Here is a 135,500-nt window from a genome sequence, read left to right as displayed (position 1 = left end):
TGGAGTTCAACAATCCGAGTACTGGTGAAAATGCTTTTATTTATCAAGATTATACAACTTAAATATGTAAAGGATAATGTGCAGTCAGTCAGTAATGCTAACAAAATAAAGTGATCAGGACCCAATTAATGTTCAAATGAGCATATTAAAATGAATTAATTTTTTTTTTTTTTTTTTTTTATCCTTTATTTAACCAGGAGAAGCCCATTGAGATTAAAAATCTCTTTTGCAAGGGAGACCTGGCCAAGATAGGCAGCTGAATTACATCACATCATTACATATGTACAAAGACACACAAAAAACATGAAAATAAAGACAAATAAATTAATAGAAACAGTTTGAAAGCCAATTATGCACTTACAATGAAATCTCAATTAAAACATTGACATGTGAGGGAGTACAACTCAAAGGATCTCATTCTTAACTTAAAAACACTCAAAGGAATCAATTTACTAAGTTTTAAGTTGTTCTGCAGCAAATTCCATGCAAAGGGAGCAGAATAAACAAAGGCCTTTTTACCCAGCTCAGTACTGACATGTGGGACAGAAAGCAAGACAACAGCCTGAGAACGGAGAGAGTAATGACCAGCACTTTTTTTCATAAGAAGTGAACATAAATAGGATGGAAGCACACCAAGAATAGCCTTATATATAAATGTGTACCAATGACAAAGCCTCCGTGTGGCCAGAGCAGACAACCCTACACGAGAGTACAGCTCACAGTGGTGGCTGCGAGCTTTACAATTAGTGATAAATCTCAGCGATGCATGATAGGCTGCGTCAATCATTTGAAGGCATTGAGCAGATGAATGCATATATAATATATCACCATAGTCCAGCACAGATAAAAAAAAGTGGATGCCACTAACCGTTTTTTAACATTAAAAGAAAAACACAGCTTATTTCGAAAGTAAAAACCCAATTTTAGCCTCAACTTTCTCACTAGACAGTGAACATGAGGCTTAAATGATAGGCAATCATCAATAACAATACCAAGATACTTATAAGTTGTAACAGTCTGTATTTCACGTCCGTCAAGAGTAATCACTGAGGGAACATTCAGTGGTCTATTCCGAGAGCCCGTGAAGAGCATACTTTTGGTTTTTTCTGCATTGAGCACAAGTTTCAGCTGTAGCAACGTGTTTTGAACCACAGTGAAGGCATTCTGTAAATGTGCAATGGCTTGTTTAAGAGAGGGTGCACAACAGTAAATAACTGTGTCATCTGCATAAAAATGAAAGTTTGCATCAGACACATGCTGACTAAGGTTATTTATATAAATAGTAAATAAAAGAGGGCCTAACACAGAGCCTTGTGGAACCCCTTTAAGGATTGGTAAGATACCAGATTGAACACCATCATACTTAATGCACTGGGTTCTGTCACTAAGATAGTTTGAGAACCAAGAGACAGTATTCTCTGAAAACCCCGAATTAAGAAGCCTAATCTTTAAAACATCATGATCAACCGTGTCAAAAGCTTTTGACAAATCAATAAAAAGTGATGCACAGTGTTGCTTCTTGTCACGAGCAACAGAGATGTCATTTATCACCTTCATTGCAGCTGTGATAGTACTATGTTTTTTTCTAAAACCTGACTGAACTGGGGATAAAATGTCCTGTACATGCAAGAAATTTCTGAAAGATCATGTGACACTGAAGACTGGAGGAATGATGCTGAAAAAACAGCTTTAATCACAGGAATCTATTACATTTTAATTTATATTCATGTAGAAAACAGTTATTTTATATTGTAATATATTTCACAATATTTACTGTAGCTTCCACTCAGAAATAATATTCCATTTCACTATACAAAACAATGGTCCTAGTAACAAGACGAACATAGCAACTATAATGCCTGACCACTGAATGCCAGGATTGACCAATCAGAATGAAGTATATTCATATTATGTCATTAAGTTTCTGTTGTATTTAATATCATTATTACTTTAAAGGTTAGACTTACATACATATCCCAGATCTTTAATGTTGTCTCTGATTTTTGAATCCAACTGCATAATAAAAGGATTTTTTCAGAAACATAGTTAAACATAGTCAAAATGTTTAAACCAATTCTACTAATGAGCTTCAGTTTTGAATGTGAATGCAACTGTGAGCTATTCTAATTGTGCTTAAAGACACGGTGGTCAGTTGCTGTGCAATATATTCATTTAAAGGTGGAAATGGATGTCCTGCAGTGTAAGAAAGAAGGCATGCACTAGCCAAGCCACCATTGCGTAATGGCGGAATGTAGGCATTTATGAAAGAATTCAGTCATTTCTGCTGTGGTTTGAGCTTTTTCCTTTTACAGGATTTTTAGGACACAAATAACCGAAAGTGGCTGACAATAAAATTTCCAGCGTCCCTTTTAAGGAGTTTCTTAGCGAGTACATTTGACCTCAGCCCACTCAGAGAAACAGTTCTGAGAATGCAGAATGAGAATAGATAAAGAAGAGTCATTCTCGTCAGCCATAGTGCTCTTCTTCCTGCACATCTGGATCTGAGCTGGATAAAACCAGGTACCAGAGAACCGGCCCTGCCAGGTAAGTGGGGCTTGTTAAAGAAAGGGGAGAGATTTACCATGAGCTGGGGAAATAAACCTGTATCAAAATGTAATAGGCCAGGTTGTAAAAGCATTCAGTTTTGCTCAACATAGCCAGAGGGTACCTTGGCCAACCCAGAAATGACTACATGCAGGTACTCTGAGTTAACAAACTCAATGAGCATTCATACACAACGTAATCACAACCGCGTGGGTTTCTTAGTCACCGCTCAAACACCGTGCCACATGTATCTCTCACTTTGACCATGTTCCAGTTTTACTCAATGGGCAACTGTTGGACACTCCACATATCCATGTGTCATTGTTTAGCTCATTAAAGCATTGCTTGCTTGTGCATTTGTGTGTGTCTCCATTTGTAGGTGTGATTGAAAACTCACTTAGAAAAGGCTTGCAGTCCGATTTTCCAGATTATGACATGTTGTCTCCCCCCTTGATGAATGTTGCCCATGTTTATCTACTGATTTTATAGTTTCAGCCTTAGACAGCATTGCACTTCATTCATTGGGCATTGTGATTTTGAGTCCGCTTCCTTGAGTTCGTTTTTTTGTCTGCTGTGTGTAAAAACTAAATGGGTAAAAAAAACTAATTCATTGTTGAGAAGCCATGGATAAAAAATATCTAAGGAAATAAGAAAATGTTAAAATAATTTGTTTTTGAGAAACAACACCCACTGTACACACTCTAACAAAGGTACACTAAGGTTTTTGAATAAAAAGAAAAACTGATTGATTCTTCATTTGTGATGCAGTCCAGGGTTCTCGCCACATGTTGATTAGAAGTTAATTTCAAATCAAATACTGCCATACTGTCCATAATACTTCTGAATATGATGTCTACTTCATAAATACTGAGAAAAGTATGGAAATAATCTGTTTCAGACCACTCAAACCATATGGAAATAGAGGTGACTTATATGGTCAATAATGGAGTTTGAAGCCATTTAGTGGGAAAGTTTGGTACTGCGCCCAAACAAAATCATACTGAAAGCATTTTTATTTTTTTTTATTTTTTTTTTATATCAACCTCAGATTTGGAACACTTTTTTTCTTCCTCCGATTTTTGGCTTTGATTTTCTAGCATTTTTTGAGACCAACATGTTTAGTAAAATAAATAAATATATTTTTATAAGATTTAAAAATTTAATTTTTATTTAAGTTGGAAATGTCATTTTTAAGTCTATGCTTACATGGTGGAACTGACAGGTTAACATACATATTAGTACTATTATTTTTATTAGAGCCTTAAGTGTACATAGTACCCTTTAAAACCAGTGACAGTGTATTTATGAAAATTTTAACAATTTTGAGAATCAAATCACTGTATTTACCAAAATTTTTTGAGGAGATTAGTGGCATCAGACTTGGAAACATATTTAGAGATGTGTTAATGATAGTAGCAAATAAACAGATAGAGAACTGTTTTTATTTAGTCTCTGAAATGTACTTATGTATTGCCAAAAAGCCTATTTATACTATATTCTATTTATAGAAATGTAATTGGTGCATTCTGCTTAGCTGCCTGCTGACTTGACACTGCTGTGCAATTATTTGAATGATTTTTTAAACCTTGTTGGCCTTCTGTATCGACTATTTTAGATACCACAAAAAGTAACTTTATATGTCAGTCTCGCAATTCTTGGCCAATACAAGTGGCAATGTGGAGCAGATTTTGTGCTACCATTCAAAACTCTGCTAATTTGAGACTACGGATTTTACATGAATGACATCATGTGTGTTACTTTATGTTTCCTACGAGAATAATACTCACAAACATGTATCATAGGCCATGAGATGCTTCATTAATTAGATTTGAAAGATTCCCTCTATTGATGTCTCCAAACAAAACCATTATGCCAGCTTACACCAAACGCTGAGGTCACTCAAACTGACCGGCCTGTTTTATGAATGCTGAAAGATACTCTAACGTCAAGGTTATGTCTTCATACTCTACACTTTCCCAGTTCAATCCTTCTTCACTAGGCCTGCCAGGATGTCAAAACATTACTGCCACCGCACTCGTAAAGATCATGTTTACCACAACACTCCACACAAGTGAGCGTACAGTTCATTAATTATACGCACACACATGCCCGCCGCTTAAGCATTTGCAGTAAAAACGGAAAATACAAAAATAACAAACCATTGAAATATTTCGAGTCGAACTGCAAAGGGTTGGCAGTGTTTTGTGAGCAGCGGTCGCAAGAGGTCGGATTGAAGATTTACAGCCGCTCTGTTCCTCAGTTACACCCATTAAACTGGCACAATGCATGCTGACGCATTTATGGAGGAAAAGAAAGCTTAACACAAACACTATTCCTGCTACAAGGTGACAAACACTGCAGCATTTCCAGAATTACTATAACTATTTGACATTTTTTTTCCAGCCTTATGGTTCCGTCTCAGAGGAGAGGAACTTAATTTAAAATCAGATAAAGAGAGAGAGAGAGAGAGAGAGAAACCGTGGCTTTTTGCTCCATTTTCGTTCCATGTTGCATTAGGTTTGCCTACCTGTAAATCATCTGTCATGATCCATACTTATCAACAGTGTTTTCCAGCAAGAAAAGTATTAGGTTTGCACACAGCAAAAGCATTCCACACCGATGTCGTTTCTATGAATTATAAAGCATACCAATTTAAAGTGTTTTATTTTCCGATATGCCCCTTCATGTGAGGTTACTTTTCTCCTGTTTTAATCTTTTATGGGCTCATTTCTGCAAAGAGCTCTCACCCTCAGTACCTAATATCCACTCTCTCACCTGGAATTACAAAAGATTAAACCTCTGGCCTGGTGGTTACCTCAGCCAGTGTTGTTAAACATAAACTTGGATGGAATGCGTGGTTTGTGTTTGTTTTCCCATATCTCCAACACCCTGGTTTTTCCAGATAGGAGACAAAAATGCTTTTTTAAGGGAGCACTAAAGACTTTTCCCTCCGTTGACAGTGTATGGGTGTGTGGACTGCAGTGAGGCATGTTTCCTCAATCACCAAAGATAATCGGGGAGGGAAGGTGACTATCATCACAAGCGTTCCGGCTCTTTCCTTTTCCTTTCCCAGTTCCCCCTGGCTGAACTACACAGGACTCGGCGTGACGGGGCCCGATGTCGATCCCGCCGCTGGATAACACGCTCGCTTGTGGTCAGATCTCCAGTGCTGACAGGAGTCAACAAAAGGGCATTTCTTTGCACAACACTTCTGACAATTATCGCTTTTCCTCAATGACGACTGTTGCTAAAGCACAAGCAGAGAAAACACACCTTTGAAGTGGTGGCAGGTGATGAGTATAATCTACTAGAGATTCAGGAGAGGGGAAGCTGATAACACACTCGACTGTATGTTCTCTGGTGTTGCCATGCGCCTCTGTCTTTGATCCGCTGTGGTGTGTCTCTCTGTCATTCATCTATTTCGTCACACAGTCTCTGTTGTTTACCCTGTTGCTGTCGCTGCCAATGTTGTTGTTGTGGACCTGCATTTTAAGAGCTCTGTAATGAGAAGGAGGGAGATTTTTCAAAGATTACTAGTCCTGGCATGAATCAATGCAGCATTTCACACTAACTCACAGAATCCAGGCCCTATTGTGAGGGGTGTGATGTCTTTGATTTCTAATATGGGGATGACAATAATAAGGGAGCACAATGCTAAGTCAAATGCCAGTGGTGTAATTAGTAAGTGTAGTTAGTGTAATCCAGTAGATTTGCTGGTAGATATCCTACACCATCTGGTCATTGTTTTTTCACTTTTTTGCAAGCAACATATCACAAATATTTCTTTACAATTCATCAGCTGAGAAACTGTTATTGAGATGAATGAAAATGCTAATGATAGCTTTGATGCTAACCAAGTTATGTGCAGTCTGAGTCTTACAAAAATAACAACATCTAAGACATCCTTCAAAACATCTTCTTTCCTGTTTTACAAAAGAAATAAAGTCATACAGGTTTGAAACAACATGAGGGTAAGCAAATGGTGAACAATTAAATAATATGCATATGTAACCACTGTTGCATCTGAAACAGCTCAAACCATTGATATTACCTGAGGAGTTCAAGTAAATACGATAGAAAACCACTGGCTTTCCAGGACGCACATTTAATACAAGAGTGGAGTAAGAACATATAAGGGAGCCGAAGTGTTTAAACATACGTGCACGGTTCAGTTTAATGATAAAGTTACCCTCTTTAATATTTCTTAAACTAAATGTTCAAAGCAAGTTGAAATAACATCAAAGTCAAAAACAACACTGAAATAAAACCGTGTGTGGTTTATCAATCAGATAAAGGTTGTGTTTGTTACTATAGCGACAGGGTCCTGGGCCAGTTTTCTGTCAGAATCATCATTCGTCCAAATCATTTTTAATAGTAAAAAGAAAATGATGTACAGAATGAATCATTTTGTGACACAGTTGTTTAACTGATTAGGAGTTTCGAAAAGCTCTGTTTCACCCATCACAACGTGCTTTTAATATCATTACAGGCGATAACTGATCTATTCTATTCTATTCTATTCTATTCTATTCTATTCACTTTAATTGATATACCATTTTTCGCCTAATACATAGGATAGCATGTAGACTTGAAACCAGCCTCTTTCTTTCCACTGTTGGTTCAATAAACAATGTTTTAATAACCGTTTTTGGGGAAATCAGTGTACAAATGGCTTATTTGCAGTTTTCTCAGCATATTATATTGCAAGGAAAAGTATCTTCATCTTTAATAAAAAGAGCCTAGTATCTTCATTAGCCTGTTCTTTCAGATGTGCTTCTGAGGATCATAATGTTCAGCAGATGTAGCCCATTATATGTTGCAGCCCTCTGTTTGGTCTTATTTCTTATCAGTCTGAACCACCATCAGTCCTCTCAAGAAAAACACAACTCCTTCTCTCCCTAATTTAGATGTTTTCCAGACAACCTTGTAATGCTGTAGCACTAAATGCCTCTACCTCGCCCAAGACCTCGATTTATTTAGACCAGCCGGTGACAGACCAGTGCAATCAAGCTGTTCAATATGATTTAAACCATGAGATAATGAAAAATAATGCGTTAACCAGACACCCCAATAAATGTATCGATCCCATTCACCAGTTTGTGAGTTTTTCATGTGTCTGTATACAGTGTTTATGGTAAAAAAGAGGACATTCACACAAATCGAATCTGTGCAAAATTAAAAAAAAAATACAAATAAAATAATGAGTGTAATACAGAATCTACTGTATATCTGCTTTTGATGTTACATACCATCACCTCTGCCAATTATAACATTCATTTAGGATATTTGCAGTTTTAATAGCACAAACATGATAAGTCACTATGTAAAGTTATTACTTCAAGAAGGTTATTCTTTTTGTTACCTGATTTGGCCCTTTAAAATGATTATCAGAATGATTTTTAATCTTATTTAGCCTATATAACCACTGGCAGAGTATAATCTTGTTCTAAGCTTCTTTAATCAACAGGCCATATGAAGTGTAATTTCTCAACCTGGTTTCCTTTGCAGTCGACTGAAATTTTTTTCGACACCGTTTGCAAATATTATGACAAGCGCGTAATGTTCCACTTTTAATTCCTAAAATATTCAGTAATCAGCTTTTGCAGAGAGATAAAAATTGGTTTGAGTTTCATGTTTGATGACGTGCCATATGGACATTTCACTTTGGCATCCGCAGAAATAATACACCAATTATTTTTCCCACTCAGGAATCTCGGTAGTTATTCCAGCCCTGGAATAGGAATCTCTGAGAAATGTAGCCACACAGGAAGAAATGTTTCACGTTATATAAACTTCAGAAACATGCTATATTTTAACTTGATCAATCTCAGGAACAGACTAAATGTTTAGAGAGGCCGCATTCCATAAAAGTTCTTTGAAAAACCATTGAGAAACAATTATAGCCATAACAGCTTTCCGGGTTTTCTAGCTGAGAAATGTTTCTGGTAATAAGCAATTCCTTAATAGCCAAGACTACTGCAGCCAGCAAAATAGCTTGCATTCTTTGAGCTAAGCCAATTAATTATGCTTTATGTTTCAAGTGGTTAATTATATTCAGTCTGTGTCCTCATTTAATTTGACAGACGTGATGATATCATAGAATGTAATTCTCTTTATAAAGATCCAACAAAAATCTCTCAAACCATGCTCTTACGGGAATTCCTGATGAGCTTTATTGCTTAATTAATTCTGATTGATTTATATATGTGTGTGACAAGCAATAACACATGCAATAAATCAAAACTGAAATTTATACAGGAGTGGTGGAATTACGCAAAACCAAAATAGCTTTGTCGAGCTCCTTAACAAACGGAGGCTCCACTCCAGAGTGGTGTGAGAGATTGATGACCAAGCTTCGCATGGGGGTGTGTATGGTGGGGGATCTTCTGAAATGTTCAGAATTATTGGGCTGCTGGGAAGGTGCTGAGGAAACAGATTGTGGCCTAATGGCAAACTCCAAGAGTCCGTGGCCTATAAAAGGGCTGACATGTCACTTTTTTTCCATGGTGTGAGGAAGAGTAGGGGGACGGGAGAGGTGACATCCTGGTCCTCATGTGTCCCTCCTGCAGTCTAGATTACTGTTTCCACGGTCTTTATCTTCATTTCACTTCTGCCCATTGTGATTTAAGGAAAGCACTTTCAGCAGAACTGAGCTGCCTTAAATAAACAACTATGTGGTAAACGGCAAGTGTCTGGGCATGACAGCGAAAGCGTTCTAGACTGTGGCGCCCCATGAGGTCGTGATTTATCCCTGAGCAAACAAAGTTAACGTCTGTCTGCATGCCTCAAAAAGATCTGCTTGGTTGCCAAATTTGATGCCATGACCTAGGAGGTGAAGATCATTATAAGAATCCACAAGGGGGCAGCATGCTCAAAAATAGGCACCACAGATGCCACATGGGGCATTTTTTTTTTCATGCTTTGGCTCAAATGGTGTAGCTAATGTAAAAAGCCTTAATAATTCCCTTTATAATTGCATTTAAAAAGGAGGATCACCCAACAGAGCACTGAAGAGTTTTGGTACTGTTTTGACCATTCATTTTAAATTCTAAATCAGTTCCTGAATTTGAATTAAGGTAGCAAACAGGATTTAAATTAAAATGTAATAATAATAAAAAATTGCTAGAAAAGGTGACCATATATTTGGATGGATGGACGGATGGACACATTAGATAGATAGTTCGATTTTTTTAAACTTTTACACAAAATTGGATTAGAGATGTAAAACAACAATTTTTAATTTCTGCTGATCACATGCAGCATTACATTAGCAACTTGATGAGGCCAAAAGACAATAGTGCGTACTACTGTTTAAAATGTTATAATGATGAGTACTGTTGAACATACTAGACAAGTATTCAGTGTATATTTTACATTGCAAACATTGCTTTTGAAATAAAGCTCCCAACAACATGACTTTTGTTTACAACAAAATCCATCTACATATTATGCCCACATTATGAGACTGGGATGAACAAAATTACAAGTAGTATAGGGGAGTTAAAGTATGCTTTAATCACAGAGTTAGATTGGATTTCTTCTTCTGAAATTCAAGCCTCGAATCACGAACATGGGCAAACAAATCACGGCCAGGGGATCACACACTAAGACAAATAAACACTGTTTACAAAATTGCAATTCGATCCAGAGATATTTGGAGGATCCAAAAATGACAAAATCATGTCAGCTACTCTTTAAGTGAATTTATAGCGATGGCTTTCATTGCAAGTCATTATGTGGTTTGTGGTTACATTTATGCCTCCAAGCAACTGCGCCGATCCCATTTTGTTTAAACAAAAGCCTAATTTTCTTAGAATCTGCAGCTCCAGACCTGCTGTTTCCCTGAGATGAGCAACAGGAGAGGCCGCAGTTCAGGGGAGAAAAGTCTGAACAATGAAATTGTGTCCTTAACATAAGCCACATTTCTTTATCCATTCAACTCCACTATGGCCAGTTCAGCACCTCCTGATTTTGGGATGAGGATCTTGGCAAAGCTGTACAAAACAACAGCCATAGGGTAAACCTGAATGACATGTTTTTCATATTATCTATTGAAACCTTTTTCTCTCTCTCTCTCTCTGGCTACTTTTATTCTCCTAATTTTTTTCCCCCAACACTAATAGCTCATATTTGACAAGGTCCAGATGTTGCTTTTAGAAGTGATAGAGTAAGATTCACTTTCTCTCTGCCTAATAAAATGTCTGATATCGGTTGACCAGGTCAGCAGGTCTCCATTGATCATTTATTTCTAAAGGTTTCCACACCACGTTGAAAGAAAACTAGCCATGCAGGAGCACTGTGTGTTCTATATTAGAGAATATATATATATATATATATATTCACAACTGTTTGAATAGAGAGAAAAAGGGGAAATCTTTCTTCTAATTTGCACTGCTGACCTGTATTTCTTCCCTCCAAAGTCAGTTTTGCGATCCATCACTCAGTTTTGTTATCTGAAAATGTTATTTTAAAGAGACAACAGCTGTCTCAGTCTGTACCAGAATGGGATAATTCTAAAAAACTTTCAGCTAGTAAGAGGAAATGATAAACCAAATACTATCGTCATTTAAGCTTTAATTTATTCCTATTATTTTTTAAATAATAATAATAAATAATGATTATAAAAATGAAAAAACTAATTTAGCGAGTTTAGTAATGTGCATATTTAAAGTTCTAAGATTATTGCTCTGGGACAGTTTTAGAGCACGCGCGTCCCTTAAGAGCCGCCGTCGTTTATGTTATGCGCGCTTTTCCAATCTTTTCTTCCTGAATCAAAGCGATGTGGTTTTGTTTCAACTTATATTAGGCTACTGTCTATGGTTACAACACTTTGCAAGCTTGAAGTGTAGAAACGGACAGTTTCATGTCAGGTACCCACGCAACACACTACAGTCAAACAAACAAATGTGATGTTTTCTGTGTTTTTGTTGCCAATTGTGCTGATTTGTTTCCATGGAAAAATACCTGGTTAATGTTGGTGAGGTTTTGCAGGCATTGCTTGTGATCATTTTCATGACGTGTTGGTAATGTTTTGCATTGCATGTTATAATTTTTTTTTTTTTTGGCAAAATTGTGTTTATGAATTTACAAAAAAGTGTTTTTTTTTTTTTTTTATTTCAAGACATTTTGTAATGTGTAAACCAAATGTAAAGTCAAAGAAGCAAAAAAAAAAAAAAAAAAAAAATCCTTAGTAGCCTATAGGTTTGTACTTTGTTGGAGTTTGCTAATTGTGTTGAATTATCTTGTTTCGTCTTATTTATGAAATCTATCAAATTGGAGAAAAACTCAGTGTAAAATTTTGCTTGACGCATGCATCTATTTGCTGACTAGAGGAACTCAGTGCATTAATTTAAAATCAACATTAGCCAAGAGAACCATGCCTTACAGGCCATAAGCATTGTGGCATCCTCTACTGTTTAATTGCGTGAGGAAGCAGCATGCGTTTTTTGTTTATTATACTACTTTTTCCCTAACTCAAACCAGTCCATATCTGTTGCCAAAAATCTTTATTGTGGGGCTGGTTATTGCCCTTTGGATACTAGAGGAAAGGAAGTCTAAAATGGTCCTCAGGAGCATCTTTAAAAAAAATTATTTTCATTTAAGAGTGTGTTTTTTGCCCTGCCAAATGTGTTTTGGCAAACTGTGTTGCTGCAGCACTGTTTGGCAGTATAATGTGTAAAAGAATCATCGTTGGGCTTTTGTGCTAGGCAGGAGTTGTAGAGAATAGAATATTGACAGATTGAAGTCCTGCTAAACAACAGTAAACAAATAAACCAGCACCCGAAGCAGCTTCTATTCTTAGCTCTTTTTAATTGTGAACAATTTCTTCAAAGAGTAAGGCAGATTAAAAGCCTGTTACTAAATGCATGCTTGTTAAATAAGAAGCCAAAAATGCATCCAATAGGAACACTTGGATTTATCAGAAGCTGAAATTGCATCCAGTCTCACTTGAAAATTTGTTGTTAGATGGATTTAATGCTGGCCCCATGCAGAGGGGCTTCTGGGAAAACTCAGCAGGTGTGGTGCTGATTATGATCTGACACCCCAGTTTTGGATAACAAGAATACCGTACACCACTATAGCTGTTTCAGCATGCTGTTAGTACTCCTTTACTTTCCATATTTTACATTTACTTTCTGCAGTTGTCCTCAACAGATGGTACTGTATGAAGGCATTTAACATGATTTTAATCACAGATGACTGGATCTTAGTTTACGTTTTTTGTTTTTGCCAGTATGTAGTGTTACCCATTTGTGAGTGTAATAATCTTGATCAAAATTGAAAAAAGAAAAGGGGGGACGGGGGGATTTAACTGTCTAACCGTGATTAACCTTCCCCGATGCACCAGCTGTTGATGATCTCCCTGTTGCCAATCTTTGGATAAGATTGTGCAGTAACACCCAACCTATGGCAACATGGTAGAAGCATTTTATCCACAATCAATGTAGTTTTCCTAACTTTGAAATCTGGAAGATGGATATCTCATCATGCCTCTAAGGGCATGCAGTGAGCTTGCTGTAGTTTGATGTCCTAGTGTTTCAGACTCCTATGCACGTCAGATGTATTTCCACTGAAAGGCTGTTTACAAGCATCAACAAACAAGATGTTATCCAGCTTCCCACCCCCATTGGATCCATCAATAATAAAGTGGGTAGAATTGCCCTAAAATTGGCTTTATCTTTAATGCAGACCAGATGAATGAGGTAAAGCACTGCGAGTGGTTCAGTCTGATGGCTTTGGGACTCGTGATAAAGCCTGCTCTTTGAAGAAAAGCTAAAATCAAATCCGTACGTCTTAGATACAGTTTTCATTGCCTCTTTGATCAGACTGAAGGAGCAGCGGGACATGGGGATGAATGCAAGGGTCTTTTCCACAGGACCATTATGTCCACTTTCTCTAGTCCCTGGCATTGCTCTTTAACCCAGATGCACCGAAAAGCACTAGCCCAGTCTTAAACCACTGGCACCCCTCCTTCCTGAACCTGATATTCACATCTGAAAGCAATTCTAGGTCTGTCTGTGTGTGGGGGCTGCCGGATTCCAGTAGGACCCCCTCACCGGCAGAAAGGAGGGAGGTAAAGTGTTGGGAAAAACAGCGATGGCAATTAAACAATCGCTGGCCTTTTGATGGAGTTCCCGGCGGAGTTAGTCAAAGCAGGATTAAACACGGGGCTGATATGGTTACCCCACCACATATCTTTTTTACAAGCTTGTGTAATTTCCTCATTATTATTATCCTGGGAAAGGAAATCTATGACAGGTCATGAAAACTAAAACATTAAGAAGGTATAAATGGGTTTTTAACATCCCCATGTGTTAAACCTGAAGGCATACCACTAGGATTATGATTCAATAAACTGACCTGAAATTACTGTGCAAAGCAACTTAATTAAAATCTTAAAATGAAATTCAGTAAAACATCTAGTATGAAGAACCACAACAGGAAAGCTTGAAGCTTATCCTTCCCAGTTATCAGTTCATGTCAAGCATTGTATTACAAGCAGCATTTTAGTTTACATTCTACCCAAGCAACTGGATAATTACATGGATATATATACAAAATGACTACTCTCTCTTTGTAAAATCAAGATAAATGCATTTTCTCTATCCATGTCACACAAATTCTGCTAACTGTAACAGTTTCCTAAGTAACAATTCCTTAATGTAACTTCAGTGTAATCTTATAAACTTGGTCAAAGTTTCCTGCTTTTCAAATGCAGCATACTTTATCAACCCTTTAAGATGGCATGTGTATAATTGTCGGATGTGTTTTCAGGTAACACATGGCTGTGATCGTGTGTGTGTTTCCTCCATGGCCTTATGCGGCTATTAGTCAGACATCATCATTGATGTTTTATGGTACAGCTCACCCAGCCTTGGCAGAAGTAGAGACAGAGCGATACGCAGGATGAATGTTTTACATCATGTCCTTTACGGCCTCATTTGGAGACAACAGCTTGTACTGTGACCTCAAGACAAACACCACTCCAGAGACACACCATCTTTAGAGAGAGGGAGGGAGAGAACATTTGAGAGAAAAGAAAAGGAGGAGGCCCCAATAAGAGAACGTCACACCTGGAGCTGAGACACCTGACACTAGCCTCTGTTTCCCCCGTCGGCAAGTTAGAAGTTCTCTCAGTCGCCAGACGTCTGCTGTAACTTGAAGCAGGTGGTGAGATGCAGAAGCCCAGTGCTGGGACTCTTAACTGTAACGTAAAGGGATGGTTTCATTTGATAAAAGGGGTTGGGGATTAAAACGACCTGAATGGAGGTCCTCTAAAGGCAGGCCTTGATTTATGATGCTAGCAGGCAGTGGTGGCAGCATGACAAATATCCTGCGGAAGAATTGGAATGTCATTTCTCTCCTCAAATTTGGATGCATTCGAAATAAGATGCTATGCTCTCAGATGTAGGACTGCAGTGACAAGGTCTGGCGGACACCATTGCTGTAAAGTTGACCTATATTCGACTCGTGTTCTGAGCTTCATTTACAAGGAACCTGTGTGCATGCATGTGTGGATTTGCAAGGGTGTTAAAGCCAAGCCTATTGCAGGTGCACTATACTCAATCCCACCCAACATCAAATGTTCAATATCAATCCAGTCAGTCAAGTGTTCATCTTAATGCCCACTTGACATGGTGCATTAGAGTTAGCTGAACAGTTCACATGTATTTCCAATTATTCTCTACAGCCCTAGAATTTAGTACAATGACACGTTTGATGGATTGATTTACTTGGGTTTCTGTATCACTCAAAAAGTTTGTCTCCAATGTTTGAATCAGCTCCTTGAATGTGTGTATTAGGGGCCCCTTACTCCGGGTAGTGGGACTACAGCGAGCCATCCTGCAGGTTGTGCCAGTTACATTTTCCAATCTGATAGAGGCTCTTATCGGTCTCAGATGGAGGTGCTGAGTATGAGATGCATGTGGTCTTTACAGTAACATCAACACATTCCTGCTCACATTCCTCATGGCCAGTGAAAACACTGCCGGTGCGATAACAGAAAGGGCAATCAAAACAGCGATAAATCGTGCCGGATATAAAGAGCAGCTAACCAAAACGTAAAAGCTTCAAACAAATACTTTCCCTGGCATCGCTAAATGCCTGTAATACCCTTGAATAGGGCCATTTCAGCTTCACTGACTCTGTTTTCTCGTGTCTTTGTCTCCCATCCCTGGATTGACCCTGTGCTGTTTCCAAACCCCGGATGTAAATGAGAAGACAAGGGAGTACCTTACAACTAAATGACTGATAAAGAAACTGTTAATGTTAGCATGCTTTACAGGACCAGACCAGGATCTAGAGCAGTTTTAGAGCACTATCTTTCACATAGTCTCCATGCCTGCTGCTTTATTCAGAATTGATAAGGATCCAATTTGTCATTATTCAACAAATTCGTTTTCATTCTGTGCAGACCATTTTTTTTTATTTTCCTGGAAACAAAGTTATATCCATCAGCATGGAGAGGTCTTAATGCTAAAAAGCAGGCACATGCTGGGCTCTTATCCCCCCACTCACCACTGGGCCACAGCAGTAATGGGGATCATTCAGAATTGGTCCATGGCAGGAGAACGGAGGCTTATCATTGATCCACCATCTCCCCTCCCGTGCCACTCCCACTTCAAAGCCACATAATGAGAATCACCTGTGCCAGCCAGCCAGGGAAGTCTTTAGTAAGAATTACAGATTTGGATAAAGGGGAGGAAATGCATAGAAGCAGGAGCTTTAAATTAGCTTTGGTGGTGATCAACAAGCTCAGGAGATGCACAGTGAAAGCAGGAAGACCGGGAAGATGCATTGGCTTGGCAGAGGCTCAGTGGAGGTCTGGAAAAGACCTTTCACATAGCTCTTTCCTTACATTAGATTAGCCTTGTTCAGACACCCACCAAGCCCTTCTTGTCTTGCTCAGCCCCCATAGAGAGTTGTTTGCTATTAGCCAATTACCTCCATCCATTCAGTCTTTAGATCTGCCATACTACAACCCGAATTCCGGAAAAGTTGGGACGTTTTTTAAATTTTAATAAAATGAAAACTAAAAGACTTTCAAATCACATGAGCCAATATTTTATTCACAATAGAACATAGATAACATAGCAAATGTTTAAACTGAGAAAGTTTACAATTTTATGCACAAAATGAGCTCATTTCAATTTTGATTTCTGCTACAGGTCTCAAAATAGTTGGGACGGGGCATGTTTACCAGGGTGTAGCATCTCCTTTTCTTTTCAAAACAGTTTGAAGACGTCTGGGCATTGAGGCTATGAGTTGCTGGAGTTTTGCTGTTGGAATTTGGTCCCATTCTTGCCTTATATAGATTTCCAGCTGCTGAAGAGTTTGTGGTCGTCTTTGACGTATTTTTAGTTTAATGATGCGCCAAATGTTCTCTATAGGTGAAAGATCTGGACTGCAGGCAGGCCAGGTTAGCACCCGGACTCTTCTACGACGAAGCCATGCTGTTGTTATAGCTGCAGTATGTGGTTTTGCATTGTCCTGCTGAAATAAACAAGGCCTTCCCTGAAATAGACGTTGTTTGGAGGGAAGCATATGTTGCTCTAAAACCTTTATATACCTTTCAGCATTCACAGAGCCTTCCAAAACATCCAAGCTGCCCATACCGTATGCACTTATGCACCCCCATACCATCAGAGATGGTACTGAACTGAACGCTGATAACATGCTGGAAGGTCTCCCTCCTCTTTAGCCCGGAGGACACGGCGTCCGTGATTTCCAACAAGAATGTCAAATTTGGACTCGTCTGACCATAAAACACTATTCCACTTTGAAATAGTCCATTTTAAATGAGCCTTGGCCCACAGGACACAACGGCGCTTCTGGACCATGTTCACATATGGCTTCCTTTTTGCATGATAGAGCTTTAGTTGGCATCTGCTGATGGCACGGCGGATTGTGTTTACCGACAGTGGTTTCTGAAAGTATTCCTGGTCCCATTTAGTAATGTCATTGACACAATCATGCCGATGAGTGATGCAGTGTCGTCTGAGAGCCCGAAGACCACGGGCATCCAATAAAGGTCTCCGGCCTTGTCCCTTACGCACAGAGATTTCTCCAGTTTCTCTGAATCGTTTGATGATGTTATGCACTGTAGATGATGAGATTTGCAAAGCCTTTGCAATTTGATGTTGAGGAACATTGTATTTAAAGTTTTCCACAATTTTTTTACGCAGTCTTTCACAGATTGGAGAGCCTCTGCCCATCTTTACTTCTGAGAGACTCTGCTTCTCTAAGACAAAGCTTTTATAGCTAATCATGTTACAGACCTGATATCAATTAACTTAATTAATCACTAGATGTTCTCCCAGCTGAATCTTTTCAAAACTGCTTGCTTTTTTAGCCATTTGTTGCACCCGTGCCAACTTTTTTGAGACCTGTAGCAGGCATTAAATTTTAAATGAGCTAATTAAGTGGATAAAAGTGTCAAATTTCTCAGTTTAAACATTTGCTACGTTATCTATGTTCTATTGTGAATAAAATATTGGCTCATGTGATTTGAAATTCCTTTAGTTTTCATTTTATTAAAATTTAAAAAACATCCCAACTTTTCCGGAATTCGGGTTGTAATCAAAACCAACTCAGCCTCTCAGTCCTGGCCTTCTAATATCTTTTCAGACAAGTATTAAGAGGTGGATAATAATTGAATATCATTAATGAGGATAAATGTCATAGACATTCCTGGCCTCAATTCAAAATGTCAATACACACCTAAAATGATGGGGTTGGGGATTTACATATGAAGACTAAATTGACTTCCAATTATTATTTGACATTCTAGAGGAATATAATGAGTACATGTGAAAAATAAAGAGAATGATTTAGTGCATGTCCTGTGTTGGAGCTAACTTTACAATCATTATTTGTCACTCTGATGCAATGGTTCCTGGTCCTGGAATACCTCCAATTCTGTACAATTTGTATTACAATTTGTATAAAACATTACTGATTCAACTCATCAGCTGTGATTAGTAGGGACTTCAAGAACTGAAATGGTTGTGTGAGAGAGACATCTAAAATGTGTACTCCAGGATCAGGTTTGGAAACAACTGCTCTGATGTACTAAGTTGTAAAATCATCTCTGCTTTTTTCATTTTCCTAATTATCATGGATGTTTTGAATTTTGATACTGCTAATAGTAGTATTTCTTATCATTTAAAAATTACATTTTAAAGCTTTTTGTTTGGGAGTAGGTTACCCCAGTGTAACACAGCACACATATATGATGCAACAAAACAACAATTTCAAAAAAATTAACAAAGGTTTCTGCATTGTAAGTGGTGTGATATCTATACAGGTGTTTTCATTTATTACTTGAGTCAAGCTTGCTACTGTTTTCGAAGACAGAACTCCAGCCTCTTGATGGGGTTCTTTCAAATTTGTAAGCACACTGTCATGCTGTGCAATTGTCTTCGGATTTATTCTTTACAGTATTTGGAGTGATGGTGGACCCCAGAAACCGTCATTGCCTCTGACTCTGTTTTATGATTTTATGGACAGTATCCCATTTATAGACCACACTCGCAGTGGTTGGGCCAAATGCAATTAACATGACTGTAACCTTGACCAGACTGCAACTCTTAATCACTGATGTCATCATGTGGGAGATCCAGTATCTATTAAAAATCTGAGCTGTGATGGCCAATAGCTCCTGAGCTGTTAAAGAGTCATATAATTTTGTAGTTCTCTACACTGTAAAAATCACTTAATTAAGTATATGTTTATAAGTTGTAAAATATGATTGCTTGATATACCAGTCTTGTAATTCCTGAAATATTTGTTTTTGTACAGTTTAGGTTTAGTCACATATCACTAACATTTGAATTGTGGATTTGGGTATTATTCAGTGGAATACAGTAGAAAGTGCAAATTCCACTTGAATATGTTTAACGATTCCCTGAGGTATATCAAGTTTGACTACATGTTACTGGAGGCTTTTGCATGAATTCAGTCAGACCACTGTTTTGAAATAATTATCTCTTTATTAACTGAAGCAATTATGGTAGTGTTAGTCTTAAAATTAAATCTTTCATGCAGAGTGCAGTGAATCAGAACTCTAAAGGTAACAGACTACGTCCAGTATACTTTAAGAATTTATTGTGTTGAAAAACAATGAACAAGGTGCAGTATGAAAAAAAATAGATTGAATCGATGTCCAGACTTGCGATCACTGGGTACAAGTTAACCACAGGGAACAGAGCTAGAGGCTAAGAGTTGTCAGAAAATAGGTGGAGCTGAGGATGGTGCAGGGTGCAGTCATGTGAAAGAAAGGCAGTTAACAGAATAGATTAATGGAAGACATTAAAAGACAGATTTCATATGTGTATGTTATACTGCTAGATATGATAAACAAATATGTGTCACATTATTCTATTGCTAGACATTCGACCACTAGACATCAGATTACTATTAACTTGATATAAAACATTTCATAATTGAATTCCATTTCCATGCTGGTTTGGGATTGTTATGCTAGGCTCGCTGGAGTACCAGTACAGCAGTAAAGTTCAGCAGATTTGATCAGCCAGTTTTTCTTTAGAAGCCTGGCAAGGTCATTAGTATTCAAACTCAAAATATGTTACCACTTATACTTGACTTTTCAGCATGGTTATCTCGCCAATTACTAATAAACCAACCAAATTTGACCTAGACAAGGAGCCAAGTTCTTTTAATCACCACTACTACCTCCTTCTTGTCACCTGACCAGTTGGTTTCCGTGACCTCCCTGGTAAGTGTAGGAGGCTAATTGCTGTGGTTTGTCACCAATTAGTTGATTTGAGAGTAGGTGGGCTAGTTTCACTCCTTGGTATGTGTTATAGCGATAGTCCTACACTTCATCATTGCCCCACTACACAGGCTAGCATTGCAGTTTTAGAGGAGAGTGCTTCATGACATAGAATGCAATAGAAAACTCCTGGAATTGTTTTCCACCATGCACTTAGGGTCAAGATACAGCTGTGAGTCTATAGAATTAAATGACCATGGACTTGATACACTGTACTCGTCCAGTCAACACTTTGATATTCTTATTTCAAGAACTAGTAAATGACAGCTGGGTTTTACACAAGGGGCTCTCATCTCTGGACGCTCCATATTCCTCTGTGGTTCTGCCATCAGTCTACAGAGAACCTGAGTGGAACTGGCAGTTCAAACAAGGAAAGAGAAATTTTGTGCTGGCCTCTCTTTTGACTTAGACAAAGTGACATGTGGAAATGTGTTTGTAAGGCCTCTGTTTTTACTGTGACTATTTTCCTCTCTACGTTGAAAATGGATCAAAGATCGTTAGGAGCTGGAAGTTAGTGTCCATGCTCTGACAAATTGAAGTGTGGTGCTTATTGTTCATGTTCAGAACTGGCCTGCAACTTTTGCTGATCCCATTTCTCCTCTTTCCCTAGCATTCCCTGTCATCACTTTACTCTATGCTAAATAGAAATGGCATAAAGCTAGATAGATGGACCCAGTGTAGGACATGCAGTTCATAGTTGTCATGTTTAAGATTAGCCCTTCAAACCAGAGTCTTTTTCCTAGCACCACTTGCCAATCCAAGTTAAACAAAACCAGTCCAAGAATTTTAAGATTACTTATTTTTATTATGACTCATCCTTTTGGTTGACAGCAGTTATTTATACTCTCTTTAGATTAGTTGAAGCCTGGGATGGGCATGGCAAGGCAGGGAGGGCGTCCCCTCTCAAAGTGATGATCCAAAGTGGTGATATAGTTTAAATCCAGCTATAACACATTCTGACAAGTTGAGTCGGCCATTAATAATCACTTCCTTCACCTTACCACCACATGCATATATTTAGTCAGGTGGAATAAATTAATGAAATCAGTCCTGTAGATCACACCAACAATAATCAAAAGCATATAGCTCATTCAGACCAATGGGGCTCCTTTTATAAGCCACACTTAAAGGACCCACCGTGAATTGGCACATTTAACCACCTATGGAATACTGTCAAATTCCTGTTTCCACATATGCCTTGTAACACTAGTACTATTGTTAAAGCGCTGCATTTGGTGGTAATCGCTGCCAAGATTCTAAAGAAAGTTGCAAAAGGACTGTGATCCATACACTGTGTCTCGAAGTAGGCCAACTGATCTGGTTCAATCAGCCTTAAGACTATTGCTTTAATGGGACACAATTGCGGTTTTATGGACTGGAGTCCTTCCCTAGTCATTTTAGTCACCACACAGTATTACGTTTGCTCAGCTCAGCCTTTTTCTCTCATGTCTTTTCTCCTCATTTGTGCAGTGGAGCCGCTTTAAACATAGCGGGCTGATATAGCCAGAGCCCCGGTGCCCATGTCAGACTACGCTAGCTGAGCAATTGAGTTCCCACTTCTAGTTCAGCACTGAACATTGTTTTCTTTGAACCCAGGTCTCTCAAGGCATTTCCAGCCCATTCAAAGTAAACAGCAACACTGCTGCTAAACTCTCGTCAGTGAAAAAGGGGTTAGCATTCAACCTCCACCTTCCAATGTTCTCCTAATAATATGTAGCATTTCTAATTTTCTCATGTTGACAAAAGTCTGAGTAAGAAAAGGTCATTGTTTATCTTTGTCGAGTCTTTGTGTGACTTCAGCCTCTTTGAACCATGAGGCTTTCTTAACCAACCTCTCACTGTTACCAACAGAGACCCCTGTTACAACTCTCTTATGGACAAAATTCACTTTTTCAAGTCAGGTTAATTAAAATTCCTTGCTGCTGATTTCAATCCTGTTTTTCAATAGCTTGTCCTACACACCCCCGTTCCGCTCCCTAAAACATTGTTTCTTTGATTTAAATCCGTGAAACCCTCAAAAGGTCTACTTGTGTTGCATTTGGCTTTATTTTGGTTCCCTGAAAAACAAAACAAAATCCAATGGGGGGAAACCATGTGGTCAGCCAAGCAGTAAAGTGATAGACTTTGCAAAGATTTTATAATTAATAACAATTTCTGGTCAGACAGAATTTCAGAAGAGAATAAAAAACAGACCGCCAGGCAATCACTGTGCTGTGAGAGATGGATGCTGGCCAGCATAAGGTCAACTCTGTCAACCGCAGTCCCATGAAGACCGAAGGCTGCAGTGTCTACAGGCCTGGCTGTGATGTCTACAAATAGCTCTCCAATGGCCAATCACTAACGGTTGCTCCTGGCTAAAAAGTACAAGTTCAGTCCAAAATTTCTTAAATCCTCCCTACAGAGAGTCTGATGAATGCTAGTAGAACGTCACTGTGTAAACAGCTCTTGAGCAGCAGACTGAAAGAGGCAGAGGTCAGTGCATGTGGCCTGCATATTCTGGACTCAATCAGGATGCTGATCTCAGAGGTTGGTGTTAATTACAGTTTATTACTGAACCACAAATGTAGTCCGGGCAGGACCATTTGGTCAGGGAGAATCTTAATAATGAGTGACGGCTTTGCTGTATGTTTGAGACTGCCTATGAGGTCACAGTTGGAGATGTCAATGCGAAAATGTTATTTGTGTTTTTGTGGGGTGTTGTTTTGGTTTCTCGTTTGATTAGATTAAAGGATGCTGAGATGAGTGAGTAGATTAGGCTCTTGCTAAGACCTCTATGCAAGTAACCTATAATCACCTCTTTTTACAAAACCCTTATTCCCTTGGATGGATATTGGTCTAGCCCCTGAATGAATCTCTGGGAACAGTCACGGGAGGAGTGTAAAGTTTATCATCTGCACTGAGAGACTTGCATCTGACCACACAAACATTACTTTTCCATCTCCCTGTATGCAGATGAAATTCCGGTCTAAGGAAAAATTGAGGCAGAAGAGCCAACAGCTGGCTGCTCTTCTTGGTTCTTTTTAGTATTTGGGTCCATGATAACTCCCTAGTAAATTGGATCATCAATCTTCCAGTCATACCGGTGGAAAAAGTCTTGCATTTTAGCGTCAGGGTTAGCCCCACATATGGAACTGTTTATAGGCTAATCCTGATAGAGGCATGAGGAGCGGAAGGGCACCAGATAGATCCACCTCCCACCCATCCAGTCCTCATCACATTCTCTAAAAAATGATCAACCATATTAACCACTTCCACATTACAAAACCTTTCTGATTGTAGCACTGAGAAAATCTAATTGTGCACTTCCTATAACTGGAAAGAAAAGGCTTGGATGTTTTTGTTTTTGTTGTAGTTTCTCCATTCAGTTTTATTCCCATTGTTCCTGTCCACACTGAGCAGCATTACGTAGGACGCACATCATTTTAAACATTATTTTGCCTGCCAGCTGTGAGTAATTGAAAAAGAGTGAGTGAGAAATTTTGTAGGAATGCTTGCGTCCCAGGGTTTAACATGAAATGTTGCAAATTCTGACATCAGGGCCAGGTCAAAGATCAACTCAGTAAAAAAAAAAAAAAAAAAAACGGATTTGGCATAAGCAATGATGTCTGTAGGGCTTTAGCAGTTCCCATGGAATGTGAGCTTGTAGAATTACAAACAAATCATTCTACAAGACTGTGGCAACATTTGGCCATAGTTTTACCCCATGTGTTTGTTTGCTAAAACTGAAGGACAAGAATCAAAAAGAGTGTATACACTGCTAAAGCTCTTTTACCGTTCAGTGGATTAGCACACAACTTGAGCTGAGCATTTCTGGCTGTCTGGAACTCACAGGGCCCAAGCCTAGGGTGACCATATGAGCCATTTTCTCAGGACGCATCCTTGCCAGGATTTTTATATTGCCTAAAATATCCAGATCTTGGCTGTTTGTGCTGATCGATCATTGTATGACATTCATAAGAGCTATAGAGAGCAGAACAGACGGCTCTTTATGCATTAAAATCACTCTGTTGGTACTTTGGTGTCATACAATGATCGGTGCACAGCGACGCTTCAAGTTGAATGAACGAACAAACACCTAACATGTACGTGTATTTGCATTGCTTTGATCGTTCTCTGTAGATCTCACCTTCTCACACACCAGGATTGGTTGATTATGTACAATATACCTGCATGTTATTGGTCAAACTACTTTGGATGTTTTAGGCGATATAGAAATCCATATCATATGGTCACCCTACCCAAGCCCTGACAGCGTGTGTGTCCGAGGGACCCCAGGCCCCTGTCACAACTCTCCACCTCCCGATACTCCCCCCTCTCCGCCTCCTGCCCGCCCCTGTTCGTACAAGCTAGGAAAATGTGCATGTAATTAGCAGATATAGTGGCAGTGGCAGCTGAGGTCTTGCTGACTCATGGGCACACGCAGAGTTGGCTCTGGAGACTCGCACACAGGAAGCCTTGGCCTCTGGTTGAAGTGGCCACTGTGCAGACAGCAGGATGTTACAGACGATGGCTGTCTTTCCAATTATCACCCAGCAGCAATTCACAGAGGTGCCAGACAACAATACAAACTGATGCCTGAGAGAAATAATCAACTTCCCATTTATGTTCCGTTTGCTTGTGGGAAAGAATGAAGATCCATAATGTGGGTTAACAGCGGTTGGCTGGGATACAAACAGGACAAAAGTGGAAATCTATGAGCCATAAAGTAAATTTTGCTGTGTAATTAAATGTTTGACTGTTTTTCTCAGTTCTGTGTTAGCTAAAGGAAGGAAATTTCCACCCAGGAAGATGAGAAATCCTTCCCTGCTCTTCTCGATTACAAAGCTACCGAGCAGAACAACAAGGGAATATATGGAGTGAGGGAAAATCTATATATGGCATACCTTCCCCCTAACGGCAAACGGATAGGCTGAGAGATTTACGTAATTGCTGAAAAGTTTGGATTTCTTTTTATGTTCAAGTGTTCCATTTAAAAGCAGTCTCATGTCTCATGGTATGCTAACGGCTTTTTTCCTTAGACAGGTCTTTGGCTAGCACTTTCCCTTCCCAGACAGAAGTGCTGGTCTACACCATCCATGCTGATATTTTCCATAATCTGGCCACTCACTTTTCCATTGGGTGCAATACATAAAATGTAAAGGTCAGTTTAATGTCAACTGTCCAGCCTTAACTCACAAAACTTGTATCATTTTACAAATAAGTTTCTTTGTTTTGACATTCATAGTGCAATTTGATGACTAACCTTTAAACTTATTTCAGCTTTTTTTCAGAACAGCCAAGTTATTATTAAAAGATAAGTCACAATTAATTTTCTAGTTCAATTTGTCTTATTTGTAATATCGTGTACTCTGCTTTTAAACAAATTAGGACTGTGTATGTTTTTTTGAAAACAAGGTCTGCTGTTATTTTTCTCAACCCTTTTAAAGCACACAAGCATCCTGCCTGCACTCCAGTTCCTTGCTAACGACCGCAGAGAATTAAAAAGAAAATGACACTCTTCCTTAATAAAGACATAACATTTGAGTGCTTAAGATAGAAACACTTCTGCTGCCGTATAGCCCGATCGTGCTTAAGTGTACAACATGGCTGTTTTAGGGTCACTCCATGTGTAAGAGTTTTTAACATAAAAGTCTGACCTTAGAGAAGCTGATAGACAGCTTAGACACATGTTGAGTATTGCGCCCCCATCACGCTCATTCTCCACAGTGCTCCACAGGTGGAAGCTCTCCGGACATTCCTCACTCCTGATGTGAACAAGTGAATAGAATAAAGCAGTCTGTAAATCTGGCACATCACCCTTATTGACACGAATCACAGATTTATGGCCTCATGGCCATGTGTGTGTGCACTGAAGGAAGTGTAAAGCACATGTTTTGAAGCTTAACTTCACACATGTACCTGCAGCCTTCAGCAGACGCGTAATGCATCTCGTTTTGCTTTCAGGAGTTATAATGTAAGTAAATGAATCTGGCATATGGGAGTTGATTCAGTTTATTCAGTGTGTTAAACAAGGATTCAATGCTGCTCTTTAAGGATCTGGACTCAGCATTTAAATGTTCTAATTATTGAGTGAAGCTTTAATCTAGACATCTGTTAAGTTTTACTGACTATAGTGCATATACTTTCTGTGTAGCACTACTCTTTAAGATGTTATTAAAAGTACATTAACTTGCTCTGTCAGACTATTTAATGCCTTTATCTTGACTTCCAGTGCTTTTATTATTATTATTATCTTGCATATAAGGACTACAAGCTGAATATTTCATGTGAATATGCAAAGAAACGTATCTGGAATTAATGACAAACCCATAGCATAAAATAATTAAACTTCCATAGCCATTCTAAACTTATTACTATAGGAAAACCAGTGGTTTCTCATAGTGAGGAAGGAATTTGGATTTAGTCAGATCAAGTTTCTCACCAGACGGGGGCACTAAGACAGCAAAATGTGGACACAAAAATCATGAAAAAAGAAAAACAATGTGAAACTATTTCAAGAAAGACATGACTCAAAGTATCTGCAAAAATAGATAAATTGCTTGAGATATTTCTGCAGTATCTGATTCACTGCTTGATACTCTTATTAAACAAATTGCATTCATGAATCACTATATTTTGCAATAGTTGCTGCCTTTGTTGATTTAACTATTAATAGTGGATAACATGACTAAACTTTAGTAAGAATTATGCTTTCTCAGTTAAAACAGCTATTTATTAATTATGTATTTATTTAAAAAATAGTTTATACCGTGCTCCCCACAAGCCTTCCTTGGTGGTGAATATAGGCTTTCACAATATAAAATCTTGTTTAATTACTCATTCTAATTTGGCGTTTCAAAAAACCTAGATGGCATGTGTCTTCTTTTCGCGCTGCGGTTTCTAATTCATAGCTTCGTGTTTGTCCCTCAACGTTAACGAGCATTTGGTGCGTGCTGAGTTATTTGAAGCTGTCCCAACAACTTCTCGAGTCGAGACCCCAAATGTCCCAGAATGACATCACGCATATTGGCCAGTAGGAGTGTGGAGCGCAGAGTTTGGGGGCTGGAAATCCAATAGGTACGAGCTCCGCTGAAGTTTCTCAAACACTATCAATGAGGATTTCCATTCTGGACCTTAAAAAAGCGGAATTGGTGAAGAATGAGAAGGAATCGTTTTGGACGTTTTGAATGATTTTGCAGAGTTTTTAAGGGCGTTTTTATCTAGTTAGTGATGTGCGTTTCTAACTTTTAATGCACATCGGTATGTTTCAGTGATGTGGAGAGACAGATGCAACTGCGCGTTTGAATGACCAAAGCTTTTTCCTGATGCATTTGGACAAGTTTTCAAAGTTGGAACTATTTTATGCTGGTATTGTAGCTCATCGTTTAGTTTCCCCCCTCGTTCTACCTGTAGTTTTTTGCTTTTGCGCGCGCGGGATTTAATTGGTTGGATGTAACGACGCGGATATATATATATATTTTTTTTAATATATAGCCTGCAAATTAGTTTTTGTTGTTTTTGAATATTCTTTTCTATTGTTATTGGGCTGCTGTCAGCCTCAGAGGATTTATGATGCGGTGGGTGAAGTATTGGGGGGCAGTGGCTGTGCTGTGCGGGCTGCTGTGCTGTGCTGTGAATGGATGCCCACATAAGTGCAGTTGTTCGGGCTCTCATGTGGATTGTCAGGGTCAAGGCTTCAGGACGGTGCCCAGGGGAATCCCGAGGAATGCCGAGAGACTGTGAGTACGCATAATATCGCGTTATTTGTACACCAATAATATAAGACAGCGGCGCGTTTACACACAGTGACAGTAGCGATTTAGCCTGTGTGAGCAGGAGAGGAAGAGAAGGTTTTTTTATTATTATTATTATTTTTTCTACAGCTGTTGTTGACTTGTAACATAGTGTCCATGTTACACGTATTATACACTGTAGTATTAATTTATTTAAAAAGAAAAAATAATATGCTAAGTACACCTATTTTACTCCTTGGATACCAGTCAAGCTGGATGCCTTTTACTAAAAATAATATAAATATAAAAGATGTACCTATATATATATATATAAACTGCTGTTGCAAGGATTATTTATTTGTCGAACAAGCAGCTGTGCTGAAAAGCAATGCATTTATTTTACTTGCAATTATACTTTGAAATCTAGAATTTTATAATTTTAAATTAAGACATCAAAATTATTTTCTGGGTGTCCCTCTTGTCAATGATATGTTTAAATATACTGAGAGAGAGAGAGAGAGAGAGAGAGAGAGAGAGCAGATTTAATAATGCATCAGTAATAAGCTTCATCTCTCAAATGGACAAACTGGAATTAATCAGCTCCGATCATGTGGCATTTTACACCAGCTATGTAAAAAATGTTCACATGAAATCAAGCCTGAATCCCATTTATAGTTGCACAACTCACTTCACATCAGTAACTCAACAGATCATTAAGAGAATGCAGGTCACAAATGTTACCAGTGGGATTGAATGGGTTTTAATTGAATAATAGTATTTTGTGTAATATGTGCACTATTGTAAACCATTACCATTAGTTTTTCTTAATAAGATTGATGGAACAAAATTGCATGATATCTTTTGTTACCTTTGCTCAGTTGATCAAGTTTCCTCTTATTGCTGGAATTGTTAAAGCAGGTCAGTTTAGTTCTTAAAGTGAAATATAGATTCAAAGCAGAGGTTCAATAAAAAATGAATAAATAAATAAATAAAATAAAAACGTTTATTTTAAAACCAGTATGGGATATGCTCAGTGTCATGTTATTCTGTAGTGCATATAAATCAATTTAAGTACTTCACATTTGAAGTTTTCTTTAAACTTACAGGAATTCCATGTGTGTTATAAACTGTCTAATGCATGAAGAGTTTTTGTTCAGAGTTTTGTATTGAAAGTTTGAAGAGTTTGGAGTCGAGAAACATCACATTTCATTGATTATATGCAGAATGTTCTAAATGAGGCTTGAGATATTGTGTCCACATCTGAATGTTGAACAGAATTGCATCTGATTCTTTCATGCAGTATAATGAGTTTACACAAACATTAACTTGATTAATGGACGTATGGTGCGAGTGTGTGTATGTACCTTGGCTGTATTAGCTGGGGAACCACAAGTCCGTTAAGGGGCGCACTGCAGCTGAAGACAGACTCTCTTATGTGTTTAGATGACTTCTAACCACTGGTGAATTTCACTGTAAAAATATCCTTAATTTCCTTGTTTCCACCTGCGGCGCTTCTGTCATGAAACGCCATGACAGTTCATTAAGTATCACAACCATCTGGTATAATATCATTTTCGGGACTGATAGGAAAGGCTTCCAGTCTGTTCAGTGGCCAGAGGTCTGGTTAAACCTTCCAACCTTTAACCCCTGAAGGGCTTTTCAGTGGAAATTTTCATGTGGAGAGAAAAATAAATACGTGTCAAGACCCTCGGCGTATTGGATTAGTTTTAAAATATACCATGTTAGGTTTAGTCTTGCTTAAACTAGAGACAGATGCAAGTCTTTCATGGTGTGCGAAGCATTTGGTCAACTTTGCATATTCTTATAACCGATTTTATTCATTGAAAATCAAGCAATTCATCCAATGTTTTGCATCAAGCTACAGCATCTGTAAATTAGCAGTTTTCAAGACTGCTCAAAGTCCAGAAGTCCCGTCTCCACGTCTCCTGGGTACGATTAACACGCCACAAGGTTTCCCAGAGCACCCTGGAGTGTTCATTTAACTGTAATGACTGCACCTCTGCCCTAAGCAAGGCCTAGTTACCCACAATTCAAGAGTTCAGGCACATTTCCCTCTAATAAATGTGCATTTATTTGAAAGGCTTTTCTTTCTTTGACAGCTCATATGATTTTGTGCTCATTAGTAGCTCCTGTTGCAACTGTAATATCCCCTTTCAGTCACTCACACATGCTCTTTCTCACTCTTTCATCTCTCTCGCTCTAATTTGCACCAGTTACGCACACATTTTGTAGCATTTAATAGCAAATTCTCTCCACCGGAGTCTTAGGCCCTCTCGCAGTTAACACTTCAGGAACAATGTGGCACTTTGTGGCTGGCGTAGTGTTTGGTCTGCTGGATCAGGAGAGATAACGGCAGCATTCCCTTCCTCTCATTACACTCTGGGTGTCTTAATGAAGTTTCGCTGTGAAACCGCCAACTCCTGCTTTCCCAACTGGAAGCTCCGCCCTCAGTTGCATATCCATTTGTCAGCATTTGCTTATGCTTCATGTGAGTTTTCTTATTATTGCAAAGAGTCAGTCAACGGGATAGTGTGTGTGTTTGTTGTGTTGGTGTTGGAGCGAATCAGGAGGTGGGTTTGTGGTCTCCGGTGCCCTGCTGACCTCAGTGGGCATATGAGGAGCATATGTGAAGTCTCTCTGCACACTGCAGTCTGCCAGACAGTTGCTGGCACTGCTTGTGGGCAAAGATTTCAGGGAAATATTCGCCACGCAACTTTAGAAAAAAATATAGTTTTCATGTACGGAAAACATTTAAAATGCCTCATTTCAGGCTGTACATCAAAGCTTAGCGCAGTCTTTGGTGAGTCTGGGAGCCAGCAGACCTCTCGTCACAAAAGTCTTGAAGAGGTCACTCCGAATGTCAGGGACCCAGAAGTTTGTGAATCTTCCAAGCTTGTGTCATACTTTAATGGAAGGCAGGATTCGATAATGTGCACGCCTCCAGGCCGTTTCACATTTACGAGGGCTTTTGTTTTGCGGGCTTTGTCACCAAAGCAACACATCAAGGGCTTCGTTATTCTCATCAGTACATCTTGTTAGTAGTGGCTAGAAGTGACCGTGTTTATCCTAAGCTAACAAATATGAATAAAACCATGTGTGGTTTTATGATTTTGTTACTTTGATGTAAAAATCACGGGCACAAACACTTGGTTGCAGCTAACAACCAGTAAACAAAAGATTCAAAGCAGAGTTTCTGAATGATCTGATGAGGGTTTTGCTAGGTTTTCGGTAGGCAGAAAGAAAGAGGACTCTAATAAAGTTTCGGTTAGTTAAAGTAGTCATGCTATGAAGTTAATGTTTTCAGAAGTCAGTCAAATAGTGATGTTCATCTGTGTTTTTGTTACACTTTATTTTGCAGTAATGCGAAAATGTGCTCTTTAACTGTTCTCTGTTTTATGTTTTGGGGTGTTTGATTCATTTAGTGAATTATTTTGTTCAGATGGTTCATGTAAATGTTTAGAAATTATTCGCTGATTCATTTGAGTCCTTACCCAATATTTTACGCCCCATTTAGTTAAATGCTGCTGTTCATTATATACCCATATGTATAATTTAAGATTTTTCTAGGTGTATTGTTTGTATTTAGCTTTAATGTATATATAACTGCCATTTAATGCTTCAGGTCATATTATCTGAAATATGTTTTTCAAACTGTAGCTTGACTAAAATTTTAGCCTAGGATGTAATGACTTCAAAGTAAAGACTCCCCGGTCAAACGTGAGTTACAATACAAGAAAAAAAACACTCTTTTTTTTATACAGGAAACTCAGTGGAAACAGAGCGCCACAAAGCCAAATAAATAAACCTATGGTGGCCTGGTACAGAGGTTGGTGATCGATATGGTCAGCCGGGACACTCTTTTTTTCTGACTGTTCTTCCCAGCAATGACATCTACGGAAAGTTGGTGGGAGGGTATCCTTGGTTACCCCCGGAGTCCAAGATGAGACTTGTGTTATTGATGAGCCTTTTGTAGCCTGGCTGTCATATTGACTTTCACACAGACGTGTTGAAGATGCCCTTGTCACCTCTCAGCCATGCGTTACTCTAGTAATTTAAGAACTCATACACTGTGCAAGAACACCAGGCCGTCTGCTCTATTAGCTGTCAGGGTTTGAAAATAAACCATCCGGGGGGTAAAAGAAATAAAAAATAATTCATTTTTGTCCGCTCTGCTTAGTGTGAAGTGAGCGTCCTTCGCATCCAGACATGTCGTTATAAAAATATTTACTAAATGAAATTCACCCTGAGATGGAAACTGCCAACATTGCTCATAAACAATGAAGAGGAACTCAACGACGCACTGGCTGCTTCATTTTCACTGCCTTCATCCCGAAACTCCAGTGATGAGTTTATCCTTTATCCTCATGCAGAGCCAATCCTTATCCAACTCCAATCCAATCTCTTCTAACAGTTAAATCAGATGATATTCTGTTTTAATCACAAAAAAAGCATTTACCAAAGATAATAAACAGTCATCACCAGCCATGCCAGGTAATAAAAAATAAAAGATTGCATTTTTGTGGTTTTGGTTACTAACGTGCAGAGTTTTGGCAGTAAAAATGAATGTGTATGGAGCCCTGTGACGATTTCAGGGAATATGGGATTGTTAAGAGTTTTTGAGGTGGTAGTAATATGTTGGGAGGTACACCTCGGTAATTCTGAGATGTGTGGTAGCCGCATGGCTCCTGGCTGCTAGGCTCATAGGAGATGAAAGAGCGGTAATAAGCCCCCCCCCCCCCCCCAATTGATCTCACACAAGTGCAAACGAACAACCGTTTTGGTGACGAACTTCCAGAAAACTGGGAAAAGGAAAGAGCTCTGTTATGGGAGAGTGAGGAGGACAGAATGAGGCATCTACCTGTTTGTAATGCACAAAATAATTGCACCGTTCGCATTAAAGTTATTAAAGTATCCCCATCTGTGTCTTGCATTTAGCATCTGCCTTATAATTTTCAGTGGCATACGGAAGCCTCAGTGAATTACCTCAGTGAAGGAGAAATGATAATTAATACAGTCATTTAATGAAGAGATAATAGGAGGCAGAAATCACATTGGCAGTAATGACAGCGAACCTGTTCATTTAAATGCACAGGACAAGCATAAACTCATGTTGTGCTTTATCTGTGCTTATATCAAAGGTGTTTAGTTGTAATTAATCAATAGATATGAGAACAAAATGTATTCTTATTGATGTGTCTATACGTCCTGATAATATCTTGTGCATCTTATGAGGAGAATATTAATGGGTTGGACACAAGTAATAAAAAACAGCCATCTAAAGCGTCCAAACCAAAGGAAGAACTCATTTAAGATTCCAAACAGCAATGAGAAGCTTTCAAGAGGAAATGGAGCATACCTATCAGCTTTTGAGGACTATACTAGCGTGGCTTTGAGGATAATAACAGAAGATTACGACAGGAAACACATTGAGAGGTATCGTATGGGAACAGAAAAAGCAACTCTAGTTTTCATGCACATTTTTCTCGCTCCGCTTTGAGGTCTTATGGCACCTCGGTCGCCTGCCGTGTTGCAATTGTGGCACAACGCAGTCAAAATATCCTCCAGGAAAAAATCGCAAAGATTCTTCTCTTTGTCCGGTGCCGTCCTGAGAAGCACATTTTACTAGAGTATTCTGCTGGCTTATGACCTGGATGAGTCGGGTTGAGTGGTCTAACGGTGTAGTGGGCCCCAGAGGGGGTGCATTGTTAGTATGGAACACCTGCCGTTTGAATGGGCACCTTATCCCCTCAACAAATTAAAACAAACAATAGCCAGTAGGGGGCTGCCATATCTGTGAACTCCACCTTGTCAGTGTGACCGGAGGTTTGATTAAGTTTCTAGAGGAAGCGGGACTTAGTTAGCTCCCCGGGCTGTTAACACATCCTGTAAAAAACTGACACGATGAGGATTGAAGTGACGGATAGAGAGAGAGAGAGAGGAAATGTGCAGTGTTATTAGTGGGATTACATTGCAAGCAGGTGAGAGGATACAAGATTGGAAAACTACAGAAGAGAGAACTACTGGGAGATTAGGGCATGTGAAAACGGAAAGAGAGTGACGTGGAGAGACAGAGTGGGAGTATTTGTGGGAGCACTGTGTTTATGTAGAATTGTGGAGAAGTTAAAATATCATGGAACATGATGATGCATTAAGATTTTTGAGTTCAATGCAGGAGAAACTATGTACTGGTTATTTTCTTTTAATGCAGTTGCAAGTAATTGGAACTGAAACTTTCAAGCTTCATAAAGGCTGTTGACTGCTTTAACTAGACCAGTGAGTCAGACCTCATCAGAACCGATCAGTCCTAACTACTATTTGTAAATAAAAGATGCTGTCATTTTATACAAAAGCCACATATGCAAAATATTTTAACACTTAAAGCACACTGCTAAAGTCTCTTATGCTCACCAATGCTGCATTTATTTAATCAAAATACAGTAAAAACTGTAATATTTTAAAATTATTATTATCATTAAAAATAACTAATTTCTACAATATTATATTTTAAAATGCAATTTATTCCTGTGATCAAAGCTGAATTTTCAGCAACATTACTGCAGTCTTCAGTGCCACCTGATCCTTCAGAAATGTTTCTAATATGCTGATTTGCTGCTCGAGACACTATTTTTATTACTATCAATGATGAAAACAGTTATGCTACTTAATATTTTTTTTGTGCAAACCATACACCTTACACATACATTTTTAAATAAAAAGTTCAAACGAACAGCTTCTATTTAAAATAAAAAGATTTTAATAACATTAAAATTGTGTTTACTTTGACTTTTTATTAATTTAATGCATCCTTGCTAAAAAAAAGACCTTTTGAACAATAGTGTTCCTCAATAACACAGACAATCAGCAAACACTTTTAAGTGAAATAAGGTCTTTATATTACCACACAACCAATAAGTGACGATAAAAACAAAAACAACACCATAAAGAAAGAAGTCAACAAAAAGTAAAGCAATAATAACAGTAATTAACAATAATAAAATACTTAATTTATTAATTCTGCAATGCATGATGGGAGCTCTCAAGCTCTTATCATGCTTAATCAACAGTTGTTCAGACAAACCTAGGCCAGTTGGGACAACATTTTGGGGAATATTTTTTTACATTTTTGTCAATTCAGGTAATTCACATTTTTCTTCAGCTGTATGTCAAAAAGTGGGTGTGAAAGATACATTACAAAGATACAAGATACTTACAAAAACAGCGTCATCTTTTTACATAGTAATGCTACACTCGACGTCTGGGAGAGCATGGTAAATGGACTGCATTTATATAGCGCTTTCAACAGACCACATGGCCATCCAAAGCGCTTTACAAGTTGCCTCACATTCACCCATTCACACACCGACTGCGGTGTCAGCCATTCAAGGCGCCATCCAGCTCGTCGGGAGCAATTGGGGTTAGGTGTCTTGCTCAAGGACACCTCGACACTTGGTCAGGTGGAGCCGGGGATTGAACCACCAACCTTCCGGTTTGTAGACAACCTAGATGAACCACTGAGCCACTGCCGCCCCATAGCATCATGTAATGGAATGCAGAGTCTGTAAATCGCCTGTCCCCTGTAATATGTTTCATATATGGCTCATATTAGTCTGCTTGATGTGCGTTTTGTGGTTCTGGGGAAGTCTTTTGAAATCCAATATGCCTTTAAATCAGATTTATAAATGTTTATGTATATTATGAGAAACACACTGAGACGGCCCGATGTTAGTGAGTATGTGTATGTATGTGTGTGTCATTATATGTCACTGTATATTTCTCCACGTTAATCTTTTCAGTGTGGTGGGGCCCAAGTAAACAGCACCCATAGAGGAAGTCAATTGGCATGTATACTCATTTCGGTGAATGTATACAATTTGAGACACGCTTGAAACAACTGATAAAACAGTCTGGGAAAAGGATAAAGTATTGACTAGAGTGGAAAAATACTTAGTTTGGTAATATATAATTCATTTAGATGCAAGAGGAGATGTTTTCCAAACAAAAATTTTTCCATGCAGTCTGTCTTTCTCAAGCAGTTTATTCCCATCTTCTTATTCGCTTTGCTTGCCTGCAGAACAAAATATAATTTCCAAGACATTTTTTGAGCCTTTAGCTGTCTTATTTTTGTACGGAAAAGAAAGAAGAACAAAAAAAAAACAGAGCCAGACTTTAGACTTAAGGCAGAATAGTCCCACCTTTAAAATTAAAGGCAATGGTGTCATTAGCTCCGATTGCACTGTGAAAAATGTTGCTGCAGTTAGTTATAACAACTTATAATGTGTTGAGATGACCTATGTATCCAACTTAACTACACTAAAGTTAACTAAACTTATAATTTAAGTCAAGCATTAAAGAACACATTATTACTTATTTTGTTGTTGAGTTTAAAGTTGTGATAACCAATAGCTGCAATAATTTTTTACAGTCGAACCAAGTGTGTCGTACACTTCATGAAAAGCGAAGCCAAAACATTTAGATCGCCATCTGGTGGCTGGCTTCAGTATAGTTCATAAACCCTGCCCTCTTCATTTAAACAAATGGGACGTAAGCCAAAATAAAAAAAAACTTACACTTCAAATAAATTTTTTCTCAAAGGTGGTCTCTTTCATTTTAGGTAGCTCTTATCGCGCTGATGTATGTTCAAGTGTTAATGTTTTCTATAAAGTTAGTTTTTAGTTAGTTATTTGATGCTATAAAAATGGGGTGTGGGATCATGGTTGTGAGCTTGTGATTGGGTCTGAGGGAGTTTGGGCGGGACTTTGATGTGGCTCCAGCTCATGATCACTACTGTACAGACTCAGTGTCCAAATTAATAACTACTGCGCAGACTCGGGCTCCAAATGAATCACTACTGCGCAGACTCAGGCTCCAAATTAATCGGTACCGCTTAGACTTTGACACCAAACAAATCACTACTGAGCAGACTCAGGCTTCAAATGAATCACTACTCTGCAGACTCAGGCTCCAAATGAATCAGTACCGCGCAGAATCTGACTCCAAATGAATCAGTTTTTTTTTTTTTTTTTTTTTTTATTTTTTTTTATTTGATGCTATAAAAATGGGGTGTGGGATCATGGTTGTGAGCTTGTGATTGGGTCTGAGGGAGTTTGGGCGGGACTTTGATGTGGCTCCAGCTCATGATCACTACTGTACAGACTCAGTGTCCAAATTAATAACTACTGCGCAGACTCGGGCTCCAAATGAATCACTACTGCGCAGACTCAGGCTCCAAATTAATCGGTACCGCTTAGACTTTGACACCAAACAAATCACTACTGAGCAGACTCAGGCTTCAAATGAATCACTACTCTGCAGACTCAGGCTCCAAATGAATCAGTACCGCGCAGAATCTGACTCCAAATGAATCAGTTTTTTTTTTTTTTTTTTTTTTTTTTTTACCGTGCAGACTCTTGCTCCAAATGAATCACTGATGCGCAGACTCAGGCTCTAAATGAATCACTACTCTGCAGACTCTGACTCCAACTGAATCAACTATGCAGACTCAGGCTCCATAAGTATTACTAGTGCACAGACTCAAGCTCCAAATGAATCCGTACCGCGCAAAATCTGACTCCAAATGAATCAGTTAGTGACAGTTAGTGTCCTGAGATGCGAGCTTAGGACTGCACATACGCATTGGCTAGACCAACCTGAAATATCAGCTTTTTTTTAAACACTGTTCAAGCATAGTTGTCAACATTTATGGCGTAAATCACATCAATTTTTTTTTGCTGATTTGAAACATGGTATTTAAATGTGAGTATGGCAAGCAGTTTTGTGGATTTCAGGATTTCCCCATTCAAGTGGATCAGACTTGGAGTTGCATTCATGAAATAACTGCCTGGAGGCATTGCAAGTTATGGCCGTTGAGTAAACACATTTTACTTGAAAGGAACTTTCACCCAGTTAAACATATTAAGAAAAGAATAGCATTGTATAGAGTCATTGTACTGTACATGTAGAACAGAAAAGGGCAGGTGTATGCTGACGTGATCCTGAGCTGTGCATGTGAGTGTGTATGGGAACGTTTAGAGTGGAGGCAGCTCAATAGCAGCATGCTGAAAGTGAGTCGTCTCCAGTGAATGCGAGACAAAGTCGGCCTCTCAGACTCAGTATTCCACAGCATGGCACTAATGCTCCCTGGCAGACGCCAGCTTTGAACAGCATTGCCCTGCGGGCATCTGGTGCGAATTGGGGCCGTCGAGGCACTGCCAGGGAGCCTCTGAATTTAAATTCTCTGTTTACTGAATCTGCTGTGAGCTGAGACTTGAAAAATCATGTTTGCAAGCATAAGTGAAATGAAAAGCTTTTAACTTTACTTTTTTCTCAATCCCTCTCCCTTTTTTTTCTCTCCAGGGATCTGGACCGGAATAACATCACCCGGATCACCAAAGTGGACTTCTCTGGCCTCAAGAACCTGCGCGTGCTGTAAGATGTCACTCTGTATCTCTCGCTCTTACAGTTAATCCTTCCTTTAACTCCCAAGTTCCCCTCCTTTACCATGTTGTCTTTACAGTCAAAGCCATCAAAGGGTTTTAGGCTGAAAGCCGGGAGGATTACGGCACAAGTCATAATAAAACAAACTGACATTTAAGCTGAGTAAATCCGACACATTTAACATGACCCTGTGACTGAACATCTAATGAAGTCATTGCCTAAGATGCAGTCAATCTTCAAACTTGTTCTTAAGTTTGAATAATATGGAACAATATATTCCATTCCAGAAACTTGAACCTTTAGAATAAATACTGTAAATGACAGACGATTGCTCGGAGAGGTGCAGGGCAGTGGTGATCTCCTCTGGAGAAAGTGTTCTTTCAGCTTAATGACTGTAATCATGTATTTCTCTGTGCTGTTTTCTTCCTGAATGAGAACCAGTAAAGAGAGTGGATAATAATAAACAAGTGAAAAAGAGGAGTAAAATAAACGCCCATGAGAGCAGTCGTAAGCAGAGACAGTGCCTGGCGGGCTGCACCGAGGCAGTTTAAGGTGGTTTATGATTAAAGGTCATGGTGTGCACCAAAAGCAGCCTCTCACTTGGCCCTGTAAACAGCTTCGGCATCCCTTCACCATGTGACTTTTGATTAACAAATGTTTTTTAAACGTTCGTAAGCACTGATCACTTTTGTTTTTTGTTTCCTAATAAATAAACAATAATTAAATATCACAATTAAAGATTGACCTTACTTTGGGACATAGATATTTTCCATTTAAAAGTCCTCAGGGACGCACCACCTGCACTGACCTGGGACTTTCCTATAAACCAGCACTTGGTTAACCCTTACGAAAGGAAAATATATTTACCAATATATTTCTTAAAATATATTGTGATATATTGTAATATATTAATTTCCCTTTTTATTTTCTAAAATATTATATATTTGAATACATTTAATAATATATTGATGAGACATATATTACATAATATATTGCAAAATATACAAATGATTGTCGCTTTCAATATATTGCAATATATTCGAAAAAATAAATATATATAGGAATATATGCCTAATATATTACATGATATTTTCCAATATACTGCAATATATTTTTGTTTCATAAGGGAATGCTTAAGGCAAGAATAACAAAGACTGTTCCAGCAATACCACGTGTGTTGCCTCACCCTTTCAGTTGAGAGGTCTTCTACTCTTCTTGTCAGCTCCTGTGAAAGCATAGGTGTTTGCCTGTGTCCCATATGTTTCTATGCAAAACATCAAAACATTTCTATTAAGACGTGAAAGACAAAGAACAGAACGAGGGAGAGATGCTGAAAAATGAAGAAAAAGAACTGTTATTATTCTTCGGACAGCACACACCAAAACCCATCTGGTCGGGATCGAAAGGGATTATGTTTAATGCGAATACATAAACCACGGAGGGGTTGATCCCCCATTCGTAAGAATGAGCTAGATAGTTTATCAGGCACAGATTTATGATAGATGCTGACTATATGATATGTTTGTTATAAGTGAAGAATGCAATTATTACGACCAAATCAATTTAGGCTGGTCCTGTGGGGTCGCTTGTGTTTTTAACCTCGCCATGCTGGATTGTGCCTTAAAGTTGAGGCATTCGTAAAAATCCTTTGGCTTAGCCAAGTGTCTCCTCTCTTCCTGAAAGAATGATATGACAAAGCATGGATTATGGCTGTAAAAACAGTTGCGTGTCTAAACATTTGCTTTAAAAACATAATTCATAGCCCCAGAAAGCGGAAGTCCACTTTAGAGGCACTTTGCTTCAGGACTGTCTCTCGTTTTGGAGGATTGCTTGTATTATCCAGTGCTGAATGTAATTTAGTGGCTATGTGCATCCTATGCGTGTCTCTGCGCATTTGCCCTGATTCAAAGACACTGCAATATAAACAAGATATAGGCATGGAGATGTGCTGTCATTGTAATGCATCTGGAAAATTTTAAGGGCCCTGAAATATGACAAAGTCTTCAGTATAGAGGAGAGCTCTGAAAATACCCTCCGGTAGATCGTCACAAGCATGCTGGACACGAACGAGGGTCTGCTGAGGCAACCGCACACTTCATAAAATCAGAGACAAATCTGCTCTGGTTTTCATGAGGAAAGGCTGCATGCTTATCATGTGCTGTTTTGACAAAGCGAAGTCACAATGTCCTCTAGTTCTCTTTCAACTGTCATTTCAATCATTCAAGAGATCTAATCAATGTCAGTTGAAGTTGAATCGCTGGAGTTGATTGGATAATGAAGTTCTTATTTCCCCCCACAGACATCTGGAGAACAATCAAATAAGTGTGATCGAAAGAGGAGCATTTCAGGATCTCAAACAGCTTGAAAGAATGTAAGTATCAAATAAAGAAATGATTGAACTTGCATGCTATTGTGATACACATTTCACATGTTTCTCTATGTGTGCTTTGGAAAAAAGAATGTGTAGCTGTTTATGAGCAACACATTGACCTTGTCAGTTTTAATCTAAAACATCTTCACAAAAATTTCAAGTAACTTTAACTTAACTTTAGTTTCAAATCCAGCGGGTTTACGTGCTCGTTTGCCCCCTGACATCTGGAGCGCAGCCTTTTGCTCTTTTCTGGTGAGAATCTTAACACTTCCCAGTGAAATTGACCATAGGGTCAGACCAAACATGCTAGCTATTACAGTCATTGGGCAAGGTTAAAGAATGTCTGGACTGTGGTTTGCCTGTGTTAGCATCCTTGGGTTTGTTTATGTGTGAATGTCTCAGTGCGTTTCATTCCTTGTAAATGTTTGCACGGTTCTTCTGTCGGTGTTTAACTGAAACTGTTGCCAGCTGCTGCCACATGTTAGTGACGGACGTGCATCAAAATCAGCAGACATCATTCACGATCCACACAAAAACGGAGGAAAAGAAGATCTAATTGCAGTAAGTTTTAATTAAGGGAAAACCGTACATCAAATCAGTCCAGGCAGGGGTCAAAACCAAGGTGGCAATTAAACATAAAACAGGTACAAAATAAACAGGCAAATACAGAACTCAGGAGTGGCTTGATAAATACAAGGACTCCGTAACACATACTAAACAGACAGGGTATATATACACAGGGAAATGATAATACTAATGGGGAATTGGCTGAGTGCAATGATTAGTGACCAGGGACAGCGGAGTGCAATGAAGACACAAGTATCGTGGGAAATGTAGTTCAAAAGGTGTCAGACACCGTGGGGAAGGAGGACATCTAGTGGTTACCCAGGGAACACAAACCAGACACTGTGACATAACCCCCCTCTACGGAGCGGCTACCAGACGCTCCAAGATGTGACCGACAAAACAAGAGACCAGGAGGGAGGTGGACTGGTGGAGGCTCAGGGGGAGGGACGGAGGGCCAGGTTCATAGAGTGGAACAAAGACAGGGAGTGACAGTCCATCTGGCGGCCAGGGCGGAGACGACAGTCCATCGGGCGGCCACGGTGGAGACGACAGTTCATCGGGCGGCCAGGGCGGAGACGACCCCTGGTAGAGGCTCTGGTAGATCCGTGGTGATTTGACTGGGTTCAGGAATATCAACTGTGGCTTGACTTGATTCATGAAGTTTAACTGTTGTCTTACTTGACTTCTGGGTGTTAGTAGTGACTCGACCTGACTCTGGAGGATCAGCGGTGACTCGACCTGACTCTGGAGGATCAGCGGTGACTCGACCTGACTCTGGAGGATCAGCGGTGACTCGACCTGACTCTGGAGGATCAGCGGTGACTCGACCTGACTCGACTCTGGAGGATCAGCGGTGACTCGACCTGACTCGACTCTGGAGGATCAGCGGTGACTCGACCTGACTCGACTCTGGAGGATCAGCGGTGACTCGACCTGACTCGACTCTGGAGGATCAGCGGTGACTCGACCTGACTCGACTCTGGAGGATCAGCGGTGACTCGACCTGACTCGACTCTGGAGGATCAGCGGTGACTCGACCTGACTCGACTCTGGAGGATCAGCGGTGACTCGACCTGACTCGACTCTGGAGGATCAGCGGTGACTCGACCTGACTCGACTCTGGAGGATCAGCGGTGACTCGACCTGACTCGACTCTGGAGGATCAGCGGTGACTCGACCTGACTCGACTCTGGAGGATCAGCGGTGACTCGACCTGACTCGACTCTGGAAACTCAACGGGGACCTGACTCGACTCTGGAAACTCAACGGGGACCTGACTCGACTCTGGAAACTCAACGGGGACCTGACTCGACTCTGGAAAGTCAACGGGGACCTGACTCGACTCTGGAAAGTCAACGGGGACCTGACTCGACTCTGGAAAGTCAACGGGGACCTGACTCGACTCTGGAAAGTCAACGGGGACCTGACTCGACTCTGGAAAGTCAACGGGGACCTGACTCGACTCTGGAAAGTCAACGGGGACCTGACTCGGGACTGGAAAGTCAACGGGAACCTGACTCGCCTCTGGAAGTCGACTGTGGCTGCCATCTTCTGCAGTGGCTCTGGGCTGGCGGCCATCTTGTGCAGTGGCTCTGGGTTGGCGGCCACCTTGTGCAGTGGCGCAGGGCTGGCGGCCATCTTGTACTGTGGTGCTGGCTCAGCAGACATAACGTGAACAGTCTCTGGATCGGCAGACGTGATATGAACACTCCTGGGAATCTCTAGGATTTTGGACAGCATAGAAAAATAATCCAAAAATGTTTCAGCGGCCGTCTTGTCCGAAGACACAGGCTCGACAGACATGACATGAACAGGTTCGGCGGCAGCCATCCTGTCCGAAGACACAGGCTCGGCAGACATGACGTGAACTGTAACTGGATCGACAGACATGTGCTTCCTCCCCCTTCTCCGTCCGCGATGGCAAGACGGCGGCTCCGATCCGTCCCTCACAAGCCCAGGATCGAAGGGGGGCCATGGTGGAGAGCGATGCCGGTCCTCCTCTCGACCACTCACTCCTATGCGACCTCCCCGGGTCCCACGAAAAACGACCAGGCGGGTTCCCTCAAAACCAAGGTGGCAATTAAACATAAAACAGGTACAAAATAAGCAGGCAAATACAGAACTCAGGAGTGGCGTGATAAATACAAGGACTCCGTAACACATACTAAACAGACAGGGTATATATACACAGGGAAATGATAATGCTAACGGGCAATTGGCTGAGTGCAATGATTAGTGACCAGGGACAGCTGAGTGCAATGAAGACACAAGGATCGTGGGAAATGTAGTTCAAAAGGTGACAGACACCGTCGGGAAGGAGGACATCTACTGGTTACCCAGGGAACACAAACCAGACACTGTGACAACATCATGCAGAGAACCGAAGTTTGTCCGTTTGTTTACCACCTCTAAAGAATCTGTCTCTGTGGTGGTTTCGTTTTTCTGGTTTATCTGGATCGTAAGATCTACATTCCTGTTTATATCACTCGTATTTCACAGCATTTAATGCATTGACCTGTTCTCGACAGAGAGACGACCAGGGCGTCCACTTGCATTCCCTCCATCTGACACCCAAGTGTGACTTTTTTTTTTTGTTGTAACCCAGCAGACATTTAAAAGGCTTGACCCCATTATGACAGCAAGTGCTCTGGAATTAATGATATGGAAACAGAAAGAACAGAAATGTTTTCATGCTACACATTGTGACTTACATGGTGGTTAAAATTAGATTATAAACAAGAGGTTCAACAAGAGTCAAATTTGAGGCAAGTCCTTCTCTTGATCCTTTAAACCCTGACTTCAAAGCATCTGAACTGAAGGTCAGTGACAAATAAGGGTGTCTACGATAAAGAAAAAAATCTTTTAAAAATCAAATTTAAAACGTGTGTTGAGTTTTTAGAACTATATATACATTGAAAATTCATTTTGTGATCGCGCTAGTTCCAGTGACTTATTTCTTACTAGTTTTCTGATAACTTCTCTTTGTTGGTGAAATGATGGGGCTGCGTGACGTTTTTCCTGAGAGGCGTGTAAATTGCAGGTTTTAGGCCCGACAGTGGAAACGCAGCGCTATTTTGGCCTTGGTGCTACAGGTCCGAGGCTATTAGCCCTGCCCGGCTTGTTTGAATCCCTGGCTCACACTGGCCCGACAGTGGAAAAGCGGCTATTGTAGATCCTCAAAACAAAATGCTAGTGATGTTCCTCCTCCACATACCTTTGGTTTGCTCTGTGACCCTGCATCAAAAACCCATACTCCCGTGATAAGGGTCATCCTACCAAAGCTCACAGTCAGTCTGGCCAGGCTCATATGAGTGATAATAGCGCTGCTGGAGATAACCTAGGCCATCTTCAGAGGAAGTACATTTATTTCCCATCATCCCCTGCACATCTGTGACTCCTGATCTCAGGATGTAGCTATTGGCCAGTCGTGATCCTGCTGATCCTGATAACAACATTGACTCGAGTTGTTTCTTTTATCAGAAAGATGGATTTGTCTGTTCATATGTCATTTGTGTTTGACTTCTTGTCTCTTCCATCTAGGTATTCAGATGCCTGCATGTCGCTGTGCAAGCCAAACAACCTTTCAATCTTTGTTTCCCTTGTTTTCACTCACTCTTTCTGCCTCGGATATTCTAACTACCCAATTGCATACCCACTGATCTATACTCTGCATAAGATCATCCTTACATTGTGCTTCTTCCCTCCTGACTCTAGATGTCTTGACCACACTAACTCTTGCCCTTCTCTTGTCCTCTCTTCCTCACAGCCGCCTGAACCGGAACCGGCTGCAGGTCCTGCCAGAGCTGCTGTTCCAATCCACACCCAAGTTGGGCCGCCTGTAAGTCATCGCTTCCCTTTGAAATCGGTGCCTGGAAAAGCTTGCGGCAAAAAAATCACATTGTTTTAATTTTGATCATTGTACTGGAAAGGATCTTGCTAAAATATTTGACTTTCCCAAAGGCTGTTTAAAGGATGTTGTCAATGCAGGGATGTTCTATGTGTTATTCCTTTAGCCCATCCAGATGTGATTCTTTTAGAAGGACTGGGAATCCGGTCCAAACTTAATGTGACATGACCTCTCTTGATGGAGAGGAGAAGGTGTGCTGGAGGGAATATTTTCCTTGGATAAACGACATTCTTATTCTGAATATTTTCCTTCTCTGCTTTGAATCAGGGACATTTTTGGGCTTAGCAGCCGCGGGATACTTCATTTATGAATTTCCAATAGTCAGTATAACTAGCGTGATCAGGTCAGGCCTGTGCCAGAGAAAAGGTTAAGCTTTACAAGTGTTTATTTGAAGCCGATTGTGAAACAGGAGTGACTCTAGAGCACCATTAAGTTCTGCAAGCAGCTTTGTGTTTTTGAAACGTTTCCACAAAGCAACAGAGATTAGACTGACTGGCCCAGATACTGACATTTGAAGATTTGTATATAAGAGTTTCCTTGGTTTGAAAGATAACTAGACATGTCTAGAGTGTCTTTGCTCATCATTCACAAGTAACTACTATTGCTTTGCACTAATGTACAGTACAGTATGACACAGGACTGCAAATTGATTTTACAGTCAGAAACTCATAGAACATGTATTTCTAGCTTGATATTAATGGCATTATATGGAGTTGAATTGACAGTTTAATTTCTAAGCCAATACCGATAACCGATACTGATAATGTGATCATTATTTTCTAAAATAGTTTGATAATGAAAGTGAAAGTCATGACATTTGCCAAGTATGGTAACACATACTCAGAATTGGTGCTCTGCAATTTTACACATCCAAGTGCACACACACAGCAGTGAACACACACCCGGAGCAGTGGGCAACTATAGATCCAGCACCCGGGGAGCAACTGGGGGTTCAGTGCCTTGCTCAAGGGCACTTCAGTCATGGGTATTGAGGGAGGAAGGACTGTTCATTCGCTCCCTCCCACCTACAACTCCTGCCAGCACCAAGACTCGAACCGGCAACATTTTGGTAATTAGTCCGAGTCTATAACCATTAGGCCACAGCTGCCCCTGTTTTTGTATAATGATGCTAAAATAACAAATTGTCAAAATAAATAAAAAAATTCAATGCTAAAAACTCTAATTAACAAATGCTAAAAGTGAATGTAGGCATCACATTATAATGTACCACATGACAATTTAAAAATAAAACTGGTCAATAACTGGCTTTTTTAATGTAGACTGTGGTTTTGCATCCCTAATTTCATGAAGGCACTACCCACTTTAGCTATTACACCAACTGAAAATAGCATATTTTATTATCAACAGAAAAAATAGTCCAAATAGTGATAGATTCTATTTACTCTTATATGTAAATATAGCAGCATTTTTTTTGCATTTAGTGTAAATAGTAGATGCTGTTTATATTTACTGCAAAAAATGGCTGATATTTGCACCTCATAATTGTATGTATCATATTTTAAATGTATGCTACTTTATATTGGGACAAGACAAGAGAGAAGAATGAGTTCGAACTCGGGTTGATCGCGTCAAAAGATATGCCATTGAGCCTTTTGTACAATGCGCATCTTTTGTAATGTTGTCTACACCAACCAGACTTTGGAGGGTGGAGATAGTGTAAAGCCAAGGTGGGCTATTTGCACTTATACTCCATTTCACAAAAACACTGATATTTATATATTATAAATATCTAAAGTTTATTTTGATATTTGTCTATTACAGGGAGAGAATGAGCTAGCTGAGGCGGAAATCCAAATGTTTACTATAAATGTCTGTTCTTCTCTTTTCCAACAGCAAATTTAAAGTACAGTTTATTTGTTCCATTTCATTTGAACCTTTTCTAAATGTAAACTGGTTTACGCCTAATGAAGATTGTCCAGGGCGGGAGCGAGTTTATGGCAGGGTTTGTAACCTTGCCTTGTCAGGGTTTGTAACGCTGGTTGACGTTAGTGCGATATGAACAGCCTCACCCGTAACCTTCCCATTAAAAACCTCAAGTCCGGCCAGCTGGGGAAAGCAAAGGGTTAGGCGGAGCTATGCTGGGGCCGTCCATGGCCAGCAGAACTGAAAACGCTGACAGGGGTCAGGGAAAGGTAAAGAGCATGTTTTAATGCTAAGTAAGACCGAGGATGAAATGCGAGCAGAGGAGGTTGCAGATGAATAATGAAGGAAAGAGAGAGGATAGTGCCCTTTGGGCGATGGAGACTGAGAAAGACAGGTCTGTGGGTCATAGGGGAAAAGCCCTGCAGAGACGTGTGCGGTAACGACTGCCGGAGTCCATTTGTGGTCAGCACTCTCTGCAGCCTGGAAAGACTGTGGTTACAGTTACAGATTTCACTGTGTGGGCTCAGAAATGCACCTCAAACTCAATGCGAAGGATTTATCCGAGGGATTGGTCAGGCTTCTAGAAGTTCTTCCACCCTTGCTCTGTTCTTAGAAGTCTAGATATTTTTGTCTAGCCAGTGAAACCGAATAATGAAAAGCGAATGACGAAAGCAGTCTTGAACATGCCTGCTCCTATTTATTAACGGTGCAGCTAAATGAGCCCCTATATTAAATTCAGGTCCTGTTCGGAGATGGGCCCCTGCACTGGTAATGTAGGATATTTCGGTCAGTGATACTCATGAGACCCAGCAACTCCCTGCCATTACCCAAAGCTCAGGTTGCATGTGATTGGTGCATTAAGAGGAATAGGAAAGCAGAACGCATCATCTTGTCTTATGTCCCCTTCCCCTCAGCCAATTTGAAACTTTCCCTCTTTAATCTTCTGGGTGCAATTATTCCAGCAGAGGCGAGCAGTTAGTCGGCATGAAATTACCACCAAACAGCGGCGATTGATTGAATCTCGAGTTTGCCTGATTTGGGTGCAGAGGTTGGATTTTTTCCTTCCCTCTGGGTGCACGTGTTTGTTTGCCATAGTTTTTGCGTCACAAAGGACGTCTTTTGTTTCTCTCGTTCTTTCCATGACAAGTTTATTTTCCTTCTAAATGGTTGTTTTCTTTTATTTAACAGAAACAAATCGCTCTCCCACACATTAAGTTTTCTCCCCTCATGCTCTGCCCCGCTCCTGTTGGCCCGAAGCGAAGCGGTGGAGTTCAGCTCAACAGATGGGAGGGGGGTCTGGCCCTCACAGCCTTGCAAACACAACCATCTCTCAGCTCCAGCCTGGATCTCAAACATGACTCCAGTAATCTGCAGACTCTCTGAAGCCATTTAGCTCATTGGTTCCCTTAATGAGCTCTCCATAGCGTGTTTCAAATCAATTGCTGTTTTTACCGAGTGTACTGTGCATTTAAAGTCTTGTAATTGTTGATCACAAAACAATTGAATAATTAAGAAGAATATGCTGGTCGTGCTTTTATAAAGAAGGTGGACAAGAGCATTCATAACATAAAAGTCCCAACTGTTCAAACTCTGCTAAAGTCAGCTTTGTATGAAAAAAACAATTGAAAGTTAAGTGGATATTCACTAAAAAGTATTTCAATCCAGTGGGCTGTTAATTGCTGAGACCCAGAACTAACTTGTTGACAAATTCAATTCAAACTCACTGACCAAATTATTCGGGTTTGTGAACTGGAACTGATTCTTTGAAAAGATTTTAATTAAATGTTCGCAAATCATTACCTCTCTCATAGAGAGCTAGGGTGGATTTCTAGTCTATTCCTTTACATAACTATTGTATGTCTTCAGAAGACTGGGAATATAGTGCATGATTCATATGAAGAGTTTTACAGTGCTTTTTTTTTATTTTGGAACTTGACAGTCCCAGTCCTAATTTTCTTTCATTATAATGACTGGTGGGACTGACATGAGGGTGTGTAAATGCTGACAGAATTTTCATTTTTGGGCGAACTACTCCTTGAAATATTTGGGTCCTGAAAAGCTATAATAAAAACAAGCAGTTGTTGCTCTGTTGCCGTATAAATGGTGATTATCAAGTCATAAGGGATAATACTTGTAACTCTCTCATTATATGGCTGTGTAAAGTGATGCAGTGTTTGTCTACCCACAATAGCTGGCTAATAATTCAACATGCCCCAAGCACATAAACCATAGAGCTCTGGCTCAAGTGGCCTACTGATTGTTTTCAGAGAAATGAACCCTCTTTGAATCCAGCCAAGTGTCTTCCAAAATAGGGCTTCGCTCAGCCAGTTTCAAAAAGCTAGACAGCTTTGTGATTTACTCCAAAGGCATATTTAGATAAATACAAGCTACAAAGATGTTGGAGTCCTGACAGAAAGCCAACTATATACAGCTCAACGACGTAACTTTTTTTTTTCTTGAATTGTATACTGGCTTCGCAGGGTTGTGAGCTTACTGATTTACACTAAGGGACTTTGATATTCACAGTTTGGATTTGGTAGTGGGAAATGGGTGCACTTTTACCCCCAAAGACAGATCAGTCAGAGGAAGCTAATGTTCTCGACTAAGTTCCTACCAGAGAAATGTTAATGACCTGCTGTGCTGTTCTTAGATGGAGGCATTGGCATTTGCCGGTAGCTTCTTAACCTTGTCAGACTCGAGGAAACCAAGTACATGTGGGTCAGACAGGAACCAAAGCGGACATTTGCCCGAGTCACTGCCCACACAGCACTTTCTGTTTCTGCTGACCGAAGGAATGAATAAATAAACCTGTTTATACCGTTTTGGTGAAGGAAGTGAAAGAGTTGCATAGCACTGTTTTGTCAAGCTGCTACAGAGCAGAGGGAATGCCAAGTATGGAAAGTGTGAAATAAACAGTTAGAGGGTCGGTAAAGATCTCTGAATATACAATTCAGAGAGAGAGAGCGCAAGAGAGAGAGAGAGAGCGCAAGAGAGAGAGAGAGAGAGAGAGAGAGAGATTTAAGCAGTTCTCCCAGACCAGGCAACTAGTTTAGGCTGGTTTAAGTTGTTTATTTTCATCAGGAATGTGTTGTAAATATGCTTGCATTTAAGTTCAGCTCAAAATTTTCTTCCCTGTTGCTGACATGAAACTGTTCAATGAAAGCACACAATTTTAGATCAAATACATACCTTTCCTATAAATTGCTACCAGTGAGTAAACGTTTTTTGAACTATTGAAATATGTGAGAATGAATATCTTTTGCATTCAGATGTTCCAGTTCAGTCAGCAGCCAAATTCTCTCCTACACCACAATGTGTAGTTTGCAGCTGTAGGCAAAATCTAAATGCTGGCTATATATTTTACTGGACAAGAGGTTTTTATGTATGTTGTGTGGATTGAAATATCCCATTACACATGTAAGCAATTTAGCACCCAAATAAAGGAAAAATATGCACGATAGGTGGAACGTTAAGTTAATACATTTAGATACGCTTAAGGCCTGCTTTTCACATTGTTGGCATGAGGTTATGCTGAAATCATTTTGTTTAGTTTCCTCTGCAGTTTAAAAAAGTAAAACCTGTGATGGTGCAGTGCAGTATGTCTGCAGTTGTGCATTCATGGTTTACCGTATGGTCAGGTTTATGAATCCGAGAGTTGAATAATTCATTGGATTTTCACTGAAGGCTGTTGACTTATTGCCTTGTTATGCATTTTCCTTTTTCACAGCATGTTGTGGAATCATATCCACTCCCTGGATACTGTTTGTGCCTCATTCAGAGATAGATCAGGTGGATCTGGATGACAGGTTGACTCTGAGAAATGGTGGCCTGTGGGAACACTGTTTGCTGTATTTATGGGGAGATGGGGTAGGTCTGCAGTGTTAATAAATCTCCTGCATGCTGTGGGGCCCACAGAGCCACCCAGTGTTCCTAAAGCTGCACTGCTGTGACTGTTGGACTGCGATGATTCTGCTATGATGTCTCTCATGCACGCATCCACGGACCCACCAGAGAGAATCTTGGGTCAATCTGTAATGAAGAGTAAACTATTGATTTATTTTGTTTTAGTAAAGCCTGATTGTTAAAAATGAACCTAACAGTCTGTGCTATGTCGTAATAGCAGTACCAGATGTTTTCAATATTAAGCATGATAAGATAAATCTATTCGGCGTCAGAGAAAGTGGTTTTGCACTGCTTTATTAATGTTTAAAGATTTTCTGACTTCTTCGCATTTGCTAATCTAAGTTCACTGATTATCTGACTTGGAATCATCATGAGTCTATTAATCAGCTTAGCTAGAGGCAGGATTAATTATTATTATTTCGTTGTTGATAACTTGTTTTCCTGTGAAAATGATGTTCATAAAATGTCTTACAAGGCTGTTGAAACCTGCAGGGAAATTTGTGTGATGATTGATTTAAAGCGCTAACATCTGAAATGCTTAGATATTAATTAAAGTCAACATGAAATCACTTTTTTGACCCTGTTTAGTTTTTAATACATTTTCCTGTTCCTGATCATTTAATGTTTCATAGGTTAAGCCATCTCATCTTGTTTAATTTAAATTTTATCATGTTGACTTTAAAAACTAATAGCTGCAAGCCAAAGTTCTATTGCATGCTGCTTTAAAGGTATTTTATGGCAAAGGAAGAAATTCTGTTCAAATACTCAAACTGCATTTTACTCTACATCACCTGTAATTGCTAACAATTTTGCAAAACGTGCATTTTTACTTCATTCAATTCTTTACAATGATCTGAACTCTGGACTCAGCCAAGATGTGTCTCAGGAGAAAGAGTGCTCAGAGTATCCTTCTTTACAGAAGCAGAGAGAGAGGAAAAGGCCTAATTCGTTGTGTTGATTGAGGGCGCCTATAATTTGGGAAATAGTTTGGGGCCATCATGTACTGGGGTGTTTATCACAGGTGGTTCCCATGACGACCGGGTGAGACGGTAATTGGATTTAAATGGGCAGAACTGCTTGCACATGTTTGAAAGAGCAAGAACGAATGCACTGCAGTGACCACGCACTCTGAGTTTCCTTCTTTAGCAGCACAGCCTCCAAATTAACCTTCAGCCTCTTCCTGAGTTTGAAAAATTAGAGAGCTACCGCTCTATCATCACTAGAGTCCCATTAACATCACCCAGACACAAACCAGCACATTTTCACTGTGTAGATTATATTTGTTTGGTAAAGATCACTAATGTTAAAAGCCCAGGGTCAAAGAGCAACATGATTTGTGTGATTGGGTCAGCATGTGTGTATACTTGTTAAAAATAAATAAATAAATAAAAATTAAGTGAACAAAGTAAACAAACAATATATATATATATATATATATATATATATATATATATATATATATATATATATATATATATATATATATATATATTTGAATCGGGTTTGTGTCCGGGGAGCAGTTGGTTTCTGATTATTATTAATGTTGAGCACAGTTTTTCTGCTTCATGCTTTTGTGTAAACAGATCCATTTGTTTCAGGATGCCTTGATGAATAAAAGTTCAAAGAGAAGCATTTATTTGAAATAGAATGATTTTGTAACAATGCAAATGACTTTAATGTCACTGTGGATCACTTTAATGCATCCTTGCTGATAAAAGATAAAAGTTGCATATTCATTTTATATCATATATATTTATGGTGATCGTGTTCTTGAGTAAAGACAAGATTGAACAGGATTAAACCTAACTTTGAAATCAGTCATTTTTAAGCCAGGTATTGTGCAGCTCAATGCATTTAGAGGCATTAGAGGAATTGTATACATTAGATTTCACGGTTTTATTTAGGTTTAGAGTTTCCGCTGGGTTGTTAAACTGTTGAACCCATCTTGATACCCTTGTTACTGGAAGTATTAACCGTGCCGTTTGTTTTTGCAAGTGCGAACAAAGTACAAAACGAATCCAAGGAATGTTTTCGTACAGAAGCGTGCATCTTGGAAAAACCAGGGTGAGTAAAACAACAAACAAAGCCCCATTAGAGCAGCGGAGCTCATCCTGACTGGATTCCTCCCACTGGCAGCAGTGCTGTTTTGCCCTTCACAAAAGACCAGGAAAGCATTCTGACAGGCCAGCACTTTTGTGCCGCGCTGCTGTGTTTACAACATCTGAATCAACAGCAAGTCAAGTCTAGCTTCTGTGCTTGGCTCTCGCATAGAAGCACTTGTCTTGTTGATGTCAAGATGCTTGAAATCCCAACGAAAACTGTCTGGTCAAATGTCAGAGCTTTTTTTGACATGCCTGAGATAGCACAAAGCGGCAGAGTCAGCATGTGCCAGTAGCAACTGAGTAGGGAGAACAGGCGATTCAGGGCAAGTTAGTCATCGACCCGGCCATCCAGAAATGAACGTCTGGCTTGCCAGCCCACAAACACACGCGCGCACACACACACACATGCTCCGGGGCCAGTTTACAATGAGAACGGCACACTAAAAAAAACGCTCTGGTCAGTTTATGAGAGTGAAAGAAAGCTAACAGTTCAGGTTCACTTCCAGGCTGCCCTTCATTTATTATGGACTCAATTGTCACTTAGCTAATTATGGTTTCTTTTTATGATCCGAGGCCATGCTCGCAGCCAGCCTCCTTCAGGCAACAATGGGAAGGTTTGTGGCACGCGGAGGACCTAAGTGAAAACAGACGCTTCTCCTCAGTTTCCTCATTGTTGTTTTTCTCTTTTATCTTCCTGTGCGACTCCACAAAGCGAGTTCAGATATTCAAACCTCCGTTAGTCATTCTTGCCACCGCATTGCAAGGAGGTGTTTGGCTGAACTCAAACGCAGAGCGGTTGGTCATTACACACCAAAAAAATGCACACTTAGACAAGCCGCTAGCTGAGTATGCATGTCTCATTGCTATCTATACAACATTGTTGGGAACTCTGCAATAGAATCTTTGGACATCAAATCTGGGAAATATGCTCAGATAAATTGGTACACTGTAATTTCTTTCCCCCTGCTTTTTCTCTGTTGGCTCCGTTTAACGGCACGCCAACATTAACTGGGCCCCAGATAGAGTTTATCTTAGATTGCCGAATGTATGTGTTTGTAAGTGCGGTTTGCATTATCTTGTTTCTGGAATGGATTTGGATGATGCTTTTCAATGTGTGTGTGTGAGATGAGTTGTAATATTTACTCATTGCTGGACAGGTAGTTGTCTATGAAAAAAAGCAGCATAGAGGGGAAGTCCAGGGTGCATCTGGGATATCTGTGTTGAATCGTGTCACCACTTATGATCTTAGACTGTATATTGTATCATGGGAATAGATTATAAAGTGGGGAAGGTGGAAAATTAAAAAATACCGTACTAACCATTGATAAAATGTGGAAATTCATTCACTATTAAACCAAGAAATTGTTGTAAATTGGCATGGCCAACTAAACCAGTTGCAAAATTTTTATGGGGAAATCTGTTGCGCAAATCCTAAAGATCTGACGACACGTTTACTCACAAAAATGTTCATTAGCAGAGTGTTTTTTTTTATTTCTGAGACTAAACAAAAAACATGATTTATGACGATAAGGGTGGGGAAGGGTGATTTCTTTAAAAGAAATCATCCGAACCTCTTCTTTAAAGAGATAGTTCCCCCAAAAATGAACATTGTCTTTATATACTCACCCTCAAGTTGTTCCAAACCTATATACGTTTCTTTCTGCTTTTGAACACAAAATATTGTATTTTTTTAATAGTGTTTAAAGAACAAAACAGTTGACAGTAGCCACAGAATTTTTTTTTTCATACTATTGAAGTCGATGGCTACTGTCAACAGTATTTTTGGGTGCACTGTCCCTTTCTCTTGTGTATTTACGTTTTTCCCATTAGCCATTTATGATTAAGCGCTTTTTGGTCTTTGTTATGTTTACAGGAAATATATAGAATGACTGAATATTTGATTTCTTTTTTTTTAATAAAATGTTATGTCTAAAATTTTATTGCCATCTTAGTCAAACGAATATATTGTGATGAAATGTTGTCTAAATTTAAAGGATGCTTTTGTCAAAAGACAAAAACTCAGGTGGTGGATAGCACTTTTTCCACAACTAGATCATTTCAATAATCAAATTATTACTGTGAAGTAACACCAAAGGCATGTGGGAGAATGAGCTGTCCGCCCAGCCTTCTCTAGTGACCTTCAGCACACTGCAGATGTTGCCTACAAAAACAAAACAAGTGTTTTTCTTCATATGATCAAGACTCTGGAGGGTTGAATGTGATTCACTGCCTTCCTACACACTTGGCACACAAACAATGCAAGACGCACTATAGGGTGACAGCCACGTGCCCCAAGAGGGTCTGTAATCAGACGTAGATCATTATGCCATGTGTCACAGAAACGGCGATGAAAATAACAGAGTCGGAAAAGCCTGGGTCACTATTAGCTTTGGGAATCTTTATCAACAGTGGCTTGGAGTGATATACAAACAACCTGAACAAGAAACACACAAACTAAATGAAAATAAATAGAGGCTGCGCTGAAGTAGCCTTTTCCCACTGCAGATGCTTGAAATGGAAAAAAGGATTGTGTTTCTTACAAAGACGTTTGTGAAAGTGTGCAGCATTGTGAAAACATGACAGTGGTTTCCTCAAGGAGCTGGAGGAAGAGATGAATGTGAAACATGATACAATGTGATCAGCGCCAGCGCCACGTCCAATAAACTATATGTCTTATTTACAAAGAGCAAAAAATGGCTTCATCTTAAATAGGAAAAACACAAACACTCGTTAAAATGGAAGTTGTGGATCCTTTTGCACCCAAAGGGTGTGCTGGGGCGAGGGGTATTATGGAGTTACCAAAGGGAAATGATTCCAGGACATATGTCTTGTTTGACTTGGTCACACACCACCATATTAATTCCCCTCTATCTGTTTTCTCAATTTCAGAAAGAAATTAATAAAAAAATATTTACTTGCACCTATTAATCTTAGAGGGGTAAGAAGGGGTAATGCGAAGTGAAAACTGAGATCCCTAATTCCCAGAATCTTCATGACAGTGTTTCAATGTTATAAACCAAAGAAGTATTTTTCGTTCTGCTGTAAACCACAGAAAAGTATCTGGCTGTGAGCACTCTGCCACAGATTTCACACTTCGTTTACTTCACACTAAAAAATGTAAAGACTTTAACATTTTAACATAAGATTTCTATTTCAAATAAGTGCTGTACTTTCAACCTTTATATTCACAAAGAACACTGAAAAAAAATGTATCACGGGTTTCCTAAAAAAAATTTTAAGCAGAACAACTGTTTTAACATTGATAAAAATAAATGATAATAATAAGAGATGTTTCTTGAGCAGGAAATCAGTATATTAGAATGATTTCTGACTGATCACGTGACACTGAAGACTGGAGTAATGATGCTGAAAATACAGCTTTGATCACAGAAATAAATTGCTTTTTAAAATTTCACAGTATTAATGTCTTACTGAATTTTGGATCAAATAATTGCAGCCTTGTTATTCATAAAATACTTTTTTTTTTAAACAAATTTACTGACCCCAATTTTTTTAATTGTAGTCTATATCTGTCATCAATTTTAATAATATAATAACATTTCTCATTAAAGGCACATGAAAGAATGTGGGCAATCAAAACAAGAGTGAGGACTTGTGAAAGAAGAGAAGCGGTAGTATATGTCACAGATTGAAGCCACGGCGATCTTATCTCCCTCCCCACCCTCAGGAGTACATATGTCAGGCTTTTATTAGGTGTGTCCTCATGTTAATTAGCTGTTGGCTGAGAAGACATTGGGGAAGTTTACAAGGCCTGCTCTGTTGATAGGTTGTCCGTAACATCATTTGTGTCATGACTTCTCTATCCAAGAGCATTAGCCAGGGATGGACTTGACGTGAGGGATTTGCAGTCATCTGGTGCATACATGATGACCTCAGAGAGCATGTTTAGCATTTTCCCATTTTTTCATCAGCGATGCATCAGCGCTTCACATTTAAAAACATGTGAGATTGATTAAAGGTCATTTTGTAGGCCTGAAATCTGCCGTGCACAAGGTGCTCAGGCGTCACTCCCTCATATGGTCATACTGTTTTATGAAAGGTGTCTGGGCACTATCATGTTGGTGAGCGTGTGTGTGCATGTGTGAAGACCTCTCAGAAATGTAAGGAGTCTGGAGAGCACAGTCCATGTGGCTTTAATGGTCCATGGAGAGGGTACATATCTAGGCCGCAGGCTCAGTAATCACCACTGACCCTGACCTGCAAAGTGTTTTTCTTCATGTGGTTCAGCCGACCTCTTCTATCTGTACAGAAACAAATCTCAATGTCTCATTAGGCTTCTTGCATTTGTTTCTGTAAGGCTTCATAATTGCGGGTGATTAGTGCACGCCGTGAGCCATTTGGGGATGTACTGTACTCCGAGACTCTTATCGTGATGCATGCCTGCTAAAGTCTTCACCATTTCTTCTGACCCCCGACAATTAACCCCCAAGATTCTCGACACGCTAATTGAGGCTATAACGCTCTTTAAACGAAGCCTAATCAAGGCGCCTGAGAGGCTGCTAATGCATGTGCGTCTGATTCGCTTCCAGACTGACCCACTTTTTCATGTGATGGGAGAGAGTTATGGTGGCCAGGCAAAGTGGCAGATGCTGGATTATTTAATTCCTGTTTACTTTTGGCCTGGATTCTTTAGGGGACATCACATACAGGACTGGTTTAGGGTTGCCAAAGCCACACTCGTATATATCCCATTGCCAGCCACCTCCACTGTGGAGCTTTTCTCCTGCATACGGGAATAATAGAGGCAAAAATGAGGAGGGGGAGAGTGGAATGTGGCGTTGTGATGTCACAAAGGAAGAAGGCATCCCTCTCCGTTGACTCACTGCAGTGGAAGCCACTATGGGCAGCTGCCAGGCGTCCTCGGGATAAACAAGTCAAATTACATGGTGCAAAGCCTGGGACTGTGAACCTCACTGAGCAAAGGCTCTCTGATTTTAATTGTGACATTCATTAACACCAAAATTCCTGGAATAAGGCCTTTAATCCTAACACGCCCCCCCCCCAACCCCCCAAAGCTTCTGTGGGCAGTTCTGGTGTGAAGACTAGTGTGGTTCAAAGACACATCATTACTCTGTCAGTGTCTTTGGTGATTAAATGACATTTAGAGACAGGGTTTAGATTTTTCATTCAGATAATTTGGAACATATATTCAAATCAATCATTTTTAGTTCCCAAGTCTATTTTTGGGTAAATTGTGTTAATTTGCACAGAGATGATGTTCTTTAACTACCCTCGTGTAATTACCCCCAGTGCACTCTGACAAAACCATTGTCTAGAACAAAAACAAAAACAGTTTCATAGATCTCAAGAGGATATTTTTATCACTATAAATTAGTCACACCAAACTCTGTCCCTTAAGAACCTCCCTTGGCTCTAGGATGCCCAAACACAGTTGCTAAGGAAACTTTGCAGAATGCTTGACATTGGCTCTGGTGGCAAAACTGTCGCCTTGTTTTATGACGATTCACGTGTGTGTTGATTTGCTGTAACATTCCATTGGCGACTCCAAGAAGGTTCATTGAGTGGCATTCTTTACCATCTTTGAGGGAACATCTATAAAATAACTTGGGAACAAGCTCTGCTTTAGAGGATTATTTCACCCGAAATGATGTTTTTAACCTTATATGACTTTAAATCCTATGTGGAATGCAAAAGGAGGAATTTTGAAAAATCGTATTGGTCAGTCTTGTTGATTAAATGACACTGAATAGGGACTGAAGCTTTCATGCTTCAAAAAGGACAAAAACACTATAAAAGGGTCTTCAGTGTGGTTCATACAAATCTCCTGAAGCCTTCTGATAACTTTATGTGAAGAACAGACTAAAACTGCTTCGACTGGACCGTTGAGTCAGTTGAGAACCAAATCAGTCAAAAAGGTTTGTCTCAAAAAAAGGACTATAATTTGGTCTATTTCTCAACCAAATCTTGCTTCTGGTATCTTACAATAAACCTGAAGTGTAAGCAAGTTATGTGCACTACTTGTAACCTGTAGCTTTGGATCTTGACAGTCCTAATCATCATTCACTTTCATTTTTATTAAAAATCAAAGATATTCCTTAAAAATGATTCGATGGAAGAAAAAAGTCATACAGGTTTGTTACAGTACGTTTTTATATTTAAGTGACTTTGACATCTAGACCAAATATTTATTTATTTATCTGTTATTCTGACATTTGTTTGAAATATTTAATACTCAGGGTGCAAAAGTTGAGTCTGTGCCATGTTATTTGTAGATTCAATGTTTTCACAGCTTTGAAGGGAATACTTCACATATTCGTCCCAGAAGGTATCCTGATAATGAGGTAAAGTGCTTGGCTGTTTGATTGGCTTGCATGCTTTCTGCATGTAAACGTTAGCTCTGTAACGTAGTGTTTTGAAAGTGGCAGCCCTCGTTTCACGCCACAAGGCCTCATTGCCTTCAATTAGCCTTGAGAGTGTCCTGACCTACATTGTCCCCTTGCACAAGACACATTGCACATCATAGCACTTAAACACAATCCCATCAGAGCGGGAACAATTTCTCCCTTTCAGAGAGCATTAGCTTACATAGACCGACTGCAGTTATAAGTAGTTATTTCCGAGAATTATACTCTCTGATGCAGTCACTCGCTCCCACATTGACACACACACATTAATTATCCGAAAAATGCCCTGGGTTCCAGTAATAACCGAAAACCATCCTTAAGTAGTACAGCCCCGTTTCTCAATAAATGAGTCCACTCAGTCCGGAAGAGTTTTTGACTGTGGAGATGAAAGGCTCTTTGGGGAGCCTGTATTAATGAAATTTGCTGAGTGAAAACTGAGCCGCCTGGCTGGGCCCCGCCAGGCCCTCACCTGGATACACTCGCTCCTGGCCCAAGGTCACTGAACTGGAGCCCTGACAACACTTCCACCCACCCTCACAGCGCACATACATTCATGAAAGGGTAATCCAATTCCTGTCTTCCAGACAGACTAGAAAAAGTACATCTGCTTCTTTTGTTACACTGAAAAATGGCTTAAAATTATATTTTCAGTGATGTGCTTAACTGTTAAACGTCTCTCCGGAATACTTGATTTTAACTGGTCAATCACAATATTCTCTGGTCAAGTATTTTTCATAATGCCTGCTAAATTATAATTAACCAATGTACTGTTGTTCGTAAATAGTCATGTTGGTTTTATGTCCCCATTATCCCTCCACAGTCTATTTTCCTGGCTAAAAAGACCTTCTTAATCCAGACTCTGCTGTTTTAAGATGGTCTCCCAGTCTGGGAAAGTTGGTGTTTAGCTGGTTTGGCTAAACAGCTGAAAAATTTACAAAACCACTGTAAAACCAGCCTTAGACTGGAAAAACAGCTAAAACAAGCAATCCAGCCTAAGTTGTTCCACAGTTTATATATATATATATATATATATTTTTTTTTTTTCCTTCTTTTTTTTCTGTGTAATAAGCAAGATCATAATAAGCATAAGCATTATCACAAAGGGTTATACATTATGTTATTAGGGTTATACATTATGCTTTAAATTTACATATATGGTTTTATATATATATATATATATATATATATATATATATATATATATATATATATATATATATATATATATATATATATATATCATAAGCTTTCAAATGAAAAAAAAACTATGCAAATGTGGCTTTTGAGAGCAAAAATTACACTCCACACTAGCAGAGTGAGGTTGTAAAGGCAGGAATTGCATTTGGTTATAAATAAATCCTATAATCAGAAAGGCAGATTACCCTGGAAACCTAATTATCCAAATCACAACTTGCAGTTTGTTGTCGTGACAGTTGCTACAGACTATAAGCATCGTGCGGCCCCAGCTGCTGCAATGCTAATTTTGTTTATTTATTATTTATTCATTTAATGAGAGACGCAAAATACACTGATTTGTTTTGAAACTTACTGACAGCTCGTTCTTCATGCCATGCTTGATTCATGAACGCCTTTTTACACCAAAACTCTCTAATATGACAATTTTACCGCAAAGATCAATGCACGCTTAGTGTGTCCTTGTGCCGCTTAGCAGGTACTGCGGTTTATTCTCAGCAGACAAGCAGTGCCTAATGTCATACAAATGTGAGAGTAATACACACACACCAAAGAGACTGCCAGGAAGGAAACTCGCTCCAGATTTTAGCAATATGAGTCCCTCACTCTTAAGCTGCTCTGAAGCACTACGTGTGAATAACGATTAGCTATGATCACATCACTGTTAGTACCTTGCACCTCAAAATTCGATTACTACTACAGCACACATCCTGATAGGAGCTGCGTAGGTTTCTGGATTTCTAAAGGCATGGAAATCATAAATAATTGAATTATTCTGATTCAGAATCCATTTCAGCTCTTTAATTATTCCATTAACAATTCTTTTAGTAGTTTAGGAAGAAATATTTGGTAAAAGGAATGCAGCTCTTACTGACAAATCCTTCAGCAGTCTGTTGCCAAATGTTGAGATCAGTTGTCGGTAAGCAAATCAGAAATTCTTATAATGCTTATATTTATTCAACAATAAAAAAATAATTCAGTAATCACATCACACTGGTTTCTCAGTTCACTAAAAAGTACCAGCTCATTCCATAAAGGTATGGTCAAATTACGATTTTTTGTAGGCAAAAAAAGGTCATTGTCAATTCTCAATAGTGCAGAAATGTGTGAAGCACAGCTCACACGAAGATCAATTTCAAACCGTGCAGATTTCTATTGGTCAGCACAGCAAATCCACATAGCTAACTTTGCAAAATCTGCGTTAGGAAATCTTTGTTCGTGCAAAAATTCCAATCGCATTGATTCCAACTTAAAAATAGGATTTTGTCTACGAAAATTTGCCAAACAACAGTAAATGGTACAGCACCTTAAGTCATTCACTAATGAATTAGACTACTCGGTTAGACACTGCAAATCACAGAGGTTCTGCCTCAGAGAATACACACCACACCATAATGTACAGTATGTAGTGTGTTAAGCGCCGGAGAGATACTGAACCCTGCTCTGGGTATGTTACTCAACACAGGGATGACAAAACATCTCTTCCTCTCTTGCTGGAAGCGTGACCGTTCCACCACACTGGCCAACAAGCTGGCAGTGCTGAAAGCCAAGGGGGTCCCGGGAAATTGAGAACCAAGTGACAAGCTTTGAGTCTCCTTTACCTCTCAAAGTTCCTTTCCTATTAACAATAAGAGTTTTTGAACAGTCCGAGGAGGTGGATTTTTAGAAGAGTGAGGGTCCTGCCGGTCAGCCATGCGGAAAGGCTTGAGTGCTGTTTTAGGAGCAAGGTCAAGCATGGGCAGAGGGGGATTTGACAGGAAGTAAAATAGGAGCCCATCAAGAATTAAGCGTTAAGTAGAAAAATAGGCTACCTGTGGGTGTTTGTGCAAGGAACCACTGCTTTATTCTAAGGCTCAGTGCATTTCAGAGGATGAGTGTTAATATTGTATGCTTATTGATTTAATAAGTTAATTTCCCAAAAAACACCTCACAGAGGTGTGTCTAACAAAGACACGATCACATTTATTTCAGTCTCTGGTTGCAAGAGAACCCAACCTATTCCTCGCCAAGCCCATCTCCCTTGACATTTGTTTCCAATCAAAACTCCAATTCCCATTTTTTTCCAGTTCAGAAACCTGCAATAATAGAGTTAACCTTTGAGCTGTACTCCCCTCACTCTGAGGCAGTGGCTTAAAGCTGAACCATACCCAACACCAGCGTCTGGTAACCAATTTACTCGACTCTAAGCCATGAGTTATTGCCGTTGAAGGGCATTCCTCTGGTCCTCTCGTCAGCTTTGTACCTTTCTTTAACAAGTGACATTATTGTCCTCCAATTACACCTTTCAAATCACAACCGCAATCTCAGAGGATTCATGTAGATGGATGTGCTTTGTTAGATTTGGAAATTCCTCTTACATGATGCCACTCTGACATTTTCAACAACTTGTATAAAATGATATCTCAATGTTTTCCAAAAACAGAACTTGTGGGCCAAGTGTGTGACTTTGTATGAAAAGACGTTTAGCCAAATGAAAAGCAAACCTATTTGATTCCTTCTGGCAGATTTCCTTGTGGAGTACAACGATTAATCTGATGCTCCATTGTCGCCAAATGCTGACTTCATTGCTCACTTTAGGTGCCGCAACTTGTTTTCACAAATGCATGTCCGCCAGAATAGCCAGTCTGCCTTTTAAAAAGCCGAATCCTATATTGATTGTCTCTTTGTTTTGTTATTAAGCCTGAAGAACAGAGTCTTGTTTTGTTTTTTGGCCTCCGAGGGCATGAGGTGGCGGCGGTCCAGAGAAGGACAAAGACCTGAGGCGCTAAACAAGGCTTGGTAGGAGGCCTGCCTCTCTCCTCCCCATTTCACAATCAGCATGTGGGCTTCAGGGTGGCTGACAGCCCAGCAAGCTCTAGCCGCTGATATATGGAGGCTTGTGGCTTTGAAGAGAGACAAAGTCCTCTGTCTGGAAGCTCCAGACGAAAACGCTGCATGTTTACCACTGAGACACCACTGTATGTCCTTGTTTGGCTCTGCTTGTGTGAACTTTTGCATGTGAATTGGATTTAATTGCAATTCATTGCCAGAACTGGAGTAGGTTTGGTACTGTATTAAAAAAATGACATGGCCTTCATTCATTTAATCTCAGAGAACATGCATGCGAGTATGTGTACATGTACTGGCTGCTCCACTGGCCCACATAGAGAGGGTTAGTTAACCCGCTGCAGTCTGGGCTTCCCTCTCAGGCTTTAAACAACTGTCTGTGTTTGCCAGCACATCCTCCTTGGCTCATTTCTGCTCCCCCTCTCTTGCAGTAATCACAGCTCTGTGCAGGGCTAAATGGAAGGGTTTGGAGAGGGCACGCAAGCCTGTGGTCCATCGCTGGACTCCTCAGCGGGCCTTGTAATGCTCACTTAGTCCTGCAAGCTCCATATGCATCTAAACAAAAACACAAGCCCTGGCAGAGAGACACTGTCAACCGGACACACACACACACACACAATGAGAGTTCACAAATACACACAGCTCATTTAGATGAATAAACACGTATATGTATAATATTCATACATACTCTACCGTATGACAAAAGTCAGTTCCTTGTTTTAATCATCTTGATCGTGTGTGTGTGTGTATATATATATATATATATAGTACGTGTAAAAAAAATATGATTTTTAAAAGTCACCAAGGCTGCATTTATTTGGTTAAAATACAGTAAAAACAGTAGTATTGTGAAATATTATTACAATTTCAAATTACTATTTTCTTTTTCAGAGTGAGACAGAGTCAGAGTAGCTGAATATATTTAGAATATATTTTCAAATGTAATTTATTCCTGTGATCAAAAGCTTGCTGCTCAAGAAACTTTTCTGAGTATTATTCATGTTGAAAACATGCTTAATTACACTATTAGCTTCTTTTAAAAATGTTGCTGACCCCACATTTTGCACATGCAAATATGTGTATGTCCCTTTATACTTATTTTCCCTCATCTGCTACTTTTGACATCTCTGCTCAGGATAGCTGCTAATGAAGGGTTTGGGCCTGTGTGTTCTTGTGCTGCCATTCTGTATCTTTTCTTTGGTATACTATCTCTGACAAAAAAAGAAAACAGACAACAACCAAACAAGAGGAAAAACAGTCACCGGGTGATTGCTGAGTGGGTCTTAACTTGAAATCGATCCTTCCAGACATTAATGATTACCAGAAAACACTGCAGAGAGTTTATATAAAGGCACTTTGTGAGGGCAGAAATTGGTATAAATGAGTGCATTACAGTGCATTACGCTAAAATGATCGCTAATGCACATTAACTGAAAAGTGTAGTGTGTCAGAATGCATTTCTGTGGAGAATGAGGTCTCTTGATTTTACTTAAGCACCAGCAATCTAATTCTGTCTCTATTTATGTGTACATTTGGACGAGGCGAAGCGGCACTGTCGGACTGTCACGTGTGCGCCGTGAGCTGCCATGGTAACTTGGACAGGTCTTCTTGTGATTCACCAGCTGGGTTTTAAATTGGTCAGTATGACTGCATCTCCACCTGGTCCTAATCAGTGAAAACTATTAGTGAGTGGTCGTCCGACGTTTTAGATGCCGCATGTCTGTGACTGTGTGATTTAAATAGATACACTCATCCTACATCCAAAACAACAAAAAAAACAAATCTGAAATGAAAACTCAGCTCCAGAGAATGGAAAGTGAGATGGTTTTGTCTTGGGAGGTGATGAGGGTTATAAAAACCAGCGGTTCTTATTACCAGGCCCAGGAATGTTAATACCCGTTTGGGTTTTACCTGTGTCCTGCAGATCGTGTGCAGTGCTAAAGAGCAGAGCATTAAAGATCAGCATGTGAGCAGCCAATAACACCACCTTTCATGCTGAGAAGCGAGTTATTGGACCCTTACAAAGGCGTTCAATTTAACTTTGCCCTTAAACCCCTTTTGTCTGTACCCCTCCCATGACAGTAGGGTGCTAGTTACACAGCTAGAGAACAAATCCACACACGAGAGGACGGCCCGCACATCTTTGCAGCTGTGTCCGCAATAAGAGCTGATTGGGACTTCTGTCTCTTCTACAGAGGGAAAACAAACAAATGACTGAGTGGCTTTGCATTTTTTTCTTGTTCTTTTCTAGCTGCTTGTTTGTTTTTGGGCTCTGGGGCTGTGGAGGCCTTGGCAGGTTGCTGTTTGAGTTTTCCCAACTCTAATCAGCAGGAAAGGAGGCTGTTTCTGTGTAGAGGAGGGAGATCTGTTCACCTTGTGGCTCAACCCCTGCAAACATCTCCATTGTTCCTGTTTGCTCTGAAAGCACGGAGCTCTCAATGGCAGGCGGTTTTCAATATGAGAGCAAACTTCCTCCAGCAAATGGTTTTCCAGGCGCTGGAAAGAGAGACAGAGAGACAGCACACCCTTGTTTGCTGGCCCACCGAACTGTTAAGCTTCATTTGGGTGGGCATGTTTCAACAGTGGCTGTCCCTGGGCTCATAAATACTGATTGTTTTGGACCAAGACAGACCAGGTGCATTCATTGTGCCATAAGCCTTTGCGGTAAGAGCCTGTTGATCTGTGCTAGTACCGTTTTGCTTCCCACAAAAGCGCATTGCTTGGTGCAGTTAGGTCAGAAAAAAGGAGCTGTTTGGGTGAGAGATGACGGCACGAAGTGCTCATCTGACACATGATCTGTTAAGCCTGTAGTGCATTTCTGTGCACAACACCCTCATTTTATATGTCCTAATGTGGGAAGGAAAATAAGGGCAGCCATCTTCGTGTTTCAGTGGTCATTTACTTTCACTCAGGCAATCACATCACATGGAGGTCTTTAACAAGGTATCCGAGGGTCTTCACATCATCCGTTGAAAGCAGAGCCTGGTAGCTTTAGACAAGATTAGAATTTAGTATCAATATTGGTATCAAAATTAGCACTTTCCAAGCAGCAAATGCAAAAGCAAAAATGCACATTGCTTACACAAAGTTATATGATGCATTTGTATATTCTGCTGTTTGGGGTAAGTGCAATTATATATGTATATATATATATATATATATATATTTTTTTTTTTTTTTCCAGCAAAATAAATTCAAATATTACTAATGCTTTTATTAGCAAAGATGCATTAGATTAATGTGTTAAACAGTAAACAGCAAAGATATTAATAATTTTACAAATGATTTCTAACTCAAATGAATGCTGTTGAACTTTCTATCCATCAAAGAATAAAACATATGTTTTTTGTTTTTTTTATTGATAATAATAAATGTGTCTCGAGCAGCAAATCAGCATGATCCATTAGTATGAAATATATTACAATAGAAAACAGTTATTTTAAACTGTATCCTATTTGGCTGATCCTATTTAAGGACCGATTATAACTATTAATTAACTATTAACTACAACTTCAGCCTCAATAAAACTAATTTGCTGCTTACTAATAGTAAATTAGTTGTTAAGTTTAGGTATGTGTAGGAAAGGATTAAGGGATCTAAATTTTTGGTCATGCAGAATGAGGCATCAATATGTGCTTTATAAGTACAAAAAAAGCAAATATGCTAATTATTAGTGAGAATTGGTACCTAAATTAAAGTGTTACCTAATATTTCACAATGTTACTGTTTTTACTGTATTGTTGTTCATATATGTGCAGCCTCGGTGAGACTTCTTTTAAAAACATTAAAATATCTGCAAACTTTTGAATGGTTATGTATGCATGTATCAGATGGATCCTGTTGGTTGCACCTAGTGGTTCGATTGGGAAGCACAGTCTCGCTCACACTCACGGCATTGCTGGAGCGGTGACGCACTTCAGTATGCTTTTTGCTATCGAAACAGCACTTTGTAAAGGATAGGATGATTTTTTAATATAGTATGGTACAGACATTTCCTAAATTAAAAATGACACTTCATATCAAAAAGGTTGCTGACCCCTGGTTAAAGCTACGAGTAAGTAGTAAATCTTCAAACACCAGGATGTGATGAGAAAACCTGACAGTGTGGTTTCTCTGTCCTGAAGCACATTAGATCATATTGAGCAGATGCACCGCTGTGAAAAATGACTGAAAAATATTAACGGGGTCATGAGTAATGAGACAGGTTACTAGCTGGTGCACTCCACCCTACAAAGGCTAAGCGTGGACACTTAAAAGGGTTTGCGAAATGCAGTTAAATATTCATCTGACCAGCATTTCTACATGACAAACGGTAGTTGAATTTTAAATCCATATCTAAGAAATTAAAAAGTGAATGGCATTCGCTTTTATCAACTGGTATTTGATTCGGTTATGGATGTTTAAATATAATATTATTAAATGAATGTATCTGCAGTCCAGTCACCAAGAAGTTCCAAAGTCAGTCGAAAGGCTTTTCATGGCATTGTAGACTCTATGGTCTATGAATGGATCTATGAATGATTTTGAGGTAAAGCTCGTGTCATTTCCAGTTCCTGTGTCCAGTGATGCATGGTGAAGGCAGCTGACCCCAGGTGCCCTGCAGGTGTGCCGGGGACGAGTTGACTGGAATGTGGCCTCACGCTGAGAGATTCCCATTGGCCCTGCATTCCTCAGTTTGGGAGGAGACAAAGGGGCTCGTCTGTGTTGGCGGAGCTCGACAAAGCCCCCAGCTCACCATGACTGACTGTAGATTATTGGTCTGCTTGCAGGAAGATGCGTTTCCAAATGTGTCCAAAACAGATCAAGTGGAAACAGGTGTCAGTTGTCACCTGAATGAGTGTGGCTTTCTTTAGGTGTTCTGTCCAAATAGTTTGCTGTTTTTGTCAGAGACGGAAGTTCAAGTGCAAGAGAAAATTATTATATTTAAGTGGAGAAGAAACCTCAGGTCTTCCAAAGCATCTGATACTGCATTAAAAGAGAGGGCTGAATGTTTCATGCATTCAGAGTTATTTACTCTGTTAAAGAGTTGGATTCTCATGCTAAGCATAGCTTCCAAAAATTATAACGGAGTACTTTATGCCAAATACACACTTCCTGGTTTCTTATAAGTTTTGGAAAGGTTTTTTTTTTTTTTTGATCATGGCTCTTCATTACGTAATGAAAGGATGGAACTCCTTTTATGGGCATTTCTGCCGGATTTCACACATGGACCAGAACGGGAATCGCTTGGGAAGAATCCAGCGTTACGTAAACAGCGGAAACAGTTTGTTTTCTGGGGCAGAAACTGAGTTTCACAAGCGTGTTTGTTGATGAACATTTTATAAACAAGGCCCAGTTCGACACTGGATTTACACATCGTTTGATGGAGTAGTCCCAGCTATAAAAGATCCCAGTCATGATTCAGAACTGCAGGTGGTAAGTGAAATGGCATCAAATGTCTGTTTTCGGCAATCAGCGCTCAAGTGCTCGTCACTCTATAGCTCCGCCTACAGCACCTATAAGCTCATGGCTGTTTTCCGAGAAAATTGTAGAGCTGTAGCTTTCTTTAATAAATATGATAAAACTAAAGACTTTTTACAGATATGAAGGATGCAAAACTGCTTTATAGATACTCAAGATTAACATGAGATTGGGGGAAACTGTGTGTGTTAGGTCACCTTTAAAAAAAAAAAAAAAACCTTATATGGATAGTTCACCAGACAATGAAAAATCTGTCATCATTCACTCACACATATGTTCCAATCCCGAATTAGTTTTTTTTTCTGCTGCTGAACCAAAAGAAGATACTATGTAAGTGAATAGGAACCAGCTACTGTTACCCACATTCTTATAAATATCTTCTTTAGTGTTCAGCAAAAAAAAAAAAAAAATTATTTCATACAGGTTTGAAACAACTAGAGGGTGAGTAACTGATGACAGAATTTTCATTTTTGGGTGAACTATCCCTTTAAGAAACAATTTAGGAACGTTAAAATCGTAAGGAGTTTATAAGAACGCATAATAATTTTTCAAAGAAAATATATTTTTATATAGATTTTTTTTATTTGAACTTTGAAAATAAGTAAGGAAAAAAAGGTAGTAAAGAAGATTTTTAATTTAAAGAATGTTTGGCGAATCTGACCTCTGATAATAAGGTCAGTAGGTCAAGAAGGGAACCCAGTTGATTGCTTGATTTATGTATTGGTCTGTCCAGGTGTCCTTTTGTGAATTATAGACTGCAATGTGTCCAAAGAGAACATTTTCCCTCAAGAACATTCACTTCTCTTCAACTATTTGAGACATATTAGATTAACTGCCACAATAGCTCTGGCATTGGATTAGCCTGTGACCTAATCTCCCACAGCCATTATTCACTTCCTCTGCCCAGTTCTCTCAGAGGTCAGAAGTCTTCAGCCCACGGTTTTGCTTGTCCGTGAGTGATGACATCGTAAAACCACATAATTTACTTTCATTTTGTTCCATCAAACCAATGTGCTGCTAATAGAAGAGAAATGACTGGTTCATGTTTTCAGAATGCAGGTCACATCTATGCTTGACGGTTTTGATTGTGAATAGTTGAACTGCAGTGTCCCACATCTCTTTGTTTTGTACTTAAGCGCTGATGTATTGAAGGAAGGCTTGTTAAAATTAGCCCCGAGCAGTTCGATTACCTGCTGTGACAGCAAAAACACCTCACTTCGAACAAAAAATGAGCGCAAAGGAATGCCGGCAATGTGGGTTATGCCGTGCTTTACAGCCTTTCTGCCTCAGTTCCCCATTGTTGTGGAAAAAGCGTTGATGTTGTAGTTGAAAGGAACGAAAACAGCCACACATTCATTAAGTTAATGAATAAACCATCACATATTTGTGACACTTTCCCGATCATGAAGGCGATCAATAAATAATAAATAAACCTCACTCTGTCTCTCAAAGCAGATGTGGCGTCTTAAATCTGACAGTTGGACTGTGTAAAAAACATTTTTCCTCTAGCGAGGGAGGCTGACAGTCACTCATCGTCAAATTGATGGTGGAAATCTAAGCATGTAACAGTGAGAATGGATTTGATAACATGATAATCGCATGATGTACATTCCTGCTTATTTCTCTAAAAGAAATTCATTTAAATATTAGCTCTGGGCTAAAACAAACAGGATCGTGCAGAGATAGGCCCCCTGTTGACTGCGGAGATGGGCGGCTCTGCAAAGACACAAATATTTTCGCCGATGGTTTATTTTCCTGTGAGAAAACAAACACTGTATGATGTTGCTATGGTGAATGGTCACGAGTAAAGAGCACTGGCAGTCGAAGGGATTGGAAAAAAAACACTACGAGGGATTTTCATTACTTCCGCGGTGGGAGGACGAGCATGAGACTCTGGCTTGAATATATCACTGCGTGAGCTTTTTTTTGATTGCCGATAAGCAACAGAAACCCATAAATGTGTTGTAGAATTTTGTATCTATTTGGATTTTTTTTTTTTTTTGCTTTTTATTTTATATTACATTTATATGACATTGGTGTCACTGGGACCTTGCTTATGCAAGGGCATAATAGTCAAATGTTTTTAACATGTATGTCCAGGGGTTTCCTATAATAATAATAATAATAAATAATAATAATAAATAATCCACTCATTCACTCATACACAGGGATTTAATCCTGCTCAAGGTCACAGTAGTGATACAGTTTTAAACCTGTAGCCTCTTGCCTGGTTTTTCCTCTAATAATAATAATAATAATAATAATAACAGTAAGTACATTTATTTAATTTTATTTTATTTTTTACATTTAAATTTCTTCCTCAAGGCACAATTGAGGACCTTTACGTTTGAAACTGTAACCTTTTGTCCAGTTTCCTGTGTCTAAAAATATAATGAATGAACGAATGAATGCATTTTTTTTTTCACTGGGATTTCAACCTTGCTCAAGGGTACAACAGTGATATGTTTGAACCTGTAACCTTTTTGTCCAGTTTCCTCTATCTAATAATAATAAGAATAATTATTATTACAACCCGAATTCCGGAAAAGTTGGGACGTTTTTTAAATTTTAATAAAATGAAAGCTAAAGGAATTTCAAATCACATGAGCCAATATTTTATTCACAATAGAACATAGATAACATAGCAAATGTTTAAACTGAGAAATTTTACACTTTTATCCACTTAATTAGCTCATTTAAAATTTAATGCCTGCTACAGGTCTCAAAAAAGTTGGCACGGGGGCAACAAATGGCTAAAAAAGCAAGCAGTTTTGAAAATATTCAGCTGGGAGAACATCTAGTTAATTGATATCAGGTCTGTAACATGATTAGCTATAAAAGCTTTGTCTTAGAGAAGCAGAGTCTCTCAGAAGTAAAGATGGGCAGAGGCTCTCCAATCTGTGAAAGACTGCGTAAAAAAATTGTGGAAAACTTTAAAAACAATGTTCCTCAACGTCAAATTGCAAAGGCTTTGCAAATCTCATCATCTACAGTGCATAAAATCATCAAAAGATTCAGAGAAACTGGAGAAATCTCTGTGCGTAAGGGACAAGGCCGGAGACCTTTATTGGATGCCCGTGGTCTTCGGGCTCTCAGACGACACTGCATCACTCATCGGCATGATTGTGTCAATGACATTACTAAATGGGCCCAGGAATACTTTCAGAAACCACTGTCGGTAAACACAATCCGCCGTGCCATCAGCAGATGCCAACTAAAGCTCTATCATGCAAAAAGGAAGCCATATGTGAACATGGTCCAGAAGCGCCGTCGTGTCCTGTGGGCCAAGGCTCATTTAAAATGGACTATTTCAAAGTGGAATAGTGTTTTATGGTCAGACGAGTCCAAATTTGACATTCTTGTTGGAAATCACGGACGCTGTGTCCTCCGGGCTAAAGAGGAGGGAGACCTTCCAGCATGTTATCAGCGTTCAGTTCAAAAGCCAGCATCTCTGATGGTATGGGGGTGCATAAGTGCATACGGTATGGGTAGCTTGCATGTTTTGGAAGGCTCTGTGAATGCTGAAAGGTATATAAAGGTTTTAGAGCAACATATGCTTCCCTCCAAACAACGTCTATTTCAGGGAAGGCCTTGTTTATTTCAGCAGGACAATGCAAAACCACATACTGCAGCTATAACAACAGCATGGCTTCGTCGTAGAAGAGTCCGGGTGCTAACCTGGCCTGCCTGCAGTCCAGATCTTTCACCTATAGAGAACATTTGGCGCATCATTAAACTAAAAATACGTCAAAGACGACCACGAACTCTTCAGCAGCTGGAAATCTATATAAGGCAAGAATGGGACCAAATTCCAACAGCAAAACTCCAGCAACTCATAGCCTCAATGCCCAGACGTCTTCAAACTGTTTTGAAAAGAAAAGGAGATGCTACACCATGGTAAACATGCCCCGTCCCAACTATTTTGAGACCTGTAGCAGAAATCAAAATTGAAATGAGCTCATTTTGTGCATAAAATTGTAAACTTTTTCAGTTTAAACATTTGCTATGTTATCTATGTTCTATTGTGAATAAAATATTGGCTCATGTGATTTGAAAGTCTTTTAGTTTTCATTTTATTAACATTTAAAAAACGTCCCAAGTTTTCCGGAATTCGGGTTGTATTATTGTCCTTTAACTTGTGCACTGTATTCCAAGTCTTTTGAAGTTATGCAAACCATTTGTAAGGGGAACAAGCCAAAATGCATATTGTAAATTAATGACAATCTTTCCCTCTGCTGAAATCCTGTTCATGTTTATGCTCAGATTATATACAGACTTTAACAGCACATGGGTTTAGAATGAGTGAATAAATAACAACATCTTTTTTATTTCTGTTTGAACTGTCCCTTTAACTTTCAGCAAACATCAGGTGGCACTATGTTTGCCAGAATATGGTCAGCATTTGTTATTATTGAGTCTCATTGTCTAGCAATGACTATTATATTTATTTTCCTGGCTATTCTCAGATTCAACACATTTATTTTCTTCTGTGGTGAGATAGCAGTCGAGTGAGTGTGCTGGAAGGGTTTTCTACTCTCTTGGTGAGACTAGATGCACAGATGGAGCTCCTTCACAGAAGTATGGAATAGATGGGCCATAGTCAAGTGGTCATATTTACTCCCAATCTGCAGAGAGTGAGTCGCATCAGAACCCTGGCATAAACATCTATTCCAAATGCCTTTCCCTATTTCAGGAAACTGAACTGAGTTTCAAGGTCTCTTTCACGAACACAAAATGTGTATTCACATTGTCTCAACAGATTGTCTTTTTCACCCGCTCGGCGTGTTTCCACAGCACTTTAGTCTTGGAGAGACACGCTACAAATACATCACTTAATTACATGAGAGCTCTAAATCAGAGAGATGTGATTATATCTCCATCTGGAATAAAGAAGTGATAAATACATGTGATAAATGTTTGATTTGTCCCGGATAACCTTTAAAGGGAGCCAAAGCGATCAGACAAATAGTAAAGAACTTCCTCTTGTTATTCTTCTGTTGAATTCCTGCTGTTGACCAGGGATGGCAGTCAATCATTAGCCAGCTGTAATATCTTCAGCTTTATTAAGGACATAAAGCATGTATGTGAGTGTCAGTCTTTTGAACTTCACAATAGAGTGCAGATGTTTCAATGATCTGTATGAATCGACTGATATCTTAGAGATGAGATCAACATTTCTCATAGGGATGCTGTATGGGAAGTCGTGGCCTAATGGTTAGAGAGTCGGACTCCCAATCGAAAGGTTGTGAGTTTGAGTCCCGGGCCGGCAGGAATTGTGGGTGGGGGGAGTGCATGTACAGTTCTCTCTCCACCTTCAATACCACGACTTAGGTGCCCTTGAGCAAGGCATCGAACCCCCAACTGCTCCCCGGGCGCTGCAGCATAAATGGCTGCCCACTGCTCCGGGTGTGTGTTCACAGTGTGTGTGTGTGTGTGTGTGTGTGTGTGTTCACTGCTCTGTGTGTGTGCATTTCGGATGGGTTAAATGCAGAGCACAAATTCTGAGTATGGGTCACCATACTTGGCTGAATGTCACTTCACTTCACTTCACTTTTTTTTTTTTTTTTAAAAGCCTTGAGTGTAAAACTTGGCTGATGAGGAGACTTTTCTCCTAGCTTGCTTTATTACCAGTAAAAGACAGCTCATTCACTTAAAATAAAATGCCAGAGGTTGTGTAGTTTGACAACAGGCTGTGTTTTCCAGACAATACATGTCTTTAAACATTTAGTAAAGCTTTTTGATGGTATTATTTCTTCCAGGCTAATGCTGCATGGTTTTGTGTAATCTAGTAATCAAGTTTTGCTGTGATCTCTGGAGGCTTTGTGTGTGAGTGTGGAGGATTGGCGGGATTGATCTTTGTTTAGGTGCCAGCATGCATACGCTAGATACTTTCTCACTGACTCCTGCTTGATGATTTCTTTCTCAAACTCATTACATTGACAGATGCATGTGTTGGCCTTGATGCAGGATCTGGAATGACGACCACTTTTAATATACTGAATGCCTCCTGCAAATAGTTGAAGCTGAATACATTTAATGCATTCAAAAGCTTAGGTTCCTATAACACAGTCACACCAGATATAATACAGTATACAGTATATGAGAATTGATTATGAATTTCATTGAATTAATTATGCGATCTGAAAGTGGGTCAGTCTCACATAACATTACATGGCTGGGTCAAAATTAAAAGAGAAAATTGGAAATTGTATTCTTGTATTTCTAAAACAAAAGGAAATGTGCGGCCATTTTCCCATTTTGTTTCCAAGATTTTAATACCATTATGATTTTTATGTGTTATGATATTTGGTTTTATGATAACCACATTTTGCCCTCCTTTACACAAACAAAAATATAACTTTATTTTAAATTACTGTTGTTGTTGTTGTTATTGTTGCTATTATTATTCAAATATAAAATACTATTTTATTTTATTTTATTTTATTTTATTTTATTTTATTTTATCCAGATCCAGATCCAGATCCAGATCCAGACACATTTTTATGAGATTCATTAAATTATAAGACTTGAATCAGTTCACTATGATCTAAAATTTATTTTGGAGTTTCCTTTTGTTTCTCCAGCAGGTTTGTTTTTGTTTCTTTGTTTTTATACCATGAGTAAATCAGCTTTTTGGCTTAATGAGAACGTTTGTAATGGACACTTGACTGACACAGGGAGATAATAGAACAGGAGGAGCTTTGAAGCTGTGCTGACGGCTGCCTGACGAACGCCTGTGAGTCAGCTGGATGACCTTTGACCTCTCAGCCCAAACGCAGGCATAGCTGAGCATCACCGGGCGACCTGTTACTAGTGACCCCCTCTGGTATTTGCACCCATGAGAACAAGCATAGCTGGACGCTGCTAATGGTCTGTTCTTGGTGCTTCTCTAGAATATTTGTTCTGATTGGTCAAATATTTTGTATTGTGGCCTCTAAACTACATAATAGATCAGTGAAAGAGGTATATTCTTGCTATAGCTTGTTCAGTGTGACAAATACAGCTTATAATATTAGCTGGAGCTCTGTAGTGAACTGCTTTTACCTGTATGGATGCTTATATGCTGTACAGCATTACAGGCTGATAAAGGGAGCACGCTCTGTCATCTGCCTCTGCCGCTCATGTGCAGTCAGATCGATTATGAGATGTGTTGAAGTTGTTTGACAATGCGGTGACACACACAGCTTAGATAGTTTGTGGATTCCACCACATAGCAGCTGCCGACTGGCTGACAGTCAACAGCCACATCCTATCATCGACCACGTTTACTATTTTGCCTCTGGAACAGCAATTTTATTTCCCATGTCCCCTGTTTCTGCTGCTTGCTTCTCCAGGTGACTACCTCTTAAGCCGCTTGTCCACCAGCGTCTCGATTTCAAAGCCCATTCATTTCCTATGGAACTACGCCCCGCAAAGCATGATGGGTCGCGTCGCGTCACGTCGCGTCGATTTGGTCAACAGCAGCGCGTCAAAAAAGTATCTCGGTGGATACTTTATGCAAATGAGAGCGTCAGAACGCGGGGCAGCAGCCAATGGAAACTCGGCGGCGAGAATTTGTGTATGGCCGTTGCTATGGTTTCATATTTAAAGTTCCAGGCGCGAAAATGGAGGAAAAATTAATTATTTCGGTCTCTAACTTTCCGGTTATATATGATTCCAGCCTGGACATATATAGAAATGTCCAGCTAAAAAATGATGCCTGGAGAACTGCCGTCTCCCCTCTTCCAACGCAGGTACAACACCGCAATGCTGACCACCCGGTTCCTGATAGCGAGTCTTCGTCGTCGATCCATTGCAAAATGATAAATAAATGATAAAAAAAGTATTTTTCCCTCCAAAACTTCACAAATGACGTCCGTACAATGTCCAGCCCACAAATTCCGCCCCCAAGCAGCGAAAACGTCACAGGCGTCGCGTCGAAACAAAAATTGATCCGACGCTGGTGGACAAGCGGCTTTAGATGTTTTATGAGCCAACTGGATTACAGCATTAGAGGTGCCATCTGTCTCTGTGTGTCAGTGCACCTCAGAGACCTGCTGATCACCTGTTTTTGACAAGCAAACACGCTTTTAATGACAGCTTGGTTTAAATAATGCAATAACGCTTTCCAGATGCAAGGGAACAGGAAGCTTGGTGAACCCATCAAAACACAGTCTAAAGAGAATCAACCGGAATCGTCCTGTGTGGCTACATCCCCCTCTTAATTAGAATTTTAATAACCTTAATCAGTTGTTCTTGGAAGTATTTGGTTCCCTTACTCTCCCCGGCTCCCATTAAATCCCTGCTAATCACTCCGGCCCAGCCTGTACATGGCTAATGCTTCCTGCATCTTTTATCTCTTAATAAGGAGATAAGACATGGAAATTGATTCATCTCCTTTCACTGTGTGGAGTATTAAGCAGATTTTTATTGTTGTGATAATTACTTGGCTGTGCCAATTGCCACTTTTATTCTGCATGGTGAGTGGGTTGTTAATAGATCAGTACCCGCTTTTTACTCCGGACAGGCTTAATGAGACTTAGACGAATCCCGAGAGTAATTTAAGAAAAGATACTAGCAAATTTAATTGCCATGTTTTTGCATAAGAAAAAATGCAAGCAGCTCGTTGTTTTACATTTTATCTGTAATTAAACATATTGATCTTTCAAGAGGTCATAGGAAAAAGCAAGAACGGTCCAAATTTCTTTTCCACTTACTCATACCATGGAAATGATACTGTAAAATGAACAAAATCTGTGACCTATTTTGACACATAAGCTATGGTTGCTCAATTATGTGGTGTTTATTTTCATTCCTGTAAACATGGGGGGGGGGGGGGGGGGGTCAGTTGGATCTTACTTACAGACCAGATTGAACATTTTTGTATGTCAGTCTGTGAAGTTCATCTGTGTTGTATGTATCAAATGGAGACAGTGTCTACCTTACTCAAAGTCCTGAAATCCCCTTTCAGCACAGCAAGCCCGTAGCTTAATGTTTTTTTCACAGACGTTGTATGTGAGAGCAGGTGACACTGAGTCCTAAACACCTTGTCCAGAAGCTCCCAGCATCACTCACGTTGCAGCAGCTGCCGCTTGTTCACACCGTGCTGTGGCTGAGTGTCTGACCTCCCTTAATCCAGCCCACGACACCACATCTGAACAGTGGTCAGAAGAGAACTGGGATAAACCTCCAAGAGCGGCTGATTTGTTAGGTGTGAGAGTAAAGACAGAGACAGTCTATTTCCGCAAGCGATACAGCGCCCCATTCTCAAAGCGAGACTGGCCAGAAATGGCGCTTGCCTGAATGGCCCTCCAGTGAGCCTAGTGGGACCACTCTCTGTAAAATGGATATGTAATTCAAAATTTTCAACGGATGGTTCCATTTTTCGTTCTTTCACTTTTTTTCACTCCTTTGGGCTCTGTGTTGTGTGAGGTTTTCTCTGGTATGCTGACATTAGTCACTGTTCCAGGTCTGTTGCAAAACATGCCAGGTTCGTGATGAAATATTTGTGTTGGGATTTTTTTTTCTTTTTTAATGTTGAAATGCTCTTGAGTGTGTATCAACGAATGAGAAACATATGGCTCCTAAAATGTAGTCGAAAACAAATGTTCGCTTTCAGCTGTGACTGGGTACCTACTTTTATGGGGTAATAATTTACAAAATAATGGGAGCTGGGTGCTAATATCTGGCATTTCTTACTAAAATAACTCACTATAGCACCTGAGGCAACAGCGATGGAATTTAGGTGAAGTAGAGGACCACCCAGAGGTAGCTCCCCACCTGAATGAAGGTACTTGCGCTTGCCAGATTAAGTAGTGTACAGATCGGAGCCACTTTATTTTGTCAAACACTTCCTTTGACCCCGGTTTAATCAATCCGGACACAAACCCCATCGTGTTTCCTGCAATCCCATGCCACCTAATTCCATCCAGACAGGCTTGATTGAACATGCCAGAGTGAAACTCCCGCAAACGTAGACTGGCATTGATTGCTTGAAAGTGCCTTTGACCATTGACCTCAAGGGTGGAGGTTTTAGATGCTCTTCCAGGAGGCAGCTCATTCCCAGATCTGATAGATGAGTCCCCTGTCAGTGTAGATGGGTCAGGCCTGAGCACTCAGGGTTAAGGAAACTCACAACTGCTCTTCTAAGGCCTTTGATCTTAATGCGTTCTGTTAAAAGCAGGGCCCTGTCCAGGCTCCTCACTTTTACACACAACAGTAGGAAGGGAAGGGACACTGGGGAGCTTTGGTCTCTTTGAATCTTATTTGCTTTTTACAAGCGCTTGTTTCAATGTTGCCACTGAGTCTGGTTGACGACATATCAAAGAAGGCGCAAAAATATATATATGTATGAGTGATGTCAATGACACTTTTTTTGCAGTTGATGCATATGGTGGTGTTTACAGTCTGCATCTGTGAGGCGGATATCAAAAGAATGAGTATTACTTTAATTTTACGAGTTTGCAATTGCCATAAAAGAGCTATTATTCCAAGTAGCTTGATTACCGATAAAGAAGCCAACTCAGATTCAATATTGTCTGTTGTTTTTTCTAATTTAATTCATTTTGAGTTTCTGAATCACATCACTGAGAAAGTTAATCCAAAGGAAAAGCCTTGATGCTAAACCAAACGCTTAGGTGTTGATTTTATTGGAAACAGCTGCATTGTACAGTATGTGTTGAAAGAACCATATACTATTTATTTGGTGGTGAAATTCTACTAGATGTATATTTGAAGTGAATTGCAGTTGAAATATTTGACCTACAGGATCTTCACTCCCTTAAGTATTATACTTAAACATTCATCAGACCCTATGTGTCAGTTGTTCTTTCCTCACCTAGAACACTCAGCTGTTGTGTTTCACATGAGCCCATGGATTGTCATGAGTATATTATGAGTGTGGATAGCTTTAGAGAACAAAAAGTTCTTTGTTGCCCCTTAATAGAAAACTTTAAGATGCTTAACGTATGGAGACTAACATGTATTTGGGAACTCTGCCTAAAACAACATGTTCCCAAACTATGTGTTGCCTCGAGGGTCAGATTAAAGTAACTGTTATGAACTGTGGTAAACTAACGCCTTCTTTCACACCTTTGTTCCTTTTCACCCTGTAGTACTCTCATTTCTAAGAGCAGTTACAGTGCCTTACACTAACTTTATCATTTGTCATCCTAACACTCAGGAAGAGGGTTTTAAGATGCTGTGCTCCAATTCACAGGGGCCCTACTCACTGAACAGGCAATAGCTGTTGATGTTCACTTTACTTGACAAAATGTAATTAGTTTATACCCAAGACTTCCAAGTTAATTGATGCCGTAAATGTCTGTTGTTCAGTTGATTCTTCTGTAACTGTCTCTGTCTCTTTTCCGTATTCTGCTACACTGGCTATTGTACACTCTTATCTCCCTGATCCAGTGCCCAGAGTGAGAAACTGAGAGCTCTGATCCTGCCTTGTGCTTAATTGAGATAGTTTGGTGGTTTTCTGGCCCTGTCACTTCTGATAACTCAAGCTGGCCAATCCCAGACTCTACAGCCCTGCCCATCTCTCTTTCTCCACCTCAGGGGGTGTTCTTTGGTGTAGGCACACTCAATAGGACCAATATATGGTCTTTGACAGCTGGGGTCCAGATGTTCCCTAGATAAATGCATATGACAGGTCATATCAGTCCTGCTTTTGATGTAGGGAAGCATCCTGCATCTCTCCGTACCCCTTTAACCTTTCCTATGGTACCTTGATTCAGAGCAAATTAATTCTATCTCCGTTTGTCGCACTTAAAAAGTAATCAAGCCCCAATTTATCCACCTTCACGCTGAATTGCGCCAAATTACATTGTAGGTAAACAGGTCTCGTTGAATTGGACTGCTCTGGCATATTGACTGTCGCGTCCTACCCAGATCCTCCCTTTCTGATTATGCAGTGGTCATCAGAGGTATCATGGCGTGGATAATGCACTGCAATCGTTTCAAAATGACTGGTACTAATGCAGACCAGGTTGATCAGCAATCCATTTCTTGACTAAAAGAGACATACTTCAAAAACCATCAGAAAGTTCTTGCTGCTTTATTTCAGACATAAAAGAAATTATCCAAATATTTCAAGGGGGGGTTGAAAAGCAAAGCACTCATGCATTTTGATTGAGCAGGTGGTTCTCATTTCTTGTACAATACATAACATCTGTGGGTTAGGTTGAAGCACATTCAAACACCGCTGATACTAATCCTCCACGAGCCCTCCTTCCCTCCCGCCAAGACCACCACCCTTTTGTTTAATCTCTGTTTTGCCTCTTGAACATCATCATGATTACACAATGGCATGTGATGCGTGGAATTAAAAAAAGATAACAGATTTTTGGACATTATGAGGTCTTGTGGAAACATTGAGCAGTTTAGAAACAATGACGCCGCTCATTATGAGCCTCTCAGTGGAAAAGTGCTACAAAGACTTTGATATGATAGGGTGGAGGCACAGATCTGTTTCCTTTTGGAGGATTTGTTATTTTGCAGTGCCCTCTCACATTTTAATGGAGCTTTTCAATGTGTTGCCGTCTGACCGGGTACATCCAGTCAGGATTAGAAATAGTTTTTTGCTAGAAATCTGAAGGACATAAAAAAGAAATAAAAAACTCTTATTGCATTTCTTTCAGTTTAGGGTCACTATAGTTCAAAGTGCTGCACTTAGTGGTGGGTTTATAGATGTGCATATTCCCCCCAAATGCTGGAAAAGAAGGATCAAAGATGAAGGTTTAAGAGTGAGACTGGTAATCTGATTTCACTTGGTAAAGTGTAACTAATGAATTCACCAACATCCATCAAATACCCTATTTTCCAACCCTAGCAATACGTCTGCTGTGAGACGGAGTGCTGTAATACTAAATATTAACACGTCGCCACGTCTAAGTTATTCTTTTGATGGTGATTGGTAGCAGGTGTCGGGGAGCAGCTTGACAAAACAGAAATCCCAACACTGTAGCTCTGAGTACATGATGGAAGCCTGTTAAAGTGATTTATGGTCTGGAGACCCCTATGTTTGCACAATGCACACTTTCTTTACTGGATAATCTATATCAAAGCAGTCTTACAAGCTGAATGGAGCCAAAGACATGACAAGGGCATGAGTGTATCAGGATAACAGGGCCTGCTATTTAACATACAACTAGTTCACGTAGTCTTGATTAGAATCTGGGTGAGTTTAACTTTGCAAGACTACAAAGCAAAGCCTTGATAACGCTAGACTGCTTAGGCAGACGGGAAACAGAAACATGGCAACTAACAGGCTTGGGGTTTAGGAGTTTTTCTGAGAGGTGATTACCGTTGGACTTTAAAAGCTGGGGCTCATTACATTTCATCAGTGCTCTCTGCCAACCTCTCTACTGCCCACCCCTCCCTTCTGAAAGCCCTGAATCGGATTTATCAATTGCTAGATAGGCCTTGTGCAAACATTTAGTGGCTCTGTGTAAACAGCTTTAAATTAATAATGGACTATGTTTATTCAAGCCCTGCTATTATAAGCCCCTCACCTCTGGTTGCATTTCAGCTTCTTCTTGAATGAAACACTCGATTGCCACTGCAAAAATCTGTCAGGACTGATTTACTGTCCTGGTGAAATTGCCCATATTCTGCTATGTTTACAGCAGCCTTTGAGTGGTACACTTGCATTGAAGGTGAGCGTTTCTATTGGTTGTGCAACAAGCAGTAATATTCACATCATGCAAAAATTTCAACAAAAGGAATTGTTCACCGATTACATTGCACAATCCCATTATTTAATAACAGGCCTGATGTTTTCTCAAAGGAGGTAAGAGAAAACTGATGATTAAAGCACTAGATCGTGTCATTCACATGGCGATCTCTTGAATTTGCCTGTCACTTCCTGTTCGCCCAATGCCTAGCTGTGGTTTTGAAGCCCAGAGGGCCACTCATCAAAACCAGTCTCCATCCTCTGGCAATGTTTCCATCAGCTGTCACAGGGGCTTTTCCAATTCTTTCTCTGTCACTTTCAGCTTTATGAAAACCTCCCGTTCTGGTCTGTAAGACAACCAGACAGCCGATCAGCGATTTGCTACTTCTGATGAGTTCCCCAGTGGTAGAACATTCCTAAACTTCAGAGCAAAGCAGGCGTTAAACCCCGATGCAAGAGCTCTAATCAAATGAAAAAAAAAACATGAGGTCAGGATGATAAATAATGAAATCCATGAGCTTGTGCTCATTAATTATCATTGAGGCAATATAATTGTGCTTGGTTGGGTAGTCGCTGAATACTTTTTGGTTAATTGGGTGGCAAGACTTGAGGTGTTGGCTCTACATAATCGTAGGGTGTATTTGGACTTTAGCTGATGAACTGAAGGCACCTTTCTCATATAAATGGATGTATTTACCTTTAGCACTGGCCTAATGAGCAGGACGAGAGCCCAGAGATGTACTGACGTAAGTTCTAATTCAAACAGCATGGAAGGTAAGGAAAGCAGCCACACTTTCCTGAAGGGAGTTCAGTGAAAGTCTCAACAGGAGGTCAGTTTAGCTTGTGGAGCAGGAAACTTGAGCAAGCTACGAAGTTGATTTGCACTCCACCACTCAGATTTAACTAAAACTTTTACATCAATTGTGCATCTTCAGAAAATTCCCCAGTTGTGCCATCAAAGGAATGATTTTTTAAGAAAAAATCAATCTGGTGCTCCACTTCTACCCCTTACTCAAAGACAAATAAGACTTCTATGGAGTAAAGGCATGGGAATTTCCATTTGGAACAATTAGCTGTGCTAATGAGGCTCTCCATTTGTTTGCTACTATGTTTGCATAATTTACAGCTCATTAATACTGCACTATGTGCATCAGGTTGTGCACCAAATGTGGCTCTTTGATGTTAGTATATTGATAAAGTCTTGCCACTTTGCTTGTTTGGAGTGGAGATTTTAAATGATCACGTTTCCCACACTTGTTTTCCTGGCAGATAGTTGTAGTCACCATATTGCTTAGTTCACAGTTGCGTGCATCTTGCTTCATGCAAGCTTAATGAGTGTGATGCATCTGCGAGCATGTAAATACAATATCCTCAATGTGGTTACTGATCCTAACCACCTTGTTCTTTGCGTTAGTGATCTCAGTGTGCAGTCTTTATTGCCAGACCGCTCTCTGTGCTGTATGCCAAAGGGGCAGGCCTTTCCTGCCAGCTCATCACATCCTTCCGGCATTAAAAAAGCATGGCATTGGAGGTTCCACCAAACGTACGTGCATAGGAAAATATCCAGAAAGGAGAAGTCGTCAAATGATGTGATTCATACATTAGACCTCCGTGTCTGCCTGCCTCTCCAGACTCCAATTTTCTAAGAAACACTTCTGCACTCTCTCACACCGAACTCAGACCAAAACTTGTTTTATAATCAGACTCCTTCAGATTGACAGGTTTTGCCTTGCAATGTTCTGCTCTAAAAGGACTAATGTATTCCTTTAATGAACCTTGACTAGCATGCTTATAGAGCACTTCGCTTGGATTGGACAGCTTGTTTTGCTACTCTGTTTTCTGCCCCCCTGGGGTGACTGCCATGAGCCGAGGAACGGTGCCAGACCTCCGCCAGGTAGTCCTCGGAGAGAAGAGATTGAGACTGGGCATCTGAGCCTTTCTTATAAACAGGGGTTGGGGGAGGCTGGCGTAATCTCTTCACTTCTGTCAAATTTATAAAGATTACTTGAGTAAATCTAATCCAGGACCTCTGTGCCTTTAGTTGGAGACCATGACAAGATGGCAATGTACATACTACACCGCAGGCTGTTGCTCTGTTGGCCACCCACTATCATGTCAAGGACTCCTGCAGATAGCTTCTTGTAATCCTGTACTCTTACACAAATCCCTATAGCCTCATCCAATTCTTTTGGATCAAAGCGCTTAAGGACAACATTCCACAATCTCCCAATTTAAGCTATTTTTCCAATCCCCTCCCTCCTGTGTTAAATAATTTTTTATGGATTGATTGATGGATTGATTGATTTGATTTATATATATTATTAGAGCTGTGACTTGGTGGTTATTGCATGTGTTTGAACTAGTGTTTCAGTAGTCAGTACCAATACCAGTGATTTTTCACAATATTCAGTACCACAAGCATAAATAAATTTTTTGTTGAGCATATATTTTATTCCGATGAATATCTGAACAAATATTAAAAAATATGTCAAAAGAAAGAACAGACCCTCTGCTTTTTTATTCTAGCTTCATTAATTCAGTTTTTCTCACCACATGAATGTGAGCAAGATTCATACAAAATTAAATTTCTTGAACAAAAAAGTGAGAAAATCGTGTTTTTGTAAAATACTCTGTCTGAATCAGATTCAGATCGATGATCAAAACGATAATATAGTCGATAACTCAACACCCCTAAAACTTTACAGTCCTAAACTACTTTCTGGGTTGACATTTCATTCACTAACTTTAGGTTTAGGTTTAGCTTTGATTTATATGCCGTTTAATGTTTGATGATGCATCTGCTTACATACGTGATCGCTTGTTTCTGCTTCTTCGCCATGTTTTTATCCAGACGTTCAGTACTTTTTCAGAAGATGTGTAATAGCACAGCCTACCATATAACAGAAAATTCTGTCAATGGTGGGGAAAGAGTTAATATAAAATATAATACATAAAATTAACAATAGTATTCTTCATTATTATGTTATATTATATTATAGCTACTACTATTACTAAATAAGACATTTACTGCTATTGCTTTTTCATTGACTATTACAAAAGTACCTTTTTTTTTTGCTACTGTATGAATTATCATTAATTACCAATACTAAGAAAAAAGTAAATATCCTTGGTATAATATGGTTTCAGATCTGTTAGTGTCTTGGCACCAAATATCTGTGCTGGAGAATATTATTCATAAATTCTTATGGTGGGGGTCAAATAGATGCTCCTGTAATTTAATGGTCTACTCTTTCTCTTGTTTCATATTTGCCCACAGAGTTTTGAATGGCATTGAGAATTCCTGCATGTAATATCAACATTATCTCCCTACTTCCCATTCACCCCCTCCTCACCTGCTAATCGGTCCCCTTTCAGTCAAATGCATGCCTCTGGGTCACTGCATATTCAAATGTGCTGTCAGCATAACTCTTACGGGAGCATGGGCAGACATCCCATTGGATATCTATTCAGACTTTTGATTGTGAATGAGCCAAGTGGCCACGGAGGATGACTTGCAGATGCATGCTTTCACCCTGCCACTGTTCTGCCATCTTAGCACTTGCAACATTTCATCCCATAATATCACCCTTTACATTTGGTGGGAAGCCAATCTGCTGATGTGCACACATGGCTGATTGGCTTATCTTGATCAAACAATTGATCTCTTTGAAAGATGGAGGCCTAGTAGTGTGAGCATAGACAGCTGCCCAGATCAGGCAACTTTAATTGGTTTCCGGCAGCTTGATTACCTGTCGTATCTTAATTAACCTGCCTGCTGGATTTGGCAAATGTAATTGCTCACAGATGTTGCATGAGCCCCAGTTGACACCAAAGACTGTCCCTTCCTTGAAAGGAGAACAAACATATGGTGAAGAGCTTCAATTATATGAAGATATACTTTGTCAGTACAAGCCCCCTATTGACGATCAGCAGTGAAGCAGGGACTCATTTCAAGGCTATAAAAAGATGTAATTATTCAGGCATGATCCTGTTTCAAGGCTTTTGATGTTCTGGCAAGCCAAAAGTCAGCTCTGACACATCAGAGGCCATGGAGATGGTGTTGTCAGTGCCACAAAGCAGCCATGTTGTTGATGTCATTGAAAACAAACTTGACTGAAACATAGAGTCTGAGTAAAAGCAGAAAGGCTTTCCTCTGTTTCTTGGTGTTTGGGAGCTATAACTCATGCAGGACATTTTGATGAGTCCAGCGTATGAGTCCTCCGTTTGGGATGCTTTTTAATATGCTCTGGTGCCAAATTACAAAGGATGAGCCATAGTGCGATGATTTATTTCACCTTACACCCTGTCCAGTTCAAAGCTACCATGTCCAAAAAAAAGAGCCTGTTATAAAACATATTTTACTTTTTGGCATGGCTTTCCCATCATCCTCCAGGTTTTCCAATAATCCATCAGGTGTTTATTTCCCATAAGGAGGATGAAGCTTTACTTGTCTCAGCCAATTTGATTTTTTTGATCACATGATTTTTAAGATCACACACATATGAAAAGCAGTAGGAGCTCCTCAGAGAGCCTGTTAGAAAAGACCACTGGTCATGGTCCAGAGCTTTAGAGAAGTCCTTATGCTAAACCTCAGATAAATCTGGCCAATTACAGTGTTCCCGTCCGGATATCATGGGGTTGTACTTTTAGAAAGTCAAAGCGAATTAGCAGAACTATATCTGCATTTCTTTACCATTTTTGAAGCTCGTCTGTCTCTAATTCACGGAAGAAGCCAGGGCAGCTGTAGTAGCCTACTGCTATTCTCATATCAAGTTTTTCAGATTTTCCAGTCATCCTGCTCTCAGATTGGTCTTTTGTTCAGCTTTTGCCCAGCAGTCTACAAATGAGTGTGTCTCTGGCAAAGCTCAATTGCATATAATGGGGTTTTTCTAAATATAATGGAGCAATATGATCTGGAAAAATGGGCAAACTGTATTGTTATGTTAGTACATTTTGTTAGTTTATCAGTGTGGAATTACTTGTGTGTTTTGTAGTCTGGGGGTTGAGAAGAGTCTGAAAAATGGAGATGACTGGCAAACTGCTGATCTAGTGTGGCAAGACTTGTTACCTTTCATAAAGAGCAGTAATGGAAGTCAGCCCTAGCCCTGGTGTCTAATTGGCAAATACCAAAGCATCCCATTACACGGGATATACATAGCGTGCACAACTGCAAATCCTCCATCTTATTGTAATCACTTATCTTTGGTCCTAATTTGGCAGTGACAAGCTTAGTGAGGATAATTGTTGATGAAATGTTATTTCGGACAGAAAGCTGAACATAACCCCCAGCCACTTAGTCGAGCTAAAGTGGAATTTTATAAACGATACTTTAACAAAAAACAACACAATGTTTGAAAAGTGAAAGACATTTGTTAAACGTTTCCCCACAAACCATCTCAGTGTAATATATGAATATATATTTTTTTGGCTTAAGTAAAATGTTATAGCTTTCCTAACACTTGAATAAATTTAAGTGTACACATATATTTTTATATTCTTTAAATATAATAAATATGTGTTTTTAAACATATTTTTCAAGGTAACATTTTTTTAAACATCTTAAATTCTTTATTTAAAAATAACATTTTGGCATTTTGTCTTTGATTTGATGGATAAGTGTTTTTTTTTATTAATAAGGAATGAACTAGTTTTGTTAAAATATTTTTAGCCAAGAAATAAGCAACAGAGATACTTTTTTTTCTTCACTATCATATCAGAACAGTTGTATCATTCTGACATTTTTCACTATAAAATATAAAAACAGAATGAAAAAAATTAATATAAAAATAATATAAAAATTGAAATTTATTTCTGAAAAAAAAAATCTAAAATTAGGAAAAACATATAAGTTATAGCATATAAATTGTTTTTTAAATTATTTTTTAAAGTATGAATAGATCCGGAGTTAAACAAACAAACAAGCAAATAAATAAATAAAAAGATGCATCATTGATCCATGAATTTAATTAAAGGTAAAATAAAATATGTTAAAAGGGAGGATGTGCGGAGCTTTCATGTTATTCATTACTTCTTGTCGGTTGACCTCATTTCTTCACACTGGTCTTTCTTCGTCTCTACGTGCGGGACGGGGTCCTGTGGGAAGGTGTTGGATAGGTCAAGATGAGAAGCTCCGTTGAGACACCAGTGCTGATGAGAACCATGTGGCTTCAGGCAAACATTTTCATCCTGCATGTCAAGGCCACCAGGGCACTCACACACAGGGCACAGGGTGCACATCTGGGAAATAAACTAGAGCAGGATGGGGCATTTGAAATGTGTGTTGCTTCTGCATTAAGAAATGAGATGTCTTGTCCTACATCTTAAGTGAATGTTCTTTTCAGGATATCCCTATTGTCAGCAGATCTCATTTCACGTGAGCTGCATGAAACTTTAATGTCTGCTCAATGTCTAATTCTGAGTTAATCATATGGGGTGCAGGGATTCTTGCGATATGCAGTTGTTACAGATCTCTTGGCATGAAATAATACTGAAATAACTGCATGGAAGCTCACATTGTTTTTGCTTTCTCTTTCTGGAGCCAAAAAAATGAATGTGCCTCTAACTCTGGGTAATATGGACCCCTAGAACAGCAGTAAAGATGGAAAATAATGCTGTAGACTAATACCTCTGCAGTTAATTAAGCAAATGTGCTTGTGCAATGCAGCCAAAGGCCTGCTGAAGCTACATGTTTAATGTTATACAGACCCAGCGTGCCTCACAAAGCATGTTTTAGAAAGGGCTTATTTGGTTTGGTAATTGTTGAATACATCTTTGCAACATATTTGTGGCTCTCAAGCTGTCTTCTTTCTCCTTCTCATTCCTTTTCTCCCCTCCCTCTGTCCCCTTTTTTAAGCCACTTTTTTTTTAAAAAATGCATGGCAAATTACATCCTGCTTGACATTGAAAACTGTCTCTCATGAATTTCATATTTTGTTGCAGATGCCTTTGCTATCCTGACAATATATATATATATATATATATATATGTATTTTTTAATCTCTTTTTGTTATAAGGCTTCAATCATTCCTATCTAAGGACCTCTGAGAAAAGCATATCCTCAGAACCAAAGGGCCTGGGGATACTGCAGCTTTCCGTCGTGCCCTCAGAAGCACAGTGTGGATCCCTTTTTTATATTAAATGTTTAAAGCAAGGCATGCTGATTGAATCAATATGAAATTGACCAGTCACAGATGGTGGAACTGACATTAAACTGGGCAGGACCTCCCCTAATCCAGTATATGTGTCCCTTTTCTTTTCCTTCTTGAGAGTATAAAAGTATCTCCACAGTAGATAAATCTGCAGCCAAAGACAGGCCACTTTCTTCTTGTTCCTCATCGCCAAAGTATTGTTTGGCATAGCAAAGCCACTCTGCAAATTGGTCTACATAAGGAGAAACAGTGCGGCGTGTCTTAATTGCTGCATGACATCTCAAATTAGCACATTTAAGAGTGGTTAATCTGAATAAATTGCTCTAAAATACTGTTTGCACACTATCAGTTTCTACAGAGACAAAAAAACAAACTGTAATGCCAAAACCAGATCAAACATTTTATATTTAGTTTTGTGTTGTGTTGGTTTTCCACTATTTTGTTTGAGAAACCATATTAGAATATGTTAGCTCATGTAAGTGTAATAATATTTCGCAAAGTTATTATATACCATAATAGCATATAATAGCAACTATTTTTTCTTGAAATGGCACTTGTTGAATTTGTCTTACAATTGTGGCTTTATTTTCATAATTATGCCCCAAAATGGCATTTTTTTTCACCAAAAAGGTGCTCTGTGTAATTTTTTATAAAAAAATTGACTGTACTTAAAACATAACATAAAAATGCAATAATAAATTAGCAGATATTTAGGAAGCATGCTAAGTTCACATACTTGTTTCTCAAAAATAAATCAGTTATTTTACTTTGAAATGTGCGTTCAGTGTCAGAATGTCTGTTTTTGTTTTGGTCTGTGTGTTTCTGCCCACTGCCAGTTTATCCAATAGTATTTTGACACCCTGGGTTGCCAGACGGTGGAAAGCGTATTAGAGCCATGGTAACCAGCAAACGAACTGAGTCAGAGATTGCATATTCTCCACGGCCTAAAAAGTTCTGTGATGAGATGAATATTTAAATGCAAATAAATCAACTTACGGTGAAAGGCTTGTCGCCTTCCATTGTCAGTTGTGTTCATTCCTGTTGCATGTCCTCAATCTGGCAACCCATGTGAGCATCAAGTCTGAGAGTGTAAGTTTAGATGCAGCGTTGAAGGAGGGTTCGAAAAAACTCCTTCCAGCCAGCCTGAGCTGAACACACAGTTTCAAATCACATCTGTGTACACAAATGTATCACCATTTTAGGCGTCTGAGCCTTTTCTGACCTTTGGAGCCCCTCTGAGCTCAGACTATGGCATCCTGTCAATTCAATTCAATTCAAGTTTATTTGTATAGCTCTTTTTACAATGCAAATCGTTACAAAGCAACTTTACAGAAAATTATGTTTCTACAATATTTAGTAATAGCTTATAAGTGGTGACTGTCAGTTTGTACACATATGACAGGATTTGTAGAAATTTTTTTTTACAAGTCATAGTCAGCCAGATGATGAACATTATTAATATTATTAATAATTAATAATTATTATATGATGCAGTCACACTTGTAGCAATATTTGTTAGTTATGTTGTTGATTCAGGGTTAGCATCATCTGGGGTCCTCTGAGGGTCAGCATCATCTCTTCTCAGGTGTTCTGGATCCAGACTGGAGCTTGTGTAAATCCTAGTTGGCAAAACATAGAAACAAATAGAGACATCATTAGCATAGCTGCTGTTCCAACAAAGTAAAATTAATTAGTTTAACCCAAGCTACAAAATAAGAATGCACATTTGATCAGATATAACTATACTCACAATTTAAGATACATTATTCAAATGCTTGGCGAAAGAGATGCGTTTTTAATCTAGATTTAAACAGAGAGAGTGTGTCTGAACCCCGAACATTATCAGGAAGGCTATTTCAGAGTTTGGGAGCCAAATGTGAAAAAGTTCTACCTCCTTTAGTGGACTTTGCTATCCTAGGAACTACCAAAAGTCCAGCGTTTTGTGACCTTAGGGTGCGTGATGGGTTGTAGCGTGGTAGAAGGCTAGTTAGGTACGCAGGAGCTAAACCATTTAGGGCCTTATAGGTAAGTAATGATAATTTGTAACTGATACGGAACCTAATAGGTAGCCAGTGCAGAGACTGTAAAATTGGGGTAATATGATCATATTTTCTTGACCTGGTAAGGACTCTAGCCGCTGCATTTTTGACTACCTGTAGCTTGTTTATGGAAGAAGCAGGACAACCACCTAGAAGTGCATTACAATAGTCCAGTCTAGAGGTCATGAATGCATGAACTAGCTTTTCTGCATCAGAAACAGATAACATGTTTCGTAGCTTGGCAATGTTTCTAAGATGGAAGAATGCAGTTTTTGTAACATGGGAAATATGATTTTCAAAAGACAAGTTGCTGTCTAATATAACACCCAGATTTTTGACTGTAGAAGAAGTAACAGTACATCCGTCTTGTTGCAGATTGTAATCTACACGATTCTGTGTAGTGTTTTTTGGTCAAATAATTAATATCTCTGTCTTATCCAAATTTAATTGGAGAAAATTATTGGTCATCCAATCTTTTACATTTTTAACACACTCTGTTAGCTTAGATAATTTAGAGGTTTCATCTGGTCTCGTTGAGATATATAGCTGAGTATCATCAGCATAACATCCTTATTTTTTTATAATATTACCAAGGGGCAACATGTATATTGAAAATAGAAGGGGACCTAGGACGGATCCTTGTGGCACTCCATATTTTACTGATGATAAATTAGATGACTCCCCATTTAAGTAAACAAAATGGTAGTGATCTGACAGGTAGGATCTAAACCATCTTAGAGCCTGCTCTTGAATACCTGTATAGTTTTGTAATCGATCTATGAGTATTTCATGATCTATGGTGTAGAACGCAGCACTAAGATCAAGTAAAACTAGAAATGAGATGCAGCCTTGATCTGACGCAAGAAGCAGGTCATTTGTAATTTTAACAAGTGCAGTTTCTGTGCTATGGTGGGGCCTGAAACCTGACTGAAATTCTTCATACAGATCATTTTTGTGCAGGAAGGTGCTCAATTGAGCAGACACAACTTTTTCTAAAATTTTAGACATAAATGGAAGATTTGAAATAGGCCTATAATTTGCCAGTTCACTAGGATCTAGTTTTGGTTTCTTAATAAGAGGCTTAATAACCACCAGCTTGAGTGGTTTTGGGACGTGACCTAAAGATAACGATGAGTTAATAATATTGAGAAGCGGTTCTTCGACTACAGGTAACAACTCTTTCAGTAATTTAGTGGGTACAGGATCTAATAAACATGTTGTTGGTTTAGATACAGTGATAAGTTTATTTAGCTCTTCCTGTCCTATATTTGTAAAGCACTGCAGTTTATCTTTGGGTGCGATGGATGAAACTGAAGTGTTAGACGCTGTAGAATCTACATTCGCTATTGTATTTCTAATGTTATCTATTTTATCAGTGAAGAAATTCATAAAGTCATTACTATTTAACGTTGGTGGAATATTTGAATCAGGTGGCGTCTGGTAATTTGTTAATTTAGCCACTGTGCTAAATAAAAACCTTGGATTGTTTTGGTTATTTTCTATGAGTTTGTGGATATGCTCTGCCCTAGCAGTTTTTAGAGCCTGTCTATACCTGGACATACTGTTTTTCCATGCAATTCTAAAAACTTCCAAGTTAGTTTTTCTCCATTTGCGTTCAAGACTACGAGTTACTTTCTTGAGAGAGTGAGTATTACTGTTATACCATGGCACAGTACGTTTTTCTCTAACCTTTTTCAATTTGATGGGGGCAACAGCTTCTAATGTATTAGAGAAAATAGTGCCCATGTTGTCAGTAATTTCGTCTAATTCATGTGTATTTTTGGGTACAAATAGCAGTTGAGATAGATCAGGCAGGTTATTTGCGAATCTGTCTTTGGTGACTGGAACAATAGTTCTGCCCAGACGGTAACGCTGAGACATATAGTTAATATCAGTTATACGCAGCATGCACGATACAAGGAAATGGTCTGTAATATCATCACATTGAGGTACAATATCTATAGCAGTAAGATCGATTCCATGCGATATAATTAAATATAGTGTATAATTAAAACGATGAATGGGCCTGGTGACATTTTGCTTGACTCCAAAAGAGTTTATTAGGTCAGTAAACGCAAGTCCTAATGCATCATTTGTATTATCAATGTGAATATTAAAATCTACCATGATTAGCGCCTTATCAACTGAAGGTCTGAGAGGAAATCTGCAAATTCTTTTAGGAATTCTGTATACGGCCCTAGTGGTCTATACACAGTAGCCAGAGCAAGAGATACATTAGACTTCTTTTGCATATCTGACAGTGTAACATTAAGCAGAAGTATTTTGAATGAGTTAAACCTGTATCCCGTTTTCTGGGTAACATTGAGAATATCACTATATATTGTTGCAACACCTCCGCCACGACCAGTCTGATGGGGCTCATGCTTATAACAGTAGTTCGGTGGAGTAGACTCATTTAGACCAAAATAATCATTTGGTTTTAGCCAGGTTTCAGTCAAGCAGAGTACATCAAAACTATTTTCTGTGATCATTTCATTTACAGTAACTGCTTTGGGTGTGAGTGATCTAATATTTATGAGCCCAAACTTTAAAAATTGTTTTTGTTCATTTACTTTACATGTTTCTGGTTTAATCACGATAAGATTTTTTCCTTGTCCTGACACGATGATCGTCGCCGCGGGAGTCTCGAACAGGCTGCTGAAGTCGTCTCCGTCTGCCGCAGCATGGTGTCGTTAACCCCGGCATGAAGCACGACCGCTCTGGGGCTCTCTTTGGCCTTCAGGATCGCGAGTATCTGTGCAGAAACATAGAGAACACGAGCACGAGTATCTTTGGAATACTCTTTTCAACATACTACGATTTGGGACGTACTAATTCTAGTTTCACATACTATTTAGGACGGATAGTATGCGAATTGGGACTCAGCTTCGGACTCAGCGCTTGTGTCTCCTTTCCGCTTTGTGGGTGACGTAAACTATTTTTATCTAAATTTTTTAGATTAGTATTAAACCATCTAATCTAACTTATCTAATGTTTCAGTAAATACAGTAAATATATACTTTAATTACTAATTAGGCAAATGACTTAGAGTCAGAGGGCAGTATTTTATTTATTTGTTGTATTGATCCTTTGTGTATGTGTGTGTATATATGGTGAGAGTGATTTCAACAAGTATGACATATTCCTGGATCAATATCCTTATCAATATCCTAAAAATTAATACACTGTGAATTAACAATGAAGAACTTTATTATATTAATTAACATTACCAAAGATTAATAAATACTGTATTAAATGTTTTGCTCATTGTTCAATCATGCTAGTTAATACATGAACACATGGAACCTTATTATAAAGTGTTACAGTATATATAATATTATAATTTATAATTAAAAAATGTTAATGCTTGTTGTGTGTAAAGGTCGATGAAGGAGTCTCTAACACCCACTGTCTTGTGTGTCAGTCTAAACATAGTGGCTGGGAGCTTTCCTGTACACTTCAAACAAGAACGTAGGAAAATAGTCAAAGGATGTGTTTATGTGTGTTACACCGAGCAGCTGTGCTTTACACAAATATCACCTATGGAAATAAAGGAGACACAGCAGCTCATTTGGATAGAGAACCTCTTCTATTTAGACTGGAACAGTGCACCGGTCCCTTTTAGAGGCAAAGGAGTGCAAGTAGCTAAAATCTCTGAAGAAAAAAGATTTGGTCTCAGTATACAGTGTGTGTATATATATATATATATATATATATAATCAGGAATATATGTGTATTGTTAATTTTGCTTCCACAATGTGGAACTATGTGATTGGCTTTTTTAAATGTAAGTCAGGACTACAGCTGCCATGTTATGATTTCTCCAATTCATTTTTATAGAGTCTCGTTCCCTCACAATATCTCTTTTATAGTAACATTTTCAAAGGATTTGAGATTGGGTTTAATAAGGTTTTGTTCCAGACACAGTTCCTAAGTATTCTAGCCTATTTGATGCAGCAGATAAATCAATATCTCTTGATTCCATTACAGTTGTGTCATGGCATCCTTACCTGCAGGGTCTGATCTATGGAGAAGCGGGCCCCTGTGCCCGGATCTGACTCCGTGCGTAACAATAGGCTCAGAGCTCTCATGTGCTTCTTTGTGGGTGTCTTACTGCCCAAGGGAAGCTTGTTGCTCATTGTAAGCTGTAAAATATCAAGGAATTAAGCAGAGTGTTCTGTCTTTTTGCCATTGTCCTGAGAGGCTTGTAATCATTGAATGTGTCTGTGCGCCGTTAATCTGTTTCATTATGTCAGTGCCCCCTCGTCTAGACCCAGAGCCTGAGTTAGCAAATAACTACAGGTCTTGATCAGCTCTTGAGTTGTCAGGGGCTGGAGGTTACCCTGATTTCACACCCTCACACGGCTCACTAACCCCAGCTATTGATTTCCGGATGCCTGCAGTCCCTGCGGGTCAGGATCACAGAAAGCTTCATGCCACTATAACTCCACCTTCCACCGCTGTTAAGTTGAACCAGCTTTTACTGTCCATTTAAAGAGATTGAAGAAGTTAGGATAATATTTGGGACTGCAGTGGGCTCCAGACTACATGCCTATAGGCAGGACACCAGGGCGCCACCATCTCCAACAGATGCAACCACAGAAGAACCTTCCAGCTGTCTGGAATGTAAGCACCTTGACTGGATTTTGCTGGGGGAAACCGAAAGCTGAAGTGTCCCTTTGTCTTCGAAATGCAGCCACTGATTTTGTTGTGTGAGGTGTTTTGTTTCAGTCCCAGGCACTGATAGCATCATTTGGAGCCGTTCCAACTTGAATACCGCCTTCCTTGCCTCAACCCTTTGCATATCTTGAAAATGTTGCGGGTGAACCCTCTCATTCTGCCACTTCTCTTTCCTCAACCCTTTAATGTGTCCAGAGAAAGACTAATGACCGGGCCTTTATGTACAATCGCCATCATTTACCAAAGTCATATCCACCAGGGATACTGCCTTGTGGAATGCTGTGCTATTCTTACCGGTGCCATCCATCAAACGGTTTGGCAGCTTTGGCTTATTACTCTCCACATTACTCTGGGACTGCTGGGAAGGCTAAATGACAGGAGCAGAAGCTCTGACTGGAGCTTCAGGTCTCAGTGCTCATGGGGAAGCCCTTGGAATGTGGGGCTTTAATGGCTTAAGAAGCACTTCCTAGAGGCCTGAAAGACTTTTGATGAACAGGTTAAGTGGAACTGTCGCCACATACCAGTACTAGAGAGAGGGCACCAGTTAACATGTTCACTTGAGGTCTGTGTTTTACTCACACACGCCAGAGCAAGTTTGTCCAGAGCTCCTAGCAGGGGTGCTTTCCTCTGGCCAGTGGTGCCGCAACCACAAAAACCTCCTGCTTTTCCATTCAAGAGGTCCTGCGCTGCAGTGTTGACCTGGCTGAGGTCACCGGTACACACAGCCACCAGACTCCACAGTGAACTGTGGCCAGTGTTAATCTTTATCCAGCTTTTTGCTTCAGTCAAATTTTTCATCTTTCAACCTTTTTTTTCTTTCTTTTTTTTTTTTTGATGAGAATCAATTACACTATGAAACAATTTTTTTTATAAAAGTCAGTTTTCTTTATGAAGTTTGAAAACTGAATACAAAAATCACATTACTTTTTTGTGTATATTTTTTGTGTACCAAATCTGGGTCGTCCAAAACTACATTGTATGTTAGATGTCTTTAGTCTTTTACAGAGGTGGAAAGAGTACAAAAATATTATACTCAAGTAAAAGTACCATTACATTAATGAAATTTTACTTAAGTACAAGTAAAAGTACCAGTCTAAAAATCAACTCAAGTAAAAGTAAAAAGTAGCTCATTTAAAATTTACTCAGAGTAAAAATTACTTAGTTACATTTTAACAGTGGGAGGGAGTCAAAAATGGGACAGGCCAAGGGGTGTCAAACTCAGTTCCTGGAGGGCCACAGTCCTGCACAGTTTAGATTTAACCTTTAACCCTAATTAAACACACCTGATCCAGCTAATCTAATCATTTAGGTTTATTTGAAAACTACATTGCTGAGTCCCAATTCGCCTACTTATACTACGACCTAAAAGTATGTACTTTTTTTGTGAGGAAAAAGTACATACTTTTGAGTGTGTAGCAAAAGAGTATGCACGTTCTGGGACATACTTCGATGACGTCATGCAACGTGAACGACAACGTGGTTGCCTAGTTAGGCACACCACAACTATTAACGTTTCATTCATTCTTGTATGTCCAATACAATTTTATTTACTATTCCCATCTTTTTTTCTCATCGTTTTTTTTCACAATACATTTTACAATGTGTTCTTCTACCAAGTTGAGGGGTGAAGAAGCAGGGCGTCGTCGTCGTAGAACCAAACACAGGTCGTTTGTGAGGCAGCTGATTCTGACGTTCATGTGCAGTGTGTGTAACAAAGCCATTGCAAAGCTCCTCCCTCCCGCACGCAATGGGTTGTGGGCAATATTAGCCCTTAGAGTGTGCATTGATCTGCACATCGAATTCTAACCGGAAATAGTAGACCATCCGGGTATCTTTGGAATACTCTTTTCAACATACTACGATTTGGGACGTACTAATTCTAGTTTCTAATTCTAGTAGAATTGGGACTCAGCGCATGATATGTGTGCTGGAGCAGGGTTAGAACTAAACTCTGCAGGACTATGGCCCTCCAGGGACTGAGTTTGACACACCTGGTATAGGTCTATTAATCTCAAACTAGTTGTTTTTAATTAAAGGAATCAGTTATTTAGAATAATAAAAAATTTGGGCTGTTACCAGGCAAATCATTATCAACAAACTCATCTTTTAATGCAGAGGAAATGCAGAAGATTCATTGGAAGTGGCACTTAGAAGTATTACACTGTTTAGTGCAGGACAAGAAATCATTTAACCTGCAGTTACAAATGCATGAATAATGTTTTGATATACAAGACATAAAATGTTGAATACTCATTTGAAATGATAAGAAATTAATTATTAAAAAAAAATCAAAAGATACTTTTAATGTAAAATTAAAATGGCCAGTATGTGTCAGCAAGTCACTGTTAATAAGTGAGTCATTGCGACTGAACCGAATCATTTAAACGGTTGATTCATTCAGGAACGAAACACTGTCACGTTGCTCAGAGACGCAAAACTGTGCTTTGGTCCCTTATGAAACAAAAATATATTGCAGTATATTGGAAAATATCATGTAATATATTAGGCATATATTCTTATATATATTTATTTTTTCCAATATATTGCAATATATTGAAAGCGGCAATCATTTGTATATTTTGCAATATATTATGTAATATATGTATCATCAATATATTATTAAATGTATTCAAATATATAATATTTTAGAAAATAAAAAGGGAAATTAATATATTACAATATATTTTAAGATATATTATATTGGTAAATATATTTTCCTTTCATAAGGGGTGGCTGTGTTTGGAATTATTTTCTGTTGTAGAAATAGAGCTAAAAAAAAAGGCAATATGGTGTCTGAACGCAAGTCTCTTATTTAACTTGTTTACTGAACTGTTATATATATGTATGTATATATTCATGATGATTTTTGGTGGAAAAGACTGCATTCTTTGTGTGATTTTGATTTAATATATGAAATTATATAAATATGTGAATTTTCTGCCCCTATATCTTAAACTTTGTGATCATTCTAAATGCACTTTAGGAGACTGAATCACACAGTGAAAGAACGCACTATAAATGCACGCGCACATCATTAAAACAAAAAACATGATATTATCGCAGATGATATATATAGCACACTCCTCACCACTGTCTTTTTGGCTAATTTGTGCAAAACCTCTTGCTAAAATGTCAAAGCTTCATTTTAACCACCAATGCAACGATGCAATTATTTAGCTTACCTGTTACATTCTTGCGAAGGGTTGATGTCTTGTCGAGATTTTATAAGCTGCTAGTTTGGTTTTACTAGGCAAGTACAGCTTACACTGCATAATAGAGCATACATATGGCCAGGGGTTCACTTCATTTCCTTCGAGTTCAACTTCAGAATATGACGGGGTTTCGTTTTCAGCGGTGTCTGCACCACTAACGCCTGTTTTGACCGTCTGCATCTTTCTTGTGATTTTAGCGCCAGTTTGCCCTCCTGCCCATTATTTACTGACGTAGTTTCCAGGGAGCGATTTATTTTTTTTATTTTTTATTTTTTTTACTCAGTAATTAATGTGTTTTAAAATGTAGCGAAGTACAATACTTTAAACAAAATATACTTAAGTAAAAGTAAAATTACAGATTTTAAAAATTACTTTAAAAAGTATTAGTACACAAAAAAGCTACTCAATTACAGTAACGCGAGTAAATGTAATTCGTTACTTTCCACCTCTGGTCTTTTATGACTATTTACACAATGTTCCGGAATGTTCCAGAAAGTACGAGAACATTCCAGAATGTTACAGAAACTTCTAGAATGTTCCCATCCTTGCAAAAGCAAAATGTCTTCTTAAAAATCATGCAAGATTAGTACATAAACCTTATCTGTACTAAGTCATTGTTTTTTAATAATTAATGATAGAAGTTATCAAATTAGCCTGACATTAATGTTTACCAAAATATTGATGCTACGTGATAATAATAATTAGCACCACAGAATTGCAGAAGAACCATAAAAAATTATGTAATTTTTTTTTTTTTTTGCACTGTTATTTAAATAATTTAGATATTAATTTAAACATGTACCTACAGAATACTTCACATGACATAGAAGGAAAAAATTTAAAAATTAAGAATTTATGGCCATGACTTATTAATTTGCGACCAAATTTGGTTAATGTGTTCCCTTGTTATTGTTAAATTCAAGTTATACAATTTTTTTTAAACAATAATATTATTTCCAGAAACATAAAGTATTTTTTACACATTATATTTTCATCAACAGTATGTGACAATTAAAATCATTTAACTGACTTCATGATGCACATTTCTTTTGTCTTCATTATTGTTGTAAAAAAAAAATTTTTTTGTCAGTATATAGTTGAGATTATCACTGCCCATGATCAGAGTCTCATATGCTGCTTTTAGAAGAAGCTATAAGTCCCATTCCAGTAATGGAAAACCCCTACACAGACACAAGCACCTGCACACTCCACCAAACTGCACCACCCACCACTGGAAACCCATTGCCCAGTGCCACGAGGCAGCCGTGCACAGCTGCAGTGGTGGAGTTCAACTAACGGGGGACAGATTTATTTATTTTGATTTCCAGTAAAAGCCGTTTGTGATGTTTTGGTTGGCAACCCCATCTCTCAGGTTTGTGTCCAGGCCTGATTACTCATCATCTGGAGAAGGAACCGACCTGTGGATGTCTATTCTAGGAGAAGAGTGTGGACAGACTGATGGGGGTATGATTGATGGGGTGGAGAGAACTGGACAATGCAGGCAGTGGTAAGCTTGAGGTTTCATCTGTGGCCGGGAGGTGTTGAGAGACTCGGCAGTCTGCACAACAGGATAATGGCAGTGCCACGGGCGGCTGCTGACCCCCCAAGCCCACAGCTAACCCATATTTTTCTAAGCTTGTTCTGCTCCATAAAATAATCGGTCCACTGTCAGGGTCTGTAATTTGACTAATGTGTACAGTAGCTCAAGGGCAGAGGTGACCTCACAACCAGGAGGTTAAATCAGTTTGGGTGCAAAAGCATGTCTTCTGTGTTATCGGTAGGGAAATTGTTGTACAAACAGTAGAAATTGTAGTACGTCAGCGAGTTCACCAGACATGCAGGATACTCTGCATGCTTTTGAACACACACACACACACACACACACACACGAATGTGTCAAACAGAAGGCACCTTAGAGCACAAATCATCCCAATCATTGGAGACCCACTGACTCTAATCTCACTCCTAATGAGACATCGTAGAATGGCTCAATTTTCCAATGGCCTGGAAAGCCTTCGAAAATGAGCCGAGTGTTTCCTTGGCACAGGCTCTCATTATGTCTGCTCGGAGGGAGAGGAGAGAGAGCGAGAGGACAGTAATGTGAAAGAGCCACGCTGCCTTCCAGGGACAGCCTAACAGCGAGCCTGTTAGCATGCTGGTATTTTGATCACATCCTGTCATGCTTCATTTCTCCTTGAATATAATGTCCCCAACAAAAAACAGACACACTTTCATAATTGATACGGCCATAAGCATAAGGCAGCTATAATCAGCACATTGTCCACTTCAGCCGTATTTAGACATGGCCTTATTAGTGCAGTCTGTGGCTACAGAGAAACATAAGGGCAGAGGGAAGTATTTTCAACATAACTGGCCTAAACAAGCTGTCAAATATCCGGAAGTTGCTTCCTAACGGAAGGAGCTCTGATTTGAGGAGTGGCATCTAATAATGTTTGTATATTTCAGATTTCCATTTTAAGCCCAGTGCTAGAGACTTCTAAACATTTGAAAATGCATCATCATGTGTTCGGAAAAAGGTTTGCACGGAGCACAAGTTGATTTAATGGTCTGGAGGTTGTTTAATAAACTTCAACCTCATGCTGCTGAGTTTCTGCAGGACTGTTGCACATTAGCCACAAAAGGAAAGCTTTGCTTTATGCCACAACATGCTATAGGTCATGTTATACAATGCCCAATCAGACCTCCATAAGAGTGACACATAATAAATACCCATGCATTACGTGCACTGATATTGAATTATCCTGTTTAAATAAGTATAGATTCATTTAGCATTATGTGCTAATCGCCGTCAAATTCACATCCAGAACGATCCTGTGGAGGCATCTGAGATGCTGCATGAATGAAAATGACTGAGATGGCTCCAGCCAAGACAGAAGCTTCTTGGGAAGCGATTCACTCTTTTGAAGAATTAGCAGTGTTAATCCTTTGGTCTGGCTAAATCTGTAGTCTCTGTGGCACCGCTAGGAGTCATTATACATCATCTCCCGCTTTCTAGCCGGAGCATAGTTCTGTGAACTGATCAAGAGTCATGATTCACATCCACTAATACTCATTCTCACCTTTATAAAAGAAAATTGGCTGCCCTAATGTCGTCTAAATGCATGTACAATGGTAGCACTGTGGTTATGAGGGTTGCAACATGATAAATACCATTGTATATGAATTTGGTAATCATTCAGTTGCTTGAAATACGTAAAAATACTGTGGTATCGCCCTTCAGCCTGGGTACAACCACAGTAGCTTTTTGTATAATCTACATGCTAGTATTTTTTTTCACAAACCCAGCACTTGCAAAGATTCTCTGATCATGTCAATCACAGTGATGATTGCCTTCACAATGCTGATATAATAATACGCTATAATAAGCCTTAAATCTTACAAAATGTGGAGAGTTGATATTACATTCTGATATACTGTATTACTGTTTGTCGCGATTAGATCCATCCATGGTTTTTCTGAAGTCTAAAATTTAGACTGAGATTAAGCTGAATAATAAAATCTGATTCTAGCTGTGGTTTGCACTTAACTTGTTTGGGGTAAATTATGGATCTACACAACTTGTTTCTGGCATTGGAGCTGTGTTAGAATTGGCATTTTCTTTGCCTTGTATCTTGTAGGTTCTTTTTTTCTTTTCTTTTCTTTTCTTTTTTCATCTTGGTTGGTTCTTGGGTTTCAGACCAACTCTTGGCTAATGTGGAATTGTTATAACTTTTATTTTTATCTTTATGCATCTGACGAGAACCAAACTGCTTCATGGTTTTCACAGAACAGAGGAAAAAGAGCAGTGATAGTGGAGGGAGTTTTGAGAAGCCGTTTTGTACATCTGTCTGTCAGATGGCTGTGAGCTATGAGAAAGTCTCCTCCATCCAGTTTCATCACATTGTGATTTAAAGGTGGATATTATTTACAGTGCAGACAGAGTCTCTTAGTCAACTCTCAGTGCATTAGCCCCACTGATCCAAACAGACTCGCTCAGACCTTTGCATGCTCATGTACAATGGGTTTACTTATGAAAATGCTCCTTTTTTGTATTTTGTTAATGCTAAATTGTAATTACATATCATATTATAATATTGCTATAGCAATGTAAGTGGAAACTGTAAAAATGTACATGAATTTCAAAAGGTTTTATTATCCTAAAACTTTAAGTTCATGTGTTCTCAGTCTTTTGCCCCACTGTAACACTGACACACACTTACGTAGACTTCGGATATCAGCACCCCTTGATGGAAAACCAATTAAATAATCACAATACCCCTATTATAACAGCTGATGAAAGCTTATCATGCTGAAGAGTTATGACACTTGTCAACAGAAAAGACACGTGGGCAGCTCATCAATTCAGACATATCTTGAAAATGTATCATTCCGGTTCCTTGTGAGGACGTTTGAGATTTGCCTTCATCCTCAGATTGGAGAAGAATTCCCAGTTTTATCCTCTCGGATATCCAAGATAGCCATAAGATATTTCTTAAAAATAAATTGAGGGTTTATGGATATTGTTAGGATATGGAGCTCATCAGAAGGCCGGAAGAGGTGCACCCTGCTGGGTTTGCATAAGGGATGGAGTTCCTTAACACTAAGCAGATGCCCGAAATCCATATCTTGGAAAAGTACAACCATGTGATGAGGATGAGGAAGAAGGGGGAGCAGGAAGGGTCATTTCAAAGTAGCGTTATTATAAGTGTTAGAGGTTTGAGCTGGCATAATGGGTGCCTCAAGGAGATCCAACATGATAAAGAGCACTGTGATCAGGTCTTCAGCATGACAGCACACTTCTGAGCTGGAAAGTAAGGTGGTGGAAACCATTATAATACTCTTAAAGCATCTCCGACCGTGGTTAACAGAGCACGGCTGGATTAAAGGATCCTGTGCTGTTGTGATAAAAAAGTTGGAGGCTAAGTGCATCGGGCAGAGCTTTGGTTTGGGGGGCCATTATGGGTGCGATTCCCTTACGGAGCTATCTTTAACCGATTAAGGGTGTCAAAAACATTTGAGGCAGGGAGATTTCACCACTCCCATGGAGTCTCCACATCTTGCAGCGATCTGCACTTTTATGTGCGCCCCCGGTCTCTGTTATCATGTATGCTCTTGTACATCAGACTGGGATAAAAGAGCTAGCAAAACTGAAGGTTAGTAGTCCAATAGATTGCAGTTTAAATAGCACCTATTGTTCCCATAAGAGTTGTATCCTTTTGTGATGAGGAACACATGGCCTAAAGGCAACATGGCACAACTTACATGGATCAGCTTCATTATACCAGCCATGCAGCTTTTGCTCAAACAAGAGAATGTGTCTTTTCCTATGCTTACCTCACAGATTTATTAGCCAGCTAGCCTGTAATTTCCTATAAATATGTCCAGTCTTCTGAGGGAAAAACAAGAGTCATTTTGGACAATAATGATTCTTTTAAGTCCTAATGGTTAGCATTGATGTTTGGGCAGGCTTATGCATTACTGTTTGTCTCCAGCATCAAGAAAATGATCTCTCTCATTGACCACATCAATGAACCACCGCAGTGCATAATCCATCCATGCATCTTGCGCATTTTCATTATCATTTCAAAGGTGTTTGAAAAATTACGCCTCTGGCCCAATCCTGCCGCCGAGTGGGAGTAGAGTTAAATGATCCAGCGACCTCAATTACCTCAGAGTTAAGCAGCTGATATTGTAATTATTGGCTGCCAAACAAAATCCCACATGCACTCATGCGCTGCTTGGCTCGGCAGCACTAAGGCACTAACCGGGAGGGCAGAGAGCAGACCTGGAGAGTTTATTTATATCATCAGTTCAATTACTGCTGGTGAATCAGAGCCTCTAGCTAACGGTTAGCACAGTCATAAAAAAAAAAATAATAATAACCAAAAAAAAAAACACGAAAAGGACTCGAAGAAAAACGAGATGCTCTAAAATAATTTGGGATGCACGTTATTATCGGACTGATATCGGTACCGATACCGATTATGGCTTTAAATGTAAGTATCGACATCAGCCCGATATGAAAAAATATGCTGATATGTCTTGCGGATAAGAGGAATATGTTAAGTCACATGTGCTCAGGGTGTGCTTGTGATTAGATCACTTTAGCAGTGTGGCTCATTCTTGAAGCAAAGTTTTGTCTGAATGATGTTTTGTTCACTCATTTGGATCCCTGCATTTAATCTGTGAAAGCACGTACTGAATGATGCGTTCGGTGTATGATTGAGTAAACTGTTATCACGTGCAGCGGTAAAAGTGGCAGCCACCCCCGGGTCCTAACGCCCGTTCGGTTAGAAGTTTTAATCTGTAGGGGGTGCTGTTGGCCTACTTCTAAATAAATTAAAATAGCCTGCACAAATAGCATTTAGACTGTGTTTCTGATTAAATAAAGCAGTAATTGATGCCATAAAATATTGAGTATGTTTTGATTTAAAGGTCAGAAGCTATAGCTTACATAAAAAAAAAAATCATGAACATTTAAAAACTCTTGTAAATTAAGTAATTGTATATACACTGATTTATTCATTAAGGAGTTGTTTTATTCTTTAAACAGATCATAAGTTTTAAAATATTTTCAGAATTTGTATAACTCTTTTGCTTTAGACAATATACAAATTTTAATCAGCGACTGACATGTTGTTTATTTATAGTTATTTTCAAAGATTCAATGTACTGACAAAAAAACCTTCATTATTGTTTATTTAATTCTAACAAATAAGTTCCTGTTAAAAACTAACCAATATTAAAATATTTTGCTTATGATTTCTGCACAGGAGAGACTGTTGTTTCCAAACAAAAGAAAATATATTGGTATCAGTATCGGCCAAAATGAGTTGAAAAATATCGGCATATCGGATATCGGCAAAATATTGTGTATCCCTAATAAAAAATTATATCAAACTCCAAGTTTAGTTTTTTTATTTATAAGCATCAGCTGTCTCACATTTCCTAAATTGAATGGCTTGAACACATGAGTATTTGAAATTAAAAACAGACTCATATTTCTCTGGGTGGAGCACTGGGATCTTTTAGGAGACAATCGAAAAGAGGATCTCAAGGTCTCTGTGTCTGTTTTGAATCTGCCACAGTTAAGTTGCTGGAAAGTGTTCTTAACAAATTTTGTGGTGTGAGAGCACTGCAAATACAAATCCAACGCTATTGCCTGACTAAAGCAAAGTTCCTGATTATGTTTCTGGTTGTGAGAGTGTCACATCCAGAGATGTTGTTCTTGAATTGGCGCTGTGGCATGCCAGTACCTTGCTTTGCATTAACACTTTGCTGGGCATTTTTTTCTGCTAAATAATACTGATGTTTACAGAATAGTAGGAAATAGTTAGGGATTGGAATCATAAAGAATTTACTTAAGATTTAAAAAAATTTAATAAAGACACACTATTCCTCTTAATGATTCTGGTTCCTTAATGAATCTTTTAGCAATTTTAAGGAAAACATTTTTGGAAAAAGAAATTCACTTTCCATGCCAAATGATGAGGTACATTTGTCTTTTCAGAGGTGGCATAAATACAATCCAGTAATTGGCCTTAACTATATATTAAATTATAATACTAAATGAACAAAAAAATATATATATTTGGTAACACTTTAGTATAGGGTCCAATTCACACTAATAACTAGTTGCTTATTAACATATTAATATTAATAATAAGGAGTTAATTGAGGCAAAAGTCATAGTTAATAGTTAGTTAATAGTGAGAATTGGATCCTAAAATAAAGTGTGACCATATTTTTTTATAAAACTCTTAGTAACTTATCATAGCAAAGAGTTGTCTAAGTGCAAACCAGACAATGGGGTTTTATACAAATGCTTGTTTTTAATTGCATAACTTCAATGATGTGTCAATATGAATAAAAAATGTGCCCAACGTTAACAATTTATTGTTTATTTGGTGGTCTTGATGAAAGTGTAAGAATATAGTGTTGTTTTTTAGGCTTGCAATTTAAGTACAGTAAGAACTTCCAGTGGATTGGTTTAATTATATTCATCAGTCAGATCAAGGGATGGGATGGATGGGATGGTCATGTTTCGTCACAAGTAAATGGGTCCTCACCTTAATTTGCACAAGCACAGTAGCGATTGAGCGGCAGGGTTTGGGGGAATTGGTCAAGCAGCGAGAAATCCTCTTGGCTGAAATTGACATGAGCTTGTAGGGATGTGGTTAAGTGGGGACGAACGGAGAAAGCCCCTTTTTATCACTTCGATCATCAGACATGGGTACGCTCTGGTTTCTGCATGTCTGTCATCTCTCTAAGTGCAAACAGATCCCTGTTTGGCTTCCAAAAAGGACCAAGACAGCAATACTGATTCCAGGGACTCTGCAAGGGTCTTCTCTTCAACGAGTAGTTGTCTCAAATTGAATGGGGGTATGTGGGCAGTTGTATGTGTGTGAGGTTTGGACTGCTCTGAGATTTGTCTTGGATGAAATTTAAATTAAATGAGGCGTTTTAATGACTTTGTTAGCAAAACTCTGCAAAGCCATCTGGCAAAGGGCACTGGGCCCTGGAGGCAGTATTGAGTAGGCTTGTCCAACAGCCTCAATGGAGATTTAGAGAAATGTCTAGACACACTAAAATCTCTGTACTCGTACGCTACAGAAAACTTGTAAAGTCTCAGGAACTGGCTTATGATCATACGCGACCTGGCACATACTGTACTGTATGTAAATTAATGCCTTGTAAATGTTGTAGAGAGAGCATATTTGCTTTCACGTCAGCCAAACTTTTTTGGCTCTTTCATAATTTTCATTGACTGTAGTAGTAGAAAAAAGACAGGAAGCGATGATGAGAAATGATGAGAATGCGACCTCACATTGCCTGCATGAACACTTTAGTGTGTCGCAGCATGTAAGCCATATAATTTGGTGACACATATAATTGGTACATTTAAATTCAGATGCATGTAGAAAGTTTTTCTGATTTGGCTGATTTGATTAGGAAGTCAGATAAACAGAGTTTCCAAACTAATCTCTGGAAGTTTTTCCCCTGATAAATACAAGATGATGACGAGACGATAATAATTTCATTAAATGATAACTGAGACTATATCAACATGCAATATTGTTGACGAAAAAAGACAAGACTAAAATGTAGTCAAAACATTTCAGACTACTGTATAAGCGTTCATGTTTGCTGTTGCCAGATATCAAGAGATCAAGTTCCCTAATCAGAGCTTTTTTTAATGGATACATACGTTATTTTACCTGGCTTTTTGCTTTATGCAGTCTGGAACCAGTCACACCATCATACAGTACTGTACAAGTAAGCTGGAGTTCAGGGATCTCTGATTGAGGTATTCTGCTTAAATGAAATTGTCATTCAGCTGGTCTGTGCTCTGTTATGGATCTCAACTGCATTGCTTGTGATAGTGGTTGTGGATTGTAACGTTACTTAAACTGTTGTTTTAAAAGAGAAACATTTATGCAATTTGGAATTATTGGAATTATTATTAGGAATTTCTCTGTTATAATATTTAAGAGTAGATTTTTTATGCCAATTTCCATAACGTAGACAGTTTGAAGTCTTTGATGTTTAGTTAGCCTCTAATTGATATACTCTTATAAATCTGTACACTAACGTTAGATGAGGTGAAATAAACCATGCATACCAGTCAATATGGGTTACTGGTCTGGTGTAGCAGGGAAGTTCATGGATGGCCAGGTGGGGCCCTGGAGGTCTTCAGCTGGAAGAGAAAGCCTGTGTCCTGTGGAAACAGCAGGAGGGTGGATGCTGGTGTTATGAGCATCGATAACCTTGACTTTTGACTTTAGCCACCAAGAGTGCTGAGAGCAAGTCTAATTTTTCAAGCTGCTGCATATCCCAAGTGAGAGGTCTGACCAAAGTGCTCAAAACTGAACCTGTCGGGTTTAGCTTTGTCTGTTCCATCAATATCATAGCTAATCATAGCTGGGAATATATATATATATATATATATATATATATATATATATATATATATATATACATATATATACATATATATCAATTTGAACATTATTTTGTTTATATTGAAAAATATCATTTTGTTTTTATATTTTAAAAATTACACATTTTGGTTTCATTTTTATTATTTGTAGTTTTCCCTATTTCTTGCTTATTATTTCTTTTCATATGATGTGATCAAAGTTAGGGTTAGTCTTTTTTGTTTGTTTTAGTAAGAATATACCAATACTTTAAAGTCAGGCTTGTATATTAATTTAATATGACCCAGCATTGTCAGGGGGAAAAATTAATAAAATATTAATATATATAGAAGAAAAAAAAATAATATGTGTATATATATATATATATATATATATATATATATATATATATATATATATATATTGTAATTTTTTAATTATTTATATATTAAATAAATCATTTTTATTTTTTTTCATTTTGTATAAAATATTTTTCTTTCGATAGTTTTTGCCTTTTAAATTTAACAGGCGTTGCACAAACAATTCTCAAACGTGGTCTTTGATCTCATGCTTGTGTCTCCCCTTAATAAAAACACAAGCATGTGCCATTCACCCTAATGCACACACACACATGCTCACATATTCCCTCTGCCCTTTCATTATGCACACACACACACACACACACACACACACACACACACACACACATAAACACTCCCCCCACCTCTGTCATTATTTATCCACACACCTTCACAAACACGCCATATTCCCCTCAGGTTCATTATTCAAATACAATAGCGGCTTTCTGCAGCTCGATTGCAGGTGAGCCAGTCCATTCCCTCAGCGCTTGCAGCTCAATTCCCAGAGTGGTGTAATCACTGGACCTTGCTCCCACCCTTTTGTATATGTCTGGCCCCGAAGCTATGATTAACTTAATTCCTATATTCGCTCACCGTGAGAAAGCTTATATAAAAGCTCACGCTCTAACCGGTCAAAGCACGGCAGCCCCCATCAATGAGAAGCACCCACAGCGTGACCAGATGTCCTTCAGAAAAATGGAACTGCTATAAAATGCAGTCGCTATACCGAGGTGGGCCACGCTTTCGTGAATGTTGTCAGCATTAGGTACACTTGTTGTAGCGTTCCTAAGGCCCGTTCCGGAAAGCAGAACATGTAGGAGCTAATGGGGTCTAAGGAAGGTGGAAATGTGGCCTAAGGGGCTGCAGCCGGCGTGCGGGGCCCTGATTTATGATCCAGCACATAAAATGCTCAGCAATGCCATGCCACAGCTGAACTCAATTTCAGCCCGGGCTCGGGTGTTAACAAGGGTAGACAAGCTATTTAGCAGAGGTTTAACACCACCACAGGCTGTTGTTCTTACAGTGATCTGCATAGGCCATTTCAGAGTATCCCCACGCACCTGGTCGAGATTGTCACGGGGCGCGTAAGTTCGAATGGGGGCAAAGTGTTAAAGTCATTGACTCATTCCACGCTCAGACGAGTTGACTCGACTTCCTTCTTAACCCTAAACCACCCACCCCCCCAGCAAACCCATGAGTAGGCCCTCATGGGAACCATATCTTTGACTCTGGAAAGGATGCTGATGTTTATTTAAATACGGCCTCATCAGTGCACCTTAATAAATCAACCTGCCTTCATGATGTCATAATCAGTGAGATCATCCTCTATAGAGGTGAAATTCACCATCTATGGAACATTCCACAGGCCGAAGCACAGGGGGGCTTGACTTACGGCCCTTGGGAGCAACACACACAGCCACACACACTGATCAAACCGGATAATGGGGAAAAATAAACCACCACAGTCAGATGTCATACTAACCAGCCGTTGTGGATGGAAGGGCACACGCTGTGTGGCAAGGCCATTTTCGGCTGCACATGACCTCATTGTGCCAACGTATTCCCAGTTGGCATAACAAAGCATTCTTAACTTCGTGATTAGTTTATACTCGATTTCCACTTTCCAAAGCATGAAACAAAGAGTTTTCATCTGTTGTTTTTCAACCAATTTATTTTTCTCTGAATAATTAGAGCTCAATTTCTTGCTCATCAGGGCTGTAATGGAAGGAGGACGAGAGGAACTGGGCCTCAACGTCTGAGGCTCTGGCTGAAGCTCAAGATTCACAAGGGAAATAATCATCGCACTGCCTTATATTTGATCAACGCTAAAGGGCCCAAGGTTTCATGTGTAATTTCTTATGTTTTATACATTTAGCAGCTGGAAGGCTCATGGGTAGGATCTAACCATCCTTTAAACTTCACATTCTTGGCTCGCAGAGAGACAGAAACCAAAGCCGACCGGTTATTGTTGGAATGTGTAGCATTGAAAAGCGATAGTGTTGGCCCTTGAGTGATGCTTGGAAAACAAACAATTACCAATGAGCGACGGATGATAGCGTATCTCCAAAACTGGAACGAAAAGGGCTAACAGCCGATAAAAGAGGAAGCCAGGCTGGCAGCACAGGAAATGTTGTGTTTATGCAGAAGGTGTTTTAGTTAAATAAGGGGGTAGTTATACAGCAGACTCTTCAGGATAGCAGTTACAGAACAGGGAATGTGGGCAGCACAGTAATTGTTTCTAATATAGTACCATCAAAGATACACTTTTGTATGTTACCTACCCCTAAAAGGTGTATTTTAGTACACAGTAAGTACTAATATGCACCATTTAGAGGTAGCATATTGTCCCTGTGAGAGTAAAGACCCAGCAAGGGCTCTGTTTTACCTTTGTTTTGTATGTTAATCAAACTGCTGTTTGTGGTTATTTTTGCCAGAATATACCAATAGGTTAAAAACCAGGCTTTGGAGAAAAACAAACAAACAGTAAAACCATGCACATTTCATTTTCTACATAATTTTGGTTTTATCCATATTTTAGTGCACATGTATATTTAAGTTTAATTGTTATTATTTATGTCTTATTTTTATTAATCTCTTTGATTAGTTTTTTTTAAGGAAATATGGTAATATATAGTGTATATACACACACACATTTCGTTTTTGTTATTTTTTTTGGTAAAAATGTCATATATACCCTTTTGTATATGGGCACAATAGAGTCATATTTGAAACCCAAATAGTCAGTGTAAGAGAGTGAATAGCCAGATAAAACCCTGGCTAAAGGTGAATTGGATTTGATTGTTTTACATGTAGGTGAGTGAGGTGGCATTGGGCCATGGTAGACATGTTTGCTGTCACATGGTGGCCAGCTATGAATGTGGCAGCGTGGCTGATTTGATTAGGAAGTCAGATAAACAGAGTTTCCAAACTAATCTCAGGAAGCAGTTTACACACAGTGGCTGGCGTCTGAGGCACCTCACTGTCTCCTATGCTGGAAACGCTATTGACAAAACCCATTTCTGTTACCCATTCCCCCAATGTGCATTTGTCCTGCTGTGAATCAAATGAGAGTTCCTCCAATGGCGCAAGGCCATCTCGGGTTGGTTCTTTTATGAAATGCCTGTCTTATAATGGCTCGTGGCGTCTCACATGAGCAGCCCGTGCTAAAGACACCACTGTGTAGGTGGGCAGCAATCTGCTCACCCCTGCTGGTTTCTTGTTTTTAGTGGCCAGATAGTGAACAGAGCGCTGGGACTTTGTTTATCGGCAAATTGGTGGGAAAATGACAGGGAACGCTTTATACTCATCCTCCACTGCCAGGGCAAATGAAGCACAGACAGTTGAGCAACAGAATGTAAATACTGTATAAAACTACAGCTCCCTTTGAACTGCAGCATCTGCATGCTCATCCATCTCTTTAGTTGATTTCATGTCAGTTTGGTCATTTCGCATGTGGATATTTCTGTTTATAAAGTTTTTCTTTGTTTGTTCAATGTTAACACATTTTGCTAGGGATGCATAATATACCACTACCATATTGGTTATTGACATACAGCATATTTTATTTTAAGCATTTTTCTTTTTTTACTTACAGTATTCATCAGTGTTGATCATTATTGGGTATTTAATCATTCATGCTTGTTTCCTCCGTTGACCTTTGCCACCCTCTTCTGATCACTTTAAGTCAATATTTACAAACACTAATAATTTAATAACACTGTTAAATACAATAAAGTATACAGTATTGTGCAATAGAGTATATAGTATTAACTATGACTTTTGCCTCAGTAAAGTCCTAATTTGGTGCTTAATAAAAGTTAGTAAGGTAGTTTAGGTATGGTGTAGGACTAAGGATCTATAATATGGTCATGCAGAATGAGGCATTACTATGTGCTTTAGAAGTACATTGACCGTAACATGAAACCTATTGGGACAGAATTTTAATCATTGCATCAATAGTTGTGTGTGTGTGTGTGTGTGTGTGTGTGTGTGTGTGTGTGTGTGTGTGTGTGTTGTGTGTGTGTGTGTGTGTGTGTGTGTGTGTGTGTGTGTGTGTGTGTGTGTGTGTGTGTGTGTGTGGCAGCCAGTGCTTCATATCCAGTTTTTTCCAAGCTTCTGTGGTTAAGAAAACAGTCCCAGCGTCTCTCCCTGCAGATACCAATTGCCATTGTCTGGCTGAACCTTCAGTGTGTTAATGTGGTCATGTCTAAGCTTGTGGGTAAAGGTGGAGGCTTCCAAGACACCAAGCCTGTATGGCCCTCCAACATCTCTCCATCAGAGATTAATTTATTGATTGGCTTGTTCAATGGTGGAGAGAAGCCTGGGAGCTCCATCTTGTGGTCAGGGATGCATCTGCATCTTTTGCTTTCTCTCTCTGTCTATCTCATTAGACCTCCTCCATTTTTAATTGTTCTTACACACATTCTCATGTTACCATAAATGAGCTTGAGAGAAATATTAGACAGATACATTCAGAGATACTCAGAGATCAAGACATATGTAATTCTGATGTGCTCTTTATAAAACCAATCCTTTGAGAAAAAAGAAAACTGGAAATGAATTTCTTCTGTAAGATTTAGCATTTAGCATGTTAATAAAGCACTAATTAAGTCATGGTCTGGCTCTTTTCTCCCACTTTGGTGATAATTCAGTTTATCCGTATTTGCTGGGTGGCCATTGTTGAAAGCCGTCCAGTATTTTTTAACATGTTAAAAGAAACACGTGCTGATTGGGGCCCCGTGGGGTCCGGCCTCATATACTAACCTCCAAGTTATTCTCTCTTCCTCTCTTCCTCTCTATGGATGCAATTACACTTTTCTCAGGTTGGGTTACATGTTAATTAGTGTGCTATGTTGACCTTCTTAGACTCATATGTTGAGTAATTACAGAGCATGAAAACCTATTTTGACAGTGGCTCTCCACTTTATTCCCTCAAAGATCTGTGTCCAGATTTCTGTGAAACATGGAGGTTTTTGCATGGCGCCCACAGTCTCATGCTTGCCCTCGTAACCTCTCAGAAATATTCCACCCTTTTCCACTTCCACGGTTCCCATTATTAGATTTAGAATAAATTCTCCTGGGCCTAATAGACTTAACAGCCCCCATTTATACCACATAATCATTCAGTCCAGTGTAGTGCTGTAGTGTAGCTACAGTTGGCAGGGCATATGATTTTGATGTTGTGTTACTGCGTATGCGTATCCTGTGCATTTGAATACTGCTGAATGTCATCCCTCTGTATATACTCACTCAGCCCTCAGTATGTCACAGGTGTGTGGTCACGGCTCCAGGCCAACCAATCAGCTGTAGGAATTACGCCGCAACGAGGTCCTATATTCATCATATTTGCAGGAAATGTGGAGGATGGCAGGTTGAGCTTGGCCAGATATGGCCAACTAAACCAGTTTTGCCTCCAATTCAGTTAGCTGGACATTATCCCTTTACCCACTCTAATTGGATTACTCTCATTTTAAAGAGTTTAGGCTTATTAGCTGGCCGAAAGACAGCAGCCACCCCTGCTATCTATTCAGCTTCCTACCAAACGCATTCTACAAACCTGACAAGCAAATCTGATTCCTTTGTTTTGAGTTTGCATGAGTGGGGTTTGAGATTGTGGATTAGAGTTTGGATTTTTGTTTGTTGTGCTGTGTGGTTCAGGACAAATATGGACAAATAGTTGAATGAATGGATGGATGGATGAAAACATGGAGATGGGTGAATACCAAGATGAGCAGAATAGAGAAATAGACAAATAGTTAGCAGGATGAATGGATGAATGGATAGAGAGATGGATGAACAGGTAGATGAAGAGATAGACGTATAGTTGGATGGATGGATGGATAAAGAGGTAGATGGTAGATACATGGATGGATAAATGAATGGAGATGGATGAATACTTAGATGAAGAGAATAGACAGATAAACAGAATTGAGAGACAGATAGTTAGCAGGATGGATGGATGATGCATAGAGAAATACAGTAGATGGAGAAATAGACAGGTGAATAAATGGATGGATGGATGATGAATTAAAGGATAAACAAATGGATCGATAGATGGAGAGATGGATAGTTAGATGGCAAGATGGATGGATGAAAATGTAGACAGTGGTGTATTGCTGTTTGGTAATTAGACTGTCTCTCTTCATCGTTGCACCCCCAGAGTGACTTACATTTTGCCACTGAAGGTGCTGCTTGAGTGTGAAGTGTGTGGTTCTGTGCTCTCCTGTATTCATGAAGACACAAACACACAAAGCCTTGCTCTTGATGCACCTTACCACCAATACCAAACCACCTGCACTGCTGGCTCTGAAGTTAATTGGACAGCATGGCTCCTGGTCTCCGTGGCAACTGCGACCTGCCACAAGATGGATGGAAACTTCTGCCACCAAACCCCCAGAACCTCACCCACCCCCAGCCAATCTCCTAATCTCCTAGTTTTATTTATGAGTGCCAGGAGGCCCTTCGCCGTGGACAGAGCACGACTCAGCTGTTGCCTCCAACCCACTCACTTTAAAAGCTCTTCAATCCTATTGTCTGATTAGGATCCTCATCCTTTCTTCAACATCTCCCCTTGTTTCAGACGGCTTTGCTCTCAAGTCTGTGAGGACTGGGAAAAGGGCATTGCGGTGTCATTCTGCATCCAAAAACGATCCCGTCTTGAAATCACACATGCACTCTTCTCATCTCTTATAACTGATGTTTTACTGCGACTATAAATGATCCTAAAAGCTTGTTGTACGTCTCAGTCCCATTCCAGAGACTATGCAGAAGAAAGAAAATTATACCAAATGGCACAAGAAGAATAAAAGTGAATTAACCAATAACAAATCACCCGCTGCGCCCAGCATCTCCCCTTTTTTCTTCACTAACTCATCTAAATTAGTTCGACATCTTTTGGGCCGGGGGCCAAAAAGGCTTTTAGAGCCATAAAGTGTATAGATCAGGATAAATCACATTATGCTATCCAATTTAATAAAAGCATTGACAAAACATAATAGATACTAACGCAGGGTGGTGGGGGGGGGGGCTTCTCTATTTATAATATCTATGCGCAGACTCTTTCTTGGCGGAAGCAGAGGAATGTAGAAGCTTTAGCAGAAAGCTTTAGACACCCAAGGGAGCGTTTGAGCTCATTTACTTTGATTTAGAAGCTGCCTTCACCTCCCTTCATAGTGACTTTGACTCTCACCTCCTCTCTTGCCATCAAAAAAAAAAGCAAGTAAGGTCGGCGTAATGAAGCGAGCGCTGAACCGGTTTAGCCTGTGTCAGCTCTTGGGATGATCAATAGTGGAATATTTTTATTCATAAAGCACTGAGTTAATTAAATCAAGGAGTCTTTGGGCTACATGTAAGACACTAGCAAGGGCAGTTAAATGACTGCAGAGAAATACCAAGCTGACGCTGACAGACGCTGATCAGTGAACAAGGACCTGTACGTCCTTCTGTCTTTCTCTTTCGTTTCATTTCCATACCCACTTACTTCCAACAAGTCTGACTTACTGCTGTCACAAAAGATATTAAAAAGATGGTGATGGGTTTCAGATCAGTCAGTCTTACTCTGTGTTTAATCATCTTGTTGGAACACGTGTTGGTAGAGCTGAACGTTTAGTTTAGTAAAAAAAAAAATCATAATAGTTTAACATTGTAGCTGCTATTTATTCCATCTAATGCAATATACATTAAAATAATTATTATGATGATCCCATATTATTTTAATTATGTTCTTATTGCATTGCTTACTGTACATTATAGTATTTAGTGTTATGGCAAGTGAATGTATGACAACTTCTTCAGCCCTAAAAATAAAAAATAAAAAAAATAAAAAAAATAAACCTTTTTCCTTTGTTGTGTGCAATATAAACTACACTTCAAAACTGTTGAACTGTTTGGTGTCAGTATGTTTTTATATATATATATATATATATATATATATATATATATATATATATATATATATATATATATTATTTTATTCATCAAGGATGCATGAGATTGATAAAAAGTTAAATTAATGACATTTATAAGATTTCTGTTTCAAATAAATTAACTTTCTATGCATCAAAGAATCCTGAAAATAACAAAAATATCAAGCAACACAACCATTTTTAACATTGATAATAAGACTGGTTCTTGAGCAGCAAATCAGCACATTAACAACTATATTTATATCTTAAATCTACATCAGTGATATTTTGATGGTTTTAAAGTAAAGATGAAGGGTGACCTTAGTAATTCATGATATCATATTGTAGATTTCTAAGACAGAATTTTTTACATTTTTTTTTTTTGCATTAAGAAAACCACTGTCAAAATAACAATATTAATAATAATAATAATAATAATTAAAAAAGCAGGAGCAGACCTATGATCAGCATATTTTGTGGTTTGCTAACAGTAAAAGCCTTAATCATAATCTTTATTTTTTCAGATGCATTATGATAGCCTGCTTCAGACAAGAATGCATTATTTGATTTAACTGGCAGACATGTATTAACCTTTAAAATCGTTTGCCGTTATCATCCTAAATGCAGTACTGCAGGTGAAACCTCCATCAGTACAGTTACGCTTTCACATTTGAAGCCAGAGTGTGATTTGTTGCTGGTTCTGTGCCACCAGCCAGAACATAATATTTACATCCACTTTTCTCCATTTAAGAGATAGATTTCAGTGGAGAAACCACAATCATAACTTTTAATAACCAAAGGGAAGCAGAGGATCTACTGGCTGGTGATTCACACAGAATGAGACGGGAGAGAGATAGAGCGAGCGGCCTGGGTCTAATGAAAAAGCTCCTATACTCAGTGTAATTAAGAGCTACTGTCATCCTTAAGGCCAATTACACTATACAGTCTTTCCGGGCCAGAAATCCATAGTGTTTTAATTTGCCTCCATTTTTAAAAGTGGCCATAAAGCAGAGCGGAGACTCCAACCATCAGCGAGAGAGAGTGAGGGGGCCGCCCATCACGACCATAACTGGGGCTGTAAAAGAGTGAAATACGAGGCAGCAACAGGGTCACTATTTATTATGCACATTTCTATATATCTTTATCGAATAAGTGTTACATGAATTGCTGTTCCGGTGGGAAAAAGCAGAGGAAGGGGGAAGAGCGCATGCTTTACAGTAGATGCAGCTCGTCATGTGAAACCGCCGCTTGAATCAGAATCAGAATCAGAATCAGAATGAGCTTTATTGCCAGGTATGTTCACACATACGAGGAATTTGTTTTCGTGACAGAGCTCCGCAGTGCAACATAACAGCAACAGAACAAAAAACACAATAAGGAATAAAAAATACAAAAAAATACAAATAGGTGGGTAAGGATTGACAATATACAAATTGACAATGTATGGCAGGTATATTAAAAAGAGCATTTATGTATGTACATGTATATTATGTGGAAAAATTGTAACTGTACGCTAAGTATGTGTGTTTGGATAAATAAGTGTATGTGTATATAAATATAAATATAAGTAGTATAGTGTGTTCCATGTATGTACATGTATATTATGTGCAAAAGATTTACGTGTACGCTAAGTATGTGTGTTGGATAAAAAAGTGTAGTGTATATAAATATAAATAGTGTAGTGTGTCCCACAGTTATTATCAGCTGTTCATAAGATGGATTGCCTGAGGGAAGAAACTGTTCCTGTGTCTGGTCGTTCTGGTGCTCAGTGCTCTGTAGCGTCGACCAGATGGCAACAGTTCAAAGAGGGAGTGTGCTGGATGTGAGGGGTCCAGAGTGATTTTAACAGCCCTTTTGCTCACTCTGGATAAGTACAGTTCTTGAATAGATGGGAGGGTTGTACCGATAATTCGCTCAGCAGTCCGGACTACCCTCTGTAGTCTTCTGAGGTCCGATTCGGACGCTGAGCTGAACCAGACAGTTACTGAAGTGCAGAGGATGGATTCGATGATGGTGGAGTAGAACTGTTTCAGCAGATCCTGTGGCAGGTTAAACTTCCTCAGCTGGCGAAGGAAGTACAACCTCTGCTGGGCCTTTTTCACAATGGAGTCAATGTGAATGTCCCACTTCAGGTCCTGAGAGATAGTGGTGCCCAGGAACCTGAATGACTCCACTGCAGTCACAGTGCTGTTCATGATGGTGAGTGGGGGGAGTGCAGGGGGGTTTCTCCTGAAGTCCACGATCATCTCCACTGTTTTGAGCGTGTTAAGCTCCAGGTTGTTGAGACTGCACCAGACAGCCAGCTCTTTAACCTCCTGTCTGTAAGCAGACTCGTCACCGTCCTGAATGAGGCCGATGAGTGTGGTGTCATCTGCAAACTTCAGGAGCTTGACAGAGGGGTCCTTAGATGTGCAGTCATTAGTGTACAGGGAGAAGAGCAGTGGGGAGAGAACACAGCCCTGGGGAGCTCCGGTGCTGATTGTACGGGTGCTGGATGTGTATTTTCCCAGCCTCACTAGCTGCTGCCTGTCTGTCAGGAAGCTGTTGATCCACTGACAGACGGAGGTGGGCACGGAGAGCTGAGTTAGTTTGGGCAGGAGGAGGTTTGGGATGATCGTGTTGAAGGCAGAGCTGAAGTCCACAAACAGGATCCTCACATAGGTCCCCGGTCTGTCTAGGTGTTGCAGAACATAATGCAGTCCGATGTTTACTGCATCGTCCACAGACCTGTTTGCTCTGTAGGCAAACTGAAGAGGATCCAGCAAGGGTCCAGTGATGTCCTTCAGGTGGGCCAGCACCAGTTTTTCAAATGACTTCATGACTACAGACGTTAGAGCCACAGGCCTGTAGTCATTTAGTCCTGTAATTTTGGATTTCTTTGGGATGGGGATGATGGTGGAGCGTTTGAAGCATGAAGGGACTTCGCACAGCTCCAGCGATCTGTTGAAGATCTTTGTGAAGATGGGGGCCAGCTGGTCAGCACAGGATTTCAGACAGGCTGGTGTAACACAATCTGGGCCTGGTGCTTTTTTCCTTTTCTGCTTCCTGAAGACCTGGCGCACCGCATCCTCGCTGATCTGTATTGCAGGTGTGGGGGAGAGGGGGGATGCAGGAGGTGTGAATGGTGAGAGCGCTTGATTGGAGAGGTGTTCAGGGTGGGTTGCAGGAGTTGTGAGTGGTGTGAACAGTTGTTTGGAGAGGCATTCAGGGTTGGTTGCAGGAGTTGTGAATGGTGAGAGCGGTTGATTGGAGAGGTGATCAGGATGGGTTGCAGGAGCTGTTAATGGTGTGAATGGTTGTGTGGAGAGGCATTCAGGGTTGGTTGCAGGAGCTGTGAATGGTGTGAACGTTTGTTTGGAGAGGCATTCAGGGTTGTTTGCAGGAGTTGTTATTGGTATATCCAATGGATATGGACTTGAAGATGTCTCTGGTTTCATAAAACAAAATGCTTAAGGAGCGCCCCAGGGGTTCTGCTTCTTTCTTCTTATTCTTGCTGTGTCTTTAATAAAAGAAATCAGAAATGTGCATCTCATAACCAATGCGAACGGCATCCGACCCGGCCAGCTTTCTGTCTTAACCTCCCGATTCCACATGACACCCAGATGAAAAACAAATATTCCTCCAGACACTGAATCCTCAAGCCAAAGGGTATGTTGTAATACCCTCCTTTTGTTTATAGGGCTGGTTTTACTTCAGAACAGTCGCCTGCCATGCTTAACAGCCGTTTGGCCCCTAATACACACATTTAAACTTAGCAGTCGGGTCAGATGTGATATGAAAGCAATGCAATATGCCCCAGATATCAGATCTTACTAAATTAATAATGTAATGTCATATATCTGGCGAGAGTATCTGGAGGGATCTAATAACCTTTCACCTGATCATGTGTGTACGCTTAGACATGTTCGACCCATCTGTGTGTGAACCCGCCAGCGAGTACGGGTCGATCTGTCGGTGCTGGCAGGACTTAACAGAAGCGTACTGGAACCCACTGACAGGCATCAGGGTCTCTGTGAGAATTTCGGACTCTAGATTCAATTTGGCATGCAGATAACAGCCCTTCCAGAGCAAAGCAGAGCGAAAGCAAGACAGTGCTTGATAGATACTGAGAGAGGCATGGGCATGGTGGGAGACGTATCAACGGACCAGTCACCCAGCTGGGCTGCGGTTTGTGCTCGATGAGCTAGATGGAAGGAGACAGATGTCTGTTTTGAATTTGGTTTTATATATAAAAAAGAAAGAAGGAAAGAAAAGCCCATGTGCTCCGGATCCATGCATCACGAGATCCATTGAAATTAGACTTGTGTGATATACTGTATCAACAAGCAGTCCAATCCAGACGGGATTCGTTTTCTCATAGGGCTGAGTTAGCCCAAACATAGTTAAGTAGTTTACTCTGTAATTTATACAGAGGCTTTATTAGGGGAAAAAATTGCCATGTTTGATTTTATAAGAGATTAACATTTTAACAGATTAACAAGTACTGTGAAACACAAAATAACATGACGTCCTCAGAGAAAACCAGTCCTGGCTGACAACACTTTCACTTACATTTGTGCACAAAACCTGTGTGCAAATTCTTTCATGCAGAATTCACGTTTTTTCAAGTTTATTTATTTATTTATTTATTATTAGGTTATGTATTTACTTGTTTGATTGTTTTTTGTTTGTTTGTTTTGTTTTTTTTGCATACACTCCTGTTCAAATGTTTGGGGTTAATAAGATTTTTTATTTTTAGTTGAAGAAATTCACTTTTATTCAGCGAGGATGTATTCAATAGATCAAAAGTAAAAGTTAAGACATTTATAACGTCACTAAATATTTGTATTTCAAATGATTACTGTTCTTGTGAACTTTCTATTCATCAGAGAAATTTTTTTTATCAAGCAGCACAACTGTTTTCAACATTGATAAAAACAAGAAATAGGAAATGGTTCCTTTAAATTAGCATATTATAATGATTTCTGAAGTGTCATGTGACAATGAAAACTGGCTGGTGAAAACTAAGCTCTGCTGTCAATAGAAAGACTTAAAATTTCATATAACTGTTTTGATTATATTTATGAACAAACATGTAGCCTTAGTGATATATATATATATATATATATATATATATAGGGCTTATAAAAATTAAATAAAATTCAAATTACTTATATAATTTTAGAATATTGATTTATATTAAATTATTATTGTCATTGTAAAGATAATCAGAAACTAAGTGAATAACTTTGCGAACTATTTAAAAAAGTCACATTTAATGACTTATTTAATAGTTTCTGCATAAAATGTCTGCCTAAAAGGTGTCTCTTGTGTTTTTGAGAATGGCACAGCTTGCTTTACTCTTGCTCTGGGTGCTGTTGGGTAAGACTGCGTCTTTATATGCTGTAAGGAATATGTTTGCAGAGATTTATGAATGGCTTGTTCAGAAAAAGGCTCTTCTATGGAGATGTCTGGGTGTGCTTTACGCTAATTACTAACTGCTCTCTCGTTTAAAATGATCCAGATTCATCAACATTAAAGTAGAATAAAGGTAAGAAGAAAACTCTGCATAAGCACCTGAGAAGCTTTTTGTGTGTGTCGTTGCTGAATGAGAGCCATTAACAGCCATCCTACATTATCTGAGTTACTGTAAAGCGATTTTCAAGTTTCTGCTACTTCCTACGACAATAACTTTTTTCCTTTGTGATTTACATAGAGTGAGAAAACAACAAAAGTGAAGCAAATAACCTTCTTGTAAACCAGCAGCATTCCATTTTTCAGTGGAGAGATAAGAGTGACATTCGTAAAGCGCGATAAGAAAGAGAATTGAGCGACATCCCTTCAATGCTTTTTACTGTGTTTTCAAGGTAGCGGTGTATTGATATTCTGCTCTAGAAACCTACTTACGTTATTTGGAAAATTAATGCACAGACTCTGCTTAAGATTTATTCTAAACCACTAACGCCTAAGAAGAAGACGTCTGCAATTAATTCAACCAAAAACACTTTGCAAAAATGTACTATAAAACTTCATAAGCATTTTTTAAGATTAAAGTCTTAAAATCTCCCATTGACAAAATATTGAGCTTTTGAAATGTGACAGGTGTATGTATTGAATTATTAATGGTCTTCTATTCCTTGCATATGTTTAACCATTTAACGTGTGCATTCGACTGAAAACAAGATTTGTTGAGTGGCATAACAACAGCATTAATGAAGTATGTAGCGTTTCGCTTTGTCTGACCTGTGTGTATGTAAGAGTCTGTGTGTGTGTGTGTGTGTGTGTGTGTGTATGTGTGAGGATAGATCCTCCTTGCATCTCGGCTCTTGTATCCTTGCGTGTTGCTGAGCGTTTATCTGTAATATGTTTTGGCGTTGCCAGGTTGTCTGGACATGGGAGACATAATGGAATCAAAGGGAGATTTATGGCATGCATCCTGACAGTCAGAGAGAACAGGGCCAAAGCCAAATGAAATTAATGAAATTTGCAAGCAGATTGCTAGAGGAGGGGGACCAATGCAGCTCTGTTTTTTAACAAAAACTATTTGGTGTATGTCTGCTTTGAATTTGTATGTTTATCCTAAAGCATTTGTTCCAGCATCTGTTAAGACGCCCAATTTGACACAAATGATAGCAGTGTATATAAGGATTGAGCTCAGTTTATTTTTGCTGTAAAATTCAGTTTATTCCTCCAAAATGACAAAATTAGTTTATACAGGATTTGTGCTTTTTAAGTATATATGTTTAAATATATATATATATATATATATATATATATATATATATATATATATATATATATGTATTTAAACATATATACATTTGTCAAAAATTATTTTTTAGAAAAGTTTGTCTCTTTTTGAAAAATGGGTTCAATTCAGGTCATATTATCCAAAAAACAAAACGTATGTAAGGCTTATGTAATTTTGCTTAGCACGTATTAGTAAAATATTTTTAAATAAAAGTAAAATATCAAGAAAGTAATTTTTACAGTGAATACAGGAAATTGCATTACCACAGTTATCTAAATTGACGAATTAACCTGTTTTTTTAAAGATCCTTAGGAGAGCTTCTGAAGTCACATAGATTGTTTCATTATCCATGTGTAATTAATACAGCGTAAAAGATTAAATACATACATTGCTATATTCTCCTGCCAGTATAATTCTCATATCTCATAAACTTCTATTGTCTCTCAATAGTTTCATGTAATTCTTCATTAGAAATCATCTCATTTAACTCAAATCCTCCAGACACATTTTTTTTCCTCTGACATAAAGTTTCTCTCTGACGCTTCTCGGCAAAAGCACTGCTGAGACAGATTGTGTTTCATAAGTGCCTTTATTTGGCTGGGACAATTTGCCTTTTTGTAGAAATAATGAAAAAGGTTCGACTGAGTAAACAAAGCAATAAAACATTTATTAGCAGTGGAAGTGCTGTAAAGTACTATGCTGCGCTCGCGGCTCGCCAAGGATGCACGAGACCGGTGCTTCGCCATTCATGAAGAATTAAAAAGCCAAAGCAAAGAGAAGTCGACTCTGTGCTCCTCACCATCTCTGCACTTTATCTGTTTCACATTTAGATCATCAAAGGCGACGGGGTGGTAGTGCTGATATACATTCGCTCATCCCCAGCGTGATGCTGGTATAAACAGCGGTCATATTTTCCCACTCTGTGGCATACGAACATGGGATGTTATGAGATTTTACTCTGCAAATGTTTGCCCTCCTCTGTGCATGCACTGCATAGTCCGACTTGAAGGATACACAAAGGAACATGATGTTCACATCAAGCCAGCCAAGAGTGCTGTAAAGAGAAGAAAAAAGAAAAAGAAATGCAGTATTGTGAAACATGTCAAAAACCATCAGGAACATTTCATTGAAATAGCCTCAATGAGTAGCATAACATAGTTATTAAGATTTTTGCCATAATAAAACTTGATTGGTTTGAAGAAGAAAAAAAACACACACATATCCAGTTCTGGTGGGGCGCTGAAGGAGGGGTGAGCTCAATGACTGCAGTTTTTTTGCTGGCAGTCCTGTACTTGATACATCATTATGTCCCAAGTACGAGTTCTGGCAGAATTCCTCGCCACGTTTGGATCCACATCTGATTGTTGATCAGTGAAATTGGTTGTAGCAAGGTCAGGTGGGTTAACCCATGTGGTGGTCTGTTCGTGTTATGTGTAGCAGGCATGACTCTAAAGCAGACGCTTTGATTAGCTGGGCTGATATTCCCTATCTCATTTGTTTCCTTCTTGGCCCGTAATTGCATTCTGGTTTTCAAATTATGTTTTGCCAGCATGAGTCTACAAACAAACAAGCTTAATAAAGTTAAGCACAACCATTTTGACATGTCAAAAATCATTTGGCTCATAAGCAAGCATTAAAAATGGCAGGCATTCATTTTGATGTAGAGTCACTTTTGTCCATTTTTTTTCCTCGGGTTACTCAAAGTGCATATGATTGCTTAATTTTCTGCAGGATTGTGGGACGTACCGCTATGAGACCTTTCATTACAAAGCTTTAGAAATGTTTTTCATTAGACGCACACACAGACAGTGATAAAAGGCCAGACAAATAAAGGAGGATGTGACATTTATGGTCAGTAGAACAGTTTGGTCTCAGACTTCAAAGCTGAGGCGCATCGTCCATCTTCCTCAAAACGCTTTCGACCGAAATGTGAAGTGGCTTCAAACAAATCCTAATATCTCTCTCTTTGTCTTTCTCATCTCTCTCTCTCTCCAGGGACCTGAGCGAGAATCAGATTCAGGCTGTTCCTCGTAAGGCTTTCCGAGGGATCACCGCCGTCAAGAACCTGTAAGCGTTCCTTACTCATTTCCACTGGCATCCGCTAGGCATTCGTTTGCATGATTTTATGAGGCCAAACAAGCCTTCCAAAACTGTACTTTCCCCAAAAGTAGCGAGACATGGTGTGTTACTCCTGCAAACAAGACTGTCATCCACTGCATTTACCGAGTCTTGCGAGTCAAAGACAGATAACTGGAATGAAAGATAATCATCTCTCTGGCTGGAAGAGGAAAATGTTCAAAAGCAATGTGCTAGGTGGCCTACTGTACATGTATGCCCCTCGAATCATTTGTCATAACAGTTAATAAGCTTAGCACTGATGAAAATTCAATTAATCAGTATGGTTCAATAAGATGGATATCTTCAGGATATTGCAAGTGAGTAATGTTCCACAGCCATATGCAATTACAGTAATGGTTTCTGATGAATCTCTGTAACAGTTTCAGAAGCCGATCTCGCTACTGTGGACTATGGTAGAAGGGCTTGTTAATACTGTTAATACTGTTAATACTGTTAATATCTAAAGAATCACCCAGCTTCCTGGTTTCCTTTAAGAACAGAACAAGTGCAGTGAGTTTACACGCTTGCAACAATAAACATGGCATTTAAAGAGGGCTGGATGATTACAGCAATTAAGTCTGCCCTCTAATGAATGAAGGACACAAAGTTGAGGTCATCATTAATGGAGCGCTTTGTTTGTAGACAGAGATCGGTTGTGGTATGTGGCTGTAGCATTCATGTGCATTCCCAGGCTCGAGTGTATGTGAAGTCTTAGCAAGTTTCGTCGCAGTATCTGATAAAGGCTTTGTTACAAAGACTGTTTTCAGATGAAGTCTTTCCCACCGTGGGCTGAGAACCCCGGGACACATCATGCTAGATATCTCTGAGAGGTATGGAAATATAGTTGGCTTTCGTTTGAAGACATAGTCATGCTTTTCAGCTTTAGAGAAAGAAGAAGAAAAAAGAAGAAAGAGAAACGTGTGAAGAGTTGGGAGACTTTGAGAAGCCCAGCTATATATAGCCGTAGTGAGCGCTAAGTGAATAGTCATTTAACAGACATTTTTATCCAAAGCAGCTTAAAGAAGATTTACAACAGGATTTAACAGCACAATGGAGATTGAAACCTCAACCACTAGCCTGCTGTATTTATATGTATGTATGTATGTGTGTGTGTGTGTGTGTGTGTGTGTGTGTGTGTGTGTGTGTGTGTGTGTCCGTGTGTGTAAATTTGACATTGGACCACAAGACCAGTCTTAAGGGTCAATTTTTCAAAATTTAGATTTATACATAGTCTGAAAGCTGAATAAATAAATCTTTCCATTGTTGTATTGTTTTTTTTTTAGGATAGGGCAATATTTGTAGGGCAATAAACTGTTTGCATTTCTGGAATTTGAGGGTACAAAAAAAATCATAATCGCATTTAAAGTTGTCCAAATGAAGTCCATTGCAATGCATATTACTAATCAAAAATTAAGTTTTGATATATTTACAGTAGGAAATTTACAAAATATCCTCATGGAATGTGATCTTAACTTAATATCCTAATGATTTTTGTAATAAAAGAAAAAATATATACTTTTGACTCATACAATGTATTTTTGGCTATTGCTACAAATATACCCCAGTGACTTGAGACTGGTTTTGTGCTCCATATATATTCAACCTCTGTGCCACACCTCTTCAGTATCGTTTTCAGTGTGTTCAGGGTGGTCTTTTTAGTTCACTGTATTTCAGAGTGACACTCGAATGTTGACTACCACCCGCCCTGCTCAGATTGAGTTAACTGAGTGTCAATACTAAATCTGACCTCACTGACCCCTGTCAGACGACCCCCAGGCTGCAGGAGTGCTGCCAATCATCTACACAGGTCAATGGATTTCTACAAACATGTAACAGACATGTACAAACAGTGACTTGATGGTAATACTTTGCTTGTAAGATTTACACTGTAATATTTATGTAGTATCATGTATTTGTTTTATTTAATACTTCAGAAATCAGAAATCACTACTCCTTAAATGTAAAAAAAAAATGATTTAGGCTTTTTGTCTACTCGGAATGCAAAACATAGTAACCTTTATTAGAGATTTTTGTGATCTACTGTACAGTATATAGGATATTTAACGTAGATTGTATAAAAACAAGAACGTAGTGTCAATGACGTCAGCGTAGGTTTCTCAAGAGCATTTTTGAAGCCTAAAGTGGGCAGAACTGGCCGTCACCATTTTGGCAGCACATCGCCAAGCGTCACTCCTGGATAATCGAAAATGGGCAAAGAGGCGGGATGTGGGTGGAGCTGGTTGCTGAAACCACACACACCTAGCTTGATGGTGGTGACAGCAGCGGCAATCCACCTGTCACTCAAGTGGCCACGCCCTTAATTTAAACAGATTAGTTATAAAACTTTTTAACCCCCCTTACGGTTTCAGGAAGGGCAGAATTAGCCATATAGACCAAAACCACTCAGGTGGGCTATGTTGATGAATTGCAGTTTAAATAATTTCTATGTTGGTTTCAAGAGAGAGACCAGAAGGTTGCTGCTTGATATTTAATTGTTAATGCTCTTTTCCCTGATTTTTTTTTTTATAATTTTTTGAAAAATGCCAGATACATTTTGAGTATTGTGTGTATATATGTGTGTTATTAGTTGTATTTTACAGACAATATTGTAATGCATTACTTTAAAATATAACATTCCTAACAGTTATGAGCATTCACTTCCTTTACACGCATACAGCATTTTTGTGCAGCTTGTTTTCCCCTGACGTTCTTACAGTGATGTCTGTGATGTTAAACAGTGTTTGAGTGCTCATCACATCACTGTCATGTGCACCGTCACACTCTGATGGATGAATGATAGGTACAGGTAGGCAACACTCATTTCTTCAGGTAGGGCTTTTTAGAGAAAAAAGGGCTAATGAGGATTGAGGGAGAAGGATGGATTTGTACGTCAGCAGTGCTGCCTGTTTCTCTCCCACTGACCTGCCTCTGCAAAGCGTGGCAAGGTGACTCTTGATTTAATTGCTGAAATCATCCAGCCCTCTTTTTTGTTTGTTTTTTTACGGGAAGGAGTAGAAAAAAATGGACAGGCAGCATTCCAGGAATGAATTGATTTTCTCATATGCTTTTCTACCTTAATGTCCTCTATTTAAAAATGGCTATGCACGTTTTGAGGGCCGGTTGAATCCCTGTCTCTTATATTGTCCTCACATCTCCACAGTTTTACAGTCCACAGCATGCTGGAGTCAGCATCCGCCTTCAGCCAGCATCCTCCACCCTTTATAGAGGGGCCATCTGGATAAAATGGTCAAGATGGTTCCTCCAGCTAACAAGAGTCTATGTTGCACCCTAATAAACCAGACACAATATCTCCCTCTATGTTTATGGCTTTAGCCGTGTCCTCTTACTGTTCACCAGACATGCTACTACGGCCATGTTCACCTCGAGAAGCATCCAGTGCAGGTGATGTCCTAGAGTCCCTCGTCACATGCACTGCAAATCCTTTGAAGAAAACATGCCTGATACGCTCTACTGTATATCACCATGACATGCTTGTGTCTGTGGGGTACGGATCCCATTAGAACAGGTGCTTTATGCGCAGTGGATTTCAGGGATGCATTCGTTCTGTTTACATTTGTTATTCACAGCGGATGGAGAGGACGAATAGTGTCAGCACATGTAGGGTACAAAACACGACATCACCTGAAGCTGAGGTTTAATCGAGAGAGCAGTGTGTCCAGTATGTTTACCCAGCATCAGATACGTGGACACAATTTTTGTTTTTGATTTTTGTCCCACTGTTGGAGGTCTCATCTAGGTGTTAATAAAAGCCTTTCTACTTCATGCTCCCGTACCCACAATGTCACTCTGTGACTGCGCTTGGTTTTGAATTATGACCGAGAGGACAAGGTGCAGCTTCTGTACCCAGCAGATGGGACTCCGCAGACGGCAGATCTCAGCTTTTGATGTGCACTGCTGGTGTTGAAACACACACTTTTTCAGGACACCCATCCACACTGAGACTGCCCTTCTGTTCGATAAGGACAATAGACTAGACATAAAACCAATATGAATTTAGACATGAGATCATGAGGACAGATTAATTGAGAAAATATGAGAGAAGATGAATTGAGAAAACATGAGACAAGATGAATTGAGACAATATGAAACCAGACGAAAAAGAGACAATATGAGATAAGACAAAATTAGATAATGAGGACAGATGAATTGTGAAAATAAGACAATATGAGACCAGACTAAATGAAACAATTCAAGAATATACAAAATGAAATAATATGAGACAAGAAGAAATTAGACAAAAAATTAGACAGGATTAAATGAGACAAGATTTGAGACAAATATGAGACAAGAAGAAATAAAACAATTTAAGGCCAGAAAAAAAAAAGAACCAATATGACTCAAAATTATACGAGACCAGATGTAATGAGACAATATGAGACAAGATTAATTGAGACAATAAGACAAGACTGGAAAAGAACAGACAAGTAGCACCTAGAAGAGAGGAAGAAAAACGACAAGATCAGATGAAAATACATAAGAGAAGAGAAGTGACAATAAGACAAGATGAAAAGAAGAGAACATGAGACATGAAAAGAAGTGAGACAAGGTGAGATGAATTGAGAAAAGAATAATTTTCGAGACAAGACGGAGTGATAAAGTGAGCAGAGGTGCGAAGAGAAGAGACAAAAATGAGATGGGGTCAATCCTAGAGGAGAAGATACAAAGTGAGATGAAAGAAGAGATAACAAAGACTACCAGAGACAAAATGAGATGAGCAGAAGTGAGACAAGACATAAAATGATATGAGACTGTAAGAAAGAGAAGAGAGGAAAAGAGACAAGACTGAATGAGATGAGAAGAATCAGAGTGTAACAAAACCAGAAGAGACAAGACGATGTGAGCCATCAGTGGTGTGTTACTGACACAAATCCTCAAACCACACTTTATTTGACTGCCATTAAAGGTCACAATCTGTATATCTGTTACGATTATAGACTGACTATAAGATTCATATATTGCAGCTCTGATCAAGCATCATCCTGGCTGTACTGACGGCCAGTTCTGAGTCATTTGCTGTGTTAGCTATCGAGCGTGAATGAAATACGGCCATGCGGCTGCTGGTTAGCATCAACGACTCTGACAGATTAATAGTCTAGTGAAGGGAAGGAAGACCCATATCTGTTTCTTTCTCTCGTTCACTCCAGATGGGACACTGGCAGGACGGGAGCTCTAAAGTGCCAATACGGCTCATGACTCAGATGATTAAAGGCCAATGTAATTAGAGCAGGAAAATTAAAACTGGGACTTTCATTACCCACCACTACCATGTCCCATCTCTCCAAACAATCACCAAACACGCAGATATTCACACACACCGCAAGCTCACATAAGTACATTCAAGATAGCTACAGTATTCACCCTTGACTATGCTCAGTATTGTCATTGTTAAAAGTCTAAAAGGTTTCAATCACCTTTGAGTATAGAAACGTCTGTTCCTGTAGCATGGCGCTAACAAAACCAAGGTAATGGGTTCAGTTCCCAAGGAATGCATGAATTAGTTGAATGCAGTGTTGATTGCTTTGGCTAAATGCATCTGACAAATGCTTAAACGTAAATGTAAAATGATAGGCTGAGGTGCTTCTTGTGATATGAATGCTAAAAAACACTATTTTAAAGCATTTATACATAAATATATGAAATAAAAAGACTGCATACCATGAATTAATGACAAAGTCTGTCCTCACAGACTGTATGTGAAAACAAGCAGAACAGTCTCTCCTGATTCATGAACAATTGTGTACTATTATTGTATTGTATTATTGTATTGTAGACTAAATCTTGAAAAAATGAGTCAATATTATTAATGAATTGTTCATAAGGACTAGTAACTCTTTTTATTCAGTTTGAGAAATCGTTTACTGATTTGAATTGATTGATTGAAGTGGTTAATGAATCAACATCTGACTCTTAATGAACTGTAATTTTCAGTGATGACCATATATCAAAATGAAGCAACAGACTTATTGTTTTTGTAACAAATTAATTTGTACATATCATTTACAGTTTATAATTGTTGATTGCCATTTTATAAACTAAGCTGTTGTTTCTATTTTATAAAAGTGATTTCACTGCAATTCAGTAGTCAAAACGCTGACTTATGTTATTGTTTTATTTTTTAACAGAAGCCAGTCTTAATCAATTTTGGATAGAAAAAGAGACGTAAAAGACAAACATTTTACTTTTGCTAATAAAGGTTATTTAATTTTCACAGTGATGGTTAATGCATCTGCGGTGGGCGGCTGCCATACTGTCTGCCCCATCAGCAATTATGGAGACAGATGCATGACTTTTAGAAAGTAGGGATGGAGTGAAAGAAATGCCAGAGATGTTCCGTCTCCAAAGACGCCAAGGCACAGTGTCTGTCACGGGTCAGATGTCACTGCAGCTCTGTTTGCCTTCTTCTTGATTCAAGCCTCTTTCAGATCCATCTCTTTTAAGAACTCAAAGAGGGAGGGGTAAATAGAGAGAAGGAATGGAGGATGGCAAAGTCTGCAAATTAAAGTAAAAAGAAAAAGAAGCAAAAAGGAAGAAGTGCCCCTCACGTCTGCTCGTCCAGAATCGTGACCCCAGCTGATTTACGAACCCCTTCCTTTAATGAAATTGTTTCTGTGACAGAGCCGGTAAAAGCTTGTAATGGATTGGCTGCTCTAATGTAATGAAATTACTCCCTTTCTGACTTCAAAAAAAAAGAAGAAGAAGAAGAGGTGGATGAGTGGCTGGGGGGAGAAAATGCAATTAATATTTACAGGGAACTGACAGACGGGGTGGGCTGTGCACTATAGCCAGCCTCCTGTTCTCTCTCTCTCTCTTTTACCTCTCTTTATCCCAACACTCAGCAGTGTGGCTAGAAAGAGAGAGAGGATGAGATAGGAGGAGGTTATAGCCAGAAAGGCCACTTTTAGCCAGCTGGTCCTTTATCCCGACTGCGGTGAGGAGAGGAGAGTAGATATGAGTGTGTGTGTGTGTTAGTTTGTCTACATCCCTCCCGCAGCCCCCACCTCTCCTCCTCCTCCCTCTCTCCCCTCAGCCCCCACCCGCTCGTCTGCAGACCTGCCGCTGACTTCTGTCTCTCATCTGCAGGCAACTGGACAGCAACCACATCAGCTGCATCGAAGATGGAGCCTTCCGAGCCCTGCGCGATTTGGAGATACTGTGAGTCCCCCTCCCGCCTCCTCTGCGGGGTTCTCTCCTCTCTCTTCACCTCTGCTGTCCCTTCCTCTAACTCTGTCTATGTGTTTCTTGATTGCTCTCGAAGGACAAACTGTATGGCGTAATGGACCTGTGGCGCATAGCCCGGTGTCACCCTGTCCGGTCCGACACCGTGTCGTTTAGCATGCGATCGTCCATGCAACATGTAAAGTTGCTCGTTTGTCATCCTGTGCTGCATTGTTGCTGCTTGAAAAAGTGTCCTGACTTTTCCAGGTGCACCTTACTGTTCTGTGCACCATTCTGTCTAGAACATCTGTAGAATCATGCTTGTTACTTTAAAGCAGTTTAGCTTTAGACTCAATTAGATGCTCAGATCTCTGTTCTGTTGCCTGCTGGGAAGTCTTCTTTTTTGGTTTAGTCGCACATTTAGTCTGAGTTCATAGTATATCCTTTGATACTAGAGAAGAGATTTGATGTGTTTGTAGGTGAGTTTATTTTTCTTTCGCTTGGGTATCCCCTGGATTGCCCCGGAGAAGATGAGATGCTGGAAGCAGGATATACAGAGGGCGGGCTAACAGCCACATCTCCATCAAGCCAATTGGCAGGGCGCTTAGTGCCAAACTCATCCTCCAAATGAGCGGCGCTCACCGGGGACCCAGAGCCAAGCCACTCCCTCTATTAATTCCTGGCTCCATTGGACACAGCAGCACGGTGTTACATCATTATTTAGGCAGGTTCTCCAGCAGTGTTAGCTAGAGGTGAAGGTAGAATCAAAGAAGGAAAAATAGGAACATATTTAATTTTCTTGTCCTCCGTCCAGACCATAAATGACCTTATAAAACAGGAGCTTGGGAGCAAGAAAGTGTGAGTAAGTCATGAATCAATTTTCATTAATAATACAGAACCTCCCTAGATTCTACCAAAGACCTTAGTGACCCCAGGCGAACCAAGGAGAGCAGCAGTACATGAATAAACATCACTTTCCTGCTGATTGAGCCATCTATCCATTCCTCTGGAGAGGCTGCAACACATAGGCCTGCAAATGACACTGTGTCATAGCTAAATAACCCAATGTGCAATAGTCAAACTTAAATCTTCAGTATACAGCAGGTTCAACATATGGCTGAACATTATGGCTGTGCTATAGAGCTAGCTTGTGAGAATATGACACCTCTAGGTAATTGATGGCAAAATTAAGGTTTAGGTGTAGAAATTTCACTGCAGGTGTTACTGCTTTGAGTCTCAGTGTGAGGATAATGATTTCCAAAATGAGTTATATTACAGCCCAGACTAACCTTTGTTTAAAGACTGATCTTTCTGAATGGAGATCCATCACTTGTATCGCCAAAGAGTATGATGTCTCTGTGTCTTGTCATAATGGTGAAAGGGATTTTACTTGTAAAGCATCTTGTTTATTCAGAAACGCAGTGGAGTTTTAAGGCTTCGTTTCTGCTTTTAGAA

At 39.3% G+C, this 135,500-nt stretch overlaps 1 protein-coding gene across 1 annotated transcript; it reads left to right on the top strand.

Annotated features, from left to right (window-relative positions):
• Window positions 1–27,375: 27,375 nt before the first annotated feature.
• LOC132113514 (slit homolog 3 protein-like) lies at window positions 27,376–134,046 on the top strand. The gene is made up of 6 exons (XM_059521307.1): window positions 27,376–28,056; window positions 38,425–38,496; window positions 40,805–40,876; window positions 45,210–45,281; window positions 126,747–126,818; window positions 133,971–134,046. The coding sequence occupies exons 1-6, from the start codon at window positions 27,887–27,889 to the stop codon at window positions 134,044–134,046; spliced, it is 534 nt and encodes a 177-aa protein (XP_059377290.1). The 5' UTR covers window positions 27,376–27,886.
• Window positions 134,047–135,500: the final 1,454 nt, after the last annotated feature.

Source organism: Carassius carassius, chromosome 33, assembly GCF_963082965.1.
Source record: "Carassius carassius chromosome 33, fCarCar2.1, whole genome shotgun sequence".
Taxonomy (NCBI): Eukaryota; Metazoa; Chordata; class Actinopteri; order Cypriniformes; family Cyprinidae; genus Carassius; species Carassius carassius.
This window is presented reverse-complemented; position numbering and strand designations above follow the sequence as displayed.

Bases quoted from the DNA above. Each gene is read 5' to 3' on its own strand.
- LOC132113514 (XM_059521307.1), top strand. From the start codon at position 27,887: ATGATGCGGTGGGTGAAGTATTGGGGGGCAGTGGCTGTGCTGTGCGGG. The intron at 40,877-45,209 runs GTAAGTATCAAA...TCTTCCTCACAG, and splicing joins CTCAAACAGCTTGAAAGAAT to CCGCCTGAACCGGAACCGGC. The intron at 45,282-126,746 runs GTAAGTCATCGC...CTCTCTCTCCAG, and splicing joins ACACCCAAGTTGGGCCGCCT to GGACCTGAGCGAGAATCAGA.